Here is a 142,944-nt window from a genome sequence, read left to right as displayed (position 1 = left end):
ATTTGGTCGCTCCTGGAGGCAGGGCTAACGGCTGCAGCCCTGCCTCCAGTCGCGTCTATCAGCGGCGCATCGCCGCCTCTCCCCCGCCCCTCTCAGTGAAGGAAGACTGAGAGGGGCGGGGGAGAGGCGGAGATACGCGCTGACAGACGCGCGTGGGGCAGGGCTGCGGCGGTTAGCCCTGCCCCAATGCGGAAGTGCTCCCCCGCATTACGGAGGAGATTTGGGGGGACAGGGAGCCTCGTGCAGCCGCGGGATAGCGGCGTTTTAGCAGGGGCACAAATGCCCCTGCTATTTAGGAGGTCTGAAGCGAGATTTATTCTCGCTTCAGACTCTCTTTAATTATGAGAATAGGAGTGTTGAACTTACCCCATATGATATGTTGCTGGAGATATTAACAGGACAATCGAGTTGCTAAAAAACAGTGACTACACTGTGGATCCATTTGGATATGTGTCTAGCTGTGGACTCGTCAGACAAGTTCTGTTATTCATGTGCTGAAGCCAGAGCGAGAATAGGGGAGAAGTTCCGGAGTCGTAGGCAGTGACCATGGTTACTGATGACGTCGATAGGAACGTCCTTTGAGAGCGCACGTATGGGCGCATAAATCACCGCCCAGTCAGCCATGCCACGTATCCTGACGAAGCTCGCAGTGGGCGGGCGCAATGCGTCGATGGGCGGGGCTTTACTGCGACATGCGTCTGAGCGCTCCAACTAGCTCCTACTAGCCGGCCGGCTGAGCTGCAATAGGCGGAACTCCGTCCTCATCACTGCTCCCCCATACATACTTGAGACCCGGGGTAGAGTGAACTGCTAAGTGTGGCTCCCCTTGTGAGTTGCGAAGAGGGTAGAGCTGAAGAGTAAACAGGAGAAATCCATCCAGCAGGAGCCTTGCATGGAACGTCTGATCGGATCTGACCTGCTGTCCGGGTGGCAAGATCTTGCGGCTCCATTATGGTGTCATGTAAATGCTGGAAGATATATGTGCAGCTTCAGCATAGCAGCGGCTTGTGATTACATTTATGCTTATACAGCAGTCACGCTTTTCAACACTCTGAAGATATTACTGGATTGGTACCGGTACCAGAGTGGAAGGGTTGAATGTTAGTGTGCTGTGTGGCTTGTGATTACATTTATGCTTATACAGCAGTCACGCTTTTCAACACTCTGAAGATATTACTGGATTGGTACCAGTACCAGAGTGGAAGGGTTGAATGTTAGTGTGCTGTGTGGTGTGGTGTATTGGAGCGCTCCGCATTATTTTTAGTGATTTTAGGGCATGTGTGGGGGTTTTCAAATAATTCTCAATAAAGGTATTATACATTCAAGACGTGAGCGGCAGCGAGTGTTTATTTATTTATTATTATACTGCAATGGTTGTTTACCTGCAGCTGCTCCTGTAGATAATATTTACAGTTTTGGTCGATGTTAAATGGTGAGTGAGACAGACAGGTGATTGGTAATTGAGGGTTCTCAAACTTTGCATAGTTGGTCACTGGGTGACTGGGGTTAATATTCAGAAAAGTAGGTGGAGCCTACAACAGCCAATCATAATTCACCTATTGATTTTCAAGGGGATTATTTAATTGCTGCCATTCTTGCACTGTTAATGGCACAAAAGCCTCAAGCCTGGTACAGTTGGTCATAGGGGTTCAAATTCAGAAAAGGGGTGGAGCCACAGCCAATCAGATTTGTTTCATTTCAATGCAAATTATTTATGCCAAAGACAGCAAAGCTCACAAACTAGGTCATTGAGTAATTGTGTGTTAGGGTTAGAAAAAGTGGGCGGAGCCAAGACCAGCCAAATACATACTCGGGCAATGCCGAGTCTTCAGCTAGTTTGCAATAATTCAGGTTGAAGTGAACATCTGTGGATACCCACTATGCACCACTACTGAATATGCAAAAAAACGCTATAGGCTAGCTATACACTGGATGTAAGCCTGGCTTCAGGGGCATAAAGAGATAACTTGCATATTCAGTAGTGGTGCATTGTGGGTAGCAACAAAATAAATAGAAATGAAAGCATCCCTGTATGTCTGAGTAAAACAACCCAGTAAAGTGCTTGGCTTGCAATATATTAAATATTGTTTTTATAGGGTAAATAGATTTAAGCTTTGTCCACACACTATATGGCTTTTGGCGGAGGTCAGGCCCACTCTGTCAAGAATCTAGCATGTGTACAGCGGCCCAATGCTTTCATCTGAGAGCAGGGTGCAGCCTTTGCGCTCCTCATTACCATTCCCATCTAGTTTGCTGCAAAGGCTGCAGATAAAAACTAGGGACTGGTAATGGCAAATAAACACATGTGGATCTGAAATTGGTTATTGGCCAGCACTGTGAACTTTTGACTTTTGCCTCTGGTTAGGAGTGACAGGCAATCTTGCATGACAATCTGCTCTGCCTGAGCATGTGTATAACTGTTGATGAGAGGCACACAGGTGAAGCATCTGGAGCTATTGCCAAGAAAAGCTACAAGGGAACTTTGGGCAGCTTACCTGAAGTGACTAGTAACATGGCGCCTAATTCATGAACTGCAAGTAGTATTGCTGTGCAAATGGAGGACTAGCACTGGTAATATTGCTATGCGCAATCAGCTGTACATTCAGGCCCATGAACAGCAGTAGATTACGATCGCTAAACAAACCAAGAATGTATGGGGAACTTCCACAGACTTTAGCGGAAAGATCTGCAGATCCTTGAAACATCTGTACACATGGGGAAGTTGAATTAATTTATGCATGAGCTTCATCGTTGTGACAATCCAGCCCCGCGATCCTGTCTAATCTGCTCCCGTTAGCGTACGCAGGAAGTACGGTGAGCAGACGGACAACAAAGACTGGCTGCTGGATCGTCAGAGGACGAACGTGTTAGTGCTCAGACCTTAGTTAGATCCGGTGTGCATTGATCTGGAAGGAAACTGGGAATTTCACAGTGATAGATTGTTCATTATATTGTTTATTACCTGTTTATGACTCTGGCTCGTTTCTAAATATTCTTACTTTAGTGATTCTGTACCTTTGCCCATCTGATCTTGTTGCCGACTCTGCCTGAAAATCGTTACCTCTCTCTGCTCAGTGATTCTGTACTTTAGCCCATCTGATATTGCTGCCGACTCTGCCTGTTAACCGTTACTTCTCTGCCTTCCGATCTGCCTGTCTGTTACCAACTCGATTAGTCTGACCCTTCTACTCACCAGTGAGCCCTTGTCACTGGTGAGGTGTTCGCTGTACTGGCAGTGCCCACTAGCTCCTCTGGTGAGGTATAGTCAAATCTGCCAGTACTTACTGTTTGCACTAATCACTACACTCAGTACAATAAAGTGTGACTAAGGTCTTGATATTTCTCAGTGTTGCTATATTTGTATTATTGGTTATTCTGCAGATCACCATATAATCAGATATAGTATCTGCATTATTGGTGATACTGCAGATCACCCAATAATCAGAACTTTGTTATTGCTGACACCAATCGTTACACTATGATCGAAACTGCTGGGAATTGATACCATGAAAATATCTGATCTTTTTGGGCTTAAATTGAATCAGAAATATTGAATGGACCAGATGCAAGAATCTGATTGATCGGGGCAGGGCAGGACTGGCGGCCATTTGCCGACCCATAGTGTTGTAATGTACTGAACAGTGCAATGCTGCAGTTTGATACATTTTTCAATAGATTGCCTGCATGATGGAATGGATTCCTATCTGAATCAATATCGATCAGAAAATAATTTGGACCATTTGGGACCATTGGGGAAAAATGTGTGTATATATATATATATATATATATATATATATATATATATATATATGTATATGTATATGTGTGTGGGTATGGCTACCTTTACTCTGTGTGCCACTCGCACCAACAGTTTCTTAAGATGAATACTCACCTAATGACTCAGGAAGATGGTGTAAGAATTTAAGTATTATATGATTGAATTCATAGGCCTCAGTTACTTTAACTGAGTTTAGTTAAAAGACTTGATTTGCATAGTCTCTCTTTGAGCAGCATTTCTAGAAACACTGGAGCATGGTTTTGTGTCTTACCCAAAACCAGCCAAGGTTAAAGAGTTTATCCAGTGTTTAGGCCAGACTAGCTGGCGACAAACAACATAAATATGAGCCATTGTTATGAAAATATTCTCATAAGAACATTAAACAAATGGCCTCTTTAGAACAAGATGACAGTTCTTAGAACTAGGTGATAGTTCGGGCATGCGCAGTAAAGACGTGCCTGTCATATCACAAGGTTTTATCAGCCAATAGCAGGCGATGAGTTCCTGCTCAGATGATGTCACATTTAACTCTTTGGTGGTTGGTACTAAAGCAGCTGACAGGCTCTAGAGAGCCACTTCTAAATACTGCTGCTTCTTGTGAGTCTGGCTAATGACTCCCACCCTTTACTTTTATTTGTAATGTATTGTCATATTATCGAACTGTATGCTGTATATAGGCCTACGGGCTACATAGTATAGATGGAACATAAGAGAAAACCTGGTTGCCATGCAATGGAACTAAGAGCTGTAACGCAAGAGGACTTACTACAGAACAATTGCTTCGCTGTGTAGGGATGAGCGTCTGTATATCTGTTTACTGAATAAACTCCTTGAAACTGTGATGACGCCTAAGAAGTTCTATCTCCTATGCTGCTTGCTGTGATGAGAGTCAAGTTATCACACTTCCTGTGATATGGTGCCGATCGAAGGTGTAGTGTTGTTGCCAATAGCAACCAAAGTATAGATTCTTACAGATGGGTCACAGTGAGAACCCCCGACAGCGAGCGTTCCCCAATCCACCTCCCTGTCGGCGGGTACACGCTATGTTACATGACAGGCGTGAATGAGAATTCAAACAATCGCGGTACTTTATGCAGGTGTCATTGGGGATCTTAGCCACTTAGGTCTATCTGGACGGATATATCCGTCCAGATAACCTGCCCTGCTGCCGCTGCGCCCCCAAGCGTGCTCCCGCCGCCTTCCGTTAGCCCCGAGATCAATGAATGGGATGGTTCCCATCCATTGATGTAAGTCCCCAGCAGAAAAACCGATGGCCCCTTATCAGTGGCTGCAGTCTTTCTGTGCAAAAAAAAGTTTCCCATCCTCTTTTTTGCACTGTGGCCATCTTGTGGCCAAATAGTAAAACTACATCCACATACATGTTTTAGTAAATAAACACATATTATTACATTTTAAATTAACTGTTTACCTCCCACACCAAAAATTACCCCCCAAAAATTTTAATTAATTTTAATTAAAAACAATTACAATTAAAAAAACCCAAAACAACATAAATAGTTACCTAAGGGTCTATTTTTTTAATATGCATGTCACAGTATATTACTATAATTTTTTAAATTATATGCTTGTAAATAGTGATGGACGCAAATTGAAAAAATGCACCTTTATTTCCAAATAAAATATCGGCGCCATACATTGTGATAGGAACATAATTTAAATGGTGTAATAAGTGGGACAAATGGGCAAATAAAATACATGGGTTTTAATTACAGTAGCATGTATTAATTTCAAACTATAATGGCCAAAAACTGAGAAATAATTATTTTTTTCAATTTCTTTCTTAATTTTCCTGTTAAAATGGATTTAGAATAAAATAATTCTTAGCAAAATGTACCACCCAAAGAAAGCCTAAATGGTGGTGAAAAAAAAGATATAGATCATTTCAGTGTGAGAAGTAGTGATAAAGTTATTGGCAAATGAATGGGAGGTTAAAGTTGCTCAGATGTATAAGGTAAAACAACACTGTAGGCTGAAGTGGTTAAAGATCGTTGTCGCCGCGCATCGGCAAATGTCATTTGCGTAATCGCATGCCTGTACCCATGTCGCAAAATTGTGGAAACGCTCTTTGCTCAAAAATCGCCGGTCGTTGGAAAAAAAAAGTGCTGGAAAAATTGTGTAGTGACACGGCCACTCAGGCAGATTGCAGTGTTGTTTGTAGGGATGGGCCGAATCCTCAATTTCTTCGAATCCGAATCCGGATCCGAATCTAAAAAGGTTCTCGAATATCTCGAACCTTTCGAATCCCGAATCTAACGAATCCTGCACATAAAAATTGTGCGATCCGTGGTATAGTTGCCCGCAGTATAGGTACCCAGGCATAGGTAGCGAGGTAAAGGTGCCTTCAGTATAGCTAGCTAGGTATGGGTGCCTTCAATATTGGTAGCTTTCAGTATAGGTAGCAAGGTATAGGGGCCTGCAGTATAGGTAGCAAGGTATATGGGCCTTCAGTATAGGTAGCAGGGTATATGGGCCTTCAGTATAGGTACCAGGGTATATGGGCCTTCAGTATAGGTAGCAGGGTATATGGGCCTTCAGTATAGGTGTCAGGGAATATGGGCCTTCAGTATAGGTACCAGGGTATATGTGCCTTCAGTATAGGTAGCAGGGTATATGTGCCTTCAGTATAGGTAGGTAGGTAGCTAGGTATAGGGGCCTTCAGTATAGGTAGTAAGGTACATGTGCCTTCAGTGTAGGTAGGTAGGTAAAGGGACCTTCAGTATAGGTAGCAGGGTATAGGGCCTTAAGTATAGGTAGGTATGTAGGTAGGCAGGTATAGGCAGGTATAGGTGCCTTTAGGTAGGTAGGTACGTATAGGGGGCCTGTAGGTAGGTAGGTATTGAGGCCTGTAGGTAGGTATAGTGGCCTGTAGGTAGGTATAGGGGCCTTTAGGTAGGTAGGTAGGTATAGGGGCCTTTAGGTACGTAGGTAGGTACGTATAGGGGGCCTTTAGGTAGGTGGGTATAGCGGCCTGTAGGTAGGTATAGCGGCTTGTAGGTAGGTAGGTAAGGATAGTGGCCGGTAGGTAGGTAGGTATAGTGGCCTGTAGGTAGGTATAGTTGCCTGTAGGTAGGTATAGGTGCCTTTAGGTAGGTAGGTATAGGTGCCTTTAGGTAGGTAGGTATGTATAGGGGGCCTGTAGGTAGGTGGGTAGGTAGGTATTGAGGCCTGTAGGTAGGTATAGTGGCCTGTAGGTAGGTAGGTAGGTATAGGGGCCTTTAGGTAGGTAGGTAGGTAGGTATAGGGGCCTTTAGGTAGGTAGGTAGGTATAGGGGCCTTTAGGTAGGTAGGTATAGGGGCCTGTAGGTAGGTATAGGGGCCTGTAGGTAGGTATAGGGGCCTGTAGGTAGGTAGGTATAGCGGCCTGTAGGTAGGTAGGTATAGCGGCCTGTAGGTAGGTAGGTAGGTATAGAGGCCTGTAGGTAGGTAGGGATAGTGGTAGGTAGATAGGTAGGTAGGTAGGTCGGTAGGTAGAAATCCCTCGCCCTCCCGCCAACCCCCCCACGGCCCCCTCTGTCCCCCGTGCCTCCTCCGCTCACCCCTGCAAGAATCTACTCACCTTTCCCGTGGAGCGCAGAGCGGCAGACCTCTTCGTTACTTCTAGTGGCCGGACCGGCTCTTACTGATGACGTCATTGTAAGAGCCGGTCACTAGGGGGAACCAGGAAGTCGGCGAGAGGTCTGCCGCTCTGCGCTCCGCGATAGGTGAGTGGATGGAAACTATGCGGGCAGGGGGGGCGAGCGGAGGAGGCGCGGGGGGGGGTCAGAGGAGGACGAATGCGAGCGGCGGATGCGCGGCGATGCGGCGTCGGGATTCGGCGGATTCGTATTGTGGAAAATGGCGTCGGGATTCGAATCCACGAATCTCGAATATTTCCTAATATTCGAGGGATTCGTGGATTCGCAGGATTCGTCGTCCCACCCCTAGTTGTTTCTATTGTAAATACATCACAGTCTAAATTATTTTTCTCTCAGCTCTTCAATTTCCTGTTTGGTTACCTGGGAGAACACTAATTGGCTAACCTTTACCCTCTCATAAATTATAGCTCAGGACAGAAGTAAACAACATTTACGTCTGAAAACCTGCCATTTACACTTTAGCTTGAGTCCTTGTTATGGCATCCATAATATTCTCCTTAGCTGTGCATGTATTACTGTATATAGAAAGCTTTATGTAACCATGCAGTGCCAGCGAGGAGTTTTGTAAATGCCAGGAAATATTTAGTAGTTAATGTCACATTATCTGAAGCACACTGAGCATATTTTGTGTTGTGTTAGGGCCAGAGCCCACTGACGCAGTTGTGTCCGCTTTTCAGTTGCACATCAATGTTACAGATGCTGAAAAGCGGACAGAAGCGGATACAACTGTGTTAGTGGGCTCAGGCCCTAAAGGGGTTGTTAATCAAATTAAACAGTTACTTGGTTAGGCTGAAAAGTGACATGTCCCTCAAGTTGCAACCCTGCACCCTTGAGGTTTGTACACACACCGCTAGATTTAAGTTGGCTGAGGTGGCCAATAAAGACCACCTCAGCTGAAAGTCTGGTGTGTGTGCAGCAGCCCCCAATCCCCCCTCCTGTACTGATCCTCCGCTAGCCAGGCTGGTAAATTTGTTCAGTTGTGCTCAGTCACGAATGTGCGCAGGCATAGATCGCCCATGTGCAGTAGAGTGTGACTGAGCAAATTTACCAGGCTGGCAAGTGGAGCAGGGTCGGAAAGGGACACTGGGGGCCCACCAAAGAAATTTCAACCTGGGGCCCACACATCCCATGATTGCAGTGAAAAAAGGGTGTGACCATGCACCGGAAGGTGGGCGTGGTCATGATGTATTATGGACAGGGCCAAATGTACATGATCTTAGCAGCATTGTAATTCAGAGACACTGCTACCCAGCAAAACTTTGCATAGAGTCCCCTCCTTCAATATAAAGTAATGCCCTACTTTGCAGAGGTTGCGGAGGTTGCGACCGCATCGGGGCCCTTGGGCCAAAGGGGCCCTGAAGGCCCCTCCCTCAACTACAGTATTAGCTGTATTGGTCCTGTGCTCATAATAATCACTTCTATAGATACTTTGAGCAGTGGTAATCATTAACAAGCTATTTCCCATCCCTTTCTTGCAGCTCTGACACTGCAGTTGCCATTGGCAGGTTTTGGTGTGTCGTATCAATTGTTATGTATAGAGTGCTTGGGGGGCCCCATTGTAAAATTTGCATCGAGGCCCACAGCTACGCCACTGCTCTCAGCATGAGTGATTACAGCACTGAGAAGAGAATTTTTGTGCTGCGGGCAGCAATTGGAGCTCTGTCAAACAAGGAGGGGGGGCCCACCAGAGACCTGGAGGCAGGGCCCACCGAGGGAAAAAACTGTACTACTGTGGCCCAGTCCGAGGCTGAAGTGGAGGATTGGAGCCTCCAGCCTATAGGTGTCAGTTTTACATTATATGCACTGTACTGGATATCAGAATCTTCTCTAGACAAATACAAACACATAGATTAGTGCAATCACATATCCTTCACACTGCTAACTTTGTGACCTTTGTTTGCAACCTTTCCAATTCCGGAATACTCTTTTTGTGAATTAGTAACCAAAGCTGACCTGCATATTTAAAATGCCCTCCAATCAATACCAACTCTTATGGCATTTAACATTTGAGGTGTACCTTGCAAATGCACAGGGCATATCCAGCCAACCCTTGGAAAGCATCCTCGTCTCAATGTAAAGGACAGAAAGCAAAAATGAACTTGCCCCCCCATCTGGCCTTTGATCCTGCCCCCCATATGGCAGTTTAAGGTGGCTTTTTTTCCTCCTTATAGTGGTAGCCTTTGTCCTCCTACCCCTCAAATAGCAGTAATAGGGTTGTCTTGTCCCCCCTCCCCTAACAATGCAGAGTACACAGGGAACCATCATATCTTACCTGTCCTACATTATGCTCCTCCTTCCTTCCTATATCTCCCTGATGGGGCATTTTCTCTGTTCCCTACAGCAGTGTATCTCAAACCTGTCCTTGTGACTCCCCTACAGTGCATGTTTTGCAGGCAACCTCACCTATGCACAAGTGGGGTAATTAGTTTCTCAACTGCATTGAATCCACCTAGCTGAGACACTAATGACCCCATCTGTGCATGGGGGAGGTTGCCTGGAAAAACGTGTGCCTTTGGGGAGTCACGAGGACAGATTTGAGAAACACTGCCCTACAGGCATGTACGCACTGGCATAATATGCTGTTGGACCACAGGGATAGAGACATGGATGCCATGAGGAATAAATAAGGAGAAAATTGTTTCCGTGATGGGTGAAATATGGTGTCTCACTCTGTACTTTGCATTAACTCTCAGGTGTCGCCCCTCTGATGGTGACATACAGTGAAATCCACACCTATGTACACCAATAGTGATGGCCCTTAAGAGGGAAACTTAGGGCTTCTACATTTTCTGGGGTCCTGGGCAAGCTTAGTTTTCCTCTATGAAAGCACTGGCCCTGGATATGAGTCAACTCTAGGTTTTTAGAGATTTGTTTTCTCAGTGACTAGTGCTTCAGTGATTTGATGAAGGTAGTGGTGGAATAGAATTTATAGGATAAACTGGAGCTTCGGCACATAATTTAAACAGTAGCCATACTCGATCCACATGTATTTGATTTATCTAAGTTCTGTTACCATTGCCTCTGCAATGATCAATAACTGAGACCTGGCAGTCTGGCAGTCACAGCCTATTTTATATTTCCATATACCGTAACATATACCATCATGCTAAAAGTTCATGTTATCATGTCTCCAAAAAGTAGAAGCGCTCTTTTCGTTGTTCAATCGCTATTCAGTCGTGTCTGACTCTTTGCGAGCTCTGAATAAAAATGAAATTGGTACTCACCTGGGGCTTTCTGCAGGCCGCCGCTGGTCGGGAGGTCCCACGGTGTCCATCCGGCTCTTCTCCCAGGGCCTGGTCAGAAATGGCTGCCCGGCGGCTGCCGGCGACACGGGGTCCAAGTGTCGGGCTCCTTCTTCCTCATAAGTCACGTCTGACGTCACCACGCCGGCCACCTCGCGTCATCATGGTGACCGTCGTAATGACGTCAGACGTGACGTATGAGGAAGAAGGAGCCCGAGACTCTGGCCCAGTGTCGCCGGGAGCCGCCAGGCAGCCATTTCTGGACAGGCCCAGGGAGAAGAGCCGGATGGACACCGTGGGACCTCCCGACCTACGGCGGGCTGCAGAAAGCCCCAGGTGAGTGCCAATTTCATTTGTATTCAGAGCTCGGAGTCCCTTTAAGCAATTTACATTCTCATGCAATCTAAATTGCATATAGTCAATGGGCACTATACAAAGCGAGAGGGAGGAGGACCACAAGAAACTTAATAAAGAAAACATCAAGTACCACCTGGGCCCCCTCTGCTCCAGGGCCCCATAGCGGCTGCTATGGCTATTGCTATGCCCCTGCCCTTGATCTTTCCCAGCGTCAGGGTCTTCTCCAATGAGTCATGCCTTCTCATTGGGTATCCAAAATATTTCAGCTTATTATTATTATAAATAAGCACCAACACATTACATAGCGTTGGACAATATGTACAATGATACAAATGATGACAGATGTAACAACGTTACACAACACCAATTTAGGCTGGTTAGGTAGGCCCAGTAATACACGTATGAGGCTGTCATAGGAAATGAGTGCACAATCGTGTACTAGGGAAGGGAGGACCCTGCCAAAGGCTTGCAATCTAAAGCTTCAGCATTGCTCCTTCCAATGAACAGTCAGGGTTAATATCTTCAAGGGTTGATTGATTGGATCTTCTTGCAGTCCAAGGGACTCTCTAACGTCATCTCCAGCACCACAATTCAAAAGCAGCATACAAAACATAAAATACACTTACGTATGGGCCCTTATTACAGGGACCCAGCAGATGCACATCGCTCAATTGTAAAGCGCAGGGAGCCGGGTAATGTGGCACCATTCTCTGCCGGGGCGCAGTGGATCTTCTGACAATCAGTTTGGGAGACAGAAATGATATAAACGCTAATCCATTGCCATCCCCACGTGGCCTTTGAGGAAGCTTATCACAAGTGAAACCGGTTGGGGGTGGTGGACTTACAGTTGGACCGCGTCCTGCATATACATTTGAGCGCTGTGCATCTGTTGGGTCCCTGTAATAATGCCCCATATGTAAGTGTATTTTATGTTTTGTATGCTGCATTTTAGCATATAAATCATCCTAAAAACATTCACTTAGAGGCAATTTTTCATTTATGTTTAAAGGGGAACTGAAGAGAGAGGTATATGGAGGCTGTCCTGTTTATTTCCTTTTAGACAATACCAGTTGCCTGGCAGCCCTGCTGATCCTCTTCCTCTAATACTATTAGCCATAGCCCCTGAACAAACATGCAGCAGATCAGGTGTTTCAGTGGTTCAGACTTATAAGTCTGATCTGACAAGACTAGCTGCATGCTTGTTTCTGGTTTAATCAGATACTACTGCAGAGAAATAGACCAGCAGGGCTGCCAGGCAACTGGAATTGATTAAAAGGAAATAAACAGGACAGCCTCCATATACCTCTCTCTTCAGTTCCCCTTTAAGGTTTTTGACAACCTTGAATTGTCTGTCTGGAACCATTACACTTTGGATACGCGTGCTGGAGGGGTGACTGACAGAGGGAGAGCAAGCTGCTGGTCCTATTGTGTCTTATATAGACCTGGTAATTCAGGTCTAACTACCTCTGGTAAGCGTTTTCATAGCTTTTGGTGTGGCGGTGGAACACTAAGCTTGCGCTGAGGTTAAAGATCGTTCTATTGTGTGGAGTGTACTGAAGACTGGACTGGTGCTGACTAATTGCTGCATCTTGGATTTCTGTATCCGCATTGGTACCCAGGGACAACAGTCTTGGCACCCCACTTTTTGTATGGCCCCTTGCTCATGGGTGCTTGCTCCACCCACTCTGCCATATATTAATACAGATGCAACTGTCTCCTTTCAGCAGCAATTTTTGTCAGGCTGGTGTGCTTTAAATGTGTGTGGAGCAGAGGCGTAGCTATGGGTGGGCAAGGGGGAACATATGTCCCCGGGTGCAGCACTGTGAGGGCGCTCAGCACAGTCACTGCACCCCCAAGCCTGTGGGAGGCGGCTCGCTGGCTGGCTATAGTGCTTCTGCTGCTCTCCCTCCCTCTACAGAGAAGTGCAGAAGCATTAACAGCTGCAGAAAAAGAGGGGCACATCTGGCTATCTAAAGGGGGGCAAATCTGGTTATCTAAAGCGGGGCACATCAGCCTAAATGGGGTAAAGGGGGGGACATCTGGCTATCTATGGGGGGGGCAAATCTGGCTAAAGGGGGTCACATTTGGCTATTTAAAGGGGGACACTTCATTTGGCTATTTAAAGGGGGACACTTCATTTGGCTATTTAAAGGGGGACATCTGAATGGGGAAGGGGGTACATTTAACTGTCTAAACAGGAGGAAGGGGGGCACATATGGCCATACATATACAGCATTTGTACATTTGACTCCACCCATGATCACAACCACATTCTGATGCATGGCCATGCCCATTTTGTTCAGAGGGGGGTGCAAAACTGTCTATGGCCCCGGGGGCTGAAAACTCTAACTAAAGGTGGCCATACACTGGCCCGATTCGCGGCCGTTTCGACAGCAGATTCGATCCTGGGATCGAATCTGTTGCCAATCGTCCGCGCTAAACGCACCCGCCGATCCGATTTCCTCCCGAAATCGGATCGGTCCGTCGATCGCGCGGTGCGGGGAATTACCCTCGATCGCCCGTGGGTAGGGAGCGCGTCGCTAGCGGCGGCCGATCCGATCAGGTATACATTACCTGACGCTGGCTCCCGGTCGTCTTCTCCGCATCTTCTCCGCATCTTCTCCGCGCTGCACCCGCTCCATCCTGGCGCTTCCTGTCACTGCAGTGACCAGGAAGTTCAAATAGAGGACGCTCTATTTGAACTTCCTGGTCACGGAGTGACACCGGAAGCGCCGGGATGGAGCGGGTGCAGCGTGGAGAAGATGCGGAGAAGATGCCCGGGAGCCAGCGTCAGGTAATGTATGCGCGGGGGGGGGGGGGGGGGGGACAGGCAGCAGTGGCAGCTCAAGCCTCTGTTGTGGAGAGTGATTAGGTACAATCTATTCCATGTGTTTACTGTTGCCCATGTTACCTATGGGGAGTTTGCTCTTCAATCCCTATCTCTTGGCACCACAAAAAGTTAGGTGACATGAAATGTTATATTTCTCATCATAACTTGAGTTGTCCCAATGGAGAGATCTGCAGTGTGTGGATAATATTTAATCAATATTATATCAGTTGCACCACTAGTGCTTAGGAAAGCCAAATGTCTAATAAAAATGACCTGTGGGTTTGCTGCAGATGAATTGCAGTTAAAGTCTGGGGACACTAGGTGTCTCCTTTTGTATGTATTGCAAGATTGGATTTGGAGTTTATATTGTTCATAATCTGAGCTAGTACTGAACATTGCTGGCATACTTCCAGCTGATATGATAAAGGTTTAAGGCATGAATAGATGTTTGAATCACTGTGGAAGGGTTAAGCTTGGCAGGTGTGCCTGGTAAATGGCACACGGAAATGTTCGATTGACTTTGCCCACATTATCCCATTTACGTCAACTACTTGGCTCTCTGTATTGCCTACACCTGCTCTATTGTTTTAAGTGAGAATGTTTTGGAAGCTGCCCCAGGCCAGTTTAGAGTGGATGAGGTTATTTGGTAAACATGCTATCGGCTGAATCTGATGATCCCACAATTATCTTGCAGTTTTGAATCAGTGGAGTGGGGAGACAGATGTATCTAATGTGTGGGAAAACACCCCTGGCATTCCAAGGTAATGAAGCTGAATCACACAGCTATTGTGATAAGACAGTTAACGGGGATTGAGCTGTTTTAGTCCCCTTTGTTTTTAAGTAAGGCTGGCATAGCTACCTCCCCCTCCTATTACCTCCTTGGATGCTGCTTTGGCCCCTTCCTTTCTCCTGGCTTTGGTCCCTGGGGTAACAGTTCAGGACTGACCTCTGTACAGAAGTGTCACTAGCTTAGAGTCTAGCAAGATGTCTGATGCTATGGAGGGGGTGCAGAGACGATGCATAGAGCGGCTTCTGGTGGGCAGGATAAGTAGGAGAACAGTGCGCTCAGGCATCAGACATTGCAAAAGGCAGAGAGATCACCATTTCCAGTAAGAAGGGTAACTTTGGCATGCAACTAATCAGGTGGGGATGCTGGTACCAGACCGGCCAATCACAGCCGCCCGCTGCTTCTTTTGCTATCTGCTGCCAATGGTCTTGCGGACGGGGCCATGGCACCATCTCGCGGGCTGGGCCACGGCACCGTCATTGGGCCAAATACTGCACTCGATCAGTTGCAGTGACCTATAAGACCCTCAAATATGACATTGTACATATGATGGGGGGCAGGGATACTCGGATAGTACTTTTTAAAATCCGAATTGATCCGGATATCCAGATATCCGGATCCAGTTTGAATATCCGATTCCGACCTTTTAGATATCCGCGTAAACGCGGATATCCGAAAGCATTATCCGCGGATATCCGGATAGAGAAACCGGAAGTGCCTTTTAAAATGCTTTAAAATCGGTTCTAACCTTTAAAAACACCTTCTATCCTCATCCTCTCTCTCTCTCTCTCTCTCTCTCTCTCTCTCTGATTTTATCTTCCAGGGATTTGTAGGCTGTCAAAAGCAAGCTCACATACATTGGCCAGGAATCGAACCTAGGATTACTGCTTAGAAGGCAGCTCTCTTCACCACTATACCACCATTGGCCAGGAATCAAGCCCAGGTCAACTAACATTACAGGCTGAAGCCAGCCATTTCACTCATCTCTTCAACTACAAGAAAGGCCCAGGAGTAGTCTTAGCTACCGTAATATTTATGTTACGGCAGGGCCCTTATTACACTTTTTCTTACAGGGCTATGGAAACCGTTTTGCCCATGTGATAAACCGAGGTGCAAAAATGAAATCATGCCTAGCAGAGGATGGTTTCAATCCATCAACCTCTGGGTTATGGGCCCAGCACACTTCTGCTGCACCACTCTGCAGTCTGCTTACATTTCTATACAATCTTCAAGTTTAAGAAGGGTACATTAGTTCCCTTCACAAAGCACAAGGCCATCCCTGGGTGGGCTTGAACCACCAACCTTTCGGTTAACAGCCAAATGCACTAACCAATTGTGCTACAGACACTGCACACAAGTGCTGCTAAATGGCTATCTGGGGTTTTCTTCGGACAACTGTTGAACACAAAAGGCAAGGCCATCCCTAGCAGGAAGGGTTGCATGGCCACTTAGCTTTTCATCCTTCCCACCCTTGCCCTGGAATCTTCCAGATTTCAAATTGCTGTCCTTTGCTCTGTAACACACACCAGCATCATCCAGGGGGGCACATGATCTTTCTGATTCTGAAGTCTTGAATTGAATCTTGTAAGCAGTTTCACCATGTGTCCCACTGCTTTCATCTAGCAAATTAGGCAAATAAGCAAGCTCATTTTTCTCTTGGGTATATCACAATGGTACATGCTAGGCTGGCTTCAGCATGTAGTGCTGTTGGTAGTATAGTGGTGAGCATAGCTGCCTTCAAAGCAGTGGACCTGGGTTCGATTCCTGGCCAATGTATGTGAGCTTGCTTTTGACAGCCTACAAATCCCTGGAAGGCAAGATGTGACAGTGAGTGAGAGAGTGTGAGAGAGTGAGAGAGTGGGCCATTTCCAATTCACTTTTTCACCTGAGTTTTCTCCTAGGAGATAATTTTTCATCTTCTATTTAAAATAACTTTCCAGCACCTTTCAACTAAAAAAGTACCAAAAAGTAGTTGAGAAAGTACTATTAAAATTATTTTGAGTATTTTCTTGCTTGCTGGTGGCTTAAAATGCATTTTATTGACAAGTTAAAAAATTATCACCTAGGAGAAAACTCAGGTGAAAAAGTGAATTGCATATGGGCCAGTGAGAGAGTGAGTGAGTGAGTGAGTGAGTGAGTGAGTGAGTGAGTGAGTGAGTGAGAGAGTGAGTGAGAGAGTGAGTGAGAGAGTGAGTGAGTGAGTGAGTGAGTGAGAGAGTGAGTGAGAGAGTGAGTGAGAGAGTGAGTGAGAGCGTGAGTGAGAGAGTGAGAGAGTGAGTGAGAGAGTGAGAGAGTGAGAGAGTGAGTGAGAGAGTGAGTGAGAGAGTGAGTGAGAGAGTGAGTGAGAGAGTGAGAGAGTGAGAGAGTGAGTGAGAGAGTGAGAGAGTGAGTGAGAGAGTGAGAGAGTGAGTGAGAGAGTGAGAGAGTGAGAGAGTGAGAGAGTGAGTGAGAGAGTGAGAGAGTGAGTGAGAGTGAGAGTGAGTGAGAGTGAGTAAGAGAGTGAGTGAGTGAGTGAGTTGGGCCTTTTTGCCACCGAACTTGTAATTCGGATTCGGATATCTGGGAGAAATCCGCGGATATCGGGTCAGCCGTCAAACTATCCGCAGATAGCTATCCAGATATCTGCCCTACTATCCGGAATCCGGATCCGGCCGGATAGTGTAAAAATGTTCGGATATCCGGGTTATCCGAAATCCGGATGAGCATCGCTGATGGGGGGTATATATACGGTAAGTATATATACAGGGGCGCCAGCCATTCATCTGCCATTCATCTGTTGCTCGCCATTTGCCTGGAGGAGCTGAAAGAGGGACTACTGAGACCCGGTGTTGATAGAGCCGCAGACACCGTTCAGATTCTGGGTAGGTAAAGTCGCACTCTTCTGGCTATCCACCCAAAAGAAGAGGGGTGAGGTTTGCAGAAAACTTCCCTGGATACCACAGGGACTTCAATGTAAGTCTGCAAATATGGAGATCCACACCAATCTTGTTTTATTGAATAGAAAAAGACATACAAGTTAAAAAAAACTGTAAGGCAAGACAGTCCACTGTTTCAGGCTCCTGCCCATCTTCAAGTTGCCCAGTTCTGATAACACATTGACACAAATCCACATATATATAGATAAAAACAGCCAATCGGATTCATTATTCAAATGAGAGGACCTGATGGGGAACTGCTACTTTAAATGTTCCACCACTCCGATCTATGTAAATCCTAGTACTCATAATATGTGCATAGACAAAGATGCTAAATAACATATATTAGCCAGCCTAATATGAACTAAAAAACATAAAGGCACAGTCATAAATCGCTGATAACGCTGAGGACCGAGCTGGAGGATGGTAAGTATGTCTACTTAAACTGGGGGCACCACGTATACCTGGCTACCTATACCTGGGGCCAGGGCCGTATCTGTTAAGAGGCACCCGTGGACCGGTGCCATGGGCGGGTCCTCGGGGGGGGCGGCCACCTATAGTTCAATAATTTTTTTTTTATTTTTTTTTCCGGGGGGAGCGGCGGAGAGCGCACCTACAGACGGAGAGGGGAGCTCTCACCCCCGCCCTCCAGCACAGTGGCAGCGGCCGGACAGGAGTCAGGACATGATCCTGAACTCTGCATGCATGCCACCTCCTGGTCTAGTGACGTCACTAGACCAGGAGGCGGCATGCAGAGTTCAGGATCATGTCTGCCACTCCTGTCCGAGTCGGGAGAAGCGCAAAGGACGCGCTGGCAACTGCAGCCCAGCTACCCAGCCAGGAGCCAGCTCGGCCAGCCAGGTAGGTACCCAGCCAGCCCGCTGCCCAGCCAGGTACCCAGCCAGCCCGCATGCCCAGCCAGGTACCCAGCCAGCCCGCATGCCCAGCCAGGTACTTAGCCAGCCAGCTGCCCAGCCAGGTACCCAGCCAGCCCGCTGCCCAGCCAGCCCGCACGCCCAGCCAGGTACCCAGCCAGCCCACTGCCCAGCCAGGTACCCAGCCAGCCCGCTGCCCAGCCAGGTACCCAGCCAGCCCGCATGCCCAGCCAGGTACCCAGCCAGCCCGCTGCCCAGCCAGGTACCCAGCCAGGCCGCATGCCCAGCCAGGTACCCAGCCAGCCCGCTGCCCAGCCAGGTACCCAGCCAGTCCGCTGCCCAGCCAGGTACCCAGCCAGCCCGCTGCCCAGCCAGGTACCAAGCCAGCCCGCTGCCCAGCCAGGTACCCAGCCAGCCCGCATGGCCAGCCAGGTACCCAGCCAGCCCGCATGGCCAGCCAGGTACCCAGCCAGCCCGCTGCCCAGCCAGGTACCCAGCCAGCCCGCTGCCCAGCCAGGTACCCAGCCAGCCCGCTGCCCAGCCAGCCTGGTACCCAGCCAGGTACCCAGCCAGCCTGCATGCCCAGCCAGGTACCCAGCCAGCCCGCTGCCCAGCCAGGTACCCAGCCAGCCAGCCCGCATGCCCAGCCAGGTACCCAGCCAGCCCGCTGCCCAGCCAGGTACCCAGCCAGCCCGCATGCCCAGCCAGGTACCCAGCCAGCCTGCTGCCAAGCCAGGTACCCAGCCAGCCTGCTGCCCAGCCAGGTACCCAGCCAGCCCGCTGCCCAGCCAGGTACCCAGCCAGCCCGCTGCCCAGCCAGGTACCCAGCCAGCCCGGTACCCAGCCAGGTACCCAGCCAGCCTGCATGCCCAGCCAGGTACCCAGCCAGCCCGCTGCCCAGCCAGGTACCCAGCCAGCCCGCATGCCCAGCCAGGTACCCAGCAAGCCCGCTGCCCAGCCAGGTACCCAGCCAGCCCGCATGCCCAGCCAGCCCGCATGCCCAGCCAGGTACCCAGCCAGCCCGCTGCCCAGCCAGGTACCCAGCCAGCCCGCATGCCCAGCCAGGTACCCAGCCAGCCCGCTGCCCAGCCAGGTACCCAGCCAGCCCGCTGCCCAGCCAGGTACCCAGCCAGCCCGCATGCCCAGCCAGGTACCCAGCCAGCCCGCATGCCCAGCCAGGTACCCAGCCAGCCTGCTGCCCAGCCAGGTACCCAGCCAGCCCGCATGCCCAGCCAGGTAGGGGGGAGCGGCGGAGAGCGCACCTACAGACGGAGAGGGGAGCTCTCACCCCCGCCCTCCAGCACAGTGGCAGCGGCCGGACAGGAGTCAGGACATGATCCTGAACTCTGCATGCCGCCTCCTGGTCTAGTGACGTCACTAGACCAGGAGGCGGTATGCAGAGTTCAGGATCATGTCTGCCACTCTGCTGGAGGGCGGGAGCGAGTCGGGAGAAGCGCGAAGGACGTGCTGGCAACTGCAGCCCAGCTACCCAGCCAGGAGCCAGCTCGCCCAGCCAGGTAGGTACCCAGCCAGCCCGCTGCCCAGCCAGGTACCCAGCCAGCCCACATGCCCAGCCAGGTACCCAGCCAGCCCGCATGCCCAGCCAGGTACCCAGCCAGCCCTCTGCCCAGCCAGGTACCCAGCCAGCCACCCCACTGCCCAGCCAGCCCGCATGCCCAGCCAGGTACCCAGCCAGCCTGCATGTCCAGCCAGGTACCCAGCCAGCCCGCTGCCCAGCCAGGTACCCAGCCAGCCCGCATGCCCAGCCAGGTACCCATCCAGCCCGCTGCCCAGCCAGGTACCCAGCCAGCCCGTATGCCCAGCCAGCCCGCATGCCCAGCCAGGTACCCAGCCAGCCCGCTGCCCAGCCAGGTACCCAGCCAGCCCGCTGCCCAGCCAGGTACCCAGCCAGCCCGCTACCCAGCCAGGTACCCAGCCAGCCCGCTGCCCAGCCAGGTACCCAGCCAGCCCGGTACCCAGCCAGGTACCCAGCCAGCCTGCATGCCCAGCCAGGTACCCAGCCAGCCACTTGCCCAGCCAGGTACCCAGCCAGCCCGCATGCCCAGCCAGGTACCCAGCCAGCCCGCATGCCCAGCCAGGTACCCAGCCAGCCTGCATGCCCAGCCAGGTACCCAGCCAGCGCGCATGCCCAGCCAGGTACCCAGCCAGCCTGCTGCCCAGCCAGGTACCCAGCCAGCCCGCATGCCCAGCCAGGTACCCAGCCAGCCCGCATGCCCAGCCAGGTACCCAGCCAGCCCACTGCCCAGCCAGGTACCCAGCCAGCCCGCATGCCCAGCCAGGTACCCAGCCAGCCCGCATGCCCAGCCAGGTACCCAGCCAGCCTGCATGCCCAGCCAGGTACCCAGCCAGCCCGCATGCCCAGCCAGGTACCCAGCCAGCCTGCTGCCCAGCCAGGTACCCAGCCAGCCCGCATGCCCAGCCAGGTAGGGGGGAGCGGCAGAGAGCGCACCTACAGACGGAGAGGGGAGCTCTCACCCCCGCCCTCCAGCACAGTGGCAGCGGCCGGACAGGAGTCAGGACATGATCCTGAACTCTGCATGCCGCCTCCTGGTCTAGTGACGTCACTAGACAAGGAGGCGGCATGCAGAGTTCAGGATCATGTCTGCCACTCTGCTGGAGGGCGGGAGCGAGTCGGGAGAAGCGCGAAGGACGCGCTGGCAACTGCAGCCCAGCTACCCAGCCAGGAGCCAGCTCGCCCAGCCAGGTAGGTACCCAGCCAGCCCGCTGCCCAGCCAGGTACCCAGCCAGCCCACATGCCCAGCCAGGTACCCAGCCAGCCCGCATGCCCAGCCAGGTACCCAGCCAGCCCTCTGCCCAGCCAGGTACCCAGCCAGCCCGCTGCCCAGCCAGCCCGCATGCCCAGCCAGGTACCCAGCCAGCCTGCATGCACAGCCAGGTACCCAGCCAGCCCGCTGCCCAGCCAGGTACCCAGCCAGCCCGCATGCCCAGCCAGGTACCCATCCAGCCCGCTGCCCAGCCAGGTACCCAGCCAGCCCGTATGCCCAGCCAGCCCGCATGCCCAGCCAGGTACCCAGCCAGCCCGCTGCCCAGCCAGGTACCCAGCCAGCCTGCTGCCCAGCCAGGTACCCAGCCAGCCCGCATGCCCAGCCAGGTACCCAGCCAGCCCGCATGCCCAGCCAGGTACCCAGCCAGCCCACTGCCCAGCCAGGTACCCAGCCAGCCCGCATGCCCAGCCAGGTACCCAGCCAGCCCGCATGCCCAGCCAGGTACCCAGCCAGCCTGCATGCCCAGCCAGGTACCCAGCCAGCCCGCTGCCCAGCCAGGTACCCAGCCAGCCCGCTGCCCAGTCAGGTACCCAGCCAGCCTGGTACCCAGCCAGGTACCCAGCCAGCCTGCATGCCCAGCCAGGTACCCAGCCAGCCTGCATGCCCAGCCAGGTACCCAGCCAGCCTGCATGCCCAGCCAGGTACCCAGCCAGCCCGCTGCCCAGCCAGGTACCCAGCCAGGTACCCAGCCAGCCTGCATGCCCAGCCAGGTACCCAGCCAGCCCGCTGCCCAGCCAGGTACCCAGCCAGCCCGCTGCCCAGCCAGGTACCCAGCCAGCCCGCATGCCCACCCAGGTACCCAGCCAGCCCGCATGCCCAGCCAGGTACCCAGCCAGCCCGCTGCCCAGCCAGGTACCCAGCCAGCCTGCATGCCCAGCCAGGTACCCAGCCAGCCCGCTGCCCAGCCAGGTACCCAGCAGCCCGCTGCCCAGCCAGGTACCCAGCCAGCCCGCTGCCCAGCCAGGTACCCAGCCAGCCCGCTGCCCAGCCAGGTACCCAGCCAGCCCGCATGCCCAGCCAGGTACCCAGCCAGCCCGCATGCCCAGCCAGGTACCCAGCCAGCCCGCATGCCCAGCCAGGTACCCATCTAGCCCGCATGCCCAGCCAGGTACCCAGCCAGCACGCTGCCCAGCCAGGTACCCAACCAGCCCGGTACCCAGCCAGGTATCCAGCCAGCCTGCATGCCCAGCCAGGTACCCAGCCAGCCCGCTGCCCAGCCAGGTACCCAGCCAGCCCGCTGCCCAGCCAGGTACCCAGCCAGCCCGCATGCCCAGCCAGGTACCCAGCCAGCCCGCATGCCCAGCCAGGTACCCAGCCAGCCCGCTGCCCAGCCAGGTACCCAGCCAGCCCGCATGCCCAGCCAGGTACCCAGCCAGCCCGCTGCCCATCCAGGTACCCAGCCAGCCCGCTGCCCAGCCAGGTACCCAGCCAGCCTGCTGCCCAGCCAGGTACCCAGCCAGCCCGCATGCCCAGCCAGGTACCCAGCCAGCCCGCATGCCCAGCCAGGTACCCAGCCAGCCCGCATGCCCAGCCAGGTACCCAGCCAGCCCGCTGCCCAGCCAGGTACCCAGCCAGCCCGCTGCCCAGCCAGGTACCCAGCCAGCCCGCTGCCCAGCCAGGTACCCAGCCAGCCCGCTGCCCAGCCAGGTACCCAGCCAGCCCGCTGCCCAGCCAGGTACCCAGCCAGCCCGCTGTCCCAGCCAGGTACCCAGCCAGCCCGCTGCCCAGCCAGGTACCCAGCCAGCCTGGTACCCAGCCAGGTACCCAGCCAGCCCGCATGCCCAGCCAGGTACCCAGCCAGCCCGCTGCCCAGCCAGGTACCCAGCCAGCCCGCATGCCCAGCCAGGTACCCAGCCAGCCCGCTGCCCAGCCAGGTACCCAGCCAGCCCGCATGCCCAGCCAGCTCGCATGCCCAGCCAGGTACCCAGCCAGCCCACTGCCCGCATGCCCAGCCAGGTATCCAGCCAGCCCGCATGCCCAGCCAGGTACCCAGCCAGCCCACTGCCCGCTTTCCCAGCCAACCCACTGCCCGCTTTCCCAGCCAGCCCACTGCCCGCTTCGCCAGCCAGCCCACTGCCCGCTTGCCCAGCCAGGTACCAAGCCAGTCCACTGCCCGCTCTCCCAGCCAGGTACCCAGCCAACCCACTGCCCGCTCGCCCAGCCACCCAGCCTGGTACCCAGCCCACTGCCCGCTCGCTTAGCCAGGCAGTGGCTGGATAGTGTAATGGTTAAGGGCTCTGCCTCTGACACAGGAGACCTGGGTTCAAATCTCGGCTCTGCCTGTTCAGTAAGCCAGCACCTATTCAGTAAGGAGTTTCTTGGGCAAGTCTCCTTAACATTGCTACTGCCTACTGAGTGCGCTCTAGTGGCTGCCTCGCAAGTGCTTTGAGTCCGACAGGAGAAAGGCGCTATACAAATACTTGAATTAATTACTCAGCCTGCCCACTGCTTGCTCACCCAGCTACCCAGCCAGCCCACTACCCGCTCACCCAGCCAGGTACTCAGCCAGCCCACTGGTGTTATGCTGCCCACTGTGTGATTTACTGCTGAAATGCTGCCCACGTTGTGATTATTTTCTGGTGAAATGTTGCCCACATTGCAATTATTCTCTGGTGAAATGTTGCCCACATTGCGATTATTCTTTGCTAAAATGTTGCCCACATTGTGATTATTTTCTGGTGAAATGTTGCCCACATTGTGATTATTTTCTGGTGAAATGTTGACCACATTGCGATTATTCTTTGCTGAAATGTTGCACTCATTGCGATTATTTTCTGGTGAAATGTTGCCCACATTGCGATTATTTTCTGGTGAAATGTTGCCCAAATTGCGATTATTCTTTGCTGAAATGTTGCACTCATTGCGATTATTTTCTGGTGAAATGTTGCCCACATTGTGATTATTTTCTGGTGAAATGTTGCCCACATTGCGATTATTTTCTGATGAAATGTTGCCCACATTGCGATTATTTTCTGGTGAAATGTTGGCCACATTGCGATTATTCTTTGCTGAAATGTTGCACTCATTGCGATTATTTTCTGGTGAAATGTTGCCCACATTGTGATTATTTTCTGGTGAAATGTTGTCCACATTGCAATTATTCTCTGCTGAAATGTTGCCCACATTGCGATTATTCTTTGCTGAAATGTTGCACTCATTGTGATTATTTTCTGGTGAAATGCTGCCCACATTGCGATTATTTTCTGGTGAAATGTTGCCCACATTGCGATTATTTTCTGGTGAAATGTTGGCCACATTGCGATTATTCTTTGCTGAAATGTTGCACTCATTGCGATTATTTTGTGGTGAAATGTTGCCCACATTGTGATTATTTTCTGGTGAAATGTTGTCCACATTGCAATTATTCTCTGCTGAAATGTTGCCCACATTGCGATTATTCTTTGCTGAAATGTTGCACTCATTGCGATTATTTTCTGGTGAAATGCTGCCCGCATTGCGATTATTTTCTGGTGAAATGTTTCCCACATTGCGATTATTCTTTGCTGAAATGTTACACTCGTGATTATTCTCTGCTGAAATGCTGCACACATTGCGATTATTTTATGGTGAAACACTGCCACATTATGATTATTTGGCACCTATGGGGGGGGGGGGGGGGCATCCAAATTCTCGCAAGAGGGCCCAGTGATTTCTAGTTACGCCCCTGACTACTACCTAAACTGGGGATACCTATAGACCAGGATATCTATACTGGGGACACCTATAGTATGTCTACATTTGGACACCTATAGACCTGGCTACTGTACTTATACTAATTATTTATATAGCGCCAACATATTACGCAGCGCTGTACAGAGTATGTATTGTTTTGCCACATAACTGTCCCACAGAGGGGCTCACAATCTAATCCCTACCATAGTCATATGTCTATGTATGTATCATAGTCTAGGGCCAATTTTTAGGGGAAGCCAATTAACATTATACTTATCTGTATCGTATGTTGTTGGGATGTGGGAGGAAACCAGAGTGTCTTAAGGAAACACACACAGACAAAGGGAGAACATACAAACCCAGCGCTGCAAGGCGAGAGTGCTAACCACTACGCCATCATGCTGCCATACCACTGTACTATATTGTACTTACATCTTCAGCAGTACTTCACGGAGTACGTAGTCATGTCACTGACTATGAGGAGCTTACAATCTAATTCTCCCATAGTCTAATGTCCTACCATATTATTATGTATTTATATAGCACTGGCATATTCTGCAGCACTTTGCAGAGAACAGTCATGTTACTGACTTTTCTCAGGGGAGCTCACACTCTAATACCTACCACTATTTTGTGCGAGAGAACACTGGCTAATGTGTGGTGGGGGGGGGGGGGGGGGGGGTTTGGGGGGGGGACATTTCCTACTTGCTTTTTTAAAGAGACTCCGTAACAAAAATTGCATCCTGTTTTTTATCATCCTACAAGTTCCAAAAGCTATTCTAATGTGTTCTGGCTTACTGCAGCACTTTCTGCTATCACAGTCTCTGTAATAAATCAATGTATCTTTCCCCTGTCAGACTTGTCGGCCTGTGTCTGGAAGGCTGCCAAGTTCTTCAGTGTTGTGGTTCTGCTATGAACTCCCCCTTCCAGGCCCCTCTATGCACACTGCCTGTGTATTATTTAGATTAGAGCAGCTTCTCTCTTCTCTCTTATCTTTTACAAGCTGGATAAATCGTCCTCTGAGCTGGCTGGGCTTTCACATACTTAGGAATTACAGACAAGGGCAAAGCTGTTTGCAGGAAGAAACGAGCAGCCTGAAACTTCAATGCATGAGAACTGCAGGGGGAAAGAAACACACAAATGATCTCTTGAGATTCAAAAGGAAGGGTGTATACAGCCTGCTTGTGTATGGATGTATTTCCTATGTGTGGACATACTGTACATCAACCTACTTCCTGTTTTGGTGGCCATTTTGTTTGTTTATAAACAAACTTTTTAAAACTTTTAACCACTTTTAATGCGGCGAGGAGCGGCGAAATTGTGACAGAGGGTAATAGGAGATGTCCCCTAACGCACTGGTATGTTTACTTTTGTGCGATTTTAACAATACAGATTCTCTTTAAGGTCACTTTACTCATACCCAGGGAGAAACCATGGCCCCACTGACTTTGGGCTGCACTCTTACTAGGATATTTTATTTAGCCACACCCACTGCGTTATGGACACGCCCACTGCATTATGTGGCCACGCCCAACAACGTTCTTCTAGGGGGCGCCGTAGGTTTGGTGTGCCTAGGGGAGCCCAAACCCTAAATACAGCCCTGCCTGGGGCACCTATACCTGTCTACCTATACTGGGGGCACCTATACCTGGCTTTCTATACTGGGGGCACCTATACCAGGCTACATATACTGGGGGCACCTATAATTGACTTCCTATACAGGAGGCACCTATAGCTGGCTATCCATACTAGGCTATACTGGGGGCACCTATAACAGATTACCTGTACCAGGGCACTTATACCTGGCTACCTATACTGGGAGCACCTATAGCTGGCTACTTATACTGGAGACACCTATAACTGGCTGTCTATACTGAGGGAAACCTATAGCTGGCTAGCTATACTGGCGGCACCTATAACTGCCAATCTATACTGGGGGGCACCTATAGCTGGCTACCTACACTTAAAGAGAGTCTGAAGCGAGAATAAATCTCGCTTCAGACCTCCTAAATAGCAGGGGCATTTGTGCCCCTGCTAAAACGCCGCTATCCCGCGGCTGCACGAGGGTCCCTGTCCCCCCAAATCCCCTCCGTAATGCGGGGGAGCGCTTCCGCATTGGGGCAGGGCTAACCGCCGCAGCTCTGCCCCACGCGCGTCTGTCAGCGCGTATCTCCGCCTCTCCCCCGCCCCTCTCAGTCTTCCTTCACTGAGAGGGGCGGGGGAAAGACGGCGATGCGCCGCTGATAGACGCAACTGGAGGCAGGGCTGCAGCTGTTAGCCCTGCCTCCAGGAGCGACCAAATGCACGACCAAGTCGTGCTGGGGTGGGTTTGGGGGTGAAGGGACCCCCTTTGTGCGGCGCGATAGCGGCGTTTTAGCAGGGGCACACGTGAGAATCTGTATTGTTAAAATCGCACAAAAGTAAACATACCAGTGCGTTAGGGGACATCTCCTATTCCCCTCTGTCACAATTTCGCCGCTCCCCGCAGCATTAAAAGTAGTCAAAACAGTTTTAAAAAGTTTCTTTATAAACAAACAATATGGCCACCAAAACAGGAAGTAGGTTGATGTACAGTATGTCCACACATAGAAAATACATCCATACACAAGCAGGCTGTATACAGCCTTCCTTTTGAATCCCAAAAGATCATTTGTGTGTTTACCTTCTGTCCCCTGCAGCTCTCATGCACTGAATAGTGACAGGCTGATTGTTTCTTCTTGCAGACAGCTCTGTGTCTGTAATTCCTCAGTATGTGTCAGCCAGCTCCTTTCACAGCCTAACAGAGGAGGATTTTTATCCAGCTCTCTTCTCTCACTGATATCAGAGAGCAGAGACGCTGCTGGCTTATGTAAATAACACACACACACACACACGTGAGTGTGCATAGAGGGGCCTGGAGGGGGGCGTGCATAGCAGATCACACTGAAGAGTTGGCAGCCTTCCAGACACAGGGCGACAAGTCTGACAGGGGAAAGATACATTAATTTATTACAGAGACAGTGAAAGTAGAAAGTGTTGCAGTAAGCCAAAGCTCATTAGAATAAGTTTAGGAACTTGTAGGATGGTAGAAAACAGGATGACATTTTTGTTACAGAGTCTCTTTAAGGCACCTATAGCTGGCTACCTATAGCTGGCTATCTATACTGGGTCTATACTAAGGGAAATCTATAGCTGGCTACCTATATACTGGGATCACCTATAGCTAGCTATTTATACTGGAGACATCTATAATGGGCTATCTATACAGGGGGCACCTATAGCTGGCTATCTACACTTGAGGCATCTACAGCTGGCTACCTATACTTGGAGGGGGGCACCTATAGCTTGCTATCTATACTGGGGGCACCTATAACTGGTTACCTATACTGGGGGCACCTATACCTAGATACTTATACTGGGGGCACCTACACCAGGCTACTTATACAGGGGGCACCTATACCTGACTTCCTATACAGGGGGTACCCAGTTGGCTTCCTATACTGTGGGGAACCAATACCTGGCTACCTACCTACCTATACTGAGGGCATTTTTCTACTCCTGAAAGGCCAGCAGCTGAGTAAACTGTGGTTAAGCAGCCATGCCACTACAGCTCCCTCATGCACATGCGTTGCCAGGCAGTGCTGAAACTGGTGTCCTTGGGGGAGAAAATTCACGCTGCCAGAGAAGTTTTGTCTGCTTTTCAAAAAGAGGTTAAGGTTTGGTCGATGCCCTCTCTGCTCACAAGAGGCAATAGGGTGTGCAATAACTTGGCCAACCTTCAGGCCATGCTCCACATGGGCTGCTTAAGGCCTCTTGCACACTGCAAGCAATTCAGATTCAGATTCCGCTTTTTAATCTGTTTTTACTTCCGATTCAGATTCAGATTTGCAGTTTACTCCTTGCACACTGCAAATCTGAATCTGAATCGGAGGTAAAAACTGATTAAAAAGCGGATTCTGAATCTGAATTGCTTGCAGTGTGCAAGAGGCCTAACACATGTGCCCTGCTTTGCGTGCCCATGTACCAAACCTGGTGGTGCAGTAGTTCCTCTGCACGTACCCAGGATTGCAGGATTTTCTGAGAGAGGCTTGTTCCATCTGCTGCCATTTCCTCCGTTCCCCTACTGCCACTGCCAGGCTTAGAAAAATCCAGCACCAACAGATGTTGCCACCCCCATATACTGATTTGATTTGCGACACTATGACAAGGTGGAATCCCACCCTGCACATGCTCACCCATGTGGGTGAGCAAAAGGCAGCCATCCAGCATTACTTGGTTAGTGTAGTGCATGGAGGTACCAGGGCCCATGGCACAGCCAGTGGCTAAGATGCTGTGCAAGATACTGGCCCCCTTTGGCCACAAATGTCAGTCAGGAGTGGTCAGGTTGGAACAATGTCATATCCATAATTTTTTTGCTTGAAGATGATGGTGACATTCCGATCAATAGGGCAGAAACCTCCTTCAGAAGGAGCAAGAAGGGACTTGCTGGCTATTACTGGCTGGACATCTTTCTGAATCACTGCAACAGAAACATTTTTACATTTCCTCCTAAAACAGCACAAGAACAAGAAAAGGAAAAGCTGACCCGCCTAAGCAGGGAACTATGCAACTGACTGTTTGAGGAATACCTCCTACCACAATCCACACAGGGAACTCAGGGAGACACTGCCTTCACCGTATCCACCTGTAGTGGCAGCAGCAGAAATGGCAGAAAGCAGGGGCGATTTTCTGGATTCCTGGTGACCACCTCAAACAAGTGTGGGGGCATAACTATTGTAAACAGATGAAGTGCATGGTGCACAATAACGTTGGCTCTTTTCTGGCTGGTAGCGGTGGCTGCAGCTATGAGGAGGCGGCTTCTCCTGACAGCAGTGACACCATTCAGTTTTGGGTCAACAGACTTGAAATCTGCCCACAGTTGGCACAGTAAGCCATCAAGCTTCTTCCATGCCCTGCATCCAGTGTTCACTCTGAAAGTATCTTCAGTACCGCTCGCAGCATGCTCATGGATAACTCATTACCACCATAGCTCCCCACTGTCCCTCTTTTGGAGGGACAGTCCCTTTTTGAGAACCCTGTTTCTCTGTGTAATGATCCGGTCAGCTGGCTGCTCAGGCAGCCAGCTGTTTGACCATTCCTTATGTCTGAGAGATGCAGGTCTCTGGAAAAGAGACCTGGCTTCATCTTGCAACTTTCAGAGTTGCTTTGCTGAGAGATTTGCATACATGCAAATTGCTCAGCTGTCTTGTTTGAGGGCTGGCAGTATAAAAGCCTGCTGCTGACCAGAAGGCTTCGCTGGTCATAACGGTTTGTAATCACACTCCTGGAGTTTCAGCCATCTCTGTTGAATTGTTAGCTAACTTAGAGTAATTCTGGGGGCTGTATTAGACACCCCTCTAGTTCAGTCAGGTTGTATATTTGTATTGCTTCTTCTGTCTGTCTGTTGGGTGCTAACCAGAGCAGCGGTTGCTACTGGTAGCTCCTTCTGTTTCAATACTTGGATCACACTCGCTCTGACGGAAAGAGCAGTGGATCCTTCTAACGCTGTTTCCCTATTTAGATCGCACTCGCTCTGGCGGAAGAGCGGTGGATCGTATCTCTCACTTATTCCTGTTTTCGTTTATCTGTCTTGTCTGATATGAACGCTTGCTGGAGGCTCAGTGAGGTAACCGTTAAGCAAGCGCTCGAGTCCTCTGTTTTGTGTTTGTCTGTCGGTGGTTAGTTAGGCGTGCTTGTCTCTGTTGTGCTTAACATGCGGAGATGGCGCTGTAAACACGTTCGCTGTTGCGAATGAGTGCGGTGTTCGTGTTTAGTTAGCATTTGTTATTTTTCTTATCTTCTCATTGTATGATTTGCTGTGCCTTTGCTACTCTCGTGCCCTGTCTTGCTTTAACCTTGTGTCACCTCTGGCAATCGCCTCTCTCGCGATTGCGTTCCTACTTCGTATCTGCTGTTGTGTGTGCACCGTCGCGGGTTGGCGACTAGATTGGTGCACACACATACATTCTGTCCCTGTGCTCATTCTCATTCGCAATTGCTTCCCTTGCGATTGCGTTCTCACTTGGTTTCCTCTGTTGTGTGTCCACCGTCGCAGGTTGGCGACTAGATTGGTGGACATACATACAATCCTCCTCTGTGCTTATTCAGTCTTGTGTCGTTGTTAGCAATCACCATCCCTTGCGATTGCCTTCTCACCTGATTTTCATGGTTGTGTGTTCATCGTCGCTGGGTGGCGACTAGATTGGTGGACACACATACACTCTGTCGCTTTACTCTCTCTCTTTAAGGGCTATCTTGCCCTGCGTTCTTCCCTTCGTACAATTCCTGTCTGGTGTCTGTGGCAGGGCAGAGGATCTGTTCCTCTGCACTCCACAGCTCCATCTGCCGACAGGAATCTTCCTCTACAGGTGCGTTGCACCTTTTGCTGGGTTCTCTCAAATTATACGCTTGTGGAGGATTTCCGCAGTGTCAGCGCGCGTCCTGTGCGCTGACCACGAAGAGAATTCCACAATTGTTACACTCTGTGCCTCTTTCTTCCTTATTTGTCCCTCTTTCAGGACCCATGTACCGATGTAAATATATAGAAACCAGGTGGACAAGCACCCAAATGGGGGCAGACGTGTGCTTAAGTGGATAGACTCAGTAGCCCTCAATGAGTCAAACGAAGTCCAACATGAAGAATCCACAGCACCACGTCAGTAATCTATAGCTCTTTTATTGTTGAAAAAGACAAAGAGATAGTCATAACAGCGACAGACGCTGTTTCGGACAAAGTCCTTCCTCAAGCTGTGGAAGGACAGCCTGACACAGCTTGAGGAAGGACTTCTGTCCGAAACAGCGTCTGTCGCTGTTATGGCTATCTCTTTGTCTTTTGCAACAATAAAAGAGCTATACATTACTGGCGTGGTGCTGTGGATTCTTCGTGTCAGATGTAAATATATGTATTTTTCTACTGAAAAATGTGTTTAATTGATATATTTCTTATCCTTCCCTTGTAGTATATTATCCCAGTCCAGCAAACTTAGACATGGACTAATTGTATTCCACCTCAGCAGGGTTTGATTGGTCCACTTCCAAACTGCATATATTTGCATATACAGTTTGCATAAACCTGCATCAACTCAGAATTATACTTATCCTATATAATAATCTCCCTGTCTTGCGTCCTCCTGTATCTCTATGTCCATGCTTCGTGCCTGGTACTCATGCACAACAGCGAATGGGAAGCGGGTGTACGTGCGTGGTGGTGTGAGCGGGCATGGGTGTGTGGGCACGTGGGTCGCAACCATGCGTGCGCATGCTGTGATTGAATGTGCGTGCATTGTGTGGCGGCGGTTGAGACCTAGTGCCCGTTTTTCAGTGGGTGGGCCTTTCTACTAGTCATACATAAAGATGATTTGAGGATTCTTTTTTTTCCTGCAGCAAAAGCTGATGTCATCATTTAGTTAATTTTTCATCATGAGGTGAAGGTGTACTTATTTCTGTACAATGGGTAAAAACATCTGTTTTTGGTACACATACTTGTTCTGCACACCATTTGGGGATTTTACAAGTTATCTGTAATGTACCAGTAATGCTGAAGACTTTCAGACAGCAGTTTCCAAACAACAGCTGGAGAGTCTCATTACAGTCATAACATGGTGTTCCAGCAGAAAGGGTCAGGATGGTTCAGGAGGGAATGACCATGGCTGAGACATGACCTATCAAAATAAATTTTACAGTGTCATGTTTTGCATGTTCATTTTCAGTGTAAACGTTTCTGTAAATCTTTCTATTTTTGTCCACTGTTTCTGTAAAATAGCACTGGTGAGTTGTAGCCACTAGCTAGTAGCAAAGGAGGAACGCAAGGCATTTTGTCTTTTTTGGATCATGGACCTATTTGGAACTTTGGTAGGCAGTCAATAAACCTCTTTTGCAGATAGGAAAATTGGAACGTTATACTTTTTGACATTTTTAATGTTTAGTATTTAGAAATTATTCATTTTTGAAAGTTATTGTTTTGAAATTTATCGTTTTTCAGTATTATGAGGTTAGGAAGGGGGGTGGGTATAGGGTTAGGCGTCAGGAAGTAGGAGTTTAGGGTTAGGTGTCAAGAAGTAGTAAAATATTGTTAATATATACCAATACATTATGACGATAATTTACATTTTAAAAACAAAAAGAATATCGGTAGATTTTAACAATAATTTTATTAACAAAAACGGGCGCCCCTTTTTCCTTGCTCCCCTATTTCTATTGGCGCTTTGAGTCCGCCAGGAGAAAAGCGCGATATAAATGTTCTGTGTTTGTTTGTTTGTTTGTTCTATTTACTTGTTTAGAGAGAAGGTTCTGGTTACTGGATACCATAAAGCCTTCCTGGTCCTTGGTCAGTCCCTTCGTTCCAGCACTATTCCATTGCTGAAGTTCTGCGTCTGGCTGTGTCTTTGGTACGCCTAGGAGTGCTTCCAACCATGGGAGCATCTGTACTGCGCTTGCGGAAGCCCGGACTCGCCCACTCACAGTGTGCATGTGCTTGTCTTCAGAAGTACTTGGGGATGTAAGTATCTGTACTTCTGAAGTCTGCCCAAGGAGTGCAATGTGTCTGTACAGCATCGTACCCCAAACTGTCTCCTGAAGGATTGTTTTCTAATCGCCAATGGGCAATAATTATCACATGTGTGTACCTGGCTTGAGGCTGGATGATTCCCACTGAGTGCATTGCATACTGTATGTGCTATAATGTGTGTGTACTGCAATGCAGTACACAACACCGTAACACATTCGTTATTTCCAAGCCTATGTGTTTATGTCTATGCGATACGCACATATTCACACATGTTATCTAGGAACTCCCTGCATACAACGATTTAATATGTTGCGATCTGTTACAATGCAGAGAAGTGACACATGCTCATACAATAGTATGGGTAGTGTATTCACATGTGGAATTATTAGTAGGAGCATTGCTATCAGTTGAACAAAATAGTCTCCTTATGTGCAAAGCTTCTCTGGGCAAGGAAGGAAAATAATTCTATCCTACCAAGCCCAAAAGTCAGGGCTGGCCCAATGCAGAGGCTAGAGAGATGCCAGCCTCTGAGCGCAGAACCGTCAGGGCACATTCCTCTCCCACACCCCACTGTCCCAAGGCCACCCTCAGGGCAGTAGAACAGGTACTGTCATATGCGGCCCAACCAGGTTGGTAGCAAAAGGGATGCAGGGAAGGACTGACTTCTTTCCCCCCTCCGTCTCCTATGCTCCCCCCATATGCAGAGTTACATAGAGCGAGAGACTCACCTCCTTCAGGTTCCAGCCACTAGACGTTCCTTCTGTCTTCTGCAAGGCCCTCAGCTCTCTACCTCTTTGATCTGAGAATCAAGTAGTAGAGAGCTGGCAGCACCGCAGAAGACAGATGGGACCTCTGGAGCCCGGAAAAGGTGAGTCTCCACTGTAAACTCCACCCACTGCATGAAACTCTACATATTTGGGAAACACATCAGGCGGACTACCAGACCACCACTCTGAATACCATGGGAAGACTGGGAAAGCACTAGACTACCAGGGAATATGGTGACAGTATGGGGAACCACTAGTCACTACAGAAGTCCTACCTCTTTTTTGTGATGAGAGTCTCTCTTTCATAGTACTAGGTCAGGTTTGTGTGGTTGCATGGGGAAGAGCCAAATTGTACAATGTTATGTATTCTATATTTCCACTGTTTAAAGGGAACCTTAACTGAGAGTGATATGGATGTTTCCTGTTAAACAAAACCAGTTGCCTGGCAGTCCTGCTGATCTCTTTGGTTGCAGTAGTGGCTGAATCACACACCTGAAACAAGCATGCAGTCTGACTTCAGTCAGAGCACCTGATCTGTATGCTTGTTGAAGGGCTGTGGCTAAAAGTATTAGAGACACAGGATCAGCAGGAAAGTCAGGCAACTGGTATTATTTTAAAAGGAAAAATCCATATCTTTCTCAGTTTAGGTTCCCTTTAAGGCTAATATATAGCACAAAACAGTGACACTCAATGAGCCCTTTGTTAGGAACACTAATATCTGTGACATTGACTCCACAAGATGTTTGTATTGGAAGCATTAGGCCTGAGACCTTTTGCAGCTCTTTAGAATTGCCGGTGATTCCAAAAGCGCTAGGCTAATGTTAGTCAATGCAGGTGGATCCACTGCTGCAATTTTTTCAAATGGCAATTGTGAGTCCTATAGTATATTTGCGATTTTCCCAGAGCGATCAGCGAATTCTGATCACTCTGGGAAATTGCGTTCAAAAGCACAGTACTTTGTGCTTCCAGAAATAGCTTTTCCAAAAGTTCCAGTGGATCCCAGGCCGTATTTTGAAATTCTGGTAACCATTAACATGCTACCTCATGCAACATTTTCCTCAGATATGTCAGTTCCTCTGTTCTGTTCTTTGTGGGATGCTCTTTAGAGTGTGCAAGAAGTTTACCCCAGAACTATTTGTTTACTTCCTCTGAATACACTGATATCCCAAATGTGTGACTAGTTTGTTTGTGGAGTACATTGAAGAGAACAGGAAAAGATTAGACACTGGCTTTAATTCACTAAGCTTATCCCCTGTCTTTAATAACGTTTCTAGAGTGGTCACCATGGTGATGAGGTATGTCGTATTCAGCAAAAATTTTACCTCAGGCAAACCTAAAGTTAACTCTTCTGTCCTTAAAATAACTCCACAGTTGAAGACAGGCTGTTTATTAACTGAGTGTGAAAATAACTACAGAGGAGGTAAATTAACTACAGAGGAGGTAATTTAACTACAGAGGAGGTAACTTAAGGAATGAAGAGATAAGATAACTCTCTCACTGTGTGGTGGTAAGTTTTCTCTTGCCTTATTATCTCCAGCATGATCTTAGTGAATTGAGGCCATTGTACCTTCCAGAGAAAACATATTCATTTTTTATTTCTTTTGCGTCTTACAAAAGTTTTGGTAAAGCTCCAATGTTCTTTAGTGAAAATCCCACTTAAATCACACCATTCAGAGCCTAGGGTATTCATCGATACATTGAATATTTTGATTCTATGGATTTCTTCAGAAATTTTTAAGAAAGTATGAAAAAATTGATTTTTTTCCACAGATATTTCAGTTGTCATCTCTCAGACATGATGAGGAGCAGAGGCGTTGCTAGGATCCTAAGAGATCCGAGGCAATTTTGGGCAACCCAGCTGGAAAATGGGTGTGTCCATGCACCAGAATGTGGGTGTGGTCATGGGTGGAGCCATATTTACATGAGTTTAACAGCGGTCTAAGTAGGCCTGCCCAGTAAAATGTTGGATGAATCCCTCCTCTCCATTAATACAAAAAAAATATAATAAAATGCAGGGAGCATGCATCGCTGTGTGTCTCCTCACGGTTCCTCCCCCCGCCCCCCCCCCCCCTCCTTCCAGCAGAGTAGCACAGCGGGAGGAACTACTCATCTCCTCCATTTGCTCTCCAAGTCTGGAGACATCCTCTATAGCAGGCAATTCTCTCCCTAGCATCCAAGAATCAGATGCTAGGAGCTCTAGCGTCAGATTCATTCTCAGACATTAGGGGGAGAAGCCTAGAAGAGAAGATGTCTGCAGAATATGGAGACTAAGCAGCCAGAGGTGAGTACTGCCGCCCCCTGCCTGGGGGATATCCGGGGCCCCCCAGAATAGATCCGGGGCACATGCCACTGATCTTGGGGCTAGCAACACCCCTGATAAGGAGCATTGTAGAAATACACACCCAAATATGATCTGGTTACTTCTGAATAAACTGCTACCCCAGATTTTGTGACCAGGATGCTTGTAAACACAGCATGCCTACATATACAGTATATACAATGGTTGGTACATGGGTTGTACATTTTTCTTCCTCAAGCTTGCATCCTCCACCTGAGGTCTAGTAGCTTGAGGGTACTCCACACACAGTATTGTAGCTGCTCTCTGAATAGAGAGCCGTGATGTTGTTCCTATGATTTGCTGGAACCTCCAACTTACGGGTCACAGCCCTAGGTGCCGCTACCACTACTGGGACCACTTTTACCTTCAGTTTCCACATTTTTTCCATTTCAGGCGCTGATATTACTCCAATTTTTTATTCTCCTTCTTCTTGATGTTGCAAATTGGGACTGCTACATCTATCATCATTACAGCTTTCTAGCTGCCTTTGTCCTACCTGCCAGTCCATCTGGATCTGGAAATGCCATAGGATCTTAACTTTGTAAAGTACCCACGGCCAGATTGATTGGGGATTTCCACCAATGAACATTCGTTCCCTGATCTATTTGGCCATATCTGCAAGTGTCATTGGTGCCGTCGTAAATGAATGATCCCGGCAGAATCCTTGAATGTTGATAAGGATCGGAACAATCCTCCGCAATTTAATCCCCCATAGTGGTTGTTCAAAAACGAACGATCGCTGCGGGTGGAGTGCACTGTGAAAAATCTTTTAACGAATTTTCATTAAACAATGTTGCATGATATGATATCATATCATATGTTTGTTGCGATAAATTATTCTGAAAAATTGCTGTGGGTATGGGCCTTTATTCTCCACAAGCTTTACTGGAATTTTCCACGTGGACTTGGAAATATTTGTCCAGATGTCCCTCCCTGTGCACAATGTCAGCTACCTGGTTTCATCCTACACTCTACCATAGCACCCCGGTCCATTGTGGTGTGGTGGATCCCCGCTTCTATGAATTTGGTGCACTGTGCCTTTCCTTGTACTACCATGATCAGTGCTTCAGTGCTGTCTGGTAGGATTTCCCAGTCTCAGTCACCGATAGCTATCTGTTGATAATACATCCCATGCAGGGCCTTGTCTTGTCATGGCATTGCTTGATCTTCCTCATGAATTGTCTCAGCGGCGCATCATTGTGTACATGGATGCTCTTGTCTCCATCCAAGTCAGTGGACACATATTGACTGGTGAAATGGCCAGTGGAGTAGCAATAAGGGATGCAGAAGCTGTTATCCCACCAGGGTCCATGGACAATAAGGACCCCCTAGGGGCCCTCATTTAACTGCTGTATGACTTTTATTGGTGCTATGCTGGTAGTGATCACCTCTATTTATACTTTGAATAGTGGTAATCATTAACAAACTGTTCCCCTCCCCCTTCTTACACCTTTCCGATACTGAGGATGTCCTTGTCAGGTTTTGATGCTCCCTGTCAATTGTTATGTATGCTTGAGGGGGCCCAATGTAAAACTCACACTGTGGCTCATCGCCATTTAGCTGTGACACCGGGAACGGCCTTTCCTGATCAATGCTAAATCGACAAAACAAATAAACATCAATTAAGGGGTCTCCTTTTCGAATGTTTTTATTGCATTTAACCTCCAATCTCTTGAAAATGTCATATAATATATGCCTACATCTAGTCTTCTTCAATCTTTTTAATCACTATACATATTGATTGCAAGGGATGTTTATTTATGAGTTGAATTTCCCTTTTAAAATATTTTTTCCCAGAAGTGTTCTGAAGCAAACACAGAGATATGTGTCCAGTCTGAATTAAAGCTCCTCTTCCCCATTATCACACACTTCACCGGGATCTTTGTTCTACCCAGAGAAAGACACTCTACTTGATCAGAGCTTCTTTCCCAAGGATTCTGTAATGAGGGTCCTATTTGCTGGGGCAGACTCAGAATAATTACAATGGGGGAATGAGGGGAACAGGCGACTTCAGGGGGGCTATAGCCTTATTGTAGTCCTGGCCTGGGATCTGTGCTCAGAATAGGAGGTCAGACAGCCCACTAGCTCATTAAGGATTTTCAGCTCTGAATGCTTCTGAATGGAGAGGGAGGAGGGAGAGAAGAGCAGAGAGCCTGAGGACAAGAGGCAAAGTAAAAGACAGTGTGAAAGGCGCAGAGGGTTGGCGTGAGAAGAAGGGGGTTGTCTGTATGTAGTCTGTGTGGAGAGTGTGAGACTCTGGAACCTAAGGTCTTTCTGCTCAATTGTTCAGAGGCAGAAGGGAGAAAAAAAACATTTTGTGTTTGAGGCAGAAAAGAAAGTACATTGTAACGTATTTGAATCCAACTGTATAAAACAATGTGCTGAGCACTGCAGAATTCAGATTGCTGCCAACAACCGACCTTGATTCTGAGGCACAATCTCATTTATGAAGAAGGAGTGTGTGTGAAAAACTCACAGTGTAGGAGTGAGAGGAAGGAGGAGTGGCTGCAGACAGTGTTCAAAGTAGAGGACTCTGGAACAAATTCGTTTGTAGAAAAACAATATGCTGTATTTGATGCAATAAAGCATTTTTAGATGTATTTAGCTTGTTTTTGGCAAACAAAACGAAACTAAGGTTTGAGCTACAGCAAAAATACATTAAGCCATTTGCGGCCCTCTGGAATTGTAAGGATTTAAACTAATGATGCTTCAGTTTGATTAAAGTGTTACTCTGGGCCAAAATGTATCCTGTAACAAGGAAAGCAGCCACTGTAAGTAGAATCTACAATGCATCTCTGTGGCTTAATCTGATGCGGTGTAGATTCTATGCTGCGGTCCCAAGCCAATTGCTGTTCCTGGAGGAAGTGAACTCCAATCGGTATGGAGCCATTTTCATTGGCTCCTGATCACTGGGAGCCAATCACAGTGATCGGGAAGGGAAGAAACAAAACAAAAAAAGCCTCTGGTCCTTAAAGAGTTAAAGAGGAACTCCAGTGAAAATAATGTAATAAAAAAAGTGCTTCATTTTTACAATAATTATGTATAAATGATTTAGTCAGTGTTTGCTCATTGTAAAATCTTTTAAATCCCTGATTTACATTCTGACATTTATCGCATGGAGACATTTTTACTGCTGGCAGGTGATGTAGCTGCTGCTTGCTTTTTTGGCAGTTGGAAACAGCTGTCAATAGCTATTTCTCACAATGCAACAAGGTTCCCAGACAGGAAACTACCAGGAGTACCATGGTCCTCAGAGTTTTTTTGTGGCAGGGGTTTCACCACAATATCAGCCATACAGGGCCCCCTGATGATCGGTTTGTGAAAAGAAATAGATTTCTCATGGGAAAGGGGGTATCAGCTACTGATTGGAATGAATTTCAATTCTTGATCACGGTTTCTCTTAAAGTGTAAAAGTGGCCGATGGCCACCAGATCGACCATCTGATAGACCTCTGCCCACACACTGCACACTAATTTACAATACATTTCAGCATTACATTTATTGGAAATACCTATACCTAGTGCTGCCACCCTCACCCCATGTAATGTGTTCCCCACCCCCCAAGCCTGGTCTTCCCCCATGTAATGTGTCCCCCCCCCAGGCCAGTGCTGTGAATGTGGAAGAAGCTCACCTATCTGCCGTGGGCCTCCTGTAATGTTTTCTCACCCTGCCCCCATCTCATGAAAGTGATGTCAAGCACATGTGATGTGGTCATGGTTGCAGGTGCCCCTGGTGATGCAGAAAAGACACTAGAGGAGGCATGTTACTGATAGATTAGCTGCTTTCACACCTCCTCTAGTGTCTTTTCTGGATCGCCAGGGGCACCTGCACCCGTGACCACTTCTCGTGTGTGACGTCACGTTTGTGGTGAAACTAGAGAAGTGAGCCCTCTACATAGCACTCTGGCAGCTGCACTTCTCTTGGGCAGACTGGCCACAACTGGCAGAACTAACAGGACCTGATACCGGAGCTGCAGGTAGCGGAGGACGGCGGCGTGGGAGCGATCCATGCACATGGGGTTGGTGGAAGCCCCAGGTATGTATAAAACTTTTTTTTTATTTCGTCTCTGGTTTCCTTTAATAGATGACCTAAATACACGCTGCTTTTATGTATACTACATACTCCCCCACCCCTTGTTTCCCCTCATTCCTTCAGATTGTAAGCTCACAAGGGCAGGGCTCACTAATCTACTCTTTTGTGTCTTGGAATTTGTTATTCATTTTGTATCTTGCAATCTGTTATACATTTTATTTATCATGTCACTGTAATTACCAATTCTGTTTACACAAGGAAATTGAGGTATATTCCATAGCTAAAACAATTTTGAAGACTTTAGAACCTGAAATGAATTGTTGTCAAACGGTGAAAAGTTTCATCCAACTTTTGGGATTTTGAGACAGATTTAGTAGGTGGACTGGAAACTGTCTTCCCGGTGTGACCGGGTGGAGGAAGTTGATGTGATGAGCCCTTGCATCTAATGAATTCTACCTGAAGTGGTTGACCAAACTTGTAAGGGCGCATTCACAGGGGGACTGTTTCGAAATTGTTGTCATCTATTGTGAACTTTTTAAGGTATTGTAGACTTTTGTTGAAGGAAAACTGTTTGAAATTGCAACTTGATAATTTCAAATAATTTCTTACTCTTTTTTTAATTGGAGCACCATTCTGTTTATCTGTCCTAGATGCTTGCCATCCTTTGGCTGAATTTTGGGAATCCTTGGTGGAAACCTTAGCGGCAAATTCAAATCACGACTGGCAAGAACAGTGTGTGGGGGGTCTGCAAGCAAGCAAAAAGAAGTACAGAAGAAGAAAAGGATAATGAAAAATCAATGTTGATTATGTTGTTGGATTTTAAAGAGAACCAAGGTAGTAATATTGAAAACATTTATGAAAGTTGTGAAAGAACCAGTTGGTGCCAGGGTTAGTAATTCACCATAACCATTATATATCTGAAACTCCACCCCTCAGATCTCTGCTGGAGGGTCTGGCACAAAATTGTTATTCCCCAAATTCTTTCCCTAACTGCTCAAGGATTTATTTGCATGAATGTTTGGACATCACTTACCAAGTTGTTGCCACAGTGCTCAATGACTTTAAATGAAGTGAAACCCATAGTGAAAAAAAAAAAAAGCTGAAGAGATAAACAATAATATCTTTTCTCCTATTCCTAGAAATCCCAGTTTTATTTTATGTGTATTAGTTTAAAAAGTGGTTAAAAAATACCAGATTATTATTTGCATTATTATTATTGATTTATATATGTTTAGACAGTACAACATTTTTAAAGAATACCAGATGCAAAACATGCTAAAGAAACTGGGGGAGCAGGCATATACTATCACCTGTCCTGATACCTGTGGCTCTTTCTCCTTTCTGCCCCCGCATTATACCTAAATGCCCCTCCAGCAGCCTCTTCTGCGTTGCCGGAGTCGGGCACTACTGTGCAGGTGCTGGCAAGTTGCACGCATCCTGCAGCATGCACCCATGGCTGGGAGCTCTCTATGCATGCACATGACATCACTACATCATGCGTATGACATCATACGCATGTGCAGTGCGCTTCCGGGCAGGGGTGCGCGCTGCAAGATGCACGCAGCCCGGCCAGCATCTGCGCAGTAGTGCCCGACTCCCGCAACCCAGAAAAGGCTGCCCGAGGGGCATTTAGGTATAATGCAGGGGCAGTAAGGAAAACGGGGGAGCGACAGGCATAAGGACAGGTGACAATATATGCTTGCTCCATTACTCTAGCATGTTTCACATCTGGTATTCTTTATAAATGTTGTACTGTCTAAACTGAGTGTCCCATCTTTCATACAGTCTGGATGAGTTCTACACCAAATATTATGAACAGTTGACTTATTTTATACATTTCCTGCACAAAAGGTTTTCTCTTCCAGGCAAGAGTTTTATGGCTGTAATTCCATATCAGTGTGGGGGACGCTATAGTCTGATTAGGTCCGGACTGGAGAGGAACTGTCACTTGCATACTTGACATTTAGCTGTACAAAGAAGACTATGTATCTGGCACTGCTGTGTGCCGTATACTTATTGTGACATACAGCGGTATAATATGCAGCAGGAATGTACAATCTTCCATAATCCTACCACACATCAGATGAGAGGGCGGCCCAGTGGGTGCTGGGCACTGGGCAGGAGCTTGATGGCCTCCAGCCTTGGAAGGAGCATGTTAGTGCCAAACGGCCGTCTAATTTATTCTAATGGCAAAATTGACCAGAACCAGTCAGTAGTTAAAAACCTTAAAGGACATCCGAGGTGAACATAAACTGATGAGAAAAACAATTGTATTTGTCTCCATCCTCCTAAAAATGACTTTCTAAAATATCCCCCCGTTTTATTTTATATTTACATCTAGTTTTTAAAGTTTTTACTGTTTCTTTGTCTCTGCTCAATGACACATTCATTGAAGTATGCCAGATATCAATCTATGAATTATTGATCCTTCTTATCCCTTTCCTGCTCTCAGAAGCCATTTACTGACAGGAAAGTGTTTTATAGCTGTAATTACTTACCAGTGAGGGTTACACTATAGTCTGACTCAGTCCGACCTGGCAGAGAAAGAAAAAAGGAACACAGCCTAGTTATTTGTCACACTGGCGCACCTCCTTGCCTCTGCCTGTGTCCGGCATCTTTTTGTGTTGCCACAGGAGGTGCCTGTACCTCTTAATATCGCCTCATGTAGTGATGCCACTGTCCCCAGTATATGTAGGCAGGGGTATATGTCCGCAGTATATGTAGGCAGGGGTATATGTCCGCAGTATATGTAGGCAGGGGTATATGTCCCCAGTATATGTAGGCAGGGGTATATGTCCCCAGTATATGTAGGCAGGGGTATATGTCCCCAGTATATGTAGGCAGGGGTATATGTCCCCAGTATATGTAGGCAGGGGTATATGTCCCCAGTATATGTAGGCAGGGGTATATGTGCCCAGTATATGTAGGCAGGTGTATATGTCCCCAGTATGTGTAGGCAGGTGTATATGTCCCCAGTATATGTAGGCAGGGGTATATATGCCCAGTATATGAAGGCAGGTGTATATGTCCCCAGTATATGTAGGCAGGTGTATATGTCCCCAGTATATGTAGGCAGGGGTATATGTCCCCAGTATATGTAGGCAGGGGTATGTCCCCAGTATATGTAGGCAGATGTATATGTCCCCAGTATATGTAGGCAGGTGTATATGTCCCCAGTATATGTAGGCAGGGGTATATGTCCCCAGTATATGTAGGCAGGGGTATGTCCCCAGTATATCATGTAGGCAGGTGTATATGTCCCCAGTATATCATGTAGGCAGGTGTATATGTCCCCAGTATATGTAGGCAGGGGTATGTCCCCAGTATATGTAGGCAGGTGTATATGTCCCCAGTATATGTAGGCAGGGGTATATGTGCCCAGTATATGTAGCCAGTGGGATATGTCCCCAGTATATGTAGGCAGGGGTATATGTCCCCAGTATATGTAGGCAGGGGTATATGTCCCCAGTATATGTAGGCAGGGGTATATGTCCCCAGTATATGTAGGCAGGGGTATATATGCCCAGTATATGTAGGCAGGTGTATATGTCCCCAGTATATGTAGGCAGGTGTATATGTCCCCAGTATATTTAGGCAGGTGTATATGTCCCCAGTATATGTAGGCAGCGGTATGTCCCCAGTATATGTAGGCAGGGGTATGTCCCCAGTATATGTAGGCAGGTGTATATGTCCCCAGTATATGTAGGCAGGTGTATATGTCCCCAGTATATGTAGGCAGGTATATATGTCCCCAGTATATGTAGGCAGGTGTATATGTGCCCAGGTAGCCAGGTGTGCCCCCAGCCCCCCACCCGGAGGGAGCAGAGCAGGGAAGGCGAGCTATAGGGACAGCGGGGATGGGCGGACATCTCCCCCCCCCCCCATCCCTCACCTTTGTGCTCCCCTTCCTGCCTCTCCTCTCCGGCGTTTTTAAGTGTCGGCCCGGCGGCGAAAGTGGGCGGAGACTTACCTCGTTCTAGTCGCATGGGACGCTCCGCTCTGTGTGCGGCTAGAAGACCAGACTAGCCGCACACAGAGCGGAGCGTCCCATGAGACTGGAACGCAGGAAGTCTCCGCCCACTTTCGCCGCAGGCCTGACACTTAAAAACGCTGGAGGGTAGAGGCAGGAAGGGGAGCACAAAGGTGAGGGATGGGGGGGGAGATGTCCGCCCATCCCCGCTGTCCCTATAGCTCGCCTTCCCTGCTCTGCACCCCTCCACACAAGCCAGGGTGAACGGCATTCACTTTGAAGAAAAAGTGGGTGGACGCCGTTCACCCGCGTTCACGCAGGACTCGACCCCTGTTTTAATCCTATCTCTGCTGAGATTTTGCATAATTTTTGGAATGTTGATCCAGTTTTGATTGTGACTGGTAATTCCCAACTTTGTGCCTGTGTGTGGCTATCTTTAGCCACAATATGGGCAAATTGTCTCAAGTAGTTTACAAGGAAGCAGGAAATTTGGGCGCATGAGGTAGGTGGACAAAAAGGGCGCCGCCATTCACTCCCATAATAAATATCGTTTAATGGGCGCCCAACAGGAAAAAAGGGCACCTGGAGAAAAATAACGTTTTAAGAGCGGCGCCCGGAGACTTTTAATGTTTTATAACTGCTTCTCATGATTACACATTATTTAATGATTTATAATTTTTTAAACTTTATTTTTAAACGAAAAACAGTACAATATTTTTTTAAAACATTATTTTTAAACGAAAAACAGCACAATATTTTTTAAAACGATATTAATGCTTATCACAGGGGGGTCTTAGGTTTAGGCACCACCAGGGGGGTCTTAGGTTTAGGCACCACCAGGGGGGGTCTTAGGTTTAGGCACCACCAGGGGGGTCTTAGGTTTAGGCACCACCAGGGGGGTCTTAGGTTTAGGCACCACCAGGGGGGTCTTAGGGTTAGGCACCACCAGGGGGGTTTTAGGGTTAGGCACCTCCAGGGGGATGGTTAGGTTTAGGCACCACCAGGGGGGTCTAGGGGTTAGGGGTAGGTACAGGGAGGGTTCTGTGTGAGAGTAGGGTTAGATATAGCTTTAGTAACATTCTTATTAACGTTTTATAAAACGTTATTATAAATTTCACTTTTTAAACAGGGAAGATTAACGTTTTTACAATTGCCGATTTCATACACATTATTTAATGATGTATAACCTTATAAAACATTATTTTTAAACGAAATATAGCACAATTTTTTATAAACGTTATTCATTCTTATCGTTTAAAACCCTGCACCCTTTTTTCCTGGCGCCCTTTTTTAACGTACGTGTTTACAAAAGCTAAGCTACAATAAAATGCAGCTTTAGCTCTGTTCATCTTGGGCAGGGGAGGACTGGGACCTTTTGGCCTAGGGGGACAACACAAACTAGAGGCCCGTTTCACGGCATCCCCAGCCCAAAGCCATATCTTTCTTGTGTGCACATAGACACACACACACAGACACACAGACACACACACACACACACACACACACACACACACACACACACACACACACACACACACACACACACACACACACACACACACACACACACACACACACACACACACACACACACACACACACTATGTACCTGATGCCTAACCCCATTTCTCCGCACAATCTACCTGTCTGTGTCTTCCTCCAGCCCCACGCTCCCAGCATGTCCCTCGCCGCAGCTCTACAGTCAGCCGTTCACTGCCTCCCAGCCCCCGGCAATGACGTCAGGCCGAATGCGCCTGTGCGAGCGGCGCTGTCAATCACCGCCACATGGACCAGAGCGTACTGTGCAGACGCAGAACTACTGCGCCTGCGCAGTACACTCCGGTCCACGTGGCGGTGATTGACAGTGCTGCTCGCACAGGCGCAGTACAGGCCGACATCCAGGTCGGACTGGTGCCATCGCCGGGGACTGGGAGGCAGCGGCAGCGAATGGCTGACTGCAGAGCTGCGGCGAGGGACATGCTGGGAGCGTGGGGCTGGAGGAAGCCCGGGTAAGTAGCACTTATTTCATTAAAAATGCCTGATAACTCCCTTAAACAACCCCCCTCCACACACACACACACACAAACCTACCTACCTGGTGATGCCTAACCCCACTCCTGCCCACCCACCATACAAACTACTTGTCTGACACCTACCCCCCCCCCCCCCCTCCAACTACCTGTTTGACAGTGCCTAACTGCCTGCCTCCCCCCTCCCCTGCCGCCAATCACACCACAAGAAGGAAAAACGTTCCCCCTCAGGCCAGGGTCAGAATGGGGATGATTATCACACAAAAAAAAACTCAAGAGGGCACTGGCCTGGGCAGAGAATTGAATTTGACAGCAGTAGCAGGCAGGCAGCAAAGTGTGAGTAACTCAGTGACAAGAAGGGAGAAGAAGTACAGAAACAAAATTTATAAAAACCACCTTCTCCTCTGGCAACCTGGACCCGACCTCCTCTATCCTCCTGTCTCCTCAGTCCTACACCTCCTCCTCCTCCACAGCAGCAAGCAGCTATAGGTGGCATCTCCGACATCCAGCCCCCAGAGTGTCCGACTCCTCCAGCCAGGACAGCCAGCCAGCCACTCGTAGCCGCAGCTCCAGGCCCCCAGCCCCCCCCCCCCCCAGCACAGAAAGCTGAAGAGTGAGACAGCTCACTCCGATGACACCTCAGGCACAGCAGCACAGGGGAGGACTGTGTCCGACTCCTCCAGCCAGCCACTCGTAGCCACAGCTCCAGGCCCCCAGCCCCCCCAGCACAGAAAGCTGAAGAGTGAGACAGCTCACTCCGATGACACCGCAGGCACAGCAGCACGTTGCGGGCGGCAATGGCTCCAGGCGGGGGGCAGAGTCAAGCAGGGTCAACCCACCTGGCCGGAGAGTACCTAAGCTATTTGTGTCCTTGTGCCGCTCACATCCACCGCAGGCGCAGCCACGCACAAGGGCACACCACAGCCAGCCGCCTCAGCCCCTTCTTTGATTGGATACTTCAACTTGCCGGGAAATATCGCGTGAGGTTGCGATCCCCACTACGAACCTGTCACCTGTGGTATGTCTGCGGCCGCTGCGTATAGCAGCGGCCGGCCCTAATTACTTAAGATTTGGGCAGCCCGGGGGGCAATTGCCCCCCGTCCCCCTGGGCCAGTCCTCCCCTGATCTTGGGTTTATTTCAGCAACAATGAATCATGAAAAAGAAAACAAATCTCAAACTCATCTGACCTCTATATACTGTATGCTATTTTCCAGCAATTGGTGCATGATTGCTACATTTTGTATATGGCTACAAAAATAAACATTTGAGATATTTGGCTCATTGAAGCTGTGCTTCTGCAGACAGATAAGAGAGAGAAGCAAGCTTTGGGAGGGCTGATTGATCATTAATTGTACACAAAGAGACCCAGAGCCTTTTGTAAGATTTGTCCCCAGGGGGAATAGGAGGAGGGGCTCTGGGGGAAGTGTTTGCCAGAAGACACAGGGACCCCCCCTCCTCTCCCCCTCCTTCCTTGGAGAGAGGCCTCCTAAACACCCAGCTGCAAGGGACACAGATCAGCGAAGGATTATTGCAAGAAGTTGGCCGGGGAAAGAAGGAAGGAGGATCGGGGTGTGACAGAGAAGGGAGGGCTGGCTGAAGGTGAGCGAAAGTTTGCTGGGACTGATGAGTGAAGCCCTAAGTATGGAATCTAGAGTGGAAAGAAAGTGCTAAGACGAGAAGATAAAAGGGCTTGCAGCATGCTGGCATACACCTGACGCCCAGCAATGCGACCAGCAAGGCTCAATTAACAAGGGTCTACAAGATTGTAGTCATGCGATGTGTCCTTCAACCGGATCTGAAGGAGCTACAACTTGACTTCGGAGCCTGAACATCTCCGGAGAGAGCTGGATGTAGTCTCTCTCCAGCACCACCGAGGGATTACTATCAGAATACAACACTACAGATCGCCTAGCCCTAGATAACCTTCAGCCCGAGGTGGCCTCAGAAAGCTGACCATGTTGGACCGAGGATCGGTGCTGGTTTGGGAATGGCAGGATGAAGACCACAGGTGGCAACCCTATAGCCCACAGGTGGCTCATTACATCGAGCAGGTGCTTCGGGAGACCCCCAAAGCCAGCTCAGTGAGCCTGGGGGAAGCTGATGCCAGCCTCACTCCCTACATACTGGATCTCATATCCATGAACCAGTTCCGCCTGGATACAGGTGAGTGAGCCTCAATGGGCTTGTGCGTGCATGCGCTGACAAGGGTCGTGCTCCTGGGAGAGGGTGGGGGTGCTGGGCCAACAGGTGCAGCCTTGACAGGTTGTGACGTGTGCAGAGACAGGTGCCATGGCCAGCCAGGTTTAAATTTAGCATAAGAGCAGCCACAATGCTCTTTGCTGAATAGCTAACCCCCCACTGAGTGAAAAGGTGCAAGCATTTTTATTCCCAGTGTGGAAAGCAATCTTTCCTGTTCCTAAGGAAAAAAGTTAAGTACTTCTTGCACTGCATTGTCAGGACACCTGAAATGAGAGGGATAGAGTAGCTGCCATTGTTTATTTTCTTATAAATAATCCAGTTGCCTGTTAGTTGTGCTAATCTCTTTGGCTGCGATAATGTCTGGATCACACACCTCAAACATGCATTTTGCGTCCCAACATCTAATCTGCATGCTTGTTCAGGGTCTATGGCTAAAAGTATTAGAACACACCATACAATTTGCTGTAAGATTTACTTGCCAGGTAGATAATTTCCAACATGTTGGAAATTATCTATCTAACCATCTATCTGCCTAGCAATTAAGCATTGATCTACTCAGTAGAGATAACCCGAAGACAATGCACCAGAGTTAATGACCAGTCTCTACCAGAACTTTACAGAAAATAATCTAGTTACAGAAAATCTTACCGAAAATCTAACAGAAAAATCTTACAGCAAATTGTATGGTGTGTACTAGGCAGGTGTAGAGGCAGAAGATCAGCAGGCCATCCAGGCAAAGTGCATTATTTAAAAGGAAATCAATATGGCAGCCTTCATGTTCCTCTCACTTCAGTTGTCCTTTAAGGGTAAGATAATATGAAAAACAGACGTTTGCCTTCTTAAAACAGAAAGTATAATTGTAAATACCTTCTGTTTTAAGAAGTCAAACTTCTGTTTTTCCTTTGCGGGGCAAAACTCTCTCTGCTTGTAGAACTGTCCAGTGGAATAACTAGAAATCACAGTGTACATTGCAGGCCAAGGCATACATAAGCAATCAAAACTTCCCTTACCCCATGGTTATGACTGGTGCATGTTAATGTATATTTCTCACACGCAATCTGTAGTGCATACAGTATATGGATAGACATGTAAAGCCTCAGTAAGGAGGAATATAAATGTGTAGGAGCACATTAAGGCCCACCTGCCCCTTCTACCCTAACCCACCTCCCCCTCCCCCTAGGCACCATTGCTATTATGGCTATTGTTAGGCTGCTGGATCAGCCTGTTTGTGGGCAGCCTATAGAAATACAAAAAACTCTTGATATAGATCTTTCGAATGATTTTGCTTTATAATATGTTATGTGTGTGGATATGTCTGAGCATATAATAATAATAATCTTGGCATAAAGTGGTGCAATAAATGTCTCAGACTACAAAAGTGTACGATGATTACCAACAATGTCTTATTATGTCTTCTAATGTATGCCATTGTACAGTTATTCTGCTCAAAGAAGAGGTTTGCAAACAATTGCACCTTGGGTAGTCTTGTCTCTCCATTTGTAGAAACATTGAGGAAAGAATTAGAGAGCAATAATGGGATTTAGTAGTAGTGGCCTTCTTATACTAACTGGTCAGATAAAAGAGGCTGGTTTATTGCACCCAGTGTTTATTGCGCCCAGTGTTTATTGCACACAATGTTTATTGTACCCAGTGTTTATTGTACTGTATCTAGTGTTATGGCCCATACTCACGGGCAACTAAACTACCTGTCGCTTGCACACGGGAGCGTGTGCGCGACAGGCCAGCGACAGCTCGTCGCCAGGTCCCTCCGCATACACACGGCGGAGGGACCTGGCAACTGATGCGGCGGAAGCTGTCGCTGTTGTCCCTCCCCCCCGCCGGAAGCGGCGTCTATTTGTTATTATGTTGCTGTCGCTAGTCCGCGTACTCACGCGGACTAGCGACAGTTGCGGCGGAGTTGCGGCGGCGACTGTCGCCAGGCGATTGAAAGTTTCAATCGCCTGGCGACATCAGCGACGGGCGACAGTTCGGGGAGCGCGCGCGTGCAACGCCGCATACTCACGGGCGACCTGTCGCCGCAACACGCGCGCGCCGCGTGTTGCAGCGACAATTGTAGCCCGTGAGTATGGGCCAATATACTGGCCACACACAAGTTGATATGTTAGACCAATAGATGATGTTTTTTTTATCTAAAAGGACTTTAGCCTTCCCAGTCTTTTTCCCTAAAGGCAGGCATACGCTTTGCAGTATAATTAAAAGTTTAGACATTATATTTGATACAAACATTGAATCCACCAAAATCCATCACAAATGAAGTTTGGACATATGGGTTGTAGTATGTAGTTGGTCAATCCTCTCCTAGGCCCAGTGCACACCACAAACCTCTAGCTGATCTGCAAACACTAGAGGTTTTTGAAACAGATTTCAGAGCGATTCTAGGCATGTTCAGAGAGGTTTTCTAAACATGCCTGGCGTTTTTTGGAGTGTTTTTGTGTAGCAGATACAAATATTGTTACAGTAAAGCTGTTACTGAACAGCTTCTGTAACAAAAACGCCTGGAAAACTGCTCTGATCTAGCGTTTATCAGAGCAGTTTTCCACTTTCCTATACTTTAACATTGAGGCAGAAACGCCACAGAAATCTAAAAAATGCTGCAGCCCCCGAGTTTGCGTTCGTGGAAAAAACGAATCGCTCTGGTGTGCACCAGCCCATTCACTTTCATTAGCCAAGCGGTTTTCCCCCTGCAAGCGTTTTAAAAACCGCTCCAGATCCGCTCCGGTGTGCACCAGCCCAAAAACTCAAAGAACCTTAGAGCCAGTTCTATGGTTGTAATGCCTAGTACACACCATACAATTTTATGTTAGATTTTTTTGTTAAACATATGAGGAGAGCTATATATATATCTCACAAAAGGTATTGTGTCAGCTATTAGAAAAATAGGCCCTTTTGTTTTATTGGTTGCACATTTATTTTAATGACTGTAGAGATCAATTTTGATGAGATCTTTTTTTTACCATCACCCTGTGTGTCGCCAGTATTAAGGATGAAACTGAAAGAAACTGACATAATGAGAACATGATATCAGTTTTGTTTGCCATGTGTGGTTTTGTGTTGGCAAAGAACCTATGATCAATCCATTGGTGTACTGAACTGGTACTGTGCTGGGGGTGTTGAGGGCTCATAGATGCGAGTAAGTGATTGAATGAGAGTATGATCCAATCACCTTCATATGAATCTAGCAGCTGAGGGGTCCTTTAACCTAAATACTTGGATTAGCCAACTCATTGTACTCATTGTGTTGTGGAAAGAGGTGGCACATGCAGTTACATCCACTATCATTCTTTTGGGAAGTGGACCAATGTTATCATAGTAGATTTCTTGAACTGTACATTTAAGCCTGGTGACAACACTATATAACACAGGTGTCTGTCAAGGATGCTTAAAGAGGACCTGAACTCAGAACTTCCTCTCTGCTCTAAAAGATAAGCAAGAACATAATAACCTCTAAAGAAAAACATTTCTTGGTTACAGCTGATACAAATCCTGCAATAAAGCTGCAGTGCGTCTGCTTTCATGGAAGCAGACATAGGGTTAACATCCTGTGTTTACAAATTAGTTGCTCTGCCTGGTAGAAGAGATTCCTGAGCTGACACAGCGGAGAGATCAAATTACGCTCGTGAGTAATCACAGATGAGCGGGAATTAGACAGGCTAAACTCTCTAAATACATACAGTATGCATTTCTCTTTGTTTTTTTCTGTCCTGTGCAAGAGTTCAGGTTCACTTTTAATGATCTAACAAGCCAGACCTTAAGTGTCAATTGGCTGTTTAGATTATTCCTTTATATTTCTTAAGGCCCAATCCACTTTTGTGACGGATGTTGCCCGTCAGGGATCAGAATCCGATCCCCTTGGGAGACATTGCTGGGCCTGGGCTGTACAGACGCGTGTCAGCTGTGCAGCTGACAACGTGCTCTGTTGCTGTGCGGTGGGGCAGAGGCACTACGCAGCAGCGTGTGTGTGATGTAATGCGGTGGGCCGTGGACACCCGGCGCTCGGCCAAGTTGATCCGAGGGGTGGATCACTTGTGGTGCGGCAGTAAGGGGCCACTGTACGCATGACTATCGGCTGAAGCAGTCGTGTGGGCTGTCTTGGGCAACATTAGTCACGTGTGTGTGAGGGGCTTTAGTTCTCAGAAGCTTATCGTTTCTCGTGCCGTCGGCCCTAGTCCATAGACACAGAACGTGTCACTTGGTTGTTGCTTAGTGAGGCTTCTGTACAGCATTGGGGGCCCGCAATGACACCTGCAGGATCAAGTTTGGTCCTGGTGAGCAACACAAATTGTAGGGTAATGAATCATGTGCACACCTTTAGGCCTCCTTTACACAGGAGATTGAACTGCTCATTTTCTGGGCAGTTCAGCCTCCTGGCCACAAGCGCCATTTGTCTGTGATTACATCGACCGAATGGCAGCGATTGGTAATAGCGCGCGTGTCATGTTTGACACGCGGTGGTGTTACCTGGTGGTAAAAAACCGTCTCATGTCACGTCTGTGGATGGTAACTGCCATGCTCAGATTTAATTCCATGGGGTTTGCCTGTTCACTGCCCATGCCGGGCATTAGCAAGCACCTGGCTGGTGGATGGAAGCAAATGATGGCAATTCACCACCTTCAGCTGCCTATAGAAGAGGCTTAAGGCCCGTATAGACGCTAAGTTAATGTCGCCTGGCCAGAATTGGGAGCTGCCTGGGGCGACATTGCAGGGCAGTGGCTGTGCAGACACCTTGTTTGCTTTGCAGGCGAGTTTCATCTATATCTGTTATTATGTGGCTGGAAACCCAGTTTGATTTTACTAGATGATTGCTATTGGTTCTCCCACAGATGTAATTGCTGCAATAGGCAATCCAAGCATGTCGATGCGTGAAAAGATTTTGCAAGAAGATGGCATTTCAGTAGTTATTTTGCCAATAATTCAGCCACATTTTGTCACATTAAATTAAATGTACTGATGAGCTACTGACTCCTGAAGCGCACGAGAGAGAACGGCGCCGGAGACTTGGGCGCAGGACACAGCCAGTATATGGCTAATCCTGCTGCCGCACAAGTCCGGGCCGTGTTAATTACTATTCCCCCTCCAGGCCGACATGGATAGTGGGGGAATGAAATAATTTGGCTTCCAGCAATTGCTGGAAGCCGAATTATTGTTTTAAAAGCAACTTCAGATCCGTCTTCTGACGGCGCTGAAGTTACTCCCTGTGCCTGCGATAGCCGTAGTACCTATTACGGCCTATGGTGGCGCTGGCTGCGCCCAAGTCTCCTGCGCTGCTGCGCCCAAGTGTCCAGCGCTGGATTTACCGTGTTCGCTCCTGAAAGCCAGCTAATAAACTTCTTATCAACTCCAGGTAGTTTGTTGATCAAAATAGTGACAGGAAGTACCAACAGAGTGAAGCTCTGTTTTAGCCCCAAGTGTGGACCCAGCCTTTGACATAGAAGTCTACAGAAAATGTGCTCACAGAGACCAGTACCTCCTTTGACTCCCACCACCACCCACAGGATAGTGATTGTCATGTCTAGGAGAACTCATGGAGAAGCATGTGATTTGTTTGATCAGCTGATAGATTTGCAAAGCTCTGATTTGCTGTGATCACATCCTACTTTAGCACATGTTCATGACTAGCAAACCAGAGACTTGGATAGCTATCACCTGGCTACCTCCATCCTTTGCAGGATAGGTACTCCTGTGTAATTTCCCTCTTCCCGGCCTTCCAGAGCCAACTCATTGGCTTTCCTCCACCTCTCCCCGACCCACTTTCCTCCTCTCAGTGCTCAGTGTGGGGGGGGGGGGGGGGGCTTAGGTGGTGAAGGTTAGCCGTGGGGGGTTGGTGGTTAACCTTCTGAGCGGTATGCCCGACACGGTGTCAGGCATGCCGCTACAGAGGTTTTGGTAGCCTTAGAAGTCCCCCAGGAGAAATATATTAGATGTAATTCCTGCCAAATGTGTTAGCTAGCACTAGGCTAGCTAGTATAGGTGACCGGCACTCCCTGATCCCCCCCCCCCCCCCCCCCCGATGCAGCCGCTTATACATTACCCAGCCTGGTTCCAGCGATCGCCACAGCCTCCCTGCACAGCTCCGGTTTCTCTATGGGGAGGATTGGGACTGCGCATGACATCAAAGCAAAGTAATGCATCGGTAGATTGCAGGTTCAGTGTGAGAATACTGCACGTTTGTTTAGCTACAGTAAAATATCAATATTTCACTATCCTCATTCTTACTGTAAGGCCCCGTTCACACTGCACGCGTTTCCAGCCGCGTTTTGGAAACGCGTGCAGGTGGCCGACACGCACGACATCAGACATTGCATAGAGTGCAATGTCTGATGTTCACACTGCATGCGTTCCGGACCTTTGCGGTCCGGGAACGCATGCTGCACGCATTTTTTGTAAAAACGCATGGCTGTCCCATTCACTTTTCAGTGATGGGATCAGCCACGCAACGCATACAAACGCGGATGGCGTGCGTTCGTACGCGTTGCGGTCCGCATGCGTTGCGGTCTGCGTTCTGCAGTCTGAACAGGGCCTAATAGTAGAATAGTATTCTAGTATTGGGTTTTCTGGGCATCCTTTTTGCACGTACGCCTGTTATTCTGTTGGGATTACCCCATCTTGGTGCTTCTCATTCTGTCTTCTTCTCCCTTCATAGAACAAAACAGACCAATCCTAAACTGTTACCTAAAACAATGGGTAATGATTGCTTCAGGTCACAATGATTTGCAATGTGTCCTAGCTTTGCCTTGCCTGACAGGTTCTTTTATGATTTCACACACCAGTTGAATATTATTGGTGATTATCTTGTAGAAAGCAAAACCCCATTACCTGTGTAAACACTGGACTTCTCTGGAAGGCTAGACTTTTCACAGCTGTGTGCTGGCTAGTTAGTTCTGCTCCTCCCATGAGTGAAAACTGCAGCAGATGGACAAACTATTTAGTGTTGAAATCACCCAGTTTCCCATCAATGACAGAGACAGGCTGCTCATACTGTGAATATTGGACTGATGAATTTTGCTCTGTTCCTGATTCGACACGCAGACATGAATCACCAGGGCAGATAGTGGAGAAATTGTTCGAGAGAACTTATTTTTAGAAATGCAGAAAATCAGCAGATCACACAGAACAATGTGACACTGTACTGCTCAGGAAAAAGCAAAAACATGTTATTTATTAACTGTCAAATTCTGCACACAGCACCAAGGAAATCTAAGCTTAAAAACATACACATGTAGGATTGTTCAGTAGTATATAAGGCAATGTGCAAAAACCAACCTACAAATCAGAAATCCTTTTTTTTTTAAAGCTCTCTTTCTCCTCTTTCTGACGACACCTAAATCGTCGCCCTACGCCTTTTAGTTTTCTCTATTTTTGCGATCGAAATTGTGGCTGCAGCAAGTTCAATCACGAAAATAGCGAAAACTAAAAGGCGTAGGGTGGCAGTTTATATATCATTGGAAAGAGGAGAAAGAGAGCTTTAAAATGATATGCATCTTTCCATAGTTTCTGCACTGCTCGGAGTCCCTTTAATTCTGTTGTTTTAAAGTACAATCATTCAGAAGACTGGCATAAACTGAATATTCCCCACCCGACGGAGGAAGATGGATCCAGCGACGCCACCCACACGACAAGAGTCCCACAATGCATCTTCCGGCCGGCCGGTATGCACGACAGCACATGATGGGCGCGAAAGGGAAGTCAATCGATTATGGTACTTTTGTGGAGTCGACGGGGATCTTATGCTAGGTACACACGATGAGATTTTCTGGCAGATTTACTGTCAGCAACACTACTTAGGAGAAGAAGTCAAACGACGGGTAATCCGAATAATTACAAGAGAAAAGATTTTGTCAAAAAGTATCAAAATAAGTTTATTACTCAGATAACATAATAAAACTAGACTACTAAAAAACGCATAATGATCACCAACGATCCCGCTCACACAGGCTCCCGCTTTTTCAGTCAACTCCGTTCAGGCCGGAAGTTTCGATCCATTGCCACCAGGACATCAAGGCACAGGAATAGCTTCTTCCCCTCTGCTGTCAACTCTCTGAACTCTCTTCACACACTCCCTACACCTGCTGATCATTCTTCCCTTACAAGCGAGTTGTGATAGAGATTGCACAGACGCACCTTACGCAATCTGTAGCAAACTTTAGGTCAAAATTGCAAAACTGTAACTGTTCATGGTGGAATTCTTGCATGGTAGGGTTTTAAAGTTGTACTTTGAAGCTGCTAAATGTTCAGGATGAAAGTGTATTGTACTATTTCGTATTTGTATCTGTATTTGTAAGGTATCTGTATTTATATTGTTGTATGCTTTTTTTCAACCCTGTATGCCCAGCCCAATTCCGGGCACGACCCAGTCGGGCTTGGCGAAATGAATGATTCTGAAAAGATGGCCATCCCACCACACATGCATACATCAGGCACCCACACAACTGGCCAATTTGTTAACTCACACCAGGCTAAATAAATGGCAATGACATAGCTCCACGATGAAAGCAATAGTTCCAAACGGCGGCAGCAATAGGTTTATAAGCCAGCAGTACTACAAATCCGATCCAGCAGAAGCAGTAGCATGCAAGCCCATATGCAGAAAATAATAATATTGTGCAAACAAGTGAAGCAAACTGTTGGTCTCACCACTCCGTCGTATCCCCTGTGTAACCTGGCCTATCAGCTATCAGCAGGGTAGAAACTGCCTTGACTTGCAATGGCTGTAAATCAAGATGTCCCAGCCATTACAAACAAGCCGCAGATAGCACGGGCCCAGGCCATAGTGATCATGCACCCCAATAGCTGTAATCCAAACCAGGATATGGACGCATTCAATCATCCCCACCGGGAGTCTGCTGAGCACAGCGGGCAACGGAGTCAGAGTGGTATCCACTGGTGAGTCACCTTCTTCAGTTCATGTGTCGGGAACATGTCTCGGATGTGACAGCCGAGACTGTATACAAAGTCCAGTGCTGGGTGCGGTGCAGGAGCGTGGCGGGACAGCTTCTCATGAGCACACGGCCCAACATGTCCCTCTGATTTCTGATCGATTTTGCTATCGATTCTCCATAGAAGGGAATGGAAAATTGATTGGAAATCAGATCAGACATGTTGGAAATAATCGATCTAACAGTAAATGCGTCATAAAATCTCATTGGGTGTACCCAGGATTAAAGATCTGATCTGCCGTGACGGTCGTTATTGCCGTGCGGCGCTAAACAAGATTTGCGTGATTGCACGCCTGTACCCACGTTGTGAGATCCCAGAAACTATCACTAGTTCAAAGTATCGCCGATCGTCGGGAAAATCGCGTCGTGGGTATTGGCCTATAGAGTGTCTATTTGAACCATTTGTTTTCTCACTCATAATAAACTTCTGTGAGGTTACCGTTAGAATATTTTGTTTTGTGCTCTTGCTTTGTCAAAGGATTCATCATTTGCCTATCTGGACTTCTGTGAAGCAATTCAGTTAGCACTGAGCTGTTTCAGTGCAGGATTGGTTCATTGTTGTGGGTGCCCCATTCATTTGAAGCCACCTGGGTACCAGAGATTGTTCAACAGTTGGGTAACTTGGGCCTTGTTCATTCCAGTGATGGGCATGGAGAGGGAAAGGTGGTGGTGATTGATAGTGGGGGAGAATCCTCGTCGGCCATTTCCAGCATCGCACAGCATTGTGCTGACAGCTCTTGTACCAAAACTAACTTTGTCAAGCTGTCATGAACTAACTGCACAATGCATGTGTTTTCTCTCCCTTCTCTTATCAGGTCTGATGAGAAACGTCTTTTTTTCAATTAAATACAGCTTACTTTTTCCAGCTTGATCCCTACTCATACACATATCTGTATCTATACAATGATTTGACGATCCTATACAGATGAAGGCCAGTGAGGCCTCAACCATATTGCACATCTTGGCTGTTGCAGGATAGTGTCTTTGTAATGTGGGCTATTAATGATGACTTTTGTTATTTGATAAAGTGCCTGCATAGTGTCCTGGCTCTGCCTCTAATACAGGAGAACAGGGTTCAACTCTTAGGTCTTCCTGCTCAGTAAGACAAGACAAGACAAATAACATTTATATTGCGCTTTTCTCCTTGCGGACTCAAAGCGCCAGAGCAGAGCAGCAGCCACTAGGGTGCGCTCTATTGGCAGTAGCAGTGTAAGGGAGACTTGCCAAAGGTCTCCTACTGAATTAGTGCTGGCTTACTGAACAGGCAGAGCCGAGATTCGAACCCTGGTCTCCTGTGTCAGAGGCAGAGCCCTTAACCATTACACCATCAGCCAACTGCTGAACCTATTCAGTAAGGAGACCTTGGGCAAGACTCCTGAGCACTGAATATGCTCTAGTGGCTTCAGCTCTGATGCCTTGAGTTTCCTATTGAACTCTCTTCAATACTTTCTCAAGTTGGAGACTAATGCTCAAGACTTAAGCCGTTTTTTTTGTTTCAATAATGTTTATTGAAAAAAAGGGGTAAGTTTACAGTAACATTCACATAGAAATGATAAACATTGTACATAGTGTTCATTCAGTAAATTATACAGCAGGTATTAATGGGTACAGTAAAATCCAAACTTTTAGCTGCTTCCTATTTTAACATACTGTAGATCCCTACTATTAGTGATCTTGAGTTTCTGTCCTATTATATGTTTTTATTATTCAGACTTAGAATTTCTAGGTATTGAGCTGTAGGGTAGTATGGTCTTCTTGTTACCAAGGAGGTCTGAGTTGTATTGGCCCTTGCTTAGGGGTTATAGTACTAGTCTTGAAGGTTCTAGTTTATTTTTCAAGATCTTAGGAAGGAGTGTAGTGGTCTAGTCAAGGCCTATGATTTTCCTAAGCCTAGAGGTTTTATCTCATGATGTTTAAATATTCTTCTGAGGATTGGTATTCATACCAGCTGGCCCAGATCGTAGAGATTTTATGTGCTTGTTCATGAGCAATAAGTATTATTTCCTCTAGCTCTCTGACTCTATTGATTCTTTGAAACCATTGTTTGATTGTGGGGACTATAGTGGATTTCCATAGTACTGGGATTAGATTTCTGGCCGCCGAAACCATATGAGGGAGTACTGATTTCTTGTAGGTAGTGGGGGAGAGAGTGGAGTTATGTAATAGGAAAGTGTCTGGGGAGAAATTAAGAGGCAACCCAGATACCGAGCAGGTAATTCTATGTACTTCTTTCCAGAAATTGAGTAGTAGGGGGCATTCCCATGCAATGTGGAGGAGCGTACCTGTGTCTCCATGGCATCTCCAACAGTCACTTGAGATAGCAGGATAGAATTTGTGTAAACGCTCTGGTGTTTTATACCAAAGCGTTTGGAACTTATAATTTTGTTCTTTGGCCTTAGAATCCCGGGATGATTTGTGTGTATTTACAAAGATCGTATCCCATTGGGTTTGTGGTAAGGGTGATGGTAATAGATTGTTCCATTGTTGTTGGAACTTGAGATCTGTAGGGGGGTTGGTCGTGATGAGGAGAGAATAGGCCCATGAGAGCATGTGTGTTTTGGGAGTTTTTTCTAAACATTTTTGGTCAAAAACTGTGGGAGATGCCAAGGCTTTCTCTTTTAGTTGTGTGCTATTGATGTAGTGTCTAATTTGGAAGTAGAGCCATCTTGGAAGTTCAGCATTCTCATCGGGATGTTTTACATCCGTCCAGTCTCTGATGTGGGTTCCTGAGATAAAATGTAGGATTCTGGGGCTTTCTACCTTAGCCCATGAGTTTAAAAATTGGGAAGAATCTCCTGGTGTAAAATCGGGGTTTCCTTTTAACGGAGTCATAGGGCCTGGGTTGCTCGAGATTTTGAAGGTGGAGCAGCATTGTTGAAAGGCTTTGTATGTGGCTTGTATTGGGATGTGATTAATTTTTAAGTTTTTGAATGAATTGGTACTTAGCCAAGCTAGGCCTTGTCTAGGAGTCCTGCATAAAGATTGCTCTATATGCGTCCAGTCTTTGTTGGTTGGTTCTGTGGTCCAGTCTACTACTCTTAACAGGTGGGCCGCCAAGTAATAGGTTTTTAGGTTGGGCAGTCCTGCTCCTCCTAAATCGCATGGTAGTGATAGAGTCTCTTGTTTTAGTCTAGCTTTCTTATTTGCCCAGATGAAAGTATTTATTGTGGATTGGAGATTTTTTATATATTTAGTAGGGACTATTATTGGTAGAGTTTGCAGTAGGTAAAGTATTTTTGGTAAGATTGTCATCTTTATCACGGCCATTCTGCCGAACCATGAGAGGCCTTTTAAGGAGGTCCAATCAGCTAGGTCTTTTGACACTCTTTCAGCTAATGGTGTATAGTTAAGTTGGAAAAGGTTTTTTATCTTGGAGGGTAATTTAATCCCTAGGTATGTGATCGCTTCTTGTTCCCATCTAAAGGGAAATTGAGATGTGCAAGCATTAACCATAGATTGTGGGAGTGTAATATTTAGTGCCCAGGATTTTTCAAAGTTTATCTTTAAATTTGAGATTTTGCCGAATTCTCGTAACGCCTTAATCAAAGCTGGAATTGTATGCAATGGGTCTGTTAAAAAGAAAAGCATATCGTCAGCAAATGCTGCTATCTTAAATTGTCTCTTATGAATGGGGATTTCTCTGATTGCTGAGTTTAGTCTCACATAATTAAGGAATGGCTCTAGTGTAAGCACATAGATCAAGGGTGACAATGGGCACCCTTGGCGGGTTCCATTTGTGATCTTAAAAGGTGTTGAAAGAGTTCCATTAGTTTTAACTGATGCTGAAGGGTTAGAATATAGTACCTCTATCCAAGCCAGCAGGGAAGGTCCCAGGCCCAGTGACCGCAGAACCGCTCTCATATATGTCCAAGAGACCCTATCAAATGCTTTTTCTGCGTCCGTGGAGAGATAAAATCCCTCCACGGAGCGCCTATTAAGCCATTCATGTATGCCCAGTGCTTTGATCGTATTATCCCTCCCTTCTCTTCCTGGGATGAATCCCACTTGGTCAGATTGTATTATAGAGGGTAAATATGGTGATATTCGATTGGATAGAATTTTAGCAAAAATTTTTGCATCGTTATTTAATAGCGAAATTGGTCGGTAGCTCGCGCAGGAAGATGGGTCTTTCCCTTCTTTATATATAACTGAGATGTGTGCCTCGAGTAGATGTCTTGAAGGGATAGTCTGGTCATTAATGGCATTGAATGCCGTGACAAAGCATTGGGCTAGTTCTTTACTAAAGGTCTTGTAATATATGGAAGTTAGGCCATCAGGGCCTGGGCTCTTCCCCGCTTTCAGCTTCTTGATCACTGCCAGAAATTCGCCTTTGGAAATAGGTTCGTCTAGTTCTTTAAGTATGGAGTCATTTAGGGGTTTTAGTCCATATTTTTGCAGAAAATCACTGATCTTACCACTTATGTCTCCCTGCTTAGGTTTTGGGGTTTGCGATTCAGAAAGATTGTAGAGACCTAAGTAGTACTTTCTGAAGGCCTCAGCAATACCTTGGTTAGAGTAGTGAATTGTTCCCGTCGAGTCTTTGATTTTGTTAATCTGTTGTCTAGCTCTTTTCTTTTTCAATTTACGAGCCAGCATAGTGCCTATTTTATTGCTCCATTCGTAGAAGGAAGCTTCTGAATAAAGCAGGATACTTTTAGCTTTTCTATCTAGTAACCGTTTCAGGTCTTCCCGTAATGTCGTTAGTTCCTTTGCCTGATTTTCGTTTAGGGATATTTTGTGGATTTTTTCAAGGTCAGTGATTTTTCGCATAATATTATCGATTTGAAAGAATCTTTCCTTTTTCTTTCTGGCTCCTATCTTTATGAACTCTCCTCTTATTACCGGCTTATGGGCCTCCCACACCAATAGGGGTGGGGTCTCAGTGTCTAAATTATGTGTGATATAGTCAGAGATATTTTTTTTGATGTCATGTATGACTTCTAAGTCTTCTAACAGCTCTGGATTGAGCCTCCAGTTGAATTGGTGTTGTCTTTGTTCAGGGAATTGTAAGGTCATGTAAACCATGGCGTGATCTGAAAAGCCTATGGTTCCAATGTCAACTTGCTTGAGATATGTCAGATCTGATTGAGATAACATTACATGGTCAATACGTGAGTATTTTTTGTGCGGGTTGGAATAAAAGGTGTAATCTTTCCCTTTCGGGTGCATTAATCTCCATGTGTCTACTAACCTTAGATCATTTAGACAATTTTTAATTTTTTTCAGGCATTTGAAAGGAATTGAGGCTTTCCCTGTAGAAGTATCGGCTACTGGGTCAAGGGGGATATTGCTGTCTGAGCCCCATATAATCATTCCCTTAGCAAAATCCAAGAGTTTATTTGTTATTTTTGCCCAAAAAGCAGCCTGTTTGTCGTTCGGAGTGTAAATAGCTGTGATGGTGATATCTCTATTTCCCATTGTACCCAGTAAGAAAACATACCTTCCTTCAGGATCTATTAGGTATTTTTTAACCTGGAGATTGCAAGTTTTATGTAAGAGCACTGAGACTCCTTTTACCTTTCCGCTTGGTGACACCGCGTGAAAGCTCCTGGTATAGTGTTTGTCTTTTAGACACGGAACATGAGATTTGGGGAAATGGGTCTCTTGGATTAAAGCAATAGAGATTTTTTCCTTTTGCAGTAATTGCAGTAGGGCTGTTCTCTTCTCTGGAGTGTTCAGACCTTTGACATTGTAAGTTGCTATTTTCCAGGAGATGTCAGACGGTGCCATCTCTGCAGTTTGGAAGTCAGCGTTAGCCCTTAGAACAGTTAAAAGTGCTATGAGTAAACCAATAAGAGTAGACCGCTTCCTAAGTCTATATAACATATTATATAGGGGAAAATTAATTTCCAGCTGAGTAGCGCTAACTGTGGATCTCAGACCTCTTGGAAAGTGAGTGTGGTAGACGTTGAAGATGAGTTGTAGCTTTAAAGAGGACAGAAAGAATGTAAGTAAAATAGGTGGGAGTGCGTGAAGAGTGATGTTAGTCTGGGTAATCTAAGATACGGTGTGAGAGATTCGTAGGTGTAAGAATCTCCTTAAACGTGACCGTTGCGATTTCAGTAGCTAAATAACCACTGTGTGGGGGTTGGACCTGTATAATTCTCCTGGTTGACCACAAAAAGAAATTATATATCTCCTGTACATCCGGACCCACTCCTGGTCCAGTCTCTAACTTCTTATGTTAAGAGGCATATCTATTTACAGCCTGTAACTGTTTCTTTGTGTGTCTCTTAAGGGTCCCCGTTTCTTCCATTAAAAGTGTTGTATAGAATTTATCTCAATTGAAGGTGTTTTAGGCTATAGTTTATCTTATTTATTAAGCGTCAGGCAAGATTGTTATTTAGGGTCAGCATTAATCTTAATATTAGAGTAACTAGAAGAAACAAGGGTCTGGCATTACAGCTTCTAAATATAACTGTTAACTTTAACACCCCGTCCCGCTTCCCCCCCTTCCCCTCCCCCAAAAACATCCCCGTATAACATTGTTAATAACAAGTTTTGAATAGGTTTGGTAGCTGAAGATATAAAGCATGGAGTTTATGACCTACGTTGTCTCTTGCTCGGACAGGATCGTCTTTTCACAGTCCACATCGCAGGTGCCTAAACAAGAACGAGAAGGGAGGTATGTTCATGCATGTAAGAAGGGACCAAAAAGTTATCCAGTGGTGCTGAGTTACTTTTCGGTGGTGCGGTTATAGGTAGACTTTAATTAAGTAGTGTCCGAGTCGCTTTGTTGATCCTGAGGCTGTATGTCATCCGCGTTTTCTTCAGTGGGGCCTTCTTGGTTTGAAGCCTCTTGGGAGCAGGAGCCTTCACTATGGCGTCTTCTTCTATTCGAGCGATAGCGTGCGTTGTCTCTCATTCCTGAAGGCTGTCCCTGAAGTTTAGGCATAGTTGGATCTTTAGGAGCGTTAGCATTGTATGAGTTCCAGTCTGGGAGGTGAATTTTAGGGATGCCAAGTTGTTGGCAGAAATAGGTTATATCTGCAGGTGTGCGCAGTGAGGCTATGATTGTTCCTTTAGTCGCTTGCAGGCAGAAAGGGAACCTCCATCTATATGGGATGCCTTTGTCTCTCAACTGCTGTAACAGGGGCTTCAGTGCTCTTCTTGTTTGAAGTGTGATGGGAGAGATGTCCTGAAACAGCTTTATGTCCGCTTCATTAAATTTGATCCCATCTTGTTCTCTGGCCTTCCTCATCACTTCTTCTTTTAGAGTGAAGTTAGTAAAGCAACAGATTACATCTCTGGGTGGTTCATCATCTCTATTTCTGGGTTTTAATGCTCTATGAGCTCGGTCATATTCTATCAGGGTGTCTTTTGGCCTTTCCAGCAGCTCATTGAAGATAGCGGTGATAGCTTCTTTCAATTGGTCTGTGTTTACTGATTCGGGTAGGCCTCTCACTCTAATATTGTTTCTCCTTCCCCTATTATCTAGATCTTCAAGTTTCTGTTGGAAATCATACATTTGTGCATCGTGCTGAGTGACTTGATTTTGTATGCCACTGACCTGTTGTTTTGTGCCAGCCGATTCTCTCTCCACCGTCATTAGTCTTTTGTCAATATGAGTGATGTCTTCTTTTAGATCAGCTATAGCTGAAGCGAGTGAAGATTTAATGTCCGCTGCTATCTCCTTCATGATGTCGATAGTAGGCATAGTATTAAGCTGTTCCAGGACATCTTTATCCTTCCTTTTGCCTGCGTCAGGGTCTAAGCCGTGCGCTTCTTCTTCTGTGTTGTGAGGTGAAGGCGCCATATTGGATCCCGTCCGGCCTGAGGCGCTCGCTTTCTGAGCCTTAAAGATCTCGGGTATGTTCCGGGGGAGCTGCAGGTCCGGGTCCCCAGTTGTCTTGGTGTTCGTCTGGTTCTTTTTGTTGCCTCTTGTGGTGCTCATTTTAGCTGGAGACTGTGTTAAAGAGCGGGTCCGTACGGAGCTATTCTAGCACGCAGCCATCCACGAGCGGTAGCAGACCACGCCCCCTTTAAGCCGTTTTTTTATGTCTAGAACACACTTTATGCTAGGTACCCACCATACAATTTTCTAGCAGATTTACCTGCCAGATTGATTATTTCCAACATGTCTGATCTGAATTTTGATCGATTTTCTAATTTATTTTTCGATTTTCGATTGATTTCCTTTCACTTCTATGAAAAACGATCAGAAAATCGATCGGATCGAAAGTCAGATCGGACATGTTGGAAATAATCGATCTGGCAGATAAATCTGCCAGAAAATTGTATGGTGTGTACTTAGCATTAGACTTGTGACACATAAACCAGTTTGTACACATGTGATCACTGTACCTGAGACTCCATAAACATGATTATTTGATGGATTAGTTGTCAGTTCAGAGGATAATAATTTTAGCGAATTATTTTCGATAATTTGGGCACTCCGCTTTATTGGGTGCTGCCATAGACCACAATGTATACTGCAGCTATGGTGACGCTGACTGAGTCATATATAGCTATATATAGCTAGCCATATGCTATGTAGCCAAACACTGGCTAGCGGCGGTGATTAATAAGCAGCGGTACACAGGATGTGGCTACCATGTAGCTGAACGCTGAATAGCAGTGGAGGTGGGTAAAGGTGGCCATACATCTAGCGATGATGGGCAGATTCAACCAAGAAACAAATCTCTCTCTGAACAAATCTGGTTGAAGAGAGATCTTTCAGCTGCCCATACACTGCAAGCTGGTTCCTGATCGATTTCAGTATGAGCCCGCTGCATCTGCAGCCTCGCCGGTGTTCCCGCAGTGTATAAATGTGCAAGATGAATGGCCAGCACTGGTGGGGGTCAGAGAGAGAGTGCTACCTTTTATCTAACTACTTTTTTCATCAAAAGTTTACTTTAATAAGTTTATAATTTAAAAAAAAAAGTCAACCAAATCCTATGTGACACAGATGTTGCTTTGGAGAGTGGTTACTTATTCCCCTTACTAAGCCTTTCACTGAAAAGGAGAAGTCACATGTCAGTAGTCATCGATTGGCAACTATAGTTTTTTACTTCCCTATATCTTATTTTCGTGCCTAGTCCTCCGACTTCCTAGTTAACACAGTAACTGCGCTATTAGTGATCAGGTATGAACTTTGTTCAGTCTATTGCTGGGCAGACCAGATCCAGCCTGTTATTGGAGGCTGTAAAATATAGCTTGGTTCTGTGTTAATATGTAAGCCAGCAAGGTATTGTTATCATTTTAGATTTATGAATACATTCATCCTGTGCAGTATTCTAACAGTCATCTACCAGTTTTGCCACCCAAAATGTCTGTAATGTGAGCTGTTATGTGAGGTTAGGAGAAATCTTAATACGATGAGGGAGGGAGTTCCAGAGAGTGGGAGCAGCACTGGAAAAGTCTTGGAGTCATAAAACCAAAGATGCTACGTGTGACATAAACATTAGTAGATCTTCAGAAAAGCAGAGGCGCACTTTTGCATCATGTATGAGACGTTTGTGGAACAGAAGCTGTGAAGTGATTTAAAGGCAAAGTATGGTAGCTTGAACTTAGTTGTAAGCAACAGAGGGGAAATAGTGAGGAGCAAGTCTAGCAATGGCATTCAGTAATTGTAGAAATATTAATGCTACCAAGAAAGTACATTCAGTTTGACTTTTTTCTTATGTTTTGGTACCTTATGTTTCTAGGGCATAAAATGCTTCAAAATTAATTAAAACACTCATAATTGGTATCTTAGTATTCTAAACAAACACATTTTTATACATTCGTTTGAAAATCAAGAAAATGTATTTTTCCATAATTTTGGAAATTTGTTCCTTTTTTAAAAAAAAAAAATATTTATATGTTAAAACATTGCATCAAAAGAAAGTATCATTAGTCCTCTAAAATTAACATTCAGTATAGGCTTGCTAGGTTGACCTGAAATCTAAGGTGCAGTCATCCATTAATACAGCACATATCCAAACACCTGAAAAATGGGTTTACCTCAGATAAATATTAACGTTTTAAAGACGTGGTCCTACAGTGGCTAATATTACAGTAGCCATGGAGGATGGACAATTTATATAACGGGAATAAATGATCAAATCTTGAAAGCTGGGTACGTATCCTGTGACAAACCATTCCAAATGCGGGCCTGTCCTTGACAATTAGGAATGAGGATAGACAATTTATATAATGGGGGAATAAATTATCAAATCTTGAAAGCTGCGTACGTATCCTGGGACAAACCATTCCAAATGCCTGTCGTTGACAATTAGGAATGGTTAGCGAGTATGCTCACCCCTGTGCTAGATTATCATTACACGCCCTGTGATCTCCCTCAGGAATCCACTGTTTATGCATTAGCTGGATAAATCTGGCTTTCTCAGAGAATCTCAGATTACGAGCAGATATTGGCAGTTTCACACCACGCAGAATTAAGGCTGGTGTTCTCACGACACCGCTGGTGAGACACGCTAATAGTGGACCAGTCTTCATAAACAGATCGAATATTGCAGGACATCACATTGTCCTTAGTGGCACAATGTGTAGCTCATTGTTCTGAGCTGGATGTTTAGACAGAACTCAGCAGGAAGGCTGAGCCTATACAGTTATCTGTCTCTGAGTGTTTGCAGGTCATGTTGGGGGTCTTGGACTGAACAGCTGTGCTTTTGTCTCCTGTTACTCCTTCAGCTCTAAGCTCCCACAGCCTGGAGGCCAGCTGTGTGAGGACCACTCCACCTCATATCAACCACCACCACACTGCTTTTCCTTAAAGCGGATCCGAGATGAAAAACTAACTATAGCAAGTAACTTGTCTATATATCTTATCTAAAGCAAAAAGCTTCAATAGAATATGATTATTTTTTCCTGTGATACAATGACAGCAGCCATGTTGTTTGTAAACATTACACACAGGCAAGCTTATCTGCATCTTCAGCACTTCAGAGCAATCTCTGGCTAGTAATACCTCCCCCTCTCTTGCCCAGACTGAGCTCCCAGGAGCCCTTGCTACTGTCTGAAAATGCCAAGGCTCTCTGAAAAACTGTGGGCGAGGCTTGTTTAGTTTATAGGGAATTAGAGTATTAAAACAAAAACGTATTTGGCTTGAGGAATGCACAATAAACAATAGGAAAGGAACACAATTATGCAATGAGTAAAAGTTCATCTCGGATCCACTTTAAATCACACTCCAAACTACCTTCCAATAATGCACTTACAGACCACATTTCTTTGAAGATATTCTACAATGTTTATTTACATTTTTTTAAATAATAAAATAGGTTCAATGCTGTAAATGAAAGAGATGTGGATATAGGTATCTTCATGAAAGTAAACCTGATTGTGTTAGTATGTTAAAAAAAATATTCTTTGCTGGGTGTATTTATGGCAACTTTGTATTACCTTGCAATATTTAAATAAATTCTTGTTGAAAAAAAAAATATTTGTATAGTTTGTAAATATATTAGTAGATTTGAACAACCAAAGCCAGTAAAAAGGATGGCACCCTTTATTATTGCTGCAAATTTCATAGCAAGTAGCTCAGGCGCCTGCTATTTTAATGGGTTCCTGCAGGCGCCCAATTTTTCAATTATTGCCACTAGGTTTTTTTTTTTTGTGTGGCGGGAGTGTGGGGAGGAACCAGGGGTTAAGTTTGGGCACCATGGCGGGGGGTGGGGGTGGGGGGGGGGAGTTTGGAGTGGAGTAAAGGTTAGGCAGCTCTGGATGGAGTAGTTAAGGGTAGGCATCACCAGGGAGAGGAAAGGTAAGTTTGGGCATTGACAGAGGGAGGGTTCTGTGTGAGAGTAGGCCATAGTAATATATTGGTAATGATTACCAATACTTTAAGTAGTAGAGTATTGGTAATTTTACCAGTATTTTATTAGTTGCAAAATTAGACGCCCTTTTTTACATGTACGCGTGAACAACTACCCAGTAAATATTTCTGGTGAGCAGTGCAGAATAGTGATTACACTGTTCATCTTTTTCATTGAAAATTCCATGAGTTCCCAGAGACATTAGAGGACAGCATAGCCAGCCACAGCTCCATCTGCTGACTATTCAGTAATGATGCAAGTGTTTGGCTTTGCTTCTTATGCCTATACGGAGGGAAGGGAGGAAGAGCAGATAGTGGGCAGCAGATGCTTATAGGTTCCCACCATGTGATACGCCTATCCCTGGGGGTACGTCTTATGAGTTCAGGTCGTGGGAACTTGGGCCTAATACAGATAATTAAGCAGAAGAAATGTTGCATTTTAGACAGTGGTAAATAAATAATACATAAACAAAACTGAATATGGATTTTATCATTCAAAGCAGTAGAGAACGATGGGTAATCTTACTTAAGTAAGGTGTACTATACTGATAAATGTAGTCTATTTACAAAATAAGGTATGCACACCTAGTATATCACTGCAGTGAGCTGGTCATAACAAATATTGGGTGCTGAGTATATACACCGAGCCCTCATGGCCCTACACAATCCAGTATCAATAAGAATAACTCGCACACCATGCAAAGAATTGATAATTGATCAATTCTTTGCATGGTGTGCGAGTTATTCTTATTGATACTATACTGATAAATGTATCATGATAATCTTACTCATACCAGGGGGCATTTGCAAAAGGCAGGCTCTCATAAATAGGTGTGTACCAAAACACGTTTGAGAATCACTTTTCTTAGAGAAAAGTAAAGATCAGAACAGGTTTGTCAATCTGCCAAGTAGATCCCTTTCCCACCAAAATGGCTGAAGGCAACTGTAGTAGCCACAGACACAAAGTCAGTCAGCCCCCAGTATAGGTAGCCAGCTATAGGTGCCCCCAGTATAAGTAGCCAGTGATAGGTGCCCCTAGTATAAGTAGCAGTTATAGGTGCCCCCAGTATAGGTAGTCAGCTATAGGTGCCTCAGTATAGGTAGCCAGCTGTAGGTGCCCCTAGTATAGGTAGCCAGTTATAGGTGCCCCCAGTATAGGTAATCAGTTATAGGTGCAACCAGTATAGGCAGCTAGCTATAGGTGCCCCAGGGTTATGAGGGGGGAGCAGCAGGCACACACAGCTGCAGTCTCCCTCTTCAGCACTGCCCTCTCCAGACATTGCAACAGCGGGCAGGGAATGCGGACTCACCTGTTGCATTCCATGTGACGTCCACTCTTCTCTGCAGCACCTCACTCTACTTCTTGATTAGTAGTGGATTATATGTGTGTTATGGGTTTGACTTGCATACATATGTTATAACTATACATATCCCGTAAGCTACATACTTACCTCGGGATCCAGGTAGATGGATCCTAGCAAGTCCCACCACGACGAGCTATCCCCGATCCATCACCCTGGTGGTGGGTATGCACTATGGCACACGACGGGCACAAACGAGATTTCAAGCGATCGCGGTACTTTGTGTGGGAGTCGTCCAGAATCTTAAAGATCCGATCCGCCGTGACAGTCGTTATCGCTGCGCGTTGCTAAGCGTCATTTGCATAATCGCACGCTTGTACCCACTACCCACATCGCATAAACAATAGCTCATCACTAAAAAACTCGCTGGTCGTAGGACAAATTGTTGGAAAAATCACTTTGTGGGTGCGGGCCTTTAGAGGTATGCGTCGCCATTACACTATTCTTAGTGCGTTTGAACTGATATAATAAAAATAATAATAATATTGATTGCTTGGGTTGAATATCAACTCTACATTAAATGCAGAGCCGATGAATAATGAATGTGCGCAAAAATAATTTCACTGGGATAGATTTTCCTTCTGTAAGCAAAGGCTGTCAACACCAGTCCCGCCATAACTGATTTCTTTGCTGCAGCATTGCCACACAATCATCCAGCTGATGTCTGCTGAATAAAATGTATGATTTTATATTCCTTCATTTACTTATTTTAGAGAATTCTTGAACAGGCTGTGATTGTGTGTCCCACTTTCCTGTTCTGTGTAGACTAAAGCAGGCGGATTGATTCGGCTGAGTGCTGGCTTAATGCATTGCTCTACCCAATCACCCCGCCCACTGCTCAGTCGTGTAGTCGGTCATGTCATGGGTTGGTCATAAGGGAAAAGTTGCACATGTGTATGAGCTTTTAGCTACACAGGAGTTTTGTGACCTGTAATTATTTATCAGGGATAATTATGGCATTTGACTGCAGTCTCACTGTCGAAGAATTCATTTAGAGCCCTTAATGAGAAATGCTTGTTTTAAGTACATGCACACGTTTATCTTTTTATGTAAATTTTTACGTTTATGTAAATTCAGGTACCCTTTAAATGCCCTTCTCCTCCACTGAAAGCTTTTGGAATGGAGTTGTGCTGTCACCTCATTCTTTGTCTAGCTTTTAGCACCTGTGATTATTATAAAGGATTAATATAGCGCCATCATTTTCCATGGTGCTGTACAGAGTGAGATACAAAAATAGGTGTAAATACAGACATTGGTATTTCATAAAAATACAGACCTTGGTACATTATACAGAATTGGTAGACAATCTTATTTTTATAGTGACAACTGTATGCTGATTGACAAAATCTACAGCAACTTACAAGACACAAAAGGGTTAAAGAACCATGTCCCTGTGAGTATACAATCTACAGGTAAATGGTTACAGTTTTGCTGGCCATACATCTATCGATTTTGCAGCCCTAGTGACCATCAGATTTGAATGCATCGTCATCGATCGTGCATGCTGGAAAATCTTGGGCCGATGTGGTTGAACGGGTGCGTGGTATTAACGGCATACAATATCATGGTCCCATCCCCCCAAATGTAAATGTGTACACATTCCAGTATCATAGCTCCCAATTGTCCCTTTTTCGGAGGGACAGTCCCTCTTTGGGAGCCCTGTCCCTCTGTCCCTTTTTCCTCCTCAGGTGTCCCTCTTTCAGAACTTTGTCCCTTTTTCTATGTAAATATACATATATTTCTCTACAAAAAATGTGTTTGACTCTAAACTTTATTCCCATGCTTTAAAATGAAATATTACTAATTGTAAAATGTTAATATGTAGGAAAATAAACCAGGATAGAAAGGACCAGTGTGGTTTGAATTTTAAAACCACATACCTATGAAACCTTTATGGTATGCGTGACTAGGGGTGTGATGGGGGCGTGATTAAGGGTGTGGCAGGGGCGTGGCTTAAGTGTCCCTCTTTCGCATCTCAAAAAGTTGGGAGGTATGCAGTATATGCACCACCACGCGGTTGCTGCGTGTGACGTTGGCACTCAGGGGAGTCAGCTAGACAGTTGTGGCAGCTGGAGAAGGGGAGATTTCAATACACAGGCACCACGGGGGCATAAAATATTTGGGCTGGCAAGGTGGCTTTACAAGGCCGATTCCCAAGAGATTTCATGCTGAAATCGATCGGGAATTGGCCTACACTGTATGGGCAACCAACAGATCTCACTCCGATCAGATGTGATCAGAGAGAGATCTGTCTCTTGGTCGATCTGAAATGTATGGGCACCTTAAGGCCTCTTGCACACTGCAAGCGATTCAGATTCCGCTTTTTAATCTGTTTTTACATCAGATTCAGATTCCGATTTGCAGTGTGCAAGGAGAAAACTGCAAATCTGAATCTGAATCGGAAGTGAAAACAGATTAAAAAGCGGAATCTGAATCTGAATCGCTTGCAGTGTGCAAGAGGCCTAAGAGTGGTTATGTGGAATATTTTACTACAGGAAGTAGTTATGGCAGATTCTATGTCTGCATATAAAGCATGAAGGTCTATAATTATTAGGTAATTCCTGGCCTCTAATACTATTAGCCATAGCCCCTGAACAAGCATGCAGCAGATCAGGTGTTTCAGACTTTAAAGTCAGATCTGGCAAGACTAGCTGCATGCTTGTTTCTGGTGTTATTCAGATACTACTGCAGAGAAATAGACCAGCAGGGCTGCCAGGCAACTGGTATTGCTTAAAAAGAAATAAACATGGCAGCCTCCATATACCTCTCTCTTCAGTTCCCCTTTAAAGGGACTCCGAGCTCTAAAAATAAACAAAATTTGTGCTTACCTGGGGCTTTCTGCAGCCCACCGTAGGTCGGGAGGTCCCTCGGCGTCCCCCTGGCTCTTCTCCCGTTCCCTCCGCTGCATACCGCACCGGGTGTCGGGCTCCTACTTCCTGAACGGGATCGCTCTTCGTCATTACGCCAGCCACTGCGCGTCATCACAGTGGCCGGTGTGACAGTACTGCACCTGCGCGATTTAAATGCGCATGCGCAGTACTGTCACGCCGGTTGGCGTAATGACGAAGAGCGTCCCCATTCAGGAAGTGGGAGCCCGACACCCTTTGCGGGTGTCCCCGGTGCGGTATGCGGCGGAGGGACGGGGAGACGAGCCAGGAGGATGCCAAGGGCCCTCCCGACCTACGGTGGGCTGCAGAAAGCCCCAGGTAAGTACCAATTTCGTTTATTTTTAGAGGTCAGGGTCCCTTTAAAAATGAAGGCTAGAAACTTTCAGGAATATTAATAAAAACAATCAGTGGGACAGTTAGGTGCGCCCCCCCCTCCCCCTTTGGAATGGTAGTAGAGCACTGACAATTTTCACCACATGTTATAGCCGCAGTGCGTTCCCCCCCCCCCCCCCAAAAAAAAAAGAAACTCCCTCAGACTCAGTATAGGTAGGTAGCCAGGTATAGGTGCCCCAGTATAGGATCTCATGTGTAGGTGCCCTCAATATAGGTAGCCAAGCATAGGTGCCCCCGTGTCAGGTGTAGGTCCCCTGACCAGTCAGGCGTCATTGCCTCCAGTATAGGTAGCCAGGTAACCCTCCCTCCGTTAGTTAGCCTGCTCTAGGTGTCCCCTTGGAAGGCGGCGCCCTGTGTGACCGCTCGGGTCGCTCAGGTCAAAGGCTGGCTATGATTCCTGGCAGAGTTGATCCAGGGACTTCATTTGACTGCCACCTGGAGTTGGGTCACATGACACGGAAGAAGATGGAAGCCCTCTACCGCCGGCTACTACAGAAAATTAGGTATCTATAAACCCTCCCTCACCCACCCGGCTGCTGCACCCTCCCCTCACCCTCCCATGGCTAGATTCACGTCGGCACATGCCCCTATCCCCCGTGGAACGGTCCGTTTCTTCACTACTGTGAAGAAACGTTCCGTTTCCCATTGCCCCAATGCTGCAGTATTTTTTGTCCGGATCCATTCCGCTGGGCAGAACGGTCCAGAAAATTAGGGCCTGCAGCATTTTTTAGATCCGTGGACTGGAACGTACGGAACATATCCGTACCAACGGATGCATGTGAATGGATCCATAGGTCAACATTGAATCCATTCACATCTGTTCCGTTTGTACAGTATACGTTTCAGTTCCGATCCGCAAAAAAATGCTAATGTGAACTGGGCCTTACCGTTGTGAATACACCCCACGGATTGACAAATGTGTTCTGAAAACTAAGCAAATTAGTGCTGAAGTGGCTGAGCTAACCCTGATACCCAGGATACAGGACCGGGACTCATTTTCAGGGTCATGTCCTGAGAGTTCCAAGTATGCTCGCCTCTATATATCGCGTTACGGCATTATTTTCATTCGTCATCGCTCCTGGAATTTTTTTTTCTGTTTAGATAAAAGGCCTTGGCTTTCAAGGCGATTGAATTTGCTTTACGTCTATTATGCATCAAGGTCTACCTTCAGGGCAGATCATGGTGGCACAATTGATAAACACTAGTTGATATTTCAGTCCGGCAGGACCAAAACAAACTTTCTATCTGCTTTTTTCATTCTGTTTTACATCTCATAGGCCTGTAGCTACAAAGAGGAGGCAGCCATCTTCATTACCTTATAAACAATGCCACATGCCTGGCTGTCATGCTGAGTTTTAGGCATAGTTGCTTTTTGGTCACACACCTGCAACAAGCATGCAGCCAATGGAGTCAGACCAGAGGCAAAGCTGCTCATACTGGGTCAGTGACTTAAAGGAAATGTGAAGTTAAAAAAATGTCCTTCGTTTAACTTATCTAGGGCTTCTTCTTCCCTGTAGTCCTCCTGGTCCCTTGCTGAAGTTGCCATCATTACACTCTGTTCCTTTCAGCCGCTGTACCCCTTGGAAAGCTGCATCAATCACGCTACATCACCAAGAACGTTCTGTGTTTGCAGAGTGCATAAAAATTGCAACTGCACATGCACCAGACGTGTCCGGCGATGGGAACACAATCGAGGAGTTGCAGAGGTGCACGGTCTTGGGCTGCGCATGCACAGTGGCTGGCGACTGGCTGAGTTTGTCAGCTTTCCGAGGGGTGTAACAGTGGAATGATGGCGAGGCACAATGAGGTGTACAAGGGGGCTTGAAGAAGCCCTACCCCTACTGGCAAATCTTTCAGACACCTAATTTAAACTTGATGCCTTAAAGTAACCCGAGATGGGGACTTAAAAAATATATATATATACCTACCTGGGGCTTCCTCCATCAGCCCCTCCTCCAAGGACTCCTTGTTCTGCAATTGGCCCCGAAAAATCCTCTGAGGACCAACTCTCCAAGATAACCCATTCCCAATGCCTCACTTTAACCATCCCCCAAAGTTGACCTCCTTTCAAATGTCTAACCCCAATGGTGTAGCAACAATAGGTTATGCAGAGGATGCAACTGCATCAGGACCCCTGAACCCTTGCCCACAAGTGAGTCTTTTTCACAGGAGCCTATAGGCACAGATGTCCGGGCACCCTAGAATTCATCCTCCATGAACCTACAAACCAATGCTGAAATGCACCACAAGTGTGCTGGCTGTCCCAGCTGTCACATGCCCTTTACTTCCCTTGCCCATCACAGGGTGATTATCAAATCTTCATTATTTGACAGTTCTGGTACACTTTAAGTAGCTATAAATGTCCTGGCTGGAGGGAGATCTTGTCAGTGGAATGCGGAGACCCGGGTGATAATCTCTTATTCACGCTTTGCTCAGGACTCTGCATAGGGAAGGACAGAGGAAAGCACTAGGGGAGCCGCCTCTCCATCATCAGGTGCCTGTAGGCACATGTCTACACTGCCTGATGGTAAATCCGCCCCGATTTATTGTTAACTATGGGCTTGATTCACAAAAGAGTGCTAACTGTTAGCACGGCCGTTTTCGCGCGAATTTTCGCATTGCGCGCGATCGCGAATTTTCGCGCAAAATGATAACGTTTTCGCGCGCAAATGCGAATTTTCGCACGGAAACGATATCGATTTCACGGTAAAATTCGCGTTTGCGCGCGAAAACGTTATCGTTTCGCGCGAAAATTCGCGATCGCGCGCAATGCGAAAATTCACGCGAAAACGGCCGTGCTAACAGTTAGCACTCTTTTGTGAATCAAGCCCCTATGTGTGCTTCGGACAGTGTGATTAACTTATTAAATGATGGGCAATGGGCATCAGTAGGGATAATGATGGGGTTTCACCCTGTAGCAGTGCCATTCATTGTTACACCATTTACTCAGTAAGGAAGTAATTTTCAAAGATGCTAATGAAAATGTTATATGACGGTTTTAGATGCAAACAGTAGTGAATGGAGCCTTTTGATGTTTATTGGCAAGTAATAGCATTTAAATATAATGCAAGTATTTATAGTGTCCTTTTACCTTTGGTATAGTTGAATAGTTGGCATAGTATGCGTGTGTGGCATATAGCGCAATCCTGCGGTGACCAGCTGTATGTGGAACATTTTTCTCTGAACTGCAAAGTCAACCTGGTTCCCTTAAGGACCATACTTACTCTAATTGATTTGCTGAGGAAGCATTACTTATCATTAGAGCCGATCATGGCTCATGAACTTTAGACCAGCTTGTGACCAGTAACTTCTGATGTGTGATGCGAGGTAAATAGTGTGATGTGTCTGCTGATCCACAGCCGGCTGTGTGTGTTATCCTCCAGCAGCATGTCTGACACTGTGTCATTGTTTTTTAAAGGGAAATAGTGGATTTACTCTTGTGTGATAAAGCTGTTATTGGTTGTGTGGACACATGTGACTTGGTGTGATTGGTCACATATGATGGACATCTGCCAGTGTATGGCTACCTTTACTTCACTGCAAGTCTACCGGATGGGAACTTTATTACTGAAAACAATAGACTCTCCTTGTTCTACCATTAGTTTATAGCAGTGGGAAACTTTCAAAATGTCACTCCCCCTCCTGAGCTCACTTTTGTGATTCCCTCCTGTGTATACCACAAAGAGGAAGTCAAGAAGAGTAAAGAGCGTATTCTGTCCCTGCTCTGCATACACTAAAGATGCTACACTAAAGTCTGCTTTAAATTAAAGGCCAAGTTATAGAAATAACTGCTGTCTTTATCCCAGCCTTGGATATATTACCTCAGTTTTGTTTTTTCAGACCTCCATGGCTTTACCATAAATCCTGGTACAGTACATGAAAGTATATGTAAGGTCTCACAGGTGAGGAGACAGATGGCAATGGAAATGTGTATGAAATTCTAACCCCTCTGCTATCCAGAATTAAAATACTTTATTTTTGCAGACTTTGGCTACGTTCACAGCGTTGAACAGCCGCCTTGTAACGTGGCTTAGTGATGCAATGCACCACCTATGCGCCGTTCTCAGTGTGGTGGGTGCATTGCGGAATAACAGGCTGCAGTATAGTAATGTACTGCAATGCGAGTGGTAATAGTAAAGGTGTTGCATTCTTTTCAATGACTGCATTCTTTACTGTATCCGACACAATGCGTGGATAATGTGTGGCACCGCTGTCCCCATCCATTGCATTCCTCATCCATTGCGTTCCTGCTGTCAGTCACAGGGAACTCAACGCAACGGCCACGACTTAGTACCTTGTATATTATTGCGGTATCAAGGCTGCCGTATGGTAACGTACTGCAGTGTGCATGTTAACAGTAGGAGTGAAGCATACTTTTCATTGACTGAATACTTCACTGTACCCAACACAACGCACTGATAATGTGCAGTGCCACTTTCTGAATCCATTGCGTTCCTTCTGTCTTGGGGAATTCAACACAATGGCCACTGAGACCATGGCCTTAGGACCTAATCTATCACCTTTTCAGGCAAGCGCACAATCTCGGGCCATTACCTTTAGCATCTGACCAAGATCTGCTTCTTGCAGATTCTGACTCAGGAACTCACCACTTCTGCTTCAATTGCCTGCCAAATTTTGGCAAACCGAATCTGATCAGATTGTGAACAATTCCTGACATACACAGCACTTCATCTTTTTTTTAATCGAAAATAAATAGAACTGCAGCGTTGCATTGCTTGATGCGGTACAACGCTATGGCCCATCGATCGACTATCGCTTCTGCCCCATTATCGATCAACGTAAATATTCTGATTGAATTTACAAAGAAATCGATTGGGCCTGGTGCAGTAGATTTCTGCCCAATTCATTCACAGTGGTCGGATGCGCATATATAGCTTTGCCTTACCTCTTATGGTCTCCGTATTCTGAGTGTAAACTCACAAGATCAGGTTTGTAACCCATTTTTATTGTAATTGAGGTATGTGTGATGAGACATATTGCATTAGACTTATACCCACCACGCGATTCTTCCAACAACTGGTGATTTCTTTTGTGAGTGACGAGCGGTCATTCCATGATGATCTCATAATGTTGGTGCGATTAGGCGGACAATGCTTTGCAAAGCGCATGCAATAATGACGTCACGGCAGATCAAATCTTTAAGATCCCCGACTACTCCCGTGCGTAGTGTCACGATCGTTGGAACTCTAGTTCATGCCCATCATTTGTTGCCGCATGTTCCTGTAGGCAGGGAGATGGATCGGAGAACCTCGTTCATCGGGAGACGTCGCTGTGAGTTTCCCCAATCCATCAGCAAGTATTTAGCTTTAGTCGTTGTGACCTTTATGCTGTCTGCCTCCTATGTATAATTTACCAACACATGTACTATGTGCCCATGCTTGTTTCTCACTTTGTACGGAAGGTACCATTTATATGACTCAGTCATGGTAATAATATGAACACCATGGGTTAAGCAAGTTCAGTGGTTGTGACGTGTTACTGGAAATAAGAATAAAGTCTTGCTCGATAGCCTCCAGCGGTTATATGAAAATGTAAAGTCACTTGCAGTTGTTAGCCACACTACTTTATCTGTCAGGCTATATTTACGAGGCCCCTCATCCAGGTCCTTAGCTCATGAGACATTAGTTAGGAGGTGGGGGACACTGACCCCCAGTCTGTGGTCGCTGGGACGATATAATGGAATCTTGACTGGGAGGGGGGAGCAGCTGGGCTTTGAATAGGAGCAAGACAGATGCCTGAGAGAGAAAGGATAGCCGAGGAGGGGGTTGGGAGATTTATTCGCAGACAATAAGAAAGAGAATTACTAATGTCCTGGGAAAAGCTACTTTTCTCACAGTCCCTAACTATTGTCCACTCCTCCCGTCACAAAGACATGCCCCCTTTTTCTGGACCAGACATAACACCCCTTCCCTGTACAGAATAGTCCTGTCCGTTGACCATTATACATTTTAATGTTCCCTGACTTTCATCGTCCTCATTATAATTGTTGCAGTACACCCAGCAGTGGGACTCAGCACCTGTTGTGGTTAAACTACAAAACACAGCATTTGCAGAGAACTAAACCTTATAACATAATACCCTGTGCTCATATATACACCAGCTGCTGGGCAGTCCCATCCTTGAATACAGAGTACATGTAATATTTGTAGAATTCTTATATAATCTAATACATATTACATGTTCCTTCTGTGCCTTTATAGTTATGTAATAAACTGTAAACTCTAATAAACAGGACCCTTCTATTATTCATTTATATCGCCAGCATCTTCCAAAGCGCTGTACATCGTTCAAAACAAATAATAGGGAGCATAGACACATGAGAAATTCAAAACTCTGTCCAATCAGGACATCCAGGAATACATGTGCAGATACATACATAGTTGTTGTGTGGTTTTATCAACAGTACTGGTACGTTTATATGATAAATTACAGCAGAATAAGTAACGCTAGGAGGAGGTCAATTTTGAACTTAAAATGTAGAGTGTAGTGGGTTGGAAACATTAGGGAAAGAGACATGAGGGGTTTCTGGGGGAGGTAGTGACCCTCCAATGCTACTAATTGCAAATGTGTAGGATTGCCTGAACAGGTGTGTTTTGAGAGTACGTTTGGTTTCTAGGCTCAGAGCATGGACAGGCTGTGGAAGAGCGTTCCAAAGGGGAGATGATTCTTGTGAGAAGTCCTGGATGCAGGAGTGAAAGGACGTGACAAAGATAGAGGACAGAAGGATCTCATGGGAGGAGCGAAGGTTCTGTGTGCGATGGTATTTGGAAATTAATGAGCAAATGTATGGAGGTGACAACTGATGTAGAGCTTTGTATGATAGAGAGTTTAAACGAGATCCTTTGGGTAATAGGTAGCTAATGGAGAGATTGGCAGAGAGGTGCTTCCTTAGAGAAGAGGGAGGAGAAGTGGATGAGATGGGCAGCAGAGTTCTGTAGGGGCTGGAAAGGTGCCAGTCTGGTTTATGGCAGACCGCATAGTAGGGTGTTAAAATAGTCAAGACGTGATATGATTATTGCAATATTGGGCCTTGTGGTAAAGTCAGATACACCTAATATATATCCATTAATTAAGGTGCTCGTTCGTGAGTGAAGATGTCCCGCAGTTTCTTTAGCATCACATTCATTGACCAGCCAGGTTGGATGATGCAAGTCCACCAAGGTCCCCACCGTTCTCCATCCTTAGTATATCAACCTTGTTTATTGTTCTGTTTCTAATAGTTTAGAGCTAAATTCCATGCATGAGTTAAAATGATCAGTCTATGCATTGAAAAGAGTAATTAAAGCCTGTTGACTACCACAAATGTTTTGCTTGTCCTGTGTTGGCACTCAGTGACAGAGCTAGCAATTATCTGGGTATAAACTGCTTCTTGATTAACTGACGACACTTGGCTAGGAGCGCCTCACTGAATACTTCCTTTAGCACAGTTATATCACTGTGTGCAGCAATCTTCTCAGCGACTCCAGTGTACGGCATACCCCCTTGCAGGCTGAATAGGATGATAATATGTACTGCATACCCCCTTGCAGGCAGAATAGGATGATTATGTGTACGGCATACCCCTTTGCAATAACGCAGAAATTCCATTTTCCATCTTCTGGTGGCGTCAGTACTGTATTGCATGTGATTCCACTAGCCACCAGTGAGTGTCTCCTTTCAGTGCCTGGCCCTGAATTGTACTCTTCTTGTAGCTAATCAATAAGAGGCCTTATGTTCCAATCACAATCTTCATCCTTTAGTCCTGTTAGTCAGAATGTTGTTCCAGTCTGTTGCTATTCTGAGCTCTGTACATTCTTACTGTTTCTCTAATTCTGTTCCCTTGCCACAGTCTTAACCTTCCTAGTTTTGATGTAGTACATAGTGTTAACCACTTAAAGGAAAACTTAAGTCAACAAAAAAAAATCAGATTTACTCACCTGGGGCTTCCCTCAGCCCCCAGCAGCCGATCGGTGCCCTCGCAGCCCCGCTCTGACGCTCCAGGACCCGCCGGCGAACACTTCCGGTTTGGCCGTCACCGGCCGACAGGCATGGGAACACGAGTGATTCTTTGCATTCCCAGCCTGTATATCGCCCCCTATGCTGCTATTGCAGCCAGCTAGTCGCAATAGCAGCATAGGGGGCGATATACAGGCTGGGAACGCAAACAATCACTCGTGTTCCCATGCCTGTCAGCCGGTGACGGCCAAACCGGAAGTGTTCGCCGGCGGGTCCTGGAGCGTCAGAGCGGGGCTGCGAGGGCACCGATCGGCTGCTGGGGGCTGAGGGAAGCCCCAGGTGAGTAAATCTGATTTTTTTTTTGTTGACTTAAGTTTTCCTTTAAGGACTGCAGTCATAAAACCCCTTAAAGCGGATCCGAGATGAAAAACTAACTATAACAAGTAACTTGTCTATATATCTTATCTAAAGTTTAGATAGTTTACACAGCAAATCTAGCTGCAAACAGGTTTAATAGAATATGATTGATTATTCCTGTGATACAATGACAGCAGCCATGTTGTTTGTAAACATTACACAGAGGCAGGCTTATCTGCATCTTGAGCAAACAAACCTAATCCCCCTCCTCCTCCCTCCTCCCCTCTGCCTCTGAAATCTCTGGCTAAAGCCTGTGGGCGTGGCTTCTTTAGTTTATAGGGAATTAGAGTATTAAGACAAAAACAAAAAAGTATTTGACTTGAGGAATGCCCTATAAACAATAGGAAAGGAACACAATTATGCAATGAGTAAAAGTTAAAGGGGAACTTCAGCCTAAACAAACATACTGTCATTAAGTTACATTAGTTATGTTAATTAGAATAGATAGGTAATATAATTTTTTTACCCACCCTGTTTCAAAAGAACAGGCAAATGTTTGTGATTCATGGGGGCTGCCATCTTTGTCATGGGGGCAGCCATCTTTTTGGTTGAAAGGAGGTGACAAGGAGCAGGAGACACAGTTCCAACTGTCCTGTGTCCTGATAACCCCTCCCAGCTGCACACGCAAGGCTTTAAAATGTCAAATTCAAAATGTAAAAGAAATAAATTTGCACCAAAACAGCAGAACGAGAGCAACAACATCAGAAATCCCATCATGCTTTGCACAGCATCAGGGGAAAAAAGCCCGGGCAGTTTTCTTCTGTGCAGCTAAAAATGAGGCTTGGATAAGAGAAACAAAGTTCTGATGCTGTGATACTGTTAAAGAAACACCAGGCCTTTTCAGTGCTGCTGAGTCGATTTTTAGTCCGGAGGTTCACTTTAATCTCGGATCCACTTTAAGGACCAGAGCCTTTTTTTCCATTCAGACCACTGCAGCTTTAACGGTTTATTGCTCGGTCATACAACCTACCATCTAAATGAATTTTACCTCCTTTTCTTGTTACTAATACAGCTTTCTTTTAATGCTATTTGATTGCTGCTGCAATTTTTACTTTTTATTATATTCATCAAAAAAGACATGAATTTTGTCAAAAAAATGACTTTTTTTACTTTCTGTGCTGACATTTTTCAAATAAAGTAAAATTTCCTATACATTTGAGCGCGAAAGTTATTCTGCTACATGTCTTTGATAAAAAAAAAAAACATTCAGTGTATATTTATTGGTTTGGGTAAAAGTTATAGCGTTTACAAACTATGGTGCAAAAAGTGAATTTTCCCATTTTGAAGCATCTCCGACTTTTCTGAGCATCTGTCATGTTTCATGAGGTGCTAAAATTCCAGGATAGTATAAATACCCCCCAAATGACCCTATTTTGGAAAGAAGACATCCCAAAGTATTCACTGAGAGGCATGGTGAGTTCATAGAAGATTTTATTTTTTGTCACAAGTTAGCGGAAAATGACACTTTGTGACAAAAAAAAGGAAAAAAAAAGTTTCCATTTCTTCTAACTTGTGACAAAAAAAAATGAAATCTGCCACGGACTCATTATGCTTCTCTCTGAATACCTTGAAGTGTCTACTTTCCAAAATGGGGTCATTTGTGGGGTGTGTTTACTGTCCTGGCATTTTGGGGGGTGCTAAATTGTAAGCACCCCTGTAAAGCCTAAAGGTGCTCATTGGACTTTGGGCCCCTTAGCGCAGTTAGGGTGCAAAAAAGTGCCACACATGTGGTACCGCTGTACTCAGGAGAAGTAGTATAATGTGTTTTGTGGTTTATTTTTACACATACCCATGCTGGGTGGGAGAAATATCTCTGTAAATGACAATTTTTTGATTTTTTTTTTACACACAATTGTCCATTTACAGAGAGATTTCTCCCACCCAGCATGGGTATGTGTAAAAATACACCCCAAAACACATTATACTACTTCTTCTGAGTACGGTGATACCACATGTGTGACACTTTTTTGCAACCTAGGTGCGCTAAGGGGCCTAATGTCCTATTCACAGGTCATTTTGAGGCATTTGGATTCTAGACTACTCCTCATGGTTTAGGGCCCCTAAAATGCCAGGGCAGTATAGGAACCCCACAAGTGACCCCATTTTAGAAAGAAGACACCCCAAGGTATTCTGTTAGGAGTATGGTGAGTTCATGGAAGATTTTTTTTTTTTGTCACAAGTTAGCGGAAATTGACACTTTGGGAAAAAAAAACCAATACAAATCAATTTCCGCTAACTTGTGACAAAAAATAAAATCTTCTATGTACTCGTCATACACCTAACAGGATACCTTGGGGTGTCTTCTTCTTTCTAAAATGGGGTCACTTGTGGGGTTCCTATACTGCCCTGGCATTTTAGGGGCCCTAAACCGTGAGGAGTAGTCTTGAACCCAAATGTCGCAAAATGACCTGTGAAATCCTAAAGGTACTCATTGGACTTTGGGCCCTTTAGCACAGTTAGGCTGCAAAAAAGTGCCACACATGTGGTACTGCCGTGCTCAGGAGAAGTAGTATAATGTGTTTTGTGGTGTATTTTTACATATACCCATGCTGGGTGGGAGAAATATCATCTCCCAACGAGCATCCTCTCTCCTTGATAAAGCGAGGTGACTCTCGCGGAACTAGTGGGATCTTGTCCTCCGAGGGGATTCCTTGTTCCCTGCTGTGCTGCTGAGATTGACTTCACCATTTCTAGGCTAAGTATCTCCTCTATTTTTTGCACTACTCCACTTTATGCTCTTTTTCCTATGGGCTGCTCCTTTGCCTTAATTTTTACTAGGCATCTTATCACTAGTAATACTGTATACTTGGAGAGCAATTGTGTACTTTATTTCATGATCTTATATATGCGATATTTATTCGTGTGTTTTTTTTTTTTTTCTTCACTGCACCGCTGTACTCAGGAGAAGTAGTATAATGTGTTTTGTGGTTTATTTTTACACATACCCATGCTGGGTGGGAGTTGTTTATTGGTCCTGCATCACACTAGGTTGTATACTGAACCCGGGTTCTCCCCCTGTTGGGCTCAATATTGAGCCGACTCTGGGGTTTTATATCTGACAGCAGCATTGTGTCATTATACAATATATTGCATTTAGAGTGATTGTTTCATATGCAGCAGGGATCATGTTGGAATATTTGCTTGGTTTTAAAATGGTTTTATTCTTTATTGAATCAACAGTACTGTGATTATTAATATACCCAATGTTGAATAAAGATTTTTGTTATACTTTTTAAAATTTTGCTGTGGGAGGTGCTATTTTTTAAGGGCTTTCTTCCTCTACCATATAATTGCTCTTGTTTTGAGCCCTAGCACACACAGTTATCTGGTTGAGGTGTTGCAGACACTCCCTAGAAACTAGTAAACAGTGCACCTGGGAGGTGATCTGACGTCGGGTCTGCAGGCGATCTAATGGTGTGGGTGGGTGATCAGATTGCCCGCAAGGGGCAGGTTAGGGGCTGATTGATGGGTGGCAGTTACAGGGGGTGATTGATGGGTGGCAGTGACAGGGGGTGATTGATAGGTGATTGACAGGTGATCAGTGGGTTATTACAGGGAAGAACAGATGTAAATAATGCACTGGCGAATTGATAAGGGGGGGTCTGAGGGAAATCTGAGCGTGTGGGCGGGTGATTGGGTGCCTGCAAGGGGCAGATTAGGGTCTAATCTGATGGGTAACAGTGACAGGTGGTGATAGGTGGTGATTGATGGGTAATTAGTGGGTGTTTAGAGGAGAGAACAGATGTAAACAGTGCACTTGGGAGGTGATCTGATGTCGGGTCTGCAGGCGATCTAATGGTGTGGGTGGGTGATCAGATTGCCCGCAAGGGGCAGGTTATGGGCTGATTGATAGGTGGCAGTGACAGGGGGTGATTGACGGGTGATTGACAGGTGATCAGGGGGGATAGATGCATACAGTACACAGGGGGGGGGGGGTCTGGGGAGAATCTGAGGGGGTGATCAGGGGGCAGTTTAGGGACTTAAAAAAAATAGCGTTGACAGATAGTGACAGGGAGTGATTGATGGGTGATTAGGGGGGTGACTGGGTGCAAACAGTGGTCTGGGGGGTGGGCAGGGGGGGGGGGGTCTGAGGGGTGCTGTGGGCGATCAGGGAGCAGGGGGGGGGGCAGATCAGTGTGTTTGGGTGCAGACTAGGGTGGCTGCAGCCTGCCCTGGTGGTCCCTCGGACACTGGGACCACCAGGGCAGGAGGCAGCCCGTATAATACACTTTGTAAACATTACAATGCGTATTATACGCTTCCTATGCGGCGATCGTCGGGTTAACAACCCGCCGGCGCTTCCGATTGGCCGGCGGGTTGATGTTGCGGGTGGGCGGAGCCTATTGCCGGCGGATGCGTGCGCATCCCAGCGTGCGATCCCTGGCAAAACAGTGCCCCAGGACCCGACGCTATTCTGCGTTACGTGGTCCTGGGGCTGCCACTTTGCCGCCGCCAATATGCAGTAGGCGGTCGGCAAGTGGTTAAACATACACTCATTTTCTTTCTGAATACCTTTATTGAATTTTAAAAAGCATTACCTTAAAGGACAACTGTAGTGACAGGGATTTGGAGGCTGCCATACTTATTTCCTTTCAAGCAGTACCAGTTGCCTGACTATCATGCTGATCCTCTGCATCTAATACTTTTAACTACAGACCCCGAACAATAGATCAGGTGTTTCTGACACTATTGCCAGATATGACAAGATTAGCTGCATGCTTGTTTCTGGTGTTATTCAGACACTACTGCAGGCAAATAGAGCAGCAGGGCTGCTTGGTAACTGGTATTGTTTAGCGGAAATAAATATGGCAGCCTCCATATTCTTCTCACTTTAGTTTCCCTATAATTACTACACAGAGTTCCTGCAGTGGGATGTACAGTCCGAAGACACTTTTACTATATTCTAAAAGCTTACTCTTCCAATCTTTGAAAGTTACCCGTGCCATTCATTATGATTCAAATGTTGCATCGGGACGTGTTAAAGTGCAGAATGCATAGGCACATAAAGAGCAAACTGCCCTAAAAAGATACAAGGCCACCCACATTGTTTGTTGGATATGTCCCTAAGCTCATTCTACAACAACTAGAACCTTGAGAATTCACTGAGTATTTCACAAGTTGTTTATGGTCACCAGATGTTTCCAGGCAGATACAACACATTGGTAGTATTGTCTCGCACTCACAACAGGATCAAACCCATAGTCTTTAAGAGGAGTGTGGCAGCTGAAAAGAGGGATGACTCCCTCTATGCAGTACTCAACAAGGAGAAAAGCTGCCACATCCAAAGTTAATCTTTATCGGTTCCATGTAAAAAATATTGCCAATAAAGGTTAACTTTGGACTGCCAGCTTTTTTCCGAGTTCAAGGTAAATACAATTCACTTGGGCTTGGCTCGCACTGGGCCCACTGATGGATTGTTTTCTAGGCAGCGGACCAACATACTATACATGTTGCAAGGGCCCATGCTTTCCTCTTGGACATTTTGCAAATGTTTTTTTTTAATTGCCCAGGTTTGTCTATTTTGGTACTACAGTTATGCAACAATGATTTGTGATGGACGGCAGATGCATTGCTATTCGTCAGACAGAATGGCATACAGCCGCTCCCAAGTGCAGCAGACCTTTAGAGCCATCTGTGCTATACAGAAATGCTACCACACCATCAAATCTGAGCTAAGCCTCATACATGATATCAATATTATAGCTACATAGTTATTTCAAATAAAAAAAGACACATGCCCATCAAGTTCAACCTTTTGAGCCTCACTGTACTTTAAAGCAAACTTATTGCAAAACTTGAGAACCTCACGTATGAAGAGAGAAGGCTGGTTAGTTGGGCACCGGGAGAGCCGAATGACGGCTCTCCCTGCTCTGCTGCCCCAAAACTCCCCGGCGGTGCTAAATACTATCCCCCCTCTGAGTTGTCGCAACTTGGAGGGAGATGTAATTCGGGGTCAAGCAACCGCTGGATCCCCGAATTACCCTTATGCGCCCCACGCAGCATTACATTGCTGCTATGGGGCACCTGTTTCGAGCTTCTGGTGCTACTCTTCAAGAACACCGCCGATGCCTGGGACCCTCTTGAATTTTGCATCTGCGCTCCCCACTGTGCAAGAACGTGGCCATGCTGCACATGCAAGAACGTGCCTGCACCTGCCCAGTAGCACAGAACCATTTGTGTACGAGCAGCTCTGGCTCACTGCGCAGGCGGAACGACAATGTTTGTACAAAGCAGGGAGCACAGTCACGATAACCTATCCAACAAGCTCTTCTATCCCTGTGATTCATTGTTGTACCTCTTTTTGTTCCTGTCCTAAAACTGTACTGTTCTTATTAAAGTGCGGTGCTTAAAACTGAGATTTCCCCAGTGAGATGTCCCCAATTATCTTCCCCATCCTGTCTTTCTAGAAAAGAATAGGTTGCTTGACAGAGAGCTGAGAATCATGTCTTCGCAATGTTCAATCCAAAACTGTCAGCTGAAAAGATTACACATTCTTAACTTTGCCATGTTCTTCTTTGTCGCTTTTTTTTTTACATACTGCGGCGTGAGCATGTTCATACACCTGTCTCATGTGTTGTGATAGTGTCTATACACCGCTTCTAAAGGAGTTGTGAGTAATTTTAGCCCGTGCAATAAGTAGTAATGTGAACATGAGGAACACAGTACTAAGACCAACCCACCGCTGAAATCTACAGTCTAGGTAGGATGTGTAAGCTCTGTACACATGCTAGACTTTGTTTGTCGGAAAAACTATCAGAGACAAAGGTTCAATGACCACAAGGCTGTTGGCATTCTTAGAAAAGCAGTGACACATGTCTCATGCATCTGGTCAGGACGGCTTGCATTGAGAAAGATACTGCAGTCTAGACATACTATAAGATGACAAATATCTGTTGACCAGTCACTAGTGAGAAAAACAAAGGTCAGCCTGCCAGGTTGTTTCCATATAGATATAGGCATACAGTATCTGCTGTCACGAGAGAAAAGAGCAAATTCCTGCTTGTGTATAGGATCTTCTATTTGCTGATGCTTACATTTTTTTTTTTAAAGTACGTAATCATAAAGCCTCGTACACACGCTAGATGGTACTTGGCCAAGACCGCCCATTGTTCTTCTAACCAGGCCACCCACTCCTTACCGCTCCATTGTTTAGCCACTGTCTCATGGTGAACAGCGCCTATAGCTGGCATTTACATACGGTACATTATTGTGTACTTCTTTACTATGCTCAAAAACAAATGGTCTTCGTGAAGCCCAAAAAGGTACTGCTGTCACAATATTATACAGGATTGGCACGTAAACTGTATGTCTTGCATCACTATTTTGCAGGACATTACTTGTTTTCATCTTAAAACCTTAAAAAGTATATCCTTTCTATGAACTTATTGTTGAAGGGGTTGAAGAAGATGATTTTTTTGGGATGCGTTTGTTAGTGTGCTTTTCATAAATATTTTTGAATTGATGTATATGTATTTGTTTTCCTACATTATATATGTACTCCTTGGAGCAGAGTCGGATCATCCACAAGGCAATCCTAGGCAGGAGCTGGTGTAGGGCTCTTTTGCACTATGAAATGCGATCGCAATCGCGTTTCAAACCAATTTCCACTAATGAGATTGAGATTGCGATTGAGCTACTATACTCAGTATAGGAACTTAATTGCATCCAAAACACGGCAAGACGGCGATAGCGCTCGGGCCAAAATCGCAACGCAATCGGATCGCACTAATGGAAATGGCCACTGCCATTTCCATTCGTTTTACTGTACCCTGCGTTTTGCGATCCGTTAGTAATCAGAATCAGATTGCAAAATGGTGGGTAATGGAAAAGGAATCTTACTAAACAGTAAGAGCCGAAATTCAAACCCAGGTCCCCTGTTTCAGAGGCAGAGCCCTTAACCTTACCACACGGATATGTGAGGGTGCAGGCTAGTGTTGTACCATATTTTCTGGTGGAAGTCAATGGACATATGATTTTTTTTTTCAACTCAAATAACTATCCTATATAATATAACACCCCTCTGTCCCTGCGTCATCCTCCTGTCCCTGTATCCCTGCTTCCAGACTTGACAGTTTGCTGTCTGAGAACCTCATTGCATTGTGGGAAATAACAGCTTTTTCAAACTGCCAAGCAAGCAATGTGTCCCTGTGTGCATATACTTCGGACAGTGGAGGGGTCCAAGTGAGCGGAAAGCATCGGTATGCACTTTGCCAGGGTTTAGTGGACGTGGCCTAGCGCCTGTTTTTTAATGGGCAGGCCTTTTTTCTAGTGTTACAATGTAACAAAAAAGAAGCCATACTGCAGTAAAGGCTTCTGATGAAGATGGGGGTTCTGGAGAAGAACCACAAAGACTTCTACCTCTTGGGTGACAGTCCAGGGTTGAGGCTGTACAGATGTGTGCATCATTTTAAAGGACAACTGTACTGAGAAGAATATGGAGGCTGCCATATTTATTTCCCTTTAAACAATACCAGTTACCTGGCAGCCCTGCTGATCTGTTTGGTGGTAGTAGATTCTGAATCACACACCAGAAACAAGCATGCAGCTAATCTTGTCAAATCTAACAATAATGTCAAAAATCCTGATCTACTGCACGCTTGTTCAGGGTCTATGGCTAAAAGTATTAGAGGCAGAGGATCAGCAGAACAGCCAGGCAACTGGTATTTCTTAAAAGGAAATAAATATGGCAGCCTCTAGTTACTGTTGTCCTTTAAAGTCTCTCATATCTTTTAAGAACTAAAGGTGCATACATATGTTCAAAGTCATCTGCTGGGATCAGGCTGTGATGCCATGTGCAACAGTTCAGTATCCGATGCTGTAAAGATGTATCATTAACCTCTAGGCTAGTGATGCATTCTGTTGCTATGGAGGGGGAGGGAGGGCAGACATTGCGGCCCATGACAGAGTGGCATGGAGCAGACAGGAGTGGTGAGAGAACAATGCTCCTGGCCTGTGCACAGTTGAGACAATATGCCAGGCAGTTTGCTTTCCGATGCATTGAGGGGGACACTCAACACACATTATAGTATATTCTCTGCAGAGGCTGTCTTGGCTGAGAACCATCTAGCATGTCTACAAGGCCTTAGCAGGCGAACCCTGCCATTCCAGTCAGAAGACGGCGCTGAAGTTACTTATAAAACACTATAATTCGGCCTCCAGCAATTGCTGGAAGCCATTATTATTTTATTTCCTACCATCTATGGCAGCCTGGAGGGGGAATAGTATTTAAAATCAATGGGAATTTGTGCAGGAGCAAGATAAGCCATACAGGCTGTATCCTGCGCCCAAGTCTCCTGCGCCGATTCCTCTTGTATGCCTTAGCAGAAGGTTTGGTCACCCCTCCTTATCTAACACAAACTGGGCAATAAGAGTATCAAAGTTTTCTGCCAGACAGTGGATTAGCCCAGGTGTTGAAATTTAAATGAGTGACAAGGGTCCTTCCATGTACAGCTAATTAAATCTGTTAAATGGTTACATAGTTAATTACATATTTGGGTTGAAAAAGGACACGTCCATCGAGTTCAACCAGAAAATAAAGTACAAAACCAGCCGCCTGCACCCTCACATATCCTTGTTGAGTTTATGGCAACTGTACTCCAAACAGAGTAACCAGATCACTGTTGCCAAGGTTGCAAATGAAAGCTCAATTTGATTTAAGTGTCGGTTTTCAATGATGTTGATTTGCAAAAAAGATTTCTGGACAGCCATCTTTATTTATGAGAAAGGGGTGATTTCCCTTTAAGCGATATAGGAATCCTGTGGCTGACAACATTCACTGGTAGCTGAAATGGCACTTTTTGGTAGACTTTGACATACAACACATGTTTGTGTGTTTTACTTAACAAAGGAGTGCCACTATTGTTTCCCAGTTGTGAGAGGGAGAGGGTACATCGCTTTAAATGTCAGCATATATCATATAACTATTAAACTGATCACTGACTAACAAAGGAGGTTTTTATATAACCTTTCAGGAATGTCATCTTTCCTCCAAAGTCCCTTAGAAAGGAAGGCCTCCGGGGTGAACGATGGGACTCATTCTTGCAGAGCTGCACCCATTTCAAACAAAGACCAGTTCTTTATGTGCTTTGCAGAGGGGTCTTCAGTTAGCATTCCCATGCCATTCACAGCCTGCAGCTATAAAAGCAAGCAGGACTTTAAAGACTTAGGACAGGTGTCTTTAAAGGAAACGTATAATTCTTTAATCTTTTTATGAGAATGGGATCAGCTTAAAGGAAAAAGTACCGTAAACGTCTTTTCAACTTTATGTACTGTATGCGTTTTTGGGGTGTTTACAAATGAAATTATATGCTTTTTTTGGTTTGTTTTTATTGTTTTGAGACACTGCAGCTGATTCACAAATGTTGTCTGTGAATGATCTCTCCTTACCTATTTTCCTCTTCATGTATAAAAAAACATTGTTAGCCCTTTCCAAGCAACAGAATCTCTCAGTCATTACTTACAAAATTTACTTCCATATTATTTTTTTTCACCTTAATTTTAGTACTTTTTGCTTGTTGGTTGCTTAAAAGGAGTAGATAATGGGAAATAATGAGAAAGGTTTAGTTAATTAATCAAGTTCATTGTATGAGAAATAAATGCATTTTAAAGAACTGTGTTTTAAGGTCCATACACACGTGCACAATGCGATTAGTTTTATAGCATGCTAATTGCGATCGCTCTTCAATCGCGGCAAAATGCTGCAGACAACGTGTTTGCGATTGCCGCTAAACTCGGAACGCCCACGAATGGCGGCAATCATGGCAGTGAGATCACTGCCAAATAGTTACAATTGTGCTAGCACTTTAAAAAGCACTAGCGCTTTGGAGATTAGCGGTAAACGACCGCTAATCGCCGTAGTGTGGATGGGCTCATGGGCTGTGTGATAACACCTACTTCCTACAGGTTTTAGGCTCCCTTCACACTGCAAATCCGTTTTGAGATTCCGATTCTGATTTGCAATTCCGATTTTCCCAGACTGCAATCAACAGAAAAATGGAGGAAAAAACGCAGCATGCAGTAACGACTAAAAATCGGTATCGGATGTAAAAACCGATTAAGAATCGGAATCGCATGCAGTGTGCAGAGAGCCTTAGATAGATCTTAGCGACACACTTAAGGCCTATACCCATGCTGCTCTGAACTCGGCAGTGACAGGTGATAGCGACTGCCATGGCCGAGAATCAGGCGGTCAGACCAGTGTGGGTACAGCGACTGCACAGCAATCGCTAAAGATCCGACGCAATGCCCGAGCGCCGCATGATGCCATTGTTTTCACTGCTCCCCCGCTTGCCAGAAGCCACTCCTTCGCACATGCTTGTGTCCCTCCTTCCCATGTATAGCAACATAGCTAGAGGCTGATGTGGTGTATGGACAGTGTTGTGTGCTCTGTCGCCCTGCAGGGTTTTTTACACGATCCCTTGGGTGACAGAGCTCCAATAGATCCTCAGCAGGTGCATATGTAGCTTTATCGATTTTGCATTTCGATTCCTGGCAGATTCAATCCCTTTGATCAAATCTCCCAGAAATCTGTACTGCATCATGTCCCATTAATCGAAATGTTAATTGTTTTTTTATTTAAAGTCAATCAAAACTATTGAGCAGACAGGATTATTATTATCATTAGGATGGAAAATCTCCCCTATACAGTTCCCTGGTTTCTAGTTGTTCTCTTCCCACCCCTAAAAAGTTTCCTGATGTCTAGTGTCCCTTCCCTCACCTATAGTATAGGTCCTATACAGTTCCCTGGTGTCTAATGCTTTCCCCCTTCCTCCCCCATATGTCTTCCCTAGTGATCTAGGGCTTCACCTACTATATAGATTCCCTGGTGGTCTATAGTGGGCCAAAGTTTGACATGTTTGATTTAATGAAATAAGCTGAATTGTTGGAACCATTCTAACTGCTAATTTTATTTATTTATTTATTTATTTTTTGCAGGTACTCTGTATCCAGTGAGGAGAGTAAATTTGCCTCTTTCAAGTGCTCCTGGCAAAGGAATAGTGTGGGAATGGGAGGATCTACCAGGACAATGGGTTTCCTTTGAAGCAAAATTATCAGTCTTGATCCAGGATGCTCTCGAAAAACAGCAGACAGGTGTCCGCCTCGGAGAACCCTGTAATGGATCTCATATCTGTTTCCAGACCATGACAAAAATAGAATTGCCTTCTCAGAGGAGGACGAGGGTCCGGGCTCGAGCCCACATGCCTTATCCTACAGCTGTAGTGAAACGTCCTACAGCTCAGTACCATGTTGCTCTACCACAATATCTCAATGGGAATTCGGATTATAAGCATGCATTCTTTTCAGTCCATCCACAACCCATGAGATCAAACCATGGACTTATGAATTTTAATCAAGAACAAATTAACAGCAGTAATGGACAAATGAAATGCAGAAGAAGAACACTAAGCTCGAATCAAGAGGCAGCATCATTTAATGAGGGCCTAGTAAATATGAACCATGGACTAGTGAATCTCAACCAAGGCCTGCCAAACTTTAATCAAGGACGCATTAATACAAACCACTTGCTAGTTACCCATAACCATGTACCCATGAAAATACACCACAGGACAATAAACTCAAGACAAGAACCTTTACACACCAATTATGGGATAATCGACCCAAGTCTTATGTTACAAAATTCAAACTATGAACTTGTAAATGGCAACCAGGGCTCAATAAACTTTAATTCAGGAGCAGTGAATTACACTCGTGGACCAGAACACTCTAACCGCTGCCATTCTAATGACAGACTGGTAAACTACAGCCAAGAACAAGATGATGCCAACCAGGAACTTATTAATTTTGATGCGAATGTAATTCTTCCAAATTATGGACCTTCTTCATACTGTGAATCCTCTTCAGATGATTCCAGCTCTTCCTCTGGGAGTCCAAACTCCATGCTGCTTGACTCAGATATCAGTCCTCACTTTGAACCTGTGAATCATGATTGCAATGTTTTTAACTCAAGCCCTGCATTAGCAAGTGCTACCCCTAGACGACCAGCTTCAAGACCAGGGTTATCGAGGTCAGAATCAAGGTGTAGAGACTCAAGACCTGAGTTAACAAGGTCAGAGTCCAGGCCTGGAGACTTTAGACCAGCATTAAGCAGGGCTAACTCTCGAAGGGAAGAACATCAAGCGGTTTTACATAGGTCAGAATCTAAGCCAGCTGGAAATAGACCTGAATTTCTAAGATCAAATTCTGGACCTAATGAATACAAACCTGAATTTGTGAGATCACACTCTAGACCTGGTGTCTCTACGCCTAAACTTATAAGATGTGAATCTAAATATGGATTTTCTGCTTGTGATTCTAGACCAGCTGAGTTTAGACCTTCTCTAGGTAGATCGGAATCCCGGCACGACACCAGGTCTGCTGTAGTAAGCACAGACTGCAGAAGCATGTGCACTAGGCCTGGGTTTTCTAGGTCTAATTCTAGACCTGAAGATAACAGGACAGAGCTACTTAGTTCTCATTCAAGATCCAATGACTCGAAGTCTGTCTTGGCTAGCCCTCACCACGGGATCAGTCATGTCAAGCCTAGGTTAGCTAGCAGGAGCCTTTCACGGTCTGATTCACTCAGACGGGGTAGGAGTCCACCACCATGCGCTTGCCCGCACTGTCTTTTAGTGCAGAGTGTGAAGTCTGCCAGCTGGCCAGGACGCCAGTCAGATACCAGAGCAGCCACAGTTCAGTGTCGTGAGAGTCAGAGATATGAGAAAAGCAGAAGCCTTCCTAGGTATGTTTTATTACTTTCTATGACTTCTTATGTCTCCTGTTATGTTAAAGCTTAATGCAAGTTACATTAAATGCCATTAAAACCTTTTTTCATGTTCTGAAATTACAGGGTGCCTCCAGTGCCTCTTAGTAACATAGAAGGCTCGGGTATGATCCCACCAGCCCTGGCAGGTAATGATCACCATACTATAAATTATTAGCATATCACAATATATAAATGCAAACACAATGGAGTTGATTTGTTAAAGATGAAGAACACTGGAGAGCAAAAGTTTTCCGCAAACCTTGACTGTATTCTTTTTCTTTTTTTTTTTTTTAAGTGTTTGGTATTTGGTGGAAAAAAACTTTGAAGCCCCCAGTTGAGTCATGTCGGAACACAGTGCCATTGATGAAACTGGTTGTGCAACTCTGGCCTTGTCCACTCAGATGGTCTGTTGTGGCCCATTTGGAGCCCAGGGCAGATGTGTTTCAACCATAGGCTACATGGGCTCTCACAGAAGAACAGCACTAAAGTGCAGTCTGCTTACCACACCGGATCCAACAGATCTGTTGCAGACCTACAAGTGTTTTCCACTGTAGTGGGAAAACAGTCTACAGCCTTTTTTGTAGACATGAGATGGTGTTTATTTTTGGCCCAGCTTGTCAGTATATTTACATGTCTATAATTCCCTGCAAACGCAATCTTCTGAGTCGTGCTGTTGGTGGGACCTACTGTTCCCTGCCTGATGATATTGTGTCAGTTGATATGAGAAATTCTTTTTGGTGCACCATCAGAGGTGTAAGGATAGCTGAGCAGCTTGTATTCATGGTGGAAACATCAGCAGTGTCAGGGGACCTGGAGGCAACTGGGTTGTTGGCAGCTTTTGGTGTCCCAAAAAAAGGTTCACAAAAAATCTTTGTTTTTAATTATACTAAATAGCTCTCACACTCTCTCTTATTATCCTTAACAATCTTTTGTAATGTCTTTTGGTGGCATTTTACCCATGATCAGCGGATTGTAAAGATGAGCTGCTCAGCTCTCTACCAAGGATTGTATTCATTCCTTTGGGGAAGGGGAGAAAGAGCAGGCAGTGTCCTGCTGTAATCAACCATTATCATGATCAGCCGTGATCAGCCAAGCAGCAAATAACTGAACAAAATACCACCAAAATCAAATCATTGTTTTGGGGATGAAAACCCTGCAGGCACACATAGCTTGAGCCTGATGCTAACTCATATAAACAAATTGTAATAGTACATTACCTATCTCACTAACCCAACCATCTACAGCAAGTTATCTACTTAAAAACCAAACCTGCCCTACCTGGCACTCGGAATAATTGCTTTGCTAGACATGGTAGCCCCATAGAGCACAGTTCCCCAACTCTGTCCTCAAGGCCCACCAACAGTACATGTTTTGCAGAAAACTACAAACACTCACAGGTGAGGTAATTAGTGTCTCAGCAGAGCTCATTAGCTACCTCTGTGGATTTCCACAAAACATTGTTGGTGGGCCTTGAGGACAGGGTTGGGGAATCCTGCCGTAGAGGATGGATCTTGCTCAGGTGTAAAGAGTGCCTTGTTCACCAGTAGTAAGAATCTGGTAGCAGGGATAACGTTCTAGAATAGGAAAAGGGTGTTACAAGTTTAGCCTGAATCAACACTAATATTTTGGTCTTGTGGATACGGCCAACCCTGGTACTACTGTGCTCATACATCTAACATTTTATTTTGCTAGGTATAAGTGGACTTCTGATGAGTGCAGCTGGGCTTCCAGTGTGTCTGTCCATTCCTGCTGCCCCAGTCTTCCGTCCACCAGCAGTAAAGAAAAGGGACCTGCGACCAGTGCCTGGAATCCAAGGGAACAGCCGGAAGATTAGCAACAAAAAGAGTACATACATGATTTACATCTTGGCTTCTGTCTTCTGGACTGTTTTGCTACAGTGTCTCTATGTACACAAATAACTACATAGCATAATCTAAAAAAAGTACAAAAAACCTCAGGCTAAATACTTAAGTGACCCAAAATCACTCTTACCGGAGCTCATTAGAGCTTCTCTTTGGGAGAGTCCTCAGTTCTTAGCTATATTAACTTGTTAGGGCAAAGCATCCAGTTCGCTCCCCATTGCAGGAAACTCGATGTTCAGGAGAGTCCTATTAATCAGCACGTTCCCGCCACTCGTTCACTTCTGTGGCAGTGAGTGGTTACCTGAGCCAATCAAAGTGCCTGTGAATGAATGATCATGGCTTCAATCAGAAGCCATATTCATTCATTAAAATTAAAGTAGAAATTTTAGTAAAAATACTTGACAACCCAATTTAACCCCTTTGCCCTTTTCCCCACGTATAGTAAAAAAATCAAAAGTGACTGCATTAATAAAAAAATACATAAATAGTTACCTTACTAAAATTTTTGAACATGTATATCATGAGGGTATATTCATGTACTGTTATTTTTTTTTTCAAATAAGGGCCTGTAATCCTAGGGTACAGTGGGAAGACAAAAAACACAAAACAGAAAAGATACACCTTTATTTCCAAATAATATATTGTCCCCATACATTGTACCCTGGACATAATTTAAATGTTCTTAGTACATGTGTAGTAATGTGATTGCCAGAACAAATGGCCAAATATTTTTTTTTCTGAAAACAAGCCTAATTTGTGGTAAAAAAAACAAAAAAAAAATATAGATCATTTAGGTGTGATAAGCAGTAGTAAAGTTATGGCTAAATGAACAGGAGTGCTGAAATGTAAAAATTGCTCTTGCTGGGAAGAGTAAAATAGCCTGTTATGTGAGGTGGTTAATTGGTGTGTTCTGCACTTTATTGCTATTACAATCACAATTGTAGGACCTGATGTAAACAGTTTTTAGTAACAGGCTATAGAAATTCAGCCTGTTGAAACTTGAAGCAACACTGTTTCTCTTCTATGACTGGTGTATGATTTATTGTTGCTACCAGGCGGGCCTTTAAATGAAGTCTAGGCAACGGCCCAATTCTTACCTGTCAGAGGTTTTCTATGTTTCGTTTCATGTTTTGGTATTTTGCGTTGTTTGTATATTTTCTTTGGGTCTTAGAAACCAACATTTTACTTTTTCGATAGGTAAAAAACCAGAAGAGATGATCAAGCAGTTCTTGCAAAGAGTGAAGACGTCATTATCAGAGGTATTAATGCATTAATTTTATATATATATATATATATATATATATATATATATATATATATATATATATATATATATATATATATATATATATATATATATATATATATATATACAGTGGAGGAAATAATTATTTGACCCCTCACTGATTTTGTAAGTTTGTCCAATGACAAAGAAATGAAAAGTCTCAGAACAGTATCATTTCAATGGTAGGTTTATTTTAACAGTGGCAGATAGCACATCAAAAGGAAAATCGAAAAAATAACCTTAAATAAAAGATAGCAACTGATTTGCATTTCATTGAGTGAAATACGTTTTTGAACCCTCTAACAATAAAAGACTAATACTTAGTGGAAAAACCCTTGTTTGCAAGCACAGAGGTCAAACGTTTCTTGTAATTGATGACCAAGTTTGCACACATTTTAGGAGGAAATTTGGTCCACTCCTCTTTGCAGATCATCTCTAAATCCCTAAGGTTTCGAGGCTATCTCTGTGCAACTCTGAGCTTGAGCTCCCTCCATAGGTTTTCTATTGGATTAAGGTCCGGAGACTGACTAGGCCACTCCATGACCTTAATGTGCTTCTTCTTGAGCCACTCCTTTGTTGCCTTTGCTGTATGTTTTGGGTCATTGTCGTGCTGGAACACCCATCCACGACCCATTTTCAGTTTCCTGGCAGAGGGAAGGAGGTTGTCGTTCAGGATTTCACGATACATGGCTCCGTCCATTTTCCCGTTAATGCGATTAAGTTGTCCTGTGCCCTTAGCAGAAAAACACGTCCAAAGCAAAATGTTTCCACCCCCATGCTTGACGGTGGGGACGGTGTTTTGGGGGTCATAGGAAGCATTTTTCTTCCTCCAAACACAGCGAGTTGAGTTAATGCCAAAGAGCTCTATTTTGGTCTCATCAGACCACAGCACCTTCTCCCAGTCACTCACAGAATCATTCAGGTGTTCATTGGCAAAATTCAGACGGGCCTGCACATGTGCCTTCTTGAGCAGGGGGACCTTGCGAGCCCTGCAGGATTTTAATCCATTGCGGTGTAATGTGTTTCCAATGGTTTTCTTGGTGACTGTGGTCCCTGCTAATTTGAGGTCATTCACTAACTCCTCCCGTGTAGTTCTAGGATGCTTTTTCACCTTTCTCAGAACCATTGACACCCCACGAGGTGAGATCTTGCGTGGATCCCCAGAGCGAGGTCGATTGATGGTCATTTTGTGCTCCTTCCATTTTCGAACAATCGCACCAACAGTTGTCACCTTCTCTCCCAGCTTCTTGCTAATGGTTTTGTAGCCCATTCCAGCCTTGTGCAGGTCTACAATTTTGTCTCTGACATCCTTGGACAGCTCTTTGGTCTTTCCCATGTTGGAGAGTTTGGAGTCTGCTTGATTGATTGATTCTGTGGACAGGTGTCTTTTATACAGGTGACTAGTTAAGACAGGTGTCCTTAATGAGGGTGACTAATTGAGTAGAAGTGTCTAACCACTCTGTGGGAGCCAGAACTCTTAATGGTTGGTAGGGGTTCAAAAACTTATTTCACTCAATGAAATGCAAATCAGTTGCTATCTTTTATTTAAGGTTATTTTTTCGATTTTCCTATTGATGTGCTATCTGCCACTGTTAAAATAAACCTACCATTGAAATGATACTGTTCTGAGACTTTTCATTTCTTTGTCATTGGACAAACTTACAAAATCAGTGAGGGGGTCAAATAATTATTTCCTCCACTGTATATATATATATATATATATATATATATATATATATATATATATATATATATATATATATATATATATATATATATATATATATATATATGTATATGTATGTATAGAATATATGGTAACTCCACACCATTGTGATGTTTCAGATCTAGATTTGTGGGTTAAATCCTCTCATTTTTTTGGACATGTACATGGCAACATTTCCCTAGAGTAGTTTTTTTTCCGGTACCACTGACCAGGGCCAGATTTCTGAAAAGGCATAAAAGGCTTGGGCCTTGGGCAGCTGCAGCCCGGGGAGGCTACTGGACATGAAAGCTGCCCAAGGGTTCTGTACTTGAAAAACAGGGGCTGTTGATCATGGGTGGTGCATAGAATGGGGGGGTGCTGATGTTTATGGAAGGGTAGCAACAAGAAAGCAATCCTAGTGGCACAAAATGTGTAAAGCCAACCTTGACACTGACTAGGCTACAAAAAGTATTCTTTTGGGGTTTTTTTCTCCAGTATATCTATCATTTCAACATTAGTTTCAATGTAGGTTGACTGCAAATCAACTGCAGTTTGCTCACTATTTGAATGTTTTTTGCAATTTATAGGACAACTGAAGCGAGAGGAATATGAAGGTTGCCATATTTATTTCTTACCAGTTGCCCGGCTATGCTGCTGATCCTCTGCTTTTAACCCTGAACAAGCATACAGCAGATCAGGTGTTTCTGATGTGATTGTCAGATATGACAAGATTAGCTGCTTGCTTATTTCTGGTGTTATTCAGACACTTATGCAGCCAAATAGATCAGCAGGGCTGCCTGCCAGGCAACTGGTATTGATTAAGAGGAAATAAATATGACAGCCTCCATATTCTTCTCACTTCAGTTGTCCTTTGAATGTTATCATTTTAAACACTGTGCTAGTGACTCTGGATGCATTCCTGGCTCACAGAGGCAATATGCATGGCTTCACTTACTCTCCTGAAGAGATGCATTATGGGAGTTTCATTTGAGAAAAGAGGAAGCAATCTCATGCAAGACAATAGGGTACTTTTGCAGTATTTTTATGGTGCGATTTTTAATTGATTTTAGTCCACCATGTCTAAAGTGGTCCTGAAGGTACTATAAGTAGTCCCATATGAGGTATTTCACTTGTTTGCTGGAGAGAATAGATTATTTTACATTCCTTGCTTTTTTCTGTAATTTTTGTGGTGTGTATAATAAAACATATCTATTTAATCCTTTCACCCATAGGACTGTGCACTGTGCGGTGAGGAGATGACAAATGGAGAAGTGGGGAGATTATATCGCTGCTCTCACACCTACCATGTGCGCTGCCTGGCTTCTCTGTATAAGGTAAACACTATGTATATTTCATTCTAAGACATTTATTTCATGTAAAAACTCATTTCTTAGGTTATGGTGAAGGTTGACTGGTTCATTCCAAAACCAACAGTCTAATTCCATATTGAAGATAACTCTGTACAGTACATTTGTCCGACTCTATAAAATTGGGCACAGGGAGAAGCCGAGAGACAGCACTTCCTGCGCAAGGTAATCTAAGGGAATATAATAAATATATTTCCCTACTGACTATCTCCCACTCTTCACGTAATTCGGGGCCCAGCTATTGCCGGTATGCAAATCATGGTGCTTTAACGGCGGCACCTTAAATGTAGTAATAGTGACATTCTGTAAATACATTTTTTCCTACTTTTTATTATCTATACAGTTATCATATTTTCTTTTGTGCACAAGTAATATTGTCTCTTTATAAATTACAAGTTCCTAAAGTACAGTTTATCTGTATTGAAAGCTGCCATTGTAATTTTTTGCATAGCTGCTGTATTTATATATTGCAATGTATCCAGTGAGAATGTGTCTTCTCCTGTGTACACTTTTGGCTTGTATGCAGGCGAGACACTACTAGCAGTGTTTATATTAGCTTGTTTGTTTGCTTATCAGCTACTATTGTAATCACTTCCTCAAGTTTAGCAATGGTGCTAAGCTTCCCACTGACAAAGAAAGTGCTGTGTTTAACTGTTTGAATGCGGTTCTGCTACCAGTGTTTTTTCTGGTAGTACTTTTTTGCTGAAAAGAATCTTTCAGCTCAAAGAAGAAATGCTGAGTTTCATACCACTTCAAAGCAGTACCAAAAGTTACATCATAGTCTTGGGTGGCCTTGGCTTTTAACATATTGATCATATCAATTAGATGTGGTTATTCCTTTACAGATATCCATGTATATCATACTACTAATGTACTCTTCTTCACAGGATGGCACTTTGCGCTGCCCAACATGTCACACTTTATACGGCACGAAGATTGGCTCTCAGCCTCCTGGGAAGATGTCTTTCCATCTGATTCCTCATTCTTTGCCCGGGTATCCTGACTGTGACACCATACGAATCATCTACCATATTCCTCCTGGAATACAGGTGAGACTGGGCTCTCTTAAACTTCGTATTTTAGTTTTAAATAAACAAATGTAAATTAGAACCTGTAGCTGTCGTCTGTATTGAAGAAATCTCTCCCCACTTTCTGTTCTTGGAGTCCTTGTTACTGGGAGAGGGAGGAGGATTTAGCTGAGAATACCCTTAATTTATATCCCTGCAATATCCTCACAAGTTTGCCTTAGGCAACAAAAAGTCTAGAACCGGCCCTGAGAATCATTGTTATATCTTATACTTGTTAAAAAATGTTTTTCCTTCAAAAGCGATCAGATTCTGTCTTTCGTCAGTAATCATTGCCTAGGAACTATGAAAAGGGGGGAGGTTGCGCATCCCTTAAAACATGCTGCAATTGACTCAGGCATGCACCACCTCTATTAGGCTGAAAATGCATGCCCTGCGTCCAAAACAAATGCTACATTTATCATACTATGGAGGAACTTTGGCTTCCACTATAGTTTGCATGCAAAGTATAATATACTGGACACTTGCGCCACGGTGAGGCAAACCTCCGGGCAAGTGGCCTAACCTAAATTAAAAACAACATATGTATAACCTTGGGAGCAGCTAAGCAAAAATGTGTAACTTACATTTTAATGGACAGCAAGGAGTGGGCCAGTGCACACCACAAAGGCTGCATCTGAAATGACCAACAGCTCACATGTGCAGCACCTCTAATAAGCTTTATGCATACTTCGCATTCAATTCAGATGCAAATCATATGCATAACTAACTACTTTTACTTACCATGCAAACTATTACTTACCATGCATTGCCTAGGAACTAGTCAAAGAGCTATCTGGAGATGCAAATTCTTTGGCAGATTCAAATACAGTAGAGTTATCTTTTTTTTTTTTAAAACATATTTTATTTGGGTTTTTGTAAGTTTTACACCATAGAAGGAACATTGTTTGCAAAACATTAGTAGTACAAAAGCTATGAGTTAACAAATTGAACACAAAAGCTGAAATGCAGGAAGTATTGTTCCCCTGTCCCTTCCCTTCCTCCTCCTCCCCCCCCCTCAGTCCCTCCCCCCAGCCTAATCCCATCCCTCAGCATTTAGGAAAAAAAGGAATTTACATGTATATTATGCAACCAAATTTACATTAGATGATTTCCAAAGAGCCGTATGCGTCAATTTTCTTGTCTTGGCGGATAGTAGAGTTATCTTGATGAGCAATGGGGCTAAACCAAAAGCAAGTATCAGCACCCAAACGCAAATCACGACAACTTTACTATGTACTAGAGCACTAATTGAAATTTAGTGGCTTTGTACCATTTCTCTTTTATATTATGTTTTGTTTCATAATTTTCAGGGTTCAGGTCAGCCCCACCCAGGAATGAAGTTCACAGCTTCTGACTTTCCTCTTCACTGTTATCTCCCTAATACCAAGAAAGGAAGAGAGGTAAGAATACACTCAATGTAGTGTTTGTGCATGTAACAAGTAAAGTCTGTGTACTGCTAATGCCACCCATTATGTCGGTTCTAGAATCAATGCAGCCAGGTTTAGCAGGCACTGTTCTTCTGTCAGCAATCTTTTTCCTCACAAATTGTTGCAGTGTTATCTCCATAGATAGATGAGGGCTGATTTAGGGCTGGTTCAGACGGACGTTCAGAGGCGTTGCGTTAGTTGGCGTCGCGGTGGTGATGCGTCCGAGCTTTCAGCAGCGTTCGCGTTGCGTTCGGATGCGGTCACGTTTTTTCTTCCCCTAGGGGGACATTACCCATCGCGGTTAACCGCCCCTGGAAGCTACATGTAGCTTCCAGGGGCTCCTGGAACGCCAGGAAAAATTGGGACCCGAACGCCGCATTCGTGTAAACGCGCGTAAAAGCTTGGTACAAACACTCCCATTCACTTGAATGGGATTGTTTAACGTCAAGCCCTGAACGCTGGCGGTAAACACTGCACAAGCGTCCGTCTGAACCAGCCCTTACTGAGTCTCCTGGGCTAGGTACACACCATACAATTTTTATGTTCGATAGATAATTTCCGACATGTCCGATCTCCCACCCGATCGTTTGTCCGCTCAATTCCACATTGAGGACAATAGAAAAAGATAAGAAAAAAAAACGAGCGGAAAATAAGAGAATCGCCTGCAGAGTCGAGCGGAAGAATCGAGTGGCAAAATCAAGCCGTGTATGCCCAGCATAAGATTTACCTGTCAGCTAATTTCCAACATTCTATCTAACTATCTAGCTGCCGAGCAATTAGGCATTGTTCTACTCAGCAGGAGATAATCAGAAGACAATGCACCAGAGATAATGACCAGTCTTTACAGGTGCATACACACGTCGGATTTGCGCAAACGACCCGTCTTTTGAACGTCCAAATGACCGGTCGTTTGGATGTCAAATCGGGCGTGTGTACAGTCTGTCGTTCAGCTGATAAGACCGGACTTGAGCAATCCGCGGATCACTCAAGCCCGGTCTTATCAGCCAACGTGTGTATGTACCTTACCAGTACTTTGCAGAGAATAATCTAACAGAAAATTGTATGGTGTGTACTAGGCATTAGAGAACACAAAGGTGCCCATACACTTAAGGCAGCCATACACTGCTCGATTGCCACCAGATCGACCAGCAGATAGATCCCTCTGTGATCGAATCTGATCAAAGAGGGATCTATTGGCTGCCTACACTGCAAACAGATTTTGAATCGATTTCACAATCTGTGAGGCTGCTGCCGTCCCCCCTGCATACATTACCTGATCCGGCCGGTGCGAGTCCCTGGTCTCCGCTGTCTTCTCCGCTCTGAGCTCCAGCTTCACTTTACTTCCTGTCCGGGGAATTTTAAACAGTAGAGGGCGCTCTACTGTTTAAACTTCCTGTCGGGACAGGAAGAAGTGAAGTCAGCCGAAGCCCAGCGGAGAAGGAACAGCGGGGACACTCGCCGATCAGGTAATTTATTGCCGCGAGCCTCGGTCGTCGGTCGTTCGAACGCCGCTATCGACGCACTCCCGACCCACCGGCGATTGAGCGAAATCTTCTGTGCGGACAGATTGACGGGAATGATCGATTTCAGACTGAAATCAATTGTTCGGTCAGCGTTTGCGCAACTATTTCACAGCAGATTCGATCACAATGATCGATTCTCCTGTATATCGGCGGGAAATAGTATAAGTGTATGGGTATATAATTTTGCTAGATCGCCGGCGGGTCGGGAGTGTGTCTATAGCGGTGTTCGAATGTCCAACGACCGACGCTAGCGGCAATATATTACCTGTTCCGCCGGAGCGTGTTCCCACGTTCCCTTCTCCGGACTGGGCTCCGGCTGGCTTCACTTACTTCCTGTCGGGGAAGTTTAAACAGTAAAGTTCCCTCTACTGTTTAAACTTCCCCCGACAGGAAGTAAAGTGAAGCTGAAGCCCAGAGAGGAGAAGAGACAGTGGAGACCGGGGGACTCGTGCCGGCCGGATCAGGTAATGTATGAAGGGTACGGTGGCGGCAGCGGCAGCTCCACAGATTGTGAATCGGTTTCATAGTGAAATCGATTCAAAATCTGTTTGCAGTGTAGGCAGCCAATAGATCCCTCTTTGATCAGATTCGATCACAGAGGGGATCTATTTGCTGGTCGATCAGTGTATGGCTGCCTTAAGTGATCCTTCAGTCTTGGCCTGGATTTATTAAAAACTGACTAGGATTAAAGGGCAACACTTTCCTACCCTTACCTGTGTCATTTCAACAATACTACCTAACCTTTGTAAAGTGATTTTCTCCCATAGGACCCAAAGTGTTAATTTCAGACCACAGTGAGATTGCAGGGAACATTGGTGAATTAGTGGCTGTACACACATATTGCACTACATTGGATTTTTTTTTTAAATACAACTCTGCTCTTCTGGGTGTAAAACTCTATAAAAATATAAAATGTGTTACTATAGGTGTGTGCTTTAAAGTGCCTCTGAATCAGGGAAAAAAACTATTGATTTGTCAAGCCTATGTGTAGGTTAGATTAACCCTTCCGAGTTGTGCTGTTGTTGCTTGTTGTCACCCTTCAGGGCCCCTTCTGTTCCCTGTGCCCGGGTCCTCTTTTTTTTTTCTGTAGCCGCCCAGAAGTTCCTCCGAGCAGTGCAGAGCGATTATGAGCTGTGCAGGACAAGCGCTTGCGCTTGCTTTGCTTGCCTGGTTTGGAATTTGTGCCTGCACAGTATAGGTAGCCAGATGACTCTTCCTCCCTTTCCCTCCAGTATAGGTAGCCAGATGACTTAATAACTCCTTTTCCCACCCCCACACCTTTGAGTATAGGTCGCCATATCACCTTCACACCACAGCAGCCATCAGTATCACTCATTTCTCTGCCCGTCTCCAGTGTAAAAGCTTCCTCTTTCTTTCCCTATCCGATGCTGCCCAAGTCCATAGCCGCCGGCCACAATGCAAACATGCACAGAGAGCAAGGTGGCTGCTGCACTAGCACTAGCAGCAGAGTACCACGATCAGGCGCTCACCTGATCTCCCTGCATTGCAGCATTTTCAAGCTTGCAAATGCTGCACCAGTTTAGCCTGCTGCTTTGGTGCCCTTTCTCCTGTGGTGCCCTAGGCCTTGGCCTAGGTGGCCTTGGCCTAAATCCGGCCCTGCCACTGACGTCTTCTGCAGCACTATTAAATATTGTATATAGTCATGTCGCTTACCGTCCATTACATGAGCTCACAATCTAATCTATGTTTTCTCTGTTCCCCTGCCGGTGGGAAGCCTCACCGCCAAGCACCACGCGTTGTCCCTCCGCCCTCCTTCATAGCAACAGAATGCAGACTAGTGATGCTTGTTTATAGTCTGGAACTGTCGCTTGAGGGTTCCTTTTACTATCCTTGCCTGATGGCAGTATTTGGATGTATGGAAGTAGATTAATACACACATCCAATTTTTATTGGCCAATTTTATGACTTCCATGTAGTAAGAGCTAACAGATTTTGAATGCTATGAACAGATTGAGTAGGTAAGCTCTCATTCAACATAGTGCTCAAATTGGCCAATCACGATTGGATGTGTGTACATACCTTAAGGCTAATTTGGGGGAACAAATAATCTTATCTGTATGTTTTTGGAATATAAGTGAAACCATACATGCCTCCACTGCATCATGGCTCCCTTGTTCAGCACTGCTCAGCTAAGACATTTTGAGTCTCAAAAGGATTTGCTCCATTAAATGAAGTATACTTATAAATTACAGCTAAATTGTTGGGGGCCAAATGTTTAATACTGAGTAGCTCTTAGGCCTGGGACCCACTAGCAGCGCTTTTCTAAGCGCTTGTGATTTGAAATTCTCTTGCTAATGTAATGCTATGTGTGTGATCCCACTTGAGGGATGTGATTTATAAAAAATTACCCATAGCATTGCATTAGCAAGAGTCAGTAGCACTTACAAAAGCACTGCTAGTGGGTCCCAGGCCTTAGGAGCATTCATCTTCTGAGATCTGCCACAATGGCCAGAGTTCAGATCTTGGCCTATACATGCCCAATGAGCACACTTACTATGATTTGAGAAACTGCTTTACATGGAAAGAAGTTCATTTCTAATCTGCTTCTTTTTACAGGTCCTTCTCTTGCTAATAAAAGCTTGGGAGTGTCGCCTCCTCTTCCCTGTTGTCCCTTCCAAAGTCTCTGGTGTCTCAGATTCCATCTCCATCTCCCGGATACCACTGAAGACAGAGTTTGGCTCCAATGTCACCGGCAAGGGCTTCCCTGACTCCCATTACCTGGACAGCGTTTTGCGGCAGCTTCGGGACTGGGGGGTTTCAGGAGACTGATCCATCTGGACTCATGCCCAAATGACACACCAGCATAGTTTGCTCCAAGTTTTTGCAATGGTTACATTAACCAGTCATTCCTCACGTATTCTGTTCTCTGCTTTTAGTGCAGAAAAGAGTATTTACATTTGTATATAAATGTATGCATATATCTGTGTTTGTACATGTTTTCCTCTTCTCAAAGAGCAGATTCTTTGCCGGTTTAGCTGAAGACTTATTTAATAGTTGTTGCACATTTTGTGCACTTTTATATTTTTTTATATTCTCTTTTACAAGGAAATCAATTTTAAGCTTATTCTCCTCTCTAAGGAGAAAGCGATAGTACTCGGGACGTGTTCAGGGACTTGGCATTCACTACCCTTCAGTAGCCCCCCCTAGACATTGCCCTCCATATTTCAGCACCTTCCCACAGATATGAGTCTGGCATTTTGCTTGTAGATAATCGGGTCAGGAAAAGATTACTGGGCACGAGTGGTCTGCCAAACTGCTGAAGGGATAAAGCATGTACCAGTCTCTTGCCAATATGTATAATTGCTGGAGTAAGGTACGTGCACCTTCAGCAGTGGCATTAGATAGTTGTCAGTGGCAAATGTAAAGTAGAAAAAAATGAACAGGCACTGTACCTTTAATGTGGTCTGAAAGTAAGCATTTCTACTTTGCTCTAAAAGATTCCTCACAGCTTGAAAGCTACTATCCCAGACATTCTTTTTAGCAGAACATCACTAAAATGGTTAAACAAAGCACTTTGTCCTGCTATTCAGCTTCAAATCTGCATCCAAACTGCAGATAACAGTATCTGTTTTACTTCTTAAACACAAATTTGTCAACACAACAGCAAACAAACACTCTCTGAGAAATTGTCTCTGCTTCAGGCACACACAGAGTTCAGAATAGCTCATTAGAAGATGTTACTATATAATAAAAAGCAGTTTGAATAAAATGCAATGACAGCTTTTAGGGCACGATAAATTCCACTTTGGAAACTTGTAATTTTTAAACAGACAATATTACTTATGCACAAAATCAAATATGATAACTGTATAATAAATAAAAAGTAGGAAAACATATTTTTATTGAATGTTATGTCGGAGTTTCAGACCACTTTAAGGCTTTTACTCTGCTCTGTATCCACATGCATGCAGCTACAGGATAGGAGGGTACTGTGGGGCCTAAAGGTCCTGGCTTCTATTTCACGTACTCCTAGTGTTTTCATTAAGGCCCAGTCAGTACCTCATATCCTGTAACTGCATGCTATATATGGATGCTATAAAGCAATAGTACCAACTTTTTTTCAACTGTACATTTGACACTGCTTGTAGAGTCTGTTATTGTATAGGGCCCAAAGTCACAGTGTGATCAGAGGAGTTGTAAAAAAGAGGCATTAGCTGTGAAGTTTAAAAGAGGCCAAGCATCGAGCTCCTCTGTAGAAGACCAAAACATGGCTGCCACCATTTCATTGCTTTACAAGCATTATGATGAGTCTGTCAACACTAGTGACATTGTGGCTCATAATAGAAATAGAATCCAGATTCTCAGAATGCATATGGAAGTTACAGAGGGGCAGTGAGTAGAAGGATGTGGACAGAAGCATAAATACAAGAGAAGATTTAGAGTCTTAGCGTAATGAAGGAAATATGCCAGGGCAGATGATCATATAAGAGGGTCACCTGGGACTTGTGCTGAAAGGTGGGTAGAGGCTATTTACTAGAATCACTGTTGTGGCTTCTCATTTTCTTAGCGCTTAATTACTGACTGGAGATACAGATGTAGTGTGAGCATCCTCAATGAAAGTCCAAAGACATAACAACAAATGTTCTTTAGGAGATACCTTTCATGACTAACTGTACAAGAGTTCTTTGCAAGCTTTCACAACTTAAAGCAGACCTGAAGACACTTCGGACTTCTGCAAGCCCCCTGCAGCTGCCTTGGGCCTGCGCTGTCACTCAAAGATCCTCCGGTCCCCTGCCGTGGCTCTGTTTCTTTACCGCTGACTTACAAGTCGATGGCCACTGCGCCTGCGAGACCCTGGTCGCGTGCATCCTCGCTCCCACTTACATTGTGGGGAACGTCTTGCGCAGGCGCAGTACGAAGTTTGAGGGCGTGCGTGGACTGGGCCATGCAGTGGCCCACTGACTCACAAAACTAAACTGAGCCGCGGCAAGGGACCGGAGGATCGTTTTGCCCGGCGCAGGCACAGGACATCTGCAGGGGGCCGGTAGAAGCCCCATGTAAGTTAAACTTTGTTTTTTCACCTTACAGGTTTCCTTTAAGTTCCGTCTGCAGGAATGATACAGAACATTACCAACATAAACTTAACGTTTTGAAAACTTGCAAAGAAATCTTGTACAATTAGTCATTAAAGGTATCACCTAAACAACTTTGTTATGTCTTCGGATTCTCTCCATGACCTACATCGGATCACACACAGCTGGCTCACTGTGAGTGTAATACAGCTGCAGTAAGGAGGGGAGGCCTGCACACTGGATTAGGGAAATGAAATATTTTGCATTTAGAAGTCCTAAACGGCACAGAGTACTGTTATAAGCAGTGAATTATAGAGGAGCCTTAGCTCTTATTATTCTTGTACCTATTTTATCTAGTGCTTTGAGATGAATTGGGCTTCTTCTTTTGCAAAGCCACCTTGTGGTAAAATCTTTAACTGCAGTTTGATCAGTTATCTTTCAGGTCTGTTAGATCTAAACAGTTTTCAGTCAGTCCTTCCAAGTACAAGGCCCGATTCACACTTACAATTAAGTGTCAAACGGATGCGGTTCAACTGCTTCTGTTCCCTTTCCCCACATCCCCCCCAGACTCCCACCCCCAAAGTGTATTTTTCTGTTTAGAACAGTCCGTTTCTTCACTAGTGTGATGAAATATTCAGTTTTCTCATTGCCCCTAATGCAGTGCTTCAGCATGTGTTTCCGTTCCGCTGGGCTCAGCAGTCCGGAAAAATTGCTGCGGAAGGAAAGGTGCGGTTCGTTCAGCGGAATGCATCCGTTCGAACGGATGGATGTGAACGAATCCATAGGTTAACATTGGATCCATTCGCATCCGATCCGGGAACGGACTGTTTTTTTAGCGCTAATGTGAACCGGGCTTAAGTGAAAATCATTGAATTGGGGTATCTAAAAACTGGTATAAAACATCTTTTTAAGGTGAAAGTACTCTTTATTTGATCTGGCTTTGCTACTTAGAATTGTGATAATAATTAAAATAATTTCCTTTGCAAAGGTTTTCCATTTCACTTGTCCCCATGTATCTTTGAGGGCCTCATAAGCATAGACAATATACCTTAAAAAATAACTTTAAGCTTTGTCACCTGTTAAAGTTTAAATGTATGGAAATCACATTTACCTGCATGGGTTATAGAGAAATCTGCTTGTGACCACTGACCTAACTGGAAATGTTGCAAGGAATTTGCATCTTTGTCCATCTGCTAGCCAACTGTAGAAAAGAAATGTTTTACTATGACTGGTTTATTTGTTTCGAGCAAAGATACTCTGCTGATTACATTGTGCTGTGAATCTGCCCACACCTAAGAAAACTATAGAGGGTACATGCACACATACAATTTTGATTGCCCAATGATTGGGCCAACAGATTTTATAATAGTATGAACAGATTGTGTAGCTAAGCGCTCGTACTACATGGAGGTGGTAAAATTGGCTAATCATTGGCCAATCAAAACTGGATGTGTGTATGCGACCTTAGTCAATAGTCAATAATAAAGTTGTTAAAGAGTAACTGTCAGGCTGCAGAAGCTAATTTAAACCTCTATTCTCCTGTGTTAAACAGTTTAGACAGAAGCCAAAAAGGCATTACTAAAGATAAAAATCTCTCTTACATTTGATGTGTGCTTATCAGCAAAGCTAAGCTCCTAAGGAGGACACAAGCCGCATTCCATACTGCAAAGCATTCTGGGGCCCTCCCCTCGGCTGCTAAGGAGAAGACGGGATCAAGTTTCAGCAGCTTCTAACTCAGTCCAGCCACAGCACAGATAAATCTCTGGGCAGAGTACACTGCAGGAGTCCGCTATTGTTCCTAGCCACATGGCTCATTAATATTCACTGCACACTGTGTTATTCTGTAGGAGCTCCTCTGTGATCAGGAAGCAGGCAGGACATGACGACACATTTGGCTTCACAAACATGGAACCTGCCATGGGCTGTCAGGAGCATCATTCTCTGCATATACTATATAAAAATTCTGTGAAATCCAAACGTGGACAGTGAAATGCATATGTAATGTAAGTACAGCCAATCTTTAGCTACTGATATATGTGTTTATTTTCTCTGAGACCTTATACCTAACAGCTCCTCTTTAATGAACTGATTCACTCTTTAAATGACTGTATTACAAGGGATGAGTTGCTAGCACCAGGCTCCGGTTTCCAGCCACCCTCTAATGCTGCATATGAATTTTCATAAGTTTTGCTGAATACTCTGTTTAAATTAAAGGACATCCGAGGTGAAAATAAACTGATGAGAAAAACAATTGTATCTATCCTCCTTTTCCTAAAAAATGACTTTTTAGATATCCCACGGTTTTATTTTATATTTCAATCTAGTTTTTACTGTTTCATTGTCTCTGCTCAATGACACCTTCACTGAAGTATGCTAGAGCTCAACTCTATGAACTATTGACCCTTTTTATCTCTTTCCTTCTCTCAGAAGCCATTTACTGACAGGAAAGTATTTAATGGCTGTAATTACTTATCAGTGAGGGTTATGCAATAGTCTGACCCAGTCCGACCCGGGCAGAAACTGTCACTTGCATACCTGATGTTTAACTCTTACAGGCAGAGAAAGAAAAAAAGGAACATAGCCTAGTTATTCGTGTGCTTGGCAATATACATACACACGTTTATCTCATCATGTCATATGTCACCTCAGTTGTCCTTTAAAGAGAGCCTTTAGTTTGCTTCTTAGGCTGTGATCACACTATACTTGTTGGGCTACATTATTACACAACACATCAGACTCACTACCTATATTGTACTGTAGGCTGGTTCACATACATGAGATGTGTTTTTCCAACACACAGCTGCACACATTTCTCTGTACAACATGCGCGGTATAAGTGAAAGTGGCTGTAGACACACTACAATGTGCATGTTACAATAACTACACAACCCATTGTAAAACATGCGTTATAATGCACACATTTACAATGCACAGAATGTGAACATAGCCTGAAAGTTGGGAGAAGCACCTGCTCATTATCACACACTTGGGGCTATAATATAATGTAAAACTGATGATAGTTTTGGGTAGACTGCCTGATTAACTCTCCAGATCATCAGAATTTACCGGCAAGCTTGTAACGGGTAGCCCTAAGCTGTCCTTTAGAGTGCATTCACACTATATTCACTGCATTTGCATTGCAGAAGAATTCAACATGTCAGATCACTGCCTATACAATTCTATGGGCCTGTTCACATCTCTGCGCTGTAAGGATCACGTTATGCAGGCTTTGTATTAACACATGTTACAATGCAAGCAGCGTCTATTGCAGTTCACAAGTAATATAACGCTTGTGAATCCAGGCTCTAAGGATCAGTTACCACATGTTACAGCTTGACTTGTATAAAGTACAATAAATAACAGTCATGGACAAATCTCTAAAGTTTACTAGCCATTTGTATAAAGCTTACTAGGGCAGGACTTGTATAAAGGGATTGTTGGTAAAGCTAGACAAGACAAATATAATTTATATTGCGCTTTTCTCCTAGCGGACTCCAAGTGCTTGAGCTGCACTAGGGTGCGCTCAGTAGGCACTAGCAGTGTTAGGGTGTGTAGTCCAAGGACTCCTTACTGAACTGGCTTACTAAACAGGAAGAGCCAAGATTTAAACCCAAAACTCCAGTGTCAGACGCAGAACGCTTAAAGTGGACCCAAACTAAAAATGCAAGATTTCAGGAATAAAATTTATTTTCTAAATTTATAATAATAAATAGCAGCCTTTTTTGAGCTGCATGATGACAAATATAAAACATTTTATATTTATTGGAGGAACTCCTCCCTTCCTTTCATATTGCCGGGACAGAATCCGGCAAAATGCTGGAGTAGGTGGTGTCCTGCAAAGGAGGAATTGCTAATGGCTGCCACCTGTGTAACCCTAGTTATGCAAAGAGAAGGGTGAAAAGCATGCACTGAAATGCTCATAGGTTTGAAGGAGTGTTTATTAATCTTTGTGTGTGTCAGAGTGGTGCAACTAAATATTTTGAATCAAAAAAATGTTTGGTTTGGGTCCGCTTTAACCATTACACTATCCGGCTGGAACTCCTCAACCCAATCCTTTCTGGGTGTGGCTAACACGGTTTTAAAAATATTCAGTCTTCTGCTTTACTACTATCATTTTTCCCAAGATGCCTCTCTGAGCAGGGTCAACCATTTCTGAGTAATGCCAATAACTTTTATGAATCCCGGGACGACGTTCAAGTGTTTTGGGCCTTATCTATGAAGAGTATCCTAAAGGGTGTTATTATTGCTGTAAAGCAACCTGTCAGCTGCTGTCAGTTCTCTCTTAGCAGGTTACATGAAGAAAAAAATAAAAATGATTCTGTTGCTCTATAGAACAAAAGTATTTTACCTTTAGATGACATTTCATATCTGAGGTCCTATGACAGTTTTTCCTTATGACAAAAAGGGAGAGCATTATCTTATTAAACCCTTTATTTCAAAGTTTATCTCAAGAAGTTATATTAGAAAATGTTACTTTGGATACCAGATTGTAATTATGTTAGGCTTGACTTCTTTCTGTGTGTATTTTATATATTTTCTATAGGTTTTCGGAAATTATTTTTACATTCTAACACAAAATGTAATCAAATGCAAGAATAATTTGGACATAGAAAGCATTTGGAATTCAGGACTGTCTTGTAAAGGAGAATCTGGAGCATACAGTTCAGAAATAAATGTGCAAGATGAGAAGCTATGTAACTGTGTCTGTGTTTTTCTTTTTCATTTACTGCTCAAATAAAAAAATATTGTTCCATAAAGAAACTGCAAGAATGGGAGGCTTGTATAATACCCCTACACAACTAGCGCCTGCGCAGCTTTCATCTTATCGCAGAGGGTAAAACCACACAAGGCAGAATCGCATGAGTTTTCCCCATAGCACATAGTGGAAAAGGCATATGCGATTCCACCTAGTGTGTTTATACCCTCAAGGTTCTACTATTGCTCCTCAACCTCTCTCACCATCCTGAAGTAAAAGTGCACCGTGTTTCTGCAAAATTTCCTAAGCATGCTTAGGAGGCCAAGGCGTTATTCTCACATTTCCAAATAACCAATATGTAAAACTTTTGATTAAAAAAAGTTTTTAAACTATTCCTCGAAAATTGAGCATCTAATACAGGGGTAGGGAATCTTACATAGTTACATAGTTATTTTGGTTGAAAAAAAGACATACGTCCATCGAGTTCAACCAGAGAACAAAGTACAACACCAGCCTGTTCCCTCACATATCCCTGTTGATCCAGAGGAAGGCGAAAAAACCCTTACAAAGCACGGTCCAATTAGCCCCAAAAGGGAAAAAAATTCCATCCCGACTCCAGATGGCAATCAGATAAAATCCCTGGATCAACATCATTAGTCATTACTGTGAGGGATAGAGGACCCGCTGCCAGCAGGCATGAGGCTGCGGGCTCTGCTTCCCGGACTCTCACCGCCGGCGTGCCGCCAAGCGGGGCTGTGCGGTCGGCGGAGTCCGAATGCTCGGCGGACTCCGCCGCGCAGTTACCTCCTATTGGGTCTCCTTCGCCGGCACTTACCTGGCGCTTGGCGCGCGCGAAAAGACAGGAACTTTATCGTTCCCGAAGAGGAGTCAGCTGACCAGGCTGGTCAGCTGACTCCAGCAGGGCCAGGGATTGGCTGGGCAGCTGCGGGACGCTGCTAGAGCATTCCCCATCATAAAAGGAGCTGTCTGTCAGTTGCTCCTTGTCTGCTGTCGTGAATACACTTCTGTGTTGGCGCTCAGACCTTAGTGCAGTGCCCTGGTGTTGATACTAAGGATTTCACACCTTAGCTTAGGATTGTTATTGTATATTGATCTGTGTTTTGACTCTGGCTATCCCTGACTACTCTAACTCTTGCTGATCTTGTACCTTGCCTATCCGATCCTTGTTGCCGACCTCTGCCTGTCTAACGATTACTCTTCTGCCTTCCGCCCCTGTACTGCCGCCGACATCTCTGTTGCCGAACCCTTGCCTGTCTGACCTTTCTCCCTTCAGTGGAACGTCTCCCACTGGAGGGTTATCTCTGAGGCTTGCCTCTCCGAGACACCTGCCCCAAGCAGACGATTACTGCTGGGGGTCGAGATTCCTCACTCAGCCTGGTTAGAGGATCTCACTCACGGGGTTCCCATTCAGAGGTAACCACACCTCTGAGGAATTACCGTGTGGTGGACATTTCCACACTATCTGAAATATACTGTCTTTATTGTGTTCTTTTGCTGGTGTCCAGAGGTTAGCAATATATCGGATTATCGGTGATACTGCAGATCATCAATAATCGGGTATATATCTGCATTCTTGGTGATACTGCAGATCGCCAATAATCAGATTCTCTCTGCGTGCTGACACCGATCATGACAATTACCTAGTAATTGTAGCCATGGATATCTTTCAACGCAAGGAAAGCATCTAAGCCCCCTTTAAATGCAGGCATAGAGTTTGCCATAACGACTTCCTGTGGCAATGCATTCCACATCTTAATCACTCTTACTGTAAAGAACCCTTTCCTAAATTATGGTTAAAACGTTTTTCCTCCATGCGCAGATCATGTCCTCTAGTCCTTTGAGAAGGCCTAGGGACAAAAAACTCATCCGCCAAGCTTTAATATTGCCCTCTGATGTATTTATACATGTTAATTAGATCCCCTCTAAGGCGTCTTTTCTCTAGACTAAATAAACCCAGTTTATCTAACCTTTCTTGGTAAGTGAGACCTTCCATCCCACACATCAATTTTGTTGCTTGTATCTGCACCTGCTCTAAAACTGCAATATCTTTTGTAATGTGGTGCCCAGAACTGAATTCCATATTCCAGATGTGGCCTTACTAGAGAGTTAAACAGGGGCAATATTATGCTAGCATCTAGAGTTTTTATTTCCCTTTTAATGCATCCCAAAATTTTGTTAGCTTTAGCTGCAGCGGCTTGGCATTGAGTACGATTATTTAACTTGTTGTCGATGAGTACTCCTAAGTCCTTCTCCAAGTTTGATGTCCCCAACTGTATCCCATTTATTTTGTATGGTGCTAGACCATTGGTACGACCAAAATGCATGACTTTACATTTTTCAACATTGAATTTCATCTGCCATGTATGTGCCCATATAGCCATCCTATCCAGATCCTGTTGCAATATGACACTATCCTCCTTGAGAGTTGATGATTCTGCACAATTTTGCATCATCTGCAAAAATAGCAACATTGCTCACTACTAGTGTTGGGCGAACAGTGTTCGCCACTGTTCGGGTTCTGCAGAACATCACCCTGTTCGGGTGATGTTCGAGTTCGGCCGAACACCTGACGGTGCTCGGCCAAACCGTTCGGCCACATGGCCGAACTAAGAGCGCATGACCGAACGTTCCCCGAACGTTCGGCTAGCGCTGTGATTGGCCGAACGGGTCACGTGGTTCGGACCCGAACGCGCTCTGATTGGCCGAACGGTCACGTGGTTCGGGTAAATAAATACCCGAACCACGTCATATCTCCGCCATTTGTCTGTGGGTTTAGCTTTGGGTAGGCAGGCAGGGTAGTTCGCGCTCCAGCCACGCTAGCCAGGGTCCCCCCTGTCATTGTGTCACTGCTGGGAACAGTAGTACACCGCTTGCTCAGCCACACTATATAGCATTCTGTTTACTGCCACTCTGTGTACCTCGCTCAGCCACACTATATAGCATTCTGTTTACTGCCACTCTGTGTCTGCTGGGAATAGTAGTACACCGCTTGCTCAGCCACACTATATAGCATTCTGTTTACTGCCACTCTGTGTACCTCGCTCAGCCACACTATATAGCATTCTGTTTACTGCCACTCTGTGTCTGCTGGGAATAGTGGTACACCGCTCGCTCAGCCACACTATATAGCATTCTGTTCACTGTTCTGTGTCTGTTTGGAATAGTGGTACACCGCTCGCTCAGCCACACTATATAGCATTCTGTTTACTGTTCTGTGTCTGCTGGGAATAGTGGTACACCGCTCGCTCAGCCACACTATATAGCATTCTGTTTACTGTTCTGTGTCTGCTGGGAATAGTGGTACACCGCTCGCTCAGCCACACTATATAGCATTCTGTTTACTGTTCTGTGTCTGCTGGGAACAGTAGTACACCGCTCGCTCAGCCAGAGTATATAGCATTGTGTTTACTGCCACTCTGTGTACACCGCTCAGCCAGACTATATACCATTGTTTACTGACACTCTGTGTACACCGCTCAGCCAGACTATATACCATTGTTTACTGACACTCTGTGTACACCGCTCAGCCAGACTATATACCATTGTTTACTGCCACTCTGATTCTGCTGGGAACAGTAGTACACCGCTCGCTCAGCCAGACTATATAGCATTGTGTTTACTGCCACTCTGTGTACACCGCTCAGCCAGACTATATACCATTGTTTACTGACACTCTGTGTACACCGCTCAGCCAGACTATATACCATTGTTTACTGCCACTCTGATTCTGCTGGGAACAGTAGTACACCGCTCGCTCAGCCAGACTATATAGCATTGTGTTTACTGCCACTCTGTGTACACCGCTCAGCCACACTATATAGCATTGCGTACTCTGCCAGTCAGTGTGTATATTGCTGGGATCAGTAATACTCCACTCACCGTCAACCACTATATGAGCTCAACATGAGTTCCCCAGAGACCTCCGCTGTGAGCAGCACTCCCAACAACAGCAACAGCCAACGCCCCACGCAAGCTATAACATCCACCCCAGCAGCCAGTGGTCAGCAGCAGCCCTCCCCGGAGGAGAACGTTGTGTCCATCAGTCCGTCGCCAGAGCGATTAATGAGGGCTGCCATTGAGGAGATGATGGGGCCTGATGTGGAGGAGGAGGTCTGGCTCAGGCCAGCATCCCAAGTTAATGTTGAGGACGATGAGGGGTCTGTGTCTGGGGATGTTGGGGTGGCAGAGGTGGTGGGTGGGTCAGACTCAGGAGAAGAGTTGTATGATGAGGATGATGATCGGGACCATCTGTATGTGCCTCAGAGTCCGACCCCGGAAAACATGTTGTATCGTGTGTTTAGGTACTAAAATCTGCGTTCCCTCCCAGTAGTGTTGGGCGAACAGTGTTTGCCACTGTTTGGGTTCTGCAGAACATCACCCTGTTCGGGGTGACTATATAGCAGACTATATAGCATTGTGTTTAATGCCACTCTGTGTACACGGCTCAGCCACACTATATAGCATTGTGTTTACTTCCACTCTGTGTCTGCTGGGAACAGTAGTACACCGCTCACCCGCCACTGTATAGCATTGTGCTCTGTGTCACTGCTGACAATAGTGGTACACCGCTCACCCACCACTGTATAGCATTTCTGTACTGCCACTGTACTGCTGCCAGTCAGCGTGTACTTTAAGGATAAGTGAAATGAGGAAGAAATCCGGTGAAAGAGGGAGGGGCAAGGGAAGAGGTGTTTCCCCTGACGGTTCACGTACAGGCCACAGGGGAGCACCCAAGAAAACCCACTCAATACTGCCCATGTTGTCCAGGACAACAACCCTCACAGATCCAAAAGAACAGGACCAGATAATTACTTGGATGACCTCTCAAGCGTCCAGCAGTGGGTTAAGCAGCACCAGCACATCACGCACGAGGTCCGAGTCCTCAGCCAGTTAAAGTCTGGGCTTTCTTTGAAGACTGCACTGAGGATGTTACCATGGCGATTTGCAAGGTGTGCAAGACCCGCCTGAGCAGGGGGAAAAGTATTAACAACCTCTCCACCACCAGCATGAGCCGCCACATTCTATCCAAACATCCCACTCTGTGGGCAAACGCGGCAGGACAGGGTACCACCAGCAACACTGCCTCCCTTGGGTTCACCAGACTCACCACCAGACCCGCCTCAGCAGCAGCAGTAGCCCAGCCATTGCGTGGTTCACAACATTCACAAACATCAGACGATGCTGACACTGTCACTTTCCGGACTAGTGCTCTTGAGGTCTCCCAGTGTTCATCAAACACAACAACCAACAGCCCTTCGGTGTGCAGCGCTACGGTTGAGTTGTCTGTCTCTGAGATGTTTGAGCACAAGAGGAAATTGCCAGCAAATGACCCCCGGGCCGTGGCAGTAACAGCCAGCCAGCATAGCCAAGCTTCTGGCCTGCGAAATGCTGCCATATCGAGTGGTGGAGACAAACAGCTTCAAGGGCATGATGTCAGTGGCCATCCCACGTTACGTGGTTCCCAGCCGCTACCACTTTGCGCGCTCTGCAGTGCCTGAGTTGCATGAGCACGTGGTCAGCTAAATAACCCGAAGCTTGAAGAATGCCGTTGCCTGCAAGGTTCACCTCACCACTGACACCTGGACGAGTGCGTTCGGCCAGGGTCGATACATCTCCCTTACCGCGCACTGGGTGAACCTTGTGGAGCCTGGCAGCGATTCCTCACCTGCTACGGCGCGGGTGTTGCCCACGCCGCAAACAGCTGGATAACAACAGCAGCACCTACCTCTCTGACTCCTTCTCCTCCAACGCATCTCAAAGCTGTACCTCATCCGGAAATGCTAACCCAGCACCAGCAGCAGTAGGATCGTGGAAGCAGTGCAGCACAGCTGTTGGCATGCGTCAGCAAGCGTTGCTGAAGCTGATCTGCCTTGGGGATAAGCAGCACACAGGGGAGGAAATTTGGAGGGGAATAAAGGAACAGACGGATTTGTGGCTGGCACCGCTGGACCTGAAACCGGGCATAAAGCTAGACACCTGGCACGAACTGGCAATGTACGCAATAGAGGTGCTGGCTTGCCCGGCAGCCAGCGTTATGTCGGAACGCTGTTTCAGTGCTGCCGGAGGCATCATCACAGATCGGCGTATCCGCCTCTCCACAGAAAATGCAGACCGTCTGACTCAAATTAAAATGAATCAATCCTGGATTGGAAACGACTACGCAACACTCCTGGACCCCAACCAAGTAACATGACCGATGAACATCTGGGATGGTTTAGCGTTTCCGGTCCCTGTTTATTGAACCTCTCATCTGTATTACATTTATGACTGCATGGCGGCAAAAAGCATTGCTGCTATATCCGCACGCTTTTTGTCCTCATGCAAGGCCTGGGTTGTTGTGTCTCACAAAGCGTGGCCTTCTCCTCCTGCGCCTCCTCCTGTTCCATCACGTGTGCTGCTGCTGCTGCTGCTGCTGCTGGGTTACCGTTGCCGGTCCCTGTTTATGGAACCTCTTATCTTTATTACATTTATGACTACATGGCGGTACAAAGCATGCTATCCGCACGCTTTTTGTCCTCATGCAAGGCCTGGGTTGTTGTGTCTCACAAAGCGTGGCCTTCTCCTCCTGCGCCTCCTCCTGTTCCATCACGTGTGCTGCTGCTGCTGCTGCTGCTGCTGGGTTACCGTTGCCGGTCCCTGTTTATGGAACCTCTTATCTTTATTACATTTATGACTACATGGCGGTACAAAGCATGCTATCCGCACGCTTTTTGTCCTCATGCAAGGCCTGGGTTGTTGTGTCTCACAAAGCGTGGCCTTCTCCTCCTGCGCCACCCTCCTCCTGTTCCATCACGTGTGCTGCTGCTGGGTTAGCATTACCGGTCCCTTTTCCTGGAACCTCTTATATGTATTACATTTATGACTGCATGCCGACAAAAAGCATGTTACCTGTGCAAAGAAAACAGACATTTCCCGCATTTAAAAGACAGTTTTCCCTTTGAAACTTTAAAATCGATTTTCTCAAAAACTATAAGCTCTTTTTGCTAAATTTTTTTTCCTCTTGTACCCACTCCCAAGGTGCACATACCCTGTAAATTTGGGGTATGTAGCATGTAAGGAGGCTTTACAAACCACAAAAGTTCGGGTCCCCATTGACTTCCATTATGTTCGGAGTTCGGGTCGAACACCCGAACATCGCGGCCATGTTCGGCCTGTTCGGCCCGAACCCGAACATCTAGATGTTCGCCCAACACTACTCACTACTGCATCCACTTGGTCATTAATAAATAAATTGAAGAGCACTGGATCCAGTACAGACCCCTGCGGGACCCCACTGCTAACAGTCTCCCATTTTGAGTATGATCCATTGACCATAACTCTTTGTTTTCTGTCCATTAGCCAGTTCCCTATCCATGCACACAGACTCTTCCCCAGTCCTTGCATCCTCAACTTTTGCACCAGACTTTTGTGGGAACAGTGTCGAAGGCCTTTGCAAAGTCCAAGTATATCACATCTACAGCATTCCCAATATCCACATTAGCGCTCACTACCTCATAAAAGCTGAACATGTTAGTCTTTAGTAAACCCATGTTGATGCTGAGAAATAAGATTATTTTCTATTATGAAGTCATGTATAGTATCTCTTAAGATGGCCATACACTGGTCGATTTGCCATCAGATTCGACCAACAGATAGATCCCTCTCTGATTGAATCTGATCAGAGAGGGATCGTATGGCCACCTTACTGCAAACAGATTGTGAATCGATTTCAGCCTGAAACCGATCACAATCTGGAGCTGCCGCTGCTGGCGCCCCCCGCATACATTACCTGCTCCGGCCGGCGCGAGTCCCTGCTGGCTTCTCCGCTCCAGCCCTGCCACGCTCCGGCTACTGAACTAGAGGGTGCTCTACTGTTTAAACTTCCTGCCGGGACAGGAAGTTCTGTGTAGCTCTGGAGCCCGAAGCGGAGAAGAAGACCAGGGGGCTCGCGCCGGCTGGAGCAGGTAATGTATTACCGCTGTATTGCGTCGGTCGTCGGGAATTCGAACGCCACTAACGACGCACTCCTGACCCGCCGGCGACTGAGAAAAACCTTCCGCACGGATGGGTCGACGGGAATCGACGGGAACGATCGATTTTGGACGAAAATCGATCGTTCTGTCAGAGGTGTGTGCGGCAATTTCACAGCCGTTTCGATCACTGTGATCAAGACGGCTGTATATCGGTGGGAAAATCGTTAGGTGTATGGGCCCCTTAAGTAACCCCTCAAATAGTTTGCATACAACTGATGTTAAGCTTACAGGTCTATAATTTCCTGGATCTGATTTTTTGCCCTTCTTAAATAATGGGAAAACGTGGGCTGTACACCAATCCACTGGGACTCTGCCAGTTGAAAGAGAGTCACAAAAGATAAGATAAAGGGGTTTATCTATAACTGAACTTAATTCCCTTAGGACCCGAGGATGCATGCCATCCGGGCCAGGAGCCTTGTCTATTTTTAATTTATTTAGTCTTGCCTTCACGTCTTCCTGCGTTAAGTATTTAATATTACAGTTGGAAGATTGAGACTCTTCTGCATCTGTAATTTGCAACAGTGCTGTTTCCTTTGTGAAGACAGAAGCAAAGAAAGCATTTAATAACTCTGCCTTACCTTGGTCATCCACCATTGAGTTCCCACCCTCATCCTTTAGGAGTCCTATACAGTCAACTTTTCTTTTTTTAGAGTTGATGTACTTGTAAAACTTTTTTGGGTTAGATTTGATATCCCTAGCGATTTGATTTTCAGCTTTGATCTTTGCCAGCCTAATTTCTTTTAATTGCTTAGTGCAGCCTCGGTCCCCTCCTGTTTTAGGACCTTATAGGCATTCTTTTTCCTCTTCATTTTATCTCTAAACTTTCTATTCATCCATAGAGGCATTTTTTTCCCCTAGACATTTTGTTTCCATATGGGATATACATACTACAATATTGATTGAGAATAAGTTTAAAAGCTTGCCTTTTCCCTTTAGTGTCCTCCCCTTGTAGTACATTTTCCCAGTTCACCAAACTTAGTGCCTGCCTAAGTTGATTGAACTTTTCTAAAATTCATAGTTTTAGTGGTCCGGCTGCCCCGTGGCCTATCAGTCCCCAGATCAAACGTTATTGTAACGTTTGCGGGATTTTATTTCCGTGGTCAGCGCACAGAACGCGCGCCGACACTACAGAAATCCTCCACAAACGTGTATTTAAGTATAACCCAGCTATTATGGTGCTATGCACCTGTAGAGGGAGATTCCCACCGGCAGATGGAGCTGTGGAGTGCAGACGGACTCAGCCTCTGTACTGCCACTGATACCAGATGGGAATTGCACGAGTTGAAGCAATGTAGGGCTGGATAGCCCTAACAGAGAAAGAGCACAGAGACAGAATAAATGTGTGTCCACCAATCTAGTCGCCACCCAGCGACGGTGAACACACATCAGCAGAAACAAAGTATGAACGCAATCGCGAGAGAGGCGATTGCCAGAAGTGACAGAAGACTGAGCAGGACAGAGCACGAGTGTAGCAAAGGCACAGCAAACAAGAACAATAAGGAAAATAACAAACGCTAACTAAACGCGAACACTGCACTCATTCCCAACAGCGAACGCGTTTAAGCACGATTACCGCGCATTAGGCACCCAGTGATAAGCGTGCCACCCTAACTAACCAATGACACACAAACACAAAATAGAGAACGCGAACGCTTGCTAAACGGTTACCTCACTGAGCCTACAGCGTTCGTACAAGAAAAGACAGAGAGAAGGAGCAGCCAGCAGCAACCGCAGCTCTGGCCTACACTCCCAGACAGAGTTCAGAAGGAACCACCGCTGCTACCGCTAGAGCGAATGCGATCCAGACAGACAAACAGATGGGGCTACCAGTAGCAACCGCTGCTCTGGTTAGCACCCCTAAGGCAGAATACAGAAAGAAGCACTGCCACTACCACTAGGGCCAATGCAATTCAGACAGATGGAGCAGCCAGTAGCAACCGCTGCTCTGGCCTACACTCCCAGAAAGACAGAACGATTCCCTGTCAACCGCCGCTGGCGACAAAGCAATCGAGACAGAAAGGGAGAACAAGGCAATACAAATAATACAATCTGACTGCACTAGAAGGAATGCCTAGTGCAGTCCCCAGGAATTACTCTAAGATAATCTTAGTAAACGACAGCAAGACTGACAATCTAGGAGTGTTTGCAGGAACAAACCTTCATGACCAGCAAAGGATTCTGGGAGCACATGGTATTTATACTGCCAGCCTTCAAAGGAGGCAGCTAGGCAATCTGCATAACAAATATATGCAAATTCCTCAGCAGCAGAGCAGGTCTGAAACTTACAAAGTAAAGACAGGTCTCTTTTCCAGAGACCTGCAGCCCTCAGACTTAAGGAATGGTCAAACAGCTGTCTGTCTGTGCAGACAGCTGAGCGGATCATTACAGTTATCATGTTGTGATCACTATTTCCCAAATGTTCTTGAACCTGCACATTTGATACATTATCTGGTCTATTAGAAATGATCAGATCCAGTAACGCATTCCCCCTAGTTGGTTCCGTTACCATTTGAGTCAAGTAATTGTCCTGTAGTGCTGCCAGAAATCTGCTGCTTTTACCAGAATGGGTAGCCTCAATACTCCAGTCAATGTCTGGAAAGTTGAAGTCGCCCATAAGTATAACCTCATTTTTACTTGCAGCTTTTTCAATCTGCTGTAGTAATCGCAGTTCTGCAGCTTCTTTAATATGAGGTGGCCTGTAGCATACCCCAATAAGCAATTAAAAGTGTAGCAATTGTGAAAATTGAATTAAAATAAGCTTGCATTGCCTTTCCTATAACCAGTTCAGCCTATCTGGACGACTATGCTCGTCCAGATAGGCACTGCTGCTGTTGCTGCATGGTGCGTACGATCGGGCGCACTCCCGCCGTTAGCCCCCGATCAGTGAATGGAAATATAATTACCATTCACCGATCTAACTTCCCCGCAGAAAAACCGACACTTTCTATTCAGAGAGCGCGGTATTTCTGCCCCCAGGAAACTTCACCGTCTTTTTTCTAGTTCCTGGATGCGAGATCGTTCGCATCCAAGACTTTTTTGACTGTGGCCATCTTGTGGCCAAATAGTAAACTGCACACACACACAATTATTATTAAACAAATATATTATTTTTCATTTAAAATTAGCTGTTTCCCTCCCACGCCCAAAATTACCCAAATACATTTTTTTAATAAAAAAAAAAAAAAAAAATTACAATCAAAAACAAACAAAAACAACATAAATAGTTACCTAAGGGTCTGAACTTTTTAAATATGCATGTCAAGAGAGTATATTATTATATTATTTTAAATTATAAGCTTGTAAATAGTGATGAACCCTGTAACGATTGTTGTCAGCACACAGAGAGAATCTGATTATTGATGATCTGCAGTATCACCAACAATACAGATGTATACCTGATTATGGATGGTCTGCAGAATCACCAATAATACAAGTATGACTAACCTCTGGACACCTAATGAGTGTAAGTGCTTGGTGCAACAGAAAGGCTATCTCCCGTGGAGCGAGAGACACATATACTACTGCAGCCAGTGACCACCTGAGGGGCAGGTGGCCTCTGGCTGTGCAGGGTCTATCTCTTTAAGAGATACTCTTGCAGCCAGTGATTCCCTAATGGACTGGAAATCAGACTGTACTGCAGCCAAGGATTCCCAGATGGATTGGGAATCAGACTGTACTGCAGCCAGTGGACTCCTAGGGGGTAGAGGCCACTGGCTGGACTGCAGGAAGGACTCTGAGGAGCAGGAGGTCCTTGCAGCTAACTGACACCTGGTGGATTAGTGTCACGGGTAGTAAAGACAGACTGATCAATCGAGGGATGAGTGACGGTCAGAAGGGTCAGACAGGCCAGGTCGGCAACACACGAGCAGATAAGGTACAGAGGCAGAAGGCTGATTCGGTAACCGGGTACAGGCAAGGTTGGCAACTGGTAGACAGATAGGCAGAGGTACCGAATCAGAAAGCAAGAGAGAGCTCAACAGAGCCAGAGGTCATAACAGATATCAAGCACAATCCTAGTCTGAGGTGTGAGGTCCTTGGTCTCGACACCTCGGGAACTAGTCTAAAGAATAACACAGTATCCTAAGCTTGGGTGTGAGGTCCTTGGTCTCAACACCCTGGAACTGGTCTAAAGTATAACTGTAATGATCCGCTCAGCTGGATGCACTGGCAGACAGCTGTTTGACCATTCCTCTAGTCCAGGGGCAGGGAACCTATGGCTCGGGAGCCAGATGTGGCTCTTTTGATGGCTACATCTGGCTCACAGACAAATCAGTAGCGGTTGATTCACTAAGCTACACTGTTCAAGCAGTGCAGCTTAGGCAACTCTTACACTTAATCAGTTGCTCTCAGTTAAAACTAAGAGAAAACTGATTTTCAAAGTAATGCCCATGTTTTCCTATGGCTCAGTTCACACTATATGCATTTTAACTGAAAGCTATTTTACAATACACTGCTATGGAAAAAACGCATACCAACGTGTACTAACGCACACTTACGCATACCAATGCATTAAGTGTAAAAGGGCCCTTAGTGTGGCAGCGCAAGAAAAGTTTTCAAAGTAGGCACACTGCTGCTGTAGCATGCACTACTAACATACTCGCGCTACCCAAACATCTGCTCGACTGGCCCACTCTGGACCGTGTCAGGTCCAGCGACTTTATAGGACGAGATCCCTGCACAATGATTGGCGAATAGGCTGCCTGTCACTTGACAAGCAGCCTATTGGGCCAAAGTGCAGAGATCTCGTCCTACAAAGTGAATCAACCCCCAAGTAAGATAGCTAATTGTACAAGCTGTTAGTCGGTATTTCTCCTGTCTGGCTCTTGGGGAAATTGCTGATGTTGCTGAGCCCCAAGAGAAGCTGAAGATGTGTCTAACACTTCTGTTGCCCGGCGGATCAACTGCGTACACATCACCATGGCAACAGGGATGCAAGCCCTACTGCACAGTTTGAAACATACTGTATGGCTCTCACGGAATTACATTTTCAAATATGTGGTGTTCATGGCTCTCTCAGCCAAAAAGGCTCCTGACCCCTGCTCTAGTCTGTGGGCTGCAGGTCTCTGGAAGAGAGACCTGTCTTTCCATTACAAGTTTCTGGTCTGTTCTGCTGCTGAGGAATTTGCATACACTCGTTATGCAAATCCCCTACCTGCCTCCTTTGATGACTGGCAGTATAAAGAGCTATGTTTCCCAGAGTCCTTTGCTGGTCATAAGGGTTAGTCCTGTGGAACACTCTCCTGGAGTGTCAGCCTTGCTCTTTGTTTAAAGATTAGCTTTGAGTAATTCTAGGGACTGCACTAGGCAGGTTCCCTAGTGCAGTTAGGATTGCATATCTGTTTTGTTTGTCTGTTGCGATTGTCCTGTCCCAGCGGTGGGTGACAGGAAGTCATTCTGATCTGTTGTTCTTGGAGTATAGCTGGGGCAGCGGTTGCTACCAGCCATCTCATCTGCCTGTCTTGCTTGGATCGCACTCGCCTTGCGCTAGTGCTGTGGATCCTTCTGATCTGTCTTACTTGGATCGCACTCGCCTTGCGCTAGTGCTGTGGATCCTTCTGTTCTGTCTTCCTGGATCGCACTAGCCTCTTACGCTAGTGCTGTGGATCCTATCTCTCACTTATTCCTGTTTTCGTGTATCTGTCTTGTCTGCTACGAACGCTTGCTGGAGGCTCGGTGAGGTAACCGTTAAGCAAGCGCTCGCGTCCTCTGTTTCATGTTTGTCTGTCGGTGGTTAGTTAGGAGTGCTTGTCTCTGTTGTGCTTATCATGCGGAGACCGCATAAACGCGTGCACTGTTGCGAATGAGTGCGGTGTTCGCGTTTAGCTAGCGTTTGTTATTTTCCTTATCTTCTCATTGTATGATTTGCTGTGCCTTTGCTACTCTCGTGCTCTGCCTTGCTGTAGCCTTGTGTCACCTCTGGCAATCGCCTCTCTCGTGATTGTGTTCCTACTTCATATCTGCTGTTGTGTATGCACCGTCGCGGGTTGGCGACTAGTTTGGTGCACACACATACAATCTGTCCCTTTGCTCAATCTCATTCAGGGCTATCTTGCCCTGCGTTTCTTCCCTTCGTGCAATTCCTGTCTGGCGTGTGTGGTAGGGCAGAGGAGCTGATCCTCTGCACTCCACAGCTCCACCTGCCGACAGGAATTTCCCTCTACAGGTGCATTGCACCTTTTGCTGGGTTCCCTCAAATTACACGCTTGTGGAGGATTTCCGCAGTGTCAGCGCACGTCTTGTGCGCTGATCACGGAGAGAATACCACAATCGTTACAATAACACAGTAATGACACAGTAATCCTATGCTTGGGTGTGAGGTCCTTGGTCTCAACACCCTGGAACTGGTCTAAACTATAACACAGTAATAACACAGTAATCCTATGCTTGGGTGTGAGGTCCTTGGTCTCAACACCCTGGAACTGATCTAAAGTATAACACAGTGATGACAAAGTAAACATCAAGAGCGGAATCTGGCTAAGTGTGAATTCCCAGCTCCAACTGGTTCTAACACACTGTAGGATCTGACTGAGGTCTGAGTGCTCACACATAAGTATTCGCAACGGCAGACAACCAGCAACTGACAAGCAAGATCTATATATACTCCGCAGCGCCGCAGCGCCGCCCCCAGCCACTTAGCCAATCAGGAGTTCCGCTGGGATCAGCTGATCGTCCTGATCAGCTGATACCTCTCCTGCTGGCATAAAGGTCCTGTCTTCTGGTCCTGTCTTCTGTCTTCGCGCACGTAGCTCTCCATCTGCGGCGGCATCTCCGCTATTCATTACAGTACCCCACCCTGAGGAGTGGACTCCGGACACTTCCCACCCGGCTTCCCAGGATGTGAGTCGTGAAATTCTTTCTTTAATTCTTCCACATGCATGCGACAATCTGGCACCCAAGTTCTTTCCTCCACACCATATCCCTTCCAGTGGACCAGATACTGCACAGAATTTTGCACTAAGCGAGAGTCCAGAATCTTTTCGATCTCATATTCAGGTTGGCTATCAACCATCACAGGGGAGCGGGGGAGAGGAATCCACGTGCACTGCCGGCTTCAACAGAGACACATGGAATTATCTCACACCTCTCATGCTGGCTGGGAGATCAACAGCATATGTGACATTATTAATCTTCTTGGCCACTGGAAATGGTCCTATAAATTTAGGACCTAGCTTGGGTGACAATTGTTTCAAGGCCAAATGACGAGTGGATACCCACACCAGATCTTCAGGGGAAAATCTCCACTCTACAGACCGATGTTTATCTGCCTGCTTCTTCTGGGTTTGGAAAGCTTTCCCTAGGTTCCTCTTAACCATTCCCCAAATCTCTTTCAAGGCCTTCTGCCAGTCCTCCAGAGCTGGAAAAGGAGTTGATGCGACTGGCAAAGGAGCAAACTTGGGTGATCTCCCTGACACCACTTGGAAAGGGGAATACCCAGAAGAAGAGCTCTTCAGATTGTTGTGCGCAAACTCTGCAAACGGCAAAAATTTTACCCAATCGGTTTGCGCATCAGCAACATAGCACCTGAGAAATTGTTCCAGGGATTGGTTAACTCTCTCGGTCTGGCCTTTGGTCTGAGGGTGGTAGCCTGATGAGAATGCGAGTTCCATGTCTAATTGATGGCAAAAGGCCCTCCAAAATTTCGAAACAAAGTGGACTCCCCGATCTGACACTACATTCTCCGGAATGCCATGCAGCTGAAAGATGTGCTGGATGAAGAGATCAGCCAGTTCCTGGGCCGAGGGGAGTCCTTTCAGAGGGACAAAGTGCGCCATCTTACTGAAACGATCCACTACCACCCAAATGGCCGACTTGCCTTCAGACCGAGGGAGTTCACCCACGAAATCCATGGAAATATGAGTCCAAGGTTCATTGGGGACTGGCAAAGGCTGTAACGTGCCCACGGGGGCCTGACGGGAGGGCTTACTCCTCACACAGATCGTGCACTCCCTTACAAATTCCTTACAATCAGACACTAAACTAGGCCACCAGGCACATCTAGCCAGTAGATCCTGAGTTCTGGCGGCTCCAGGATGACCGGCATTCTTGTGAGAATGAAAAAACTGTAGAATTTGTAACCGAAAGGGCAGTGGCACAAACATGACCCCCTCTGGCTTCCCCTCTGGAACATCCTGTTGATAGGGACTCAAAGTGGTTGCCCAATCTCTCCAAGTCTCAGTGGCTGCCAGGACTACCTTTGGGGGCAGGATAGTCTCCGGATCAAGAGACTGCACTGACTCGGGCTCAAAACACCTAGAGAGCGCATCGGCCTTGATATTCTTACTTCCGGGAGTATACGTGATTATAAATCTAAATCTAGCAAAAAACAGGGACCACCGGGCCTGACGGGGACTCAGTCTCTTAGCCCCCTCGATATACTCCAAATTCTTATGGTCTGTGTAAACCGTGATAACATGTTCTGCACCCTCCAGCCAGTGTCGCCATTCCTCAAAAGCTAATTTGATGGCTAGGAGCTCCCGGTTGCCGATGTCATAATTTTTCTCGGCAGGTGAAAATCTGTGAGAAAAGTAAGCGCATGGATGTAGCCTGCCCTGCAATCCTGACCTCTGTGACAACACCGCTCCTACCCCCACCTCTGAGGCATCAACCTCCACAATGAAGGGAAAGGCGACATCAACATGCCTCAGTATTGGGGCAGAACAGAACAGCTTCTTTAGAGTCGAGAAGGCCGTATGAGCCTCAGGTGACCAATGATGAGTATCAGCCCCTTTCTTAGTGAGACTGGTGAGAGGAGAGATGATGGTAGAGTACCCTTTAATAAATCTTCTGTAGTAATTGGCAAACCCCAGGAACCTCTGGAGTGCCTTCAGCCCCACGGGCTGAGGCCAGTCCAGGACAGCAGAAACCTTCCCTGGGTCCATCGAGAGACCAGAAGTGGAGATGATGTAACCTAGGAAGGCTACTGACTCTACCTCAAAGAGGCATTTCTCTAGTTTGGCATACAGCTGATTCTGTCGTAACCTCTCCAATACCCATCTGACATGCTTGCGATGTTCAGCGAGGTTGGACGAAAAGATTAGTATATCGTCCAAATAAACCAGAACAAACTTCCCCAACACTTCCCTGAAAACTTCATTGATTAACTCCTGGAAGACGGCTGGCGCAAGGTGGAGGTGGAGATTATATATCCCAGAAATGCGACAGATGTAACCTCGATAATACACTTCTCAAGTTTTGCGTTTTCAGCTTGTCCAGTACAAATCTGACATGGGTTCTGTGATCAGGGAGATTGTTAGAAAAGATAAGAATGTCGTCCAGGTAGATTAACACAAACTTCCCTAACACCTCCCTAAAGACCTCATTGATGAGTTCCTGGAAAACGGCCGGAGCATTACATAACCCGAAAGGCATCACCAGGTACTCGTAGTGCCCGTTAGGTGTATTAAAGGCCGTTTTCCATTCATCGCCCTTTCTTATGTGCACCAGATTGTATGCCCCCCGTAAATCTAGTTTCGAAAAAATCCTCGCATCAGTGACCTGTGTGAATAAATCGTCTATTAACGGCAACGGGTAGCGATTCTTCACTGTGATTTTATTTAGGCCCCGGTAATCGATACATGGTCGCAAACCCCCGTCTTTTTTCTTAACAAAAAAGAAGCCTGCTCCGGCCGGCGACGGGGACGGCCGAATGAAGCCCTTGGCCAAGTTTTCACGGATATACTCCTGCATGGCTAATTTTTCAGGTCCAGACAGATTATACAAATGGCCTCGAGGGGGCATACAACCAGAACGGAGGTCAATGGGGCAGTCGAAAGGGCGATGCGGAGGCAACTTATCCGCAGCCTTCGGACAGAACACGTCAGCATAATCCGAGTACTGCTCAGGTACTCCTTCCACCTGTACACTGGTTTGACCTAACGTCAGCCTCCCTAAACACTGCTGGAAACAATGAGGTGACCATGCTGTTAACTGCCCCGTGGCCCAATCTATCTGTGGTGAATGGATTTGTAACCACGGCATGCCTAGGATGATTGTGGAGGTGGACATATGTAATACAATGAACTGCAGTCTCTCTCTGTGCAGCACCCCTATAGTGACTCCCACTTCTGATGTCTGTGATAACGGATGATTCCTCTGCAGGGGGGAATCATCCACTGCTGTAACCTGGACGGGTGGTTTCACCGGAGTGAGTGGAATACCCAACCCTTTAGCAAACTCAAAGTCCATAAAATTAGCTGGAGCGCCAGAATCAACAAAGGCTTCTGTGAGCTCGGTCTTACCTTCCCATGTAATCGTACACGGGAGGAGCAACCGTTTATCCTCTAGGGACAGCTCCGACCAATCTGCATTGACTCGGGAGAAGGTGGTGTCACTGGGGTTGTGGCGCAAGACACCATTCTGACACGGTGACTACCCCTGGTTTGTCTTTGATAGCGCAACCTGCGGTCGATTCGAATGGCCGCGGAGATTGCCTCATCGACTGTTCTGGGCTCGGGTTGACCTAACATTAGGTCGGAGACCTCATCCGACAACACAGACAGGAAGTAATCTAAGAGGGCATAGGTGTCAAACCTGGCCGTAACTGACCACCTACGAAATTCGGCCGCGTAATCTTCGACTGAAGCCCTGCCTTGCCGTAAAAGCTTAAGCTTCCGCTCAGAGGTCGCAGCAAGGTCAGGGTCATCGTAAATTACCGCCATGGCCTTAAAGAATTCCTCTACCGAGGTCAGAGCTGTATCTGTGGGGGGCAGGTTGTACGCCCAGGACTGGGAGTCACCAGTTAACAAAGTTTTAATAAAGATGACCCGTTGGGTCTCAGTCCCCGAGGATCGGGGTCTCAACTCGAAATATGATAACACTCTACTCTTGAAATTCCAGAAGTCAGACTTGTGGCCGGAAAATTTATCAGGTACGTATATCATTAGTCGGAGGGGATCGCACCGAATCAACTGACATCTGAAGAGTTCGCACAGAGCCTGATAGGCCATCAATTAAGGCTTTGTGCTGGCCCAGTGCTTGAAGGATGCTATCCACCAAAGTGGCAAGCACAGTCAGAGGGTCAGTGCGTGCGTCCATCTGTTTTTTGGTCTGGCGTTCTGTAACGATCGGTGAAGCACAGAGAGGGTCTGATTACCGGTGATCTGCAGTATCATAGGAAATACAGATGTATACCAGATTATACTTGATCTGCAGTATCACCGATAATCCGATATACTAACTAACCTCTGTTCACCTGAGTAGAGTGTAGTGTTTGGTGTAACAGTAACACTTGGAGGCCTAGGCCTCAGTGCAGCAAGGAAAACTGCACAGATTCCTTCCGCAGACCTGAGCTCTCCAAGACGGGAGGAGTCAGACTGACAGTAGGAAGGAAAGTCCGAGAGTGACACTTAGGAGGAAGTGTCACTAACAGGACGGGGAACTGCCTCCAATAGTGAGGTCGGTTCTCGAGGTCGGATAAGCCAGGTCGTAACACACGGACAGATAAAGTACAGATACAGTAGGCAAAGGCGGAGTCTAAGTACAGGCAGGGTTCAGCAACGGATATCAGAAATATCGAGGTACAAAATCAGGAGGCAGAAACAGAGTCTAAGGACGAGCCGGTGTTCGGCAACAGGTATCAGAAATATCGAGGTACAAGATCAGAGTTCAGGAGGATAGTCAAGGCAGGCAAAAGTCATAACAAATAAATACAATCAAACTAGTACTTTAGCTATCAACAGAATCTAGCTAAGTGTAGGATTACAGCTCCAGCTGGTCCCGGCACACTTGCGGATCTGACTACGGATCTGGGTGCTCCACTCCGCTCCAGCCCTGCCACGCTCCGGCTACTGAACTAGAGGGTGCTCTACTGTTTAAACTTCCTGCCGGGACAGGAAGTTCTGTGTAGCTCTGGAGCCCGAAGCGGAGAAGAAGACCAGGGGGCTCGCGCCGGCTGGAGCAGGTAATGTATTACCGCTGTATTGCGTCGGTCGTCGGGAATTCGAACGCCACTAACGACGCACTCCTGACCCGCCGGCGACTGAGAAAAACCTTCCGCACGGATGGGTCGACGGGAATCGACGGGAACGATCGATTTTGGACGAAAATCGATCGTTCTGTCAGAGGTGTGTGCGGCAATTTCACAGCCGTTTCGATCACTGTGATCAAGACGGCTGTATATCGGTGGGAAAATCGTTAGGTGTATGGGCCCCTTAAGTAACCCCTCAAATAGTGTGCATACAACTGATGTTAAGCTTACAGGTCTATAATTTCCTGGATCTGATTTTTTGCCCTTCTTAAATAATGGGAAAACGTGGGCTGTACACCAATCCACTGGGACTCTGCCAGTTGAGAGTCACAAAAGATAAGATAAAGGGGTTTATCTATAACTGAACTTAATTCCCTTAGGACCCGAGGATGCATGCCATCCGGGCCAGGAGCCTTGTCTATTTTTAATTTATTTAGTCTTGCCTTCACGTCTTCCTGCGTTAAGTATTTAATATTACAGTTGGAAGATTGAGACTCTTCTGCATCTGTAATTTGCAACAGTGCTGTTTCCTTTGTGAAGACAGAAGCAAAGAAAGCATTTAATAACTCTGCCTTACCTTGGTCATCCACCATTGAGTTCCCACCCTCATCCTTTAGGAGTCCTATACAGTCAACTTTTCTTTTTTTAGAGTTGATGTACTTGTAAAACTTTTTTGGGTTAGATTTGATATCCCTAGCGATTTGATTTTCAGCTTTGATCTTTGCCAGCCTAATTTCTTTTAATTGCTTAGTGCAGCCTCGGTCCCCTCCTGTTTTAGGACCTTATAGGCATTCTTTTTCCTCTTCATTTTATCTCTAAACTTTCTATTCATCCATAGAGGCATTTTTTTCCCCTAGACATTTTGTTTCCATATGGGATATACATACTACAATATTGATTGAGAATAAGTTTAAAAGCTTGCCTTTTCCCTTTAGTGTCCTCCCCTTGTAGTACATTTTCCCAGTTCACCAAACTTAGTGCCTGCCTAAGTTGATTGAACTTTTCTAAAATTCATAGTTTTAGTGGTCCGGCTGCCCCGTGGCCTATCAGTCCCCAGATCAAACGTTATTGTAACGTTTGCGGGATTTTATTTCCGTGGTCAGCGCACAGAACGCGCGCCGACACTACAGAAATCCTCCACAAACGTGTATTTAAGTATAACCCAGCTATTATGGTGCTATGCACCTGTAGAGGGAGATTCCCACCGGCAGATGGAGCTGTGGAGTGCAGACGGACTCAGCCTCTGTACTGCCACTGATACCAGATGGGAATTGCACGAGTTGAAGCAATGTAGGGCTGGATAGCCCTAACAGAGAAAGAGCACAGAGACAGAATAAATGTGTGTCCACCAATCTAGTCGCCACCCAGCGACGGTGAACACACATCAGCAGAAACAAAGTATGAACGCAATCGCGAGAGAGGCGATTGCCAGAAGTGACAGAAGACTGAGCAGGACAGAGCACGAGTGTAGCAAAGGCACAGCAAACAAGAACAATAAGGAAAATAACAAACGCTAACTAAACGCGAACACTGCACTCATTCCCAACAGCGAACGCGTTTAAGCACGATTACCGCGCATTAGGCACCCAGTGATAAGCGTGCCACCCTAACTAACCAATGACACACAAACACAAAATAGAGAACGCGAACGCTTGCTAAACGGTTACCTCACTGAGCCTACAGCGTTCGTACAAGAAAAGACAGAGAGAAGGAGCAGCCAGCAGCAACCGCAGCTCTGGCCTACACTCCCAGACAGAGTTCAGAAGGAACCACCGCTGCTACCGCTAGAGCGAATGCGATCCAGACAGACAAACAGATGGGGCTACCAGTAGCAACCGCTGCTCTGGTTAGCACCCCTAAGGCAGAATACAGAAAGAAGCACTGCCACTACCACTAGGGCCAATGCAATTCAGACAGATGGAGCAGCCAGTAGCAACCGCTGCTCTGGCCTACACTCCCAGAAAGACAGAACGATTCCCTGTCAACCGCCGCTGGCGACAAAGCAATCGAGACAGAAAGGGAGAACAAGGCAATACAAATAATACAATCTGACTGCACTAGAAGGAATGCCTAGTGCAGTCCCCAGGAATTACTCTAAGATAATCTTAGTAAACGACAGCAAGACTGACAATCTAGGAGTGTTTGCAGGAACAAACCTTCATGACCAGCAAAGGATTCTGGGAGCACATGGTATTTATACTGCCAGCCTTCAAAGGAGGCAGCTAGGCAATCTGCATAACAAATATATGCAAATTCCTCAGCAGCAGAGCAGGTCTGAAACTTACAAAGTAAAGACAGGTCTCTTTTCCAGAGACCTGCAGCCCTCAGACTTAAGGAATGGTCAAACAGCTGTCTGTCTGTGCAGACAGCTGAGCGGATCATTACAGTTATCATGTTGTGATCACTATTTCCCAAATGTTCTTGAACCTGCACATTTGATACATTATCTGGTCTATTAGAAATGATCAGATCCAGTAACGCATTCCCCCTAGTTGGTTCCGTTACCATTTGAGTCAAGTAATTGTCCTGTAGTGCTGCCAGAAATCTGCTGCTTTTACCAGAATGGGTAGCCTCAATACTCCAGTCAATGTCTGGAAAGTTGAAGTCGCCCATAACTATAACCTCATTTTTACTTGCAGCTTTTTCAATCTGCTGTAGTAATCGCAGTTCTGCAGCTTCTTTAATATGAGGTGGCCTGTAGCATACCCCAATAAGCAATTAAAAGTGTAGCAATTGTGAAAATTGAATTAAAATAAGCTTGCATTGCCTTTCCTATAACCAGTTCAGCCTATCTGGACGACTATGCTCGTCCAGATAGGCACTGCTGCTGTTGCTGCATGGTGCGTACGATCGGGCGCACTCCCGCCGTTAGCCCCCGATCAGTGAATGGAAATATAATTACCATTCACCGATCTAACTTCCCCGCAGAAAAACCGACACTTTCTATTCAGAGAGCGCGGTATTTCTGCCCCCAGGAAACTTCACCGTCTTTTTTCTAGTTCCTGGATGCGAGATCGTTCGCATCCAAGACTTTTTTGACTGTGGCCATCTTGTGGCCAAATAGTAAACTGCACACACACACAATTATTATTAAACAAATATATTATTTTTCATTTAAAATTTTAGCTGTTTCCCTCCCACGCCCAAAATTACCCAAATACATTTTTTTAATAAAAAAAAAAAAAAAATTACAATCAAAAACAAACAAAAACAACATAAATAGTTACCTAAGGGTCTGAACTTTTTAAATATGCATGTCAAGAGAGTATATTATTATATTATTTTAAATTATAAGCTTGTAAATAGTGATGAACCATGTAACGATTGTTGTCAGCACACAGAGAGAATCTGATTATTGATGATCTGCAGTATCACCAACAATACAGATGTATACCTGATTATGGATGGTCTGCAGAATCACCAATAATACAAGTATGACTAACCTCTGGACACCTAATGAGTGTAAGTGCTTGGTGCAACAGAAAGGCTATCTCCCGTGGAGCGAGAGACACATATACTACTGCAGCCAGTGACCACCTGAGGGGCAGGTGGCCTCTGGCTGTGCAGGGTCTATCTCTTTAAGAGATACTCTTGCAGCCAGTGATTCCCTAATGGACTGGAAATCAGACTGTACTGCAGCCAAGGATTCCCAGATGGATTGGGAATCAGACTGTACTGCAGCCAGTGGACTCCTAGGGGGTAGAGGCCACTGGCTGGACTGCAGGAAGGACTCTGAGGAGCAGGAGGTCCTTGCAGCTAACTGACACCTGGTGGATTAGTGTCACGGGTAGTAAAGACAGACTGATCAATCGAGGGATGAGTGACGGTCAGAAGGGTCAGACAGGCCAGGTCGGCAACACACGAGCAGATAAGGTACAGAGGCAGAAGGCTGATTCGGTAACCGGGTACAGGCAAGGTTGGCAACTGGTAGACAGATAGGCAGAGGTACCGAATCAGAAAGCAAGAGAGAGCTCAACAGAGCCAGAGGTCATAACAGATATCAAGCACAATCCTAGTCTGAGGTGTGAGGTCCTTGGTCTCGACACCTCGGGAACTAGTCTAAAGAATAACACAGTATCCTAAGCTTGGGTGTGAGGTCCTTGGTCTCAACACCCTGGAACTGGTCTAAAGTATAACTGTAATGATCCGCTCAGCTGGATGCACTGGCAGACAGCTGTTTGACCATTCCTCTAGTCCAGGGGCAGGGAACCTATGGCTCGGGAGCCAGATGTGGCTCTTTTGATGGCTACATCTGGCTCACAGACAAATCAGTAGCGGTTGATTCACTAAGCTACACTGTTCAAGCAGTGCAGCTTAGGCAACTCTTACACTTAATCAGTTGCTCTCAGTTAAAACTAAGAGAAAACTGATTTTCAAAGTAATGCCCATGTTTTCCTATGGCTCAGTTCCCACTATATGCATTTTAACTGAAAGCTATTTTACAATACACTGCTATGGAAAAAACGCATACCAACGTGTACTAACGCACACTTACGCATACCAATGCATTAAGTGTAAAAGGGCCCTTAGTGTGGCAGCGCAAGAAAAGTTTTCAAAGTAGGCACACTGCTGCTGTAGCATGCACTACTAACATACTCGCGCTACCCAAACATCTGCTCGACTGGCCCACTCTGGACCGTGTCAGGTCCAGCGACTTTATAGGACGAGATCCCTGCACAATGATTGGCGAATAGGCTGCCTGTCACTTGACAAGCAGCCTATTGGGCCAAAGTGCAGAGATCTCGTCCTACAAAGTGAATCAACCCCCAAGTAAGATAGCTAATTGTACAAGCTGTTAGTCGGTATTTCTCCTGTCTGGCTCTTGGGGAAATTGCTGATGTTGCTGAGCCCCAAGAGAAGCTGAAGATGTGTCTAACACTTCTGTTGCCCGGCGGATCAACTGCGTACACATCACCATGGCAACAGGGATGCAAGCCCTACTGCACAGTTTGAAACATACTGTATGGCTCTCACGGAATTACATTTTCAAATATGTGGTGTTCATGGCTCTCTCAGCCAAAAAGGCTCCTGACCCCTGCTCTAGTCTGTGGGCTGCAGGTCTCTGGAAGAGAGACCTGTCTTTCCATTACAAGTTTCTGGTCTGTTCTGCTGCTGAGGAATTTGCATACACTCGTTATGCAAATCCCCTACCTGCCTCCTTTGATGACTGGCAGTATAAAGAGCTATGTTTCCCAGAGTCCTTTGCTGGTCATAAGGGTTAGTCCTGTGGAACACTCTCCTGGAGTGTCAGCCTTGCTCTTTGTTTAAAGATTAGCTTTGAGTAATTCCTGGGACTGCACTAGGCAGGTTCCCTAGTGCAGTTAGGATTGCATATCTGTTTTGTTTGTCTGTTGCGATTGTCCTGTCCCAGCGGTGGGTGACAGGAAGTCATTCTGATCTGTTGTTCTTGGAGTATAGCTGGGGCAGCGGTTGCTACCAGCCATCTCATCTGCCTGTCTTGCTTGGATCGCACTCGCCTTGCGCTAGTGCTGTGGATCCTTCTGATCTGTCTTACTTGGATCGCACTCGCCTTGCGCTAGTGCTGTGGATCCTTCTGTTCTGTCTTCCTGGATCGCACTAGCCTCTTACGCTAGTGCTGTGGATCCTATCTCTCACTTATTCCTGTTTTCGTGTATCTGTCTTGTCTGCTACGAACGCTTGCTGGAGGCTCGGTGAGGTAACCGTTAAGCAAGCGCTCGCGTCCTCTGTTTCATGTTTGTCTGTCGGTGGTTAGTTAGGAGTGCTTGTCTCTGTTGTGCTTATCACGCGGAGACCGCATAAACGCGTGCACTGTTGCGAATGAGTGCGGTGTTCGCGTTTAGCTAGCGTTTGTTATTTTCCTTATCTTCTCATTGTATGATTTGCTGTGCCTTTGCTACTCTCGTGCTCTGCCTTGCTGTAGCCTTGTGTCACCTCTGGCAATCGCCTCTCTCGTGATTGTGTTCCTACTTCATATCTGCTGTTGTGTATGCACCGTCGCGGGTTGGCGACTAGTTTGGTGCACACACATACAATCTGTCCCTTTGCTCAATCTCATTCAGGGCTATCTTGCCCTGCGTTTCTTCCCTTCGTGCAATTCCTGTCTGGCGTGTGTGGTAGGGCAGAGGAGCTGTTCCTCTGCACTCCACAGCTCCACCTGCCGACAGGAATTTCCCTCTACAGGTGCATTGCACCTTTTGCTGGGTTCCCTCAAATTACACGCTTGTGGAGGATTTCCGCAGTGTCAGCGCACGTCTTGTGCGCTGATCACGGAGAGAATACCACAATCGTTACAATAACACAGTAATGACACAGTAATCCTATGCTTGGGTGTGAGGTCCTTGGTCTCAACACCCTGGAACTGGTCTAAACTATAACACAGTAATAACACAGTAATCCTATGCTTGGGTGTGAGGTCCTTGGTCTCAACACCCTGGAACTGATCTAAAGTATAACACAGTGATGACAAAGTAAACATCAAGAGCGGAATCTGGCTAAGTGTGAATTCCCAGCTCCAACTGGTTCTAACACACTGTAGGATCTGACTGAGGTCTGAGTGCTCATACATAAGTATTCGCAACGGCAGACAACCAGCAACTGACAAGCAAGATCTATATATACTCCGCAGCGCCGCAGCGCCGCCCCCAGCCACTCAGCCAATCAGGAGTTCCGCTGGGATCAGCTGATCGTCCTGATCAGCTGATACCTCTCCTGCTGGCATAAAGGTCCTGTC

At 45.8% G+C, this 142,944-nt stretch overlaps 1 protein-coding gene across 1 annotated transcript; it reads left to right on the top strand.

The window, feature by feature from the left end:
* The first annotated feature begins 47,955 nt into the window (after nt 1-47,955).
* On the top strand, nt 47,956-116,223 carry LOC137534193 (E3 ubiquitin-protein ligase DTX4-like). Its single transcript, XM_068255588.1, has 9 exons — nt 47,956-48,744; nt 94,442-96,245; nt 96,354-96,415; nt 97,962-98,114; nt 99,329-99,390; nt 102,354-102,455; nt 103,376-103,537; nt 104,866-104,955; nt 109,083-116,223. Exons 1-9 carry the CDS (start codon nt 48,537-48,539, stop codon nt 109,293-109,295), a joined length of 2,856 nt encoding a protein of 951 aa, XP_068111689.1. The 5' UTR covers nt 47,956-48,536; the 3' UTR covers nt 109,296-116,223.
* The last annotated feature ends 26,721 nt before the right edge of the window (nt 116,224-142,944 follow it).

Source organism: Hyperolius riggenbachi, chromosome 10 (genome assembly GCF_040937935.1).
Source record: "Hyperolius riggenbachi isolate aHypRig1 chromosome 10, aHypRig1.pri, whole genome shotgun sequence".
Taxonomy (NCBI): Eukaryota; Metazoa; Chordata; class Amphibia; order Anura; family Hyperoliidae; genus Hyperolius; species Hyperolius riggenbachi.
Note: the sequence above shows the minus strand (reverse complement) of the source record. Positions and strands in the feature narration are given on the sequence as shown.

Coding starts and splice junctions, on each gene's coding strand:
- LOC137534193 (XM_068255588.1), top strand. CDS start 48,537: ATGTTGGACCGAGGATCGGTGCTGGTTTGGGAATGGCAGGATGAAGAC. Junction 96,416..97,961: donor GATCCCACCAGCCCTGGCAG/GTAATGATCACC, acceptor TTATTTTGCTAG/GTATAAGTGGACTTCTGATG. Junction 104,956..109,082: donor ATACCAAGAAAGGAAGAGAG/GTAAGAATACAC, acceptor TTCTTTTTACAG/GTCCTTCTCTTGCTAATAAA.